Source organism: Rhinopithecus roxellana, chromosome 15 (assembly GCF_007565055.1).
Source record: "Rhinopithecus roxellana isolate Shanxi Qingling chromosome 15, ASM756505v1, whole genome shotgun sequence".
Classification (NCBI taxonomy): domain Eukaryota; kingdom Metazoa; phylum Chordata; class Mammalia; order Primates; family Cercopithecidae; genus Rhinopithecus; species Rhinopithecus roxellana.
In genome coordinates this window covers 34,901,713-35,045,891 of record NC_044563.1, presented here as the reverse complement: position 1 = coordinate 35,045,891, position 144,179 = coordinate 34,901,713, and positions in this window count along the sequence as shown.

The following is a 144,179-nucleotide window of genomic DNA, read 5'->3' as shown; positions in this document are numbered from 1 at the left end:
TCATACCTCAAATTTTAATGGTTCCTTCTTAAATATTAATAACACAAGGTACCATTGTAATAGCTGCTATAGAAACTCAAAGGGAGGTGTTAGCTATTATTAATTTAAATTATAACACTAAAGAAACTCAGGGGTTCAAATTAAAACCCTCCACTATACATCTGAAAGGATAATGTAAAACACTAAGAAAAGAACTGCAATGAATGGAACTGGGGTGAGAAGAAGGAAAGTAACATTTTTCTAAGTATTTTCTATTTTAACTTTTCTATTTAAAGAGAGACACAAAAACCCACACTTATTCCAAGCTTCAGAAATGTTCAATTATTCATATGGAACAAAAAAAATAGACCCCAGATGCAATTAGACACCTGGTGGATCAGTCCCTCAGAAGGAAACTAAGAATATGTAATGTCTTCTCTTTGATACTCATACAGAAAGAAGCTCTGTGAAGAATATAGTCATGTCTTATCTGGGACCTGGAAAGAAGAGATACAAGATACACTGTAGGCATTTTCAAAGAAAGCTTGGACTTCTTGATTAACATTCCAATTTAAAAAAACAGTTATCTATGGCTTTTACAATTTTTATTTTTGCAAGCCCATTACCCTTGAAAACTGATTATCCTGCATTATCCCAAAGAAGATAGAGAGGAGAACTAGATGGGAATATCTGGTGGTATAGCCATTCAAAAGTTACAAAGGCCACAAGAAAAGTTGAGAAGTTGATTGCTACCTCTGCCTAAATAAAAATAACCTAAAAGCCACCAAAATATTAAGAAAAATTGCTGTGACATAATTTCTACACTGTTTTCTAATCTGATAAAGGCCCTCTCTTACTCTCCATTCTACCTTTGCTTAAGCTGCTGCTTCTACATGGAAACCTTTTAGGACCCCTTTTGGCTCCCCAAACCACAGGTATCATCCAGAACCAAATTCATGTTATCTTGTTCTGGAAATTACTTATCAAGTTATTCTATCGCAAAAGGGGCTGTCTTCAACCCTTTTTGCACTGATATTTTTGGGAAGCTTGGCTTGTTTCTCTCTCTTTTATTGTTGAAATTGTCCCCCAGCTGGAACACAAATACTTTGAGAACAAATGCATAAGTGTCATATCATACCTCTGATAATGGTAATAAAGGGATCTGTAGATAGCTAAACCAGCTAACACACTGATCTGCGAGTCTTGCCTTCTCACTTACCAGCTACATACTTTTGGGCAAAGATACAAGTGTTATTTGCTTCACTGTCTTTCTTATAAGGACTAAGTAGGATCTTATAAGTAAAGTAGCACATGCGTAGCACACAGTAAGAACTTAATAAATATTAGAGGGTATAGAATTCATTCAGCAAAGAAAAGCATAGATGAAGTAATTTGTAAAACTTTAGGGGGCATTATTCATATTGAAGTCAATGTGAATAGCACCATGGAGCTCTACCTTTATATTGTGAATTGCATAGATATATCACATTTATGATCTTTTTTTCTTTTGTTTGACTCTTGTGCTAATCTTTAAGAATACAATAATGAAAAAGGCCCAATTTATTTGCTCTTCTATAAATTACCATCTATTATAAAAAGTAGTCTCACCATATAACTGTAAAAATGATAGTCATTAGGTTCCACAATATTTAGTGTGGGAGTTGAGTTCTTTATCCTGATGGCATTTTATGACATTACTTTGCTGCCAACTACCAAGTTCAAAGTTTTGATAGTACGTGTCAGACAGACATGATCTGCCAGCATGCATTATTCCTCCCTACTGATTAATCTCTAAAGATAAAATGAACACTTAAAGCCACAGGATTCTCCAAGTCCAAAAGTGAACAAGGCTCCAAAAAGTTAAAACAGTCTTCAATGTGTTTCAAAATCCTGTCTCAGCTGTGCCGTACAAGTTGTGAGACATGCCTCTTGTTAGCTAAAATTGGAGAATTCATCTCTGTTTTAGTGACTTTCTTTTTACTTTCTATTTCTTTGCCCTATGTATCTCCTTCTTATTGGTGTTTCATCTCCAAATAATAACTTTCTTCTGACTAAGATGGGCTACTCATGTATGGTAACCAGTAACAGATTACTGATAGAGGTTTCTCTTGTGTGAGCATAAATGGCCACATCAGACACAAATATATCCTTGCATGTCACTATTTGGTGAAAACTGATAACTTTGATCCCATTCTTTTAAAACTATGCCCTAGATTTCAGATATATGAAAACATCAACAATTTTGTCCCACTAAATATTTAGTAGAGATACCATGTATCTACTATACTTAATATTTAGAATTTATTAAGGCAAACAAGTGGACAGGAAATTATCAATAACATACTTGAGTAGTGGACTAGTTATAAATGCATCTGAATATATCAGAACAATATATATCAGAACTATATCAGAACAATAACCAAGAGGGACCGCTGGAACTATGTGAAATCAGAGTAACACAGTACCCAATGCCCATACCACCACATCTTGCTTTAGCAGAAGTCAAATATGAACTGTGTAATTCTGTGTTGTCCTGGAGAGATCCTCTTTTCTGCTCCCCTTCAATACCCTGACCTGGCATTCATACCATTGCTTTGAGATGATTAACATCAATTATATCATGCCTTTGTCCTTATTTTCATGAGTCACTTTAAAACCAAAAAACGACAACAAAAACCTTTTATCTCCCAAAGCAGACCTTATCACCACATTCTAATCCTATCATATTGTTATTATAGTACCTTTTTAAAAAGCCTATCTCCCACCACTCTCTACTTCCAAAAATCCCCTCACCGTATCCAATGAAACCCATTATCATTCATCAGAAAAAAATCCTGTATATCTTTAACCTCTACTCCGAATATTTCCTGTGTTTTCTTGCTTTTATGGAAACCAGTTTTTCTTAGAGCACTTTTTTTCCTTGTCAGTCTTTTCAAGTGGGGAAAGCCTATACTCCTCTGCTCTACATGGGAGACAGATGTGCCCCGTGATCTTCATTGTCAATTTCAAACCATCCGTAAAATTTCACAAACTTTGAATCTTATTCCATAAGACCATAACACTCTTTACTCCTTTTTACCATACTTATCTATGAGAAATAAAAGTGAAAATTCTAAACCCTCCAACTGGCTGAATGGGTTATCTCTTGGCCATGGGGACCCCAGAATAAGCTTGGTCGGCCCTGAAAGGGGTGAAGAGGTCAGACATGCCCTCTTACAGCCCTTCTCTTGCTAACCACTACTAGTCTTTCTTCTAAACAGAAAGCAGTCCTTTCAAAAGACTCCACAACCAATATCAACCAACTTTCTGACACTACACCTCCTTTTTTCCCTGATAAGAGACCACCAATCATGGAGTGGTTCTGACCAGATTTTGGACAATGTGCAATAAAGGTTTTCATGTCCTCCACTTCGCTGTTTGATGTTAGAAGGCTGAAAACTGCACCCTTGGATCATGCTAATGCTGCCATTATTATTATTATTTTTGTACCTGAGGCCCATGAAAGAGCATAAAGCCCAATTGTGCATGTGCACATTTCACCTTTAATAAATATTCATGATTCCTCCTATAGCTTACTTAATATGTATGTTCAGCCACTCAGCTCAGCATAAATTCCTCCAAGTGTTTGTCTCTGGCTTCTACACACAGGCCACACTTTCCAGCCTGTCAGAATGGCCACCCTGCAGGCTATAAGCCTTTATGAGAAATAAAGCTCATCTTTCCAAGTCTATGACCCTCATCTTTCTTCAGTTGACACCTATAAACCCCTGGTGCTCACCTCCTTGTGCCTATAAGCTTCTAGATCCTGACTGGCACTTTCTCTTATACCAGCCTTCTAGAATCTGCTATCCATTGATCCCAATACTTTTTTTTCTATCCCTAAACCTCATTCTACATTCATTTCTCATTTTTATTCCCTTAAATTTCATTGTTCATCATTAAAATTACTTCCTTATATATACCATGAACTCCTTCATTTTTCCTTTACTCCTTAATTGCTTGAGAAAAATCCATACTGCAAATACATCTATTGATCCACACTACACAACTGCACCTCCTCAGCTGAACATAGTTGGTAGAAAACACAACCACCACTAATACCTCTTTACATTCATGATTATGATCTTATTCTGAAGAGCATTACAGTCACGTGCCACATAACATTTTAGTCAAGATAAATGATATACAACAGTGATCATATATGATTGCAATGGAGTCACAAAATTCCTATTGCCGAGTGACATCTGTTGTAGCCATAATAACATCACAGCACAATGCATTACTCACTTGTTTGTGGTGGTACTGCAGCCCACCAAGCCCGAGCACCGCCCCCCCCACCCCCCGCTTCGCCGCCCCCCCACCGCGCCTTCTCCCCCGCCCCTCCCCCCCCCCACCCACAGCATGGGCTCCTGCGTGGCCAGAGCCTCCCTGACTAGCGCCATGCCCTGAGCAGCAGGCACAGGTCCCATCAACCACCCAAGGGTTGAGGAGTGAGGCCGCACTGTGTGGGACTGGCAGGCAGCTCCACCTGCAGCCCCCCTGCTGGATCCACTAGGTGAAGCCAGCTGGGCTCCTGAGTCTAGTGGGGACTTGGAGAACCTTTATGTCTAGCTAAGGAATTGTAAATACACCAATCAGCACCCTGTGTCTAGCTCAAGGTTTGTAAATACACCAATCAGTACTCTGTATCTAGCTAACCTAGTGGGGACTGGGAGAACTTTTCTGTCTAGCACTCTGTGTCTAGCTAACAGATTGTCAACGCACCAATCAGCACTCTGTGTCTAGATCAGGGATTGTAATTGTAAATACACCAATCAGTACTCTGTGTCTAGCTCAAGGTATGTAAATTCACCAATCAGCACCCTGTAAAAATGGAACAATCAGCTCCCTGTAAAACGGACCAATCAGCTCTCTGTAAAATGGATCAATGAGCTCTTTGTAAAATGGACCAGTCAGTGGGATGTGGGTGGGGCCAGATAAGGGAATAAAAGCAGGCTGCCCCCAGGGGTACCCTTCCACATTGTGACAGCTTTGTTTTTTCACTGTTTACAATAAATCTTGCTGCTGCTTACTTTTTGGGTTCACCGGCTTTTATGAGCTGTAACACTCACCATGAAGGTCTGCAGCTTCTCTTCTGAAGTCAGCGAGACCACAAACCCCCCTGGAAGGGAGAAACTGCAGATACATCTGAACATCTGAAGGAACAAACTCTGGACACACCATTTTTAAGAACTGTAACACTCACTGCAAGGGTCCGCGGCTTCATTCTTGAAGTCGGTGAGACCAAGAACCCACCAATTCCAGACACAGTACTCCTATAAACAAACCTACTGCCCTGACAGTCATATAAAAGTACATACAATTATGTACAGTATTTAATACTTGATGATAATAATTATGTTAACAGCTCATGTATTTACTATATTATAATTTTTAATTGTTATTTTAAAGGGCACATCTTCTACTCAAGGGTAAAAAAAAAAAAACTAACTAAAATAACCTCAGGCAGGTCCTTCAGAATGTGTTCCAGAAGAACGCATTGTTACCATAGGAGATGACAGCTCCATGCATATTATTGTCCTTCAATACCTTTGCATGGAACAAGTTGTGGTGGCAGAAGACAATGATACCGATGATTTCAACTTTGTGTAGACCTACAATAATGTGTGGGCTTGGGTCTTAGTTTTTACCAAAGTTTACAAAGTAAAATAATAAATTTTAAACATGGATAAATTATATAGAATAAAAATATAAAGAAATTGTTTTTATAGCTATACAATGTTTTTTGTGTTTTGTGTTAATTTTTGTGGACACAGGTGTATATATTTATGGGGGACAAGATACATTTTGATACAGGCATATAATACATAATAATCACTTCAGAGTAAATAAAGTATCCATCACCTCAATAATTTATCCTTTCTTTGTGCTACAAACAATCCAACTATACTCTTTTAGTTATTTTAAACTGTACAATCAATTATTGTTGACTGTAGTGACACTGTTGTGTTATCAAATGCTAGATCTTATTCAGTCTATCTAATTATATTTTTGTACCTGTTAATTATCCCCACTTCTCGGTACCCCACTACCCCTCATTCTCTGGGAACTATCATTCTACTCCTTATCTCCATTAGTTCAATTGTTTCAATATTTTTATCTGCCTCAAATGAGTGAGAATATGTGAAATTTGTCTTTCTGTGCTTGGATTACTTCATTTAACAGAATGACCTTCAGTTCCATCCATGTTGCAAATGACAGAATCTCATTCTTATTATGACTCCATTATGTGTATGTATACCATTTTCTTTATGCATTTGTTTGTTGGTAGATATTTAGATTGCTTACAAATATTGACTATTGCAAACAATGCTACAATAAATGTGGAAATGCAGGCATCTCTTCCATAAATTGATTTCCTTTTGGGGCAAAATCTAGCCGCATATACCTAGCAGCTGAATTGCTGGATCATATGGTAGTTCCATTTTCAGTATTTTGAGGAATCTCCAAATTGTTCTATACAGTGGTTGTACAAATTTATGTTCCTACCAACAGTGTAAAATTGTTCTATTTTCTTCACATCCTCACCATAATTTGCTATTGTCTGTCTTTGGACAAAAGCCATTTTAGTTGGGGTGACTCACACCAATGTGTCCTGTATGTGGGACACATTGTCAAAGGAGATTATTTTAGAGCTTTAAGATTTAATGACTGACCTGCTGTGTTTCTAACTTGCATGGGGCTGGTCACTCCTTTCTTTTGGCCAATTTCTCCCTTTTGGAACAGGAGTATTTACCCAATGCTTATATCTCCATTGTATCTTGGAAATAACTAGGTTGTTTTTTTATTTTACAGGCTCACAGGCAGAAGGGACTAGCCTTGTTTCAGATCAGACTTTGGACTTTGGATGTTTGAAATAATACTAGAATGAGTTAAGACTTTGGGGGGACTGTTGGGAAAGCATGATTGCATTTTGACATGTGAGAAGGACATGAGATTCAGGGCCAAGGCAGAGTAATGTGGTTTGGATCTGTGAAGGGAGCCAGTGGCAGAATAATGTGGTTTGGATCTGTGGGCATGAGAAGGGGCCAGGGGCAGAATAATGTGATTTGGATCTGTGTCTCTGCCCAAATCTCATGTAAAATTGTGATCCCCAATGCTGGAGGTTGGGCCTGGTGCAAGGTGATTGAATCATAGAGGGGATTTCTGAGGAATGGTTTAGTGCCATCCTGTTGGTGCTTTCCTCACTATAGTGAGTGAGTTCTCATAAAATCTGGTTATTTAAAAGTGTGTAGAACCTCTCCCTACTTTGCTCCTTCTCTGGCCATGTGATGTGTCTGCTCCCCTTTTGCCTTACACCATGATTGGAAGTTTCTTGACACCTCTCCAGAAGCCAAGCAGATGCCGGCATCATGCTTCCTGCATAACCTGAAGAATCATGAGCCAACTACACCTCCTTTAAAAAAAACAAATTACCGAGTCTCAGGTATTTCTTTATAGCAATGAAAGAATAGACTTACACAAAGAGTCAGGTATTTATGTTAGTCTTCACACTCTGGGCTTGTTTGTACCTATCCTTTTTTGGGATGACTTTCTAGATATTTGAAGAAACTTGGGTATTGTGATGTAAGTCTTTGAACACTCCAGCTTCATTTGCTTTAGGGGGCATCCCAAGCCCAGTAATTTGCCAGCTCTAGCACACTCATAGATGTACCACCTTGGTGGTCTTAGCAAGCTCTGAAAGAACTCCCTGGATTACCAGGTAGACCTTTGTTCTCCTTTCCTTACATTCCCCCAAAGAGTCTCTCTCTCTCTCTCTGTGCTTATCTGCCTGGTGTTGGGGATGGGTGATGGAGGCATGCCCTTGGCCACAGCCACTGGGACTGTACTGGGTCCTACCTCAAGCAAGTACAGCACTGAGTCTCACCTAAAGCCCACAGTGACCACTGCCTGTCTACTGCCTATGTTCACCCAAGGCCTAAGGGCTCTTCAGTCAGCTTGTGGTGGATGCTACCAGTCCTGAGTCTCTCCCTTCAGGGCTGTGGGCACCGCCCTGGCCCAGGGAAGGTCCAGCAACGCTGTCTAGGAGACAAGGCCTAGAATCAGTGACCCTAGGAGCCTGCTTGGTGCTCTGCCCCACTGTGGTCAAGTTAGTGCCCAAGCCACAAAACTAAGTTCTCTTTACTCTTTCCTCTCCTTTCATCAAGCAGAAGGTGTTTCTCCCCATAGCCACTACAGCTGAGAATGTGCTGGGTCACACTTGAAGCCTGAAGTCCTCTGAATTTCAACCAATGCTCACGACAAGTACTGCCTGGCTACCAATGCTGATTATTCAGAGCCCAAGTGCTCTTTATTCAGTAGGTGATAAATCCTGTCAGGACTGCGTTCTTCCCTTGAAGAAAGTGGGTTCCATTCTGGCCCAGCGTGTGCTTAGAAATCTCATGGAGGAGCTAAGGCATGGAAAGGGGGCCTCTGGACTCTGCCTGGTGCCCTATTCTATTGTGACTGAGCTGGTATCCGAGTTGCAAGACGAAATCCTCTTTACTCTTCTTTCCTCAAGCAGAGAGAAGGAGTCTCCCAGGGCTATGAGCTGCTCTGTCTGTGGTTGGGGGAGGGGTAATGCAAGCACTCCCTAGAATGCCTCAGCTGGTGTCTCACTAGGTTGTATGCACCACAAGTCCACTGGTTCTGAGACTAACACAGCACCAGGACGGCCCCAGGAATTGTAGTCCTTGTGACCTAGACTACCTGTTAAGTTTATTTTGAACCCCAGAACACTTTAGCCTGCCATGGAAGGGCTTGTCAAAACTCAGGTTTCTGCTGAGGGATGGGTGAGGAGTGTAGGTGATTCAAGACTTTCTTTCCTGTTCTCTTCAGTGTTTCTTGCCTTGATATGATGTTAAAAGCAGGTACTGTGATAATTCACTTGATTTCTGGTTCTTATGAAGGTGATTTTTTTGTGTAGAAAGTTGCTCAATTGGGTGTTTCTGCCAGGAGGAAAGTAGCTAGAGGCATCTATTTGGTCATTTTGTTCCACCTCCCCACAATGTATTTGTGTTTTAAACTAAGTGTTATTACAAAAGAGTAAAAAAGTTTTAAAAAATTAAAAAGTTTATAAAATGAAAAAACTACAGTAAGTTAAATTTAATACTGATAACAGAATTTGTTTTATAAATTTAGTTCAGCTTAAGTTTACTGCATTTATGAAGCCTACAGTAGTGTACAGTAGTGTCCTCAGCCTTCACATTCACTCACCGTTCCTTCACTCACTGACTCACCCAGAGCAACTTCTAGTCATGCAAGCTCCATTCATGGTAAGTGCCCTATAAAGGTATATCACTTTTTATCCTTTATACCATATCGGTTTTTGCTGTACCTTTGTTAACCTTTTGTCCCATATTGTTTTTACGGTACCTTTTCTGTACTTACAAATACAAATATCACTGCCTTACAATTGGCTACAGTATTCATCGCAGTAGCATGCTGTACAGGTTTGTAGCCCAGGAACAATAGGATAAGCCACATAGCCTAGGTGTGTGAGAGGCTGTATCATCTAAGTTTGTGTAAGTCCACTCTATGATGATTGTACAATGATGAAATTGCCTATTGACACATTTCTCAGAACTTATCCTCACTGTTAAGTGACACATGCCTGCATTATATTGCTGTCAAGCAATTGTGCTGCATTTCTCCAATCTACTCTCCCAGCTCCTAGACAGTTACTGTATTTCATACTCTTTCTTCATATATCTCCAGAACCTTCTCCTCATAGTCACTCTAATGATTTTATTTTCAATTTCACTTCTACAGTCTTAACATCACATCTACCCAACCTTCTTTACATTCATGCCTACATAACCTGCCTTCCCACCAGCTTGCTCCATGCTTTTGTAAACGATCCAGACCCCAAGTAAGACCACTGCTTTCACTTTTCAGTTCTATCCCATTTCTTCTCCCCTATTTAAGTACACTGCCCATACACTTTTTCCCCATTCTCCTACATCATCAGTTCTATCTTCACTCAGCACATTGTAATTTCTGCTTCTCTCTCCTCATTAAAAAAAAATCCTCTGTTTTGATTCCATTTCTCCTCTAGCTAACTCTATATTTTTGTGACTTCATACGACAAAATCCTTTGAAAGATTTATCTATACTTACTTTCTTCCAATTTAGCACCTCTTGTTTTTACTCCAGCCCACTCATTTTCCTTCTACTACTCCACTGTAACTCTTGTTCAAGGTAGAAAATAATTTATGATTTGCTTATTCCAATGGTTAAATCTATTTTCATTTCATTTGACTTATTAGTGGCATTGTACACCACTGATTGCTCCTTTTCATAGGAGAGAAAATAAGACAAAACTTTCTCTTCTCAGTTTCCTAATTCTAGACTCTCCTGATTGTTTTTCCTACCTTACTGGCTCCTTCCAATCAGACTGCTGCCTGTTCTTTCTCACTTTCCTCAAAAAGCATCCTTTTAATATAAGATGCTTCAGGTCTCAGCACTTGTACAATTTCTCTTCTCTTTCTATACTTACTTTCTTGTGAATCTTACCCAATATTACAGTTTTGAATAGCATCTAATAATAATATTCAGGTCAGAGTTCTTTCTGATCTCCACACTTATATATAAAAATGTACAAGTAAAAATAACGTTGATGTCTCCTTTTGTGGGTCCAGTAGGCTTCTCAAACTCACACGTTCAAAATTGTAGTCTTGATCTCCCTATCAAAACTTTCTTCTACTATACTTTTCCCTTTCTAGGTAAATGGCAACACCATCATTTCAATAGTTATTTTTTAGAAGTACAATTGTTCTCATATATGCCATATCTAATTCATCCACATCCCTGTTCCAAACACATGCAGGGTCTGACCACAGGTCTCCACTTCTACCATTGTCTCTCATCTGGATTAATCAACAACTTCCTGACTTATCTCCCTGCTCCTGTTCTTGTCCCCTACAATCTGTCTTCAACGCAGAAGTATACCTTCCTGTGTCATGCAAAATAAAAGCAAATTCCTTACAGCAGCCCACAGGGTCCTAGGAAGTGTGTCCCTTCCCCTTGGTTTTCTGATCTCATTTCTTACTCCCCTCCCTACTGTTCACTGCTCCAGCCACACCATCCTTACTGCTCCTCAAATACATCAAGCCCACTTTTGCCTCAGGGCTTTGCATATGTTTCTCCCTATATCTAAAATGAGATTTTCCTAGATGTTCACATGGCTCATTCTCTTACCTACTCTTGGTCTTTGCTCAAATGTCCCCTTTTCAGTGAAACTACCTCAAACACCGTAATTTAAATTTCAGGCCTCTCTCCATTATTACCTTTCCTTTACCTCTACTGTTTTTCTCCATAGTGCTTTGATTCATCTAACATGTTTTATATTTTAATTTTTTTTAAAGTATCTTCTTGAATCCTCTTTCTTTCCCCTCCCCAAAGACTCCATCAGAATGTAAACCCTTTGAGTACAGAAATTTGAATCTGTTGTTCGCTGCTGAATCTCGAGTGCTGGTAATCAGTAGATGCTAAATTAATGTGTTTAATAAACGAATGCAAATCAAAAGCAGTAAAAAACAAATCAAGTATGTCTCCCTCCTTCAGACATTCCAAGCTTTTTTATCTTCCCTTACTGCATCCTATAAGAAATTACTTATTTTATAAAACATTTTCTACTTATCACTAATATCTCATGATAAATTTTAGTTATTCAATTTCTATTTTCATAACACTTTCCTTTTAAATGCCTAATGTCACGTATACATTTTGAGATTGTGTACCATCATAAACAGACATCAAGTGATAGAAGAATGTTAGTGCTTCTTTTATGTACCCTTAAATTTACAGTCTTACACTGTCCCTCTTTGAATCATCTCTTCTGCCAGTCCTGATGCACTTGCTAACATCGGTACCTTGTATAATACAACTGAGAGAAAAATGGGGTGAGTGCATCATATTTAAACCCAGTTATGCAGTCACAGTTTCTTCATAGCTGAGTAAAACTGGCCAGGCTTACAGCTAGCTATTACTCACTTGGCTGATTTAGTCTTCTCTTTCAGCCACATAAAAATGCCACCTGCTATTCACTTGATTGACGATGGAATGATGTGAGCATCCAATAAAGAAGACAGAAAAATAACACAGCATTTGTGATTCATGTGTTCATATTAATTCTCATTTTTTCTCCCCTTCCCTCTTTCCATCTCTCTAAGTCATATCTTTTCCACAAGAGATTATGTTTACCCCAATATTGAGCCCATTACATTATTCTATTTTTGCTTTCATTCTGGATTATTTTTTTCTCAAAATATATCTCTCTATTCAATTGATTCTTCTATGAAAGAATTATTACTATCAAAGTCACATCAGAGATTTTCAGTGAGGTGTAGCATATTCCCCCAACAGTCTAAAGAAAAGATTTATAATGTCATTGCAGAGTATCATTCAAATACGTTGGCCCGTTAAGTTGCAACTGATGCTTAACTAATGTGCTTTCTTTTGAAGTGCCTATCTTTTCACAGCACGGGATAGCAATATGCCAAGGAGATAGAGATATGATGGGTGAGAGTTCAACTTGAGAACACTATATAAGAGAGAGGCTAACTAGAGTTCAAAGGGAATTTTATGCTCATACACAATCATATCTGAGGCAGTAGACATTCCTTAATCAGACTTGTAAATTCTCATCTACCAAGTCTCATATTTTCACTTATATTTTTAACTTAATTAACAAAGCAGAAGATAAAGTAGTCTTTGGACTTATAAAAATGCAAATCAGGCCTGGGCATGGTGGCTCACGCCTGCAATCCTAGCACTTTGGGAGACCGAGGCAGGTGGATGGCCTGAGCTTAGGAGTTCGAGACCAGCCTGGGCAACATGGTGAAACCCCATCTCTACTAAAATACAAAAAAAAAAAAAAAAAAAAAAATTAGCCAGGCGTGGCAGTATGCTCCTGTAGTCCCAGCTACTCGGGACGCTGAGGCAGGAGAACCGTTTGAACCTGGAAGGTGGAGATTGCAGTGAGCCAGTGAGCCAAGATCGTGCAACTGCACTCCAGTTTGGTGATAGAGGGAGACTCCGTCTCAAAAAAAAAAAAAAAAAAAAAAGCAAACAAATCAGTTACCTAGCAATAGAAAAAGGTAAACACATCATACTCTTCACATTTTATATTTTATACCCAAATTTAATCCATTCTTTAAGTCATACCTCATTTTTTCTTTGGGAAATACTTTCTAATATAGATGAATAGATGTATATTTTCTACTCTTTCCTGTAATTTACCATTATTGAAGCATTTATTCCATTCTGCCTCACATATATTAATATATATGTATTTCTCATGTTCAGTTATAAGCTGCTTGAGAGCAGAAATTGTGCTATTTTCCTGTTTTTACCTTTAGCGCCTTTCACAGTGCCCATCATAGAGACACTCAAAAAGTATTATTAAATAAAACAACTTAATTTAATTCCAGAGATATTTATTAATACCTTGCTTTCTCAAGCACTCCACCAAAGAATAGAAGTAAACCTAGGAACAAGACAGAGTTATTACTCTTAAAAAGCTCATGGTACATTAAATTCAGTTGTGTGTGGCTATGAAAAGCAATTCAGATATGTGTAATTCTTAGTTTCAGAGATTATTCCATGTGGAAATACTTAACAATTGAAAAAGTCCAAGGCAACCTATAAGAAAATAAAAAGGAGTCTCTATCTGACTTAGCATAAGAAAACTGAGTCATATTAGGAATAGGTTTTCATGTTTTTCAGCATCAGGACTCTGAGAGTCCTCCCACAGTCTTCAATTACCTATACCCAAGTTCTAGGGAGAATCAGAGATCATACAGGAAATCTCAATCAGAAAACACTTTCCAGAGCTGTATAAATTGAGAGTTCCAGAACACAGCAACCTACCTATTTACCTTGTTCTCATGGTGCCTGGTCTACAACATCACATTTTCATTTAATCATTTGAAAAATACTAGAAATTACAAAAATAAGTATTTACTTATTACATCATTTCTCTCTTTTTTTCTTCTTTCCAAAAATTTAACATAGGGATAGATAAAAAGCCTGAATTTTTTACTATTATAAGGGGTCATCTTTCTATCTACGGTATTTCTTCCAGTCAATTGTAATGTTTCATTGAACCATTATTCTGGGGCAAGCATATTGATTCTTTCATTTCAAAGTAAATTTCTCCTTATGGTTCCCACCACCATTACATAGAAGTAAGTTTATGAGTACTCACTTTTTCCTATGCTTATAGTTCTTGAGTAATCATTTAATATACATATCTTCTTCCATTATTCTGAGAGTTTTTCGTTTATTTATCTACAACACCTAGCACAGTGCCTTCTAGGTGAGCGGTACTTATGTTAATTGCTATCATCTCTTCAGTGTTTACTAAGTAAATCTCTGAAACTATGCTAAGTACTTTAAACATGTAAGTTTAACTTTATAAAGCATTGAAAGAGTGATACCATTGTAAGCCTATACATATTACCATATACTTGAATGACTATATAATTCCCATATAATCATATATCTAAAATTCTTATATATCTTCATGTATATAGTTATGAAAGGTAACTAAAGAGTTAAGAATAATTAGAATTAAGAAACTCATTTTATTAATTGTGAGTCAAACCTCTATATTAAATTATTTTCCCAATTATCTCTTTAAATACATAAGTTAATAAATTTCATATAAAGATGGTTTTAGAACATACAATTCTGTTTAGTCATTCTGCTTATATTTCCACTTCAAATCAATTAGCCTTATAAAGAGTAATTTTGAATTTAGAATGAAAATTTTAAGAGGCTAATTTTTAATAATTCTTGCTAATGGAAATAAGCTATGAAAAAAAATACACCATCCAAAAGTCATTTGTTTGCGGCTTTGAAGTTAATCATATGACTTTTGTATGACAAGTTTACCTTCCTAATAACACATTACTCAGGCTATATATTATGCTAATACTGAAATATTATACCCTGGAATAACTTTATGCTCTTCATGATAGAAAAATAGAAAGGCAAATTCAGTCCTTAATGTTTATTCTAAAATTAAACATCTTCAGCATACAATCTTTTACATGGTATACTACTTGTAGATAACTGAGAGATTTAGATCCTAGCCTCCAAGAGTGATTAGAAAATGCTTTGAGGCGGCTGGGCGCAGTGGCTCACGCCTGTAATCCCAGCACTTTGGGAGACTGAGGTGGGCGGATCACAAGGTCAGGAGATGGAGACCATCCTGGCTAATACGGTGAAACCCCGTCTCTACTGAAAATTCAAAAAACAAATTAGCCAGGCGTGGTGGGGGACGCCTGTAGTCCCACCTACTCGGGACGCTGAGGCAGGAGAATGGTGTGAACCCAGGAGGCAGAGCTTGCAGTGAGCTGAGATCGTGCCACCGCACTCCAGCCTGGGCGACGGAGTGAGATTCTGTCTCAAAAAAAAAAAAAAAAAAGAAAAAAGGAAAGAAAGAAAATGCTTTGAGGCTGTGTATGTATTAATCAAATACCTCTCCCCTCTAAAACCAAGCAGCACGTATTACCTTTACCACATATTGGAACTTATTTCTGATCTCAAATCTGCTGATTACTAGCAAATGTCCTTGGGAAACGAATAACTCAACTTCTCTGTTACATAGAAGGATGAATGCATTTCGTTGAGCTTGACCTTTCCCTTTTGAGCACTGTTTAATCCTTGAACTACTTCTGTGGAGCTCCAGATCTCGAGAATATAGGAGGAAAACCACTGGACTGGAGGACCTCTGAGGTCCATTTCCAAAGCCAACAATTGAAAACTTCATGACACATGGTCTTAAATGAATGTTTTATTTTGGTGTGTGCATGCCTTCGTTTTTCAATGACCCTGAGGGTTTCCTTGAAGTCAAAGACCACATTTTACATATTTTACTGAATCCACATTCAATATTCAGTAAACACTTACTAAAGCAATGAATGGACACCACTCCACAGCTACCACATCCAACATATTCCTGAAAAATAGGAATAAAGGCTTGTGTACCTCAGGGACATCTGGTTTACGACTGTGGGGGGTCAACAAAACATACCTCCTAGCAGATATCCTCTTAACTGTAATAGTTCCTCCCGAGAAGGTTTCTGTTCCATTACACACACTCTTTGTGCACAAATTGTTTTCTGTGGCCACCTAAAGGATCTTTTCATTTTCCTGCCTCTGGTGGTATTCATTATACCTTTTCTCTGGTTATTGTACCTCCTACGCTACATTCATTCATTTGAGATGACATCTTTGATCTACTCACACTCAGCCACCCACTTTGAAGGCCCATGGGGCCTCCTCCTGCCTGTTCCTGCACGGCGGTTTGATATCTATTTGGCTATGAATGAAGATGGAAGCAGAGAGATTGTTATCAAAAAATGAACACAAGGCCTTGGGCAGAAAAGCTCCTTTTATAGAATATTTGCTAGGACATAAGATAGTGAGGCTGAGAGAGAGAGAGGCGGTGTCAAGAGATAATGAATTTGCCTGAGGCAAGTTAATAAAATAAAATAAACATATAAATCTATGCTTTGAAGGAACACAGTGTTAAATATTTTGTCAAATTAAGCATATGTTTTTAATTCTTAATTAAGTATATAATACATATATATTCTGTTTTGTAGTATATGTGTGTATGTGTGTTTTAATTTTATGTTCTTTACTTGGAAGAGACTATACCTTTGCTGGAGCACTATCTATGGCCGGGTATATTATGAGTTTTTTAAAAAAACTGCTTGTATAGTAAGACTGAGTGATTTTTCTGTATTATTTCTTCCATTCTTTTTTTTTTTTTTTTTTTTTTTTTGAGACGGAGTCTTGCTCTGTCGCCCAGGCTGGAGTGCAGTGGCCGGATCTCAGCTCACTGCAAGCTCCACCTCCCGGATTTACGCCATTCTCCTGCCTCAGCCTCCCGAGTAGCTGGGTAGCTGGGACTACAGGCGCCAGCCACCTCGCCCAGCTAGCTTTTTTTTTTTTTTTGTATTTTTCAGTAGAGACGGGGTTTCACCGTGTTAGCCAGGATGGTCTCAAACTCTTGACCTCGTGATCCGCCCGTCTCGGCCTCCCAAAGTGCTGGGATTACAGGCTTGAGCCACGGCGCCCGGCCTATTTGTTCCATTCTTTCCATTTCCCTTTCCACACAGAAGCATTTATCCCTCCACCATGATGGTTATACCTCTACAAGATGATCTAGAAGTAAATTGATGTGCTTGAAGATGTATTTGCAGCAATTTATGCTAAGGCTTTGAGTTTCAAAAGCTAGTAACAAAGTACAGTTGACCCCTGAACAACATGGGTTTGACGTACATTTTAAACTCTCATGTTTTCCTGAAAAGTCGAAGTATATTTAAGGTATCAACACAATATATGGATACCCAGGAAGTAATAAGAGAGAAAAAAATTCCGAAGATGTAATATTTGTGGGAGTGAGATTCTACCTGATTTATTTCAGATCTTGGTAATGTCAACCAATGTTTATATTCTTGCTGAAAACCATAGGTCATACATTTGTTCATTTATTCAGCCATTCTCTTTAAAACTAAATTGATTCTCTACCATAATCTAATTAATTTTTAAATTGCCTTACAATCTAAGCAAGAGATACTGGCAATGAATAGAATTACTTCCATGAACAATAATAGCAAACAAACAAAATACACGCATACATAATAACAGAGAAGAAAACATTTCTATGCATTACTAGTCAACAGCAATTTGGCCTCTTGAGCAGTCAGAAGGGTCTGGACTTTGTGTTCTCCACATGTAATATTTTTAACTGTATTATTGCCTCAAAGCCTCAGTTTCTTCATCATTAAATTAGAAATTATAACATTTTCTTTATTATGTTATTGTGAGGGTTAATCAAACACATATTTGCAAATAATTTAACATATGGCTTAGAACAGAGTAGGTTCTCAATTGGTAACTCTTTATTGTGTGGTTATTATTACTATTTTATCATTAACATTATTATTATTTGCCTTATCTTGAATAATTTAGTTTTTCTTCTATTTATTTGATAGATATGAACCAGATTTTTTATTCTCAGTCATTAGCCTTCCCAATTCAATGGTCAGCATTTTCAGTTAGGTAATTCTTCATGCTCTAAATGGAGTCATTTATCAAAACTCACCAGACTTCTTGCTCATGTACAAGAGGCCATCCTGGAATATCCTCTATCCATTGAAATGTGCACTCAGGCGGTGACACGGAAATCAGTACAGCAAAAGCTAATGATCTGGTTCTATTAACAATTGTTCATTTTGGTGGTAAGTGACCTGAAATGAAGAAAATGCAATTTTGCCTGCCAATAAAGTAAAAAATGGTTGCCCTTCCAGTTCTATAGAGATTATAATCAATGATACTTTTTATTGGAATCAATTGAACTACATTGTAGCCAATTAAATCCTTGTTTTGATGACATAGGGTAAAATGAAAGCCTTGTATCATTCATGGCTTGTACAAAATTATCTGGTATACAACAGCTTTAGCCTTAGTACGTTTTAATGGCAGGAAGTCACCTTGTTCATCTGACAGATGGACCTCCTCCTTAACCAAACAGTTTTTATCTCTGCATTTAAATAGAAAGTTTATAAAAGTTTTCACATCCTTGAAGAAGAAAACGGTTATCCTCTGCCTATTCCCAAGTAAAGATTTTTGTTGTTCTTTTTAAAAAAATACATAGTGGAATTTTGTTTAAATGGAAATTGGCTACATTGAGATGTCATTTCTAAATGATTGTACTATAGACTAATTACTGAGCACTTTAAAACTCTCACACCATGTTATTATCCAGGAAGTTATGTTATTAAACATCCATACATTTTTTTTTTAACATGGTCATTTGGGCATATGTAGCTAAATTATTCTGCTAGATCTATTTCTTGTTCCAAACTTACTGAGAAGTTGAAATAAGAGAGATTGCTCTTTCTTCTATGCCTTTTGCCAACTGTTTAAATTTATTTTTGTTTCAAGCATTACTGAGTACTTGCGACAAACACTATGCTAAAAGGTAGATACAGAAAGAAGAATATACGATGCAATAGTTTCCTTTTGATTTTTCATACACTTGTCTTTCCATATACAAATAAGGTAGTTTGTCCTTCTACTAGATATTCCTAAAGGTGGGTTGGATGTGCTGTTTGGCAGGAACTAGATTGAGCAATTTGGATAGCTGTAAAAATTCTAACATTAATATCTACTTTGTGGATATTTTGTTCAGCACAATTTATGTCTGCTTTGAAAGAACTCAGCCAAATCTTTCCATCAGAAGAAATTTTAGGATACTGATGGTCAGGATCCTATTAATTGCAGATATAGCAAACAATTCTGGTCTAGGAAGAAACTGAGAACTGGCTGAGGTAAGAATAAAAATATTTTTTAGAAATCAAAACTTTTATCTTATAAAGAGATTTATAGTTTTAAATATCTGTAATTACTTCTTTTAAGTTGTAAGCACCAGGAAAAACACATGATAATTTTTTTCATTATAGATTGGTTGATTCATTTGATTATTTTATTTAGATAAATATAAACTTGGTATCTAATTTAAAATAGAACCTGGATAAAAGACCGTAGTGAAACAGACGCTAACAGGATACTATGCACCCCCAAACAAAAGTAGAAAGATATTTTATTTTCCCCTTATAACACCCTGGATAGGAAAGTCAAGGTCTTTGCAAAGCTTACTACTGACTAAACCTATACATCTCTATAAAAATTTAACTTGCCAAAATTGAGTTAAGACATATTATAAATAAAACATACTTTATTTTATTTTATTTTTTAAATTGAAGCTGAAGCTAAAATTCTTCGCAAAAGACTATGCCAGGGCCTCCGAATTTTATTCAATATAAATGAGATTTTCTGCCTACAAAAACACATGTACAAGAAGGTTCACAGAAGTTTTATTAATAGCAATCAAATTCTTAAAAAAAAGAGTACTCCACGTTTACCTATATGACAAAGCTGCATGTCCTGCACATGTATTATGAAACTTACAATTAAATTAAATTAAAATAAAATAAAATAATCAAGCTTCATGCCTGCAAGATCTCACATCAAAACCAAAAATATTTTAAGTGGAATCATCTAATATGCAAAAAAGATGAAACTTTTCATGTTTATGTATTTAAAAAGCTGTTAATTATAAGGAACTGCATGCCTTACTGATGTTACTCCATGCATTAACAAATGAAATGGTATTATGAAACAATTTGCTAATTCTGAAAATAAAAAAGTGCTCATGAACGTTAAAAAATGGGTAAATACATTGCGAAGAGGGTAAGTGCTCTAGGGAAAGAAAATATAAGAAACGTGGGAGAATATGGTGTCTTCAAGGCTCCAAAATAACTTTTTGCTAGAATATTAAATATTAGAGAAGGAATAGACAGTGAAGAAGCAATGAGCTAGAGTTTGGGAAAGACGCAAATAGAGGAGAGTCATTAATAAATATAAATAAATTTGAACTTTTACCCAAGATAGTCATGTACAAGTTTTAAGCAAAGAAGTACTATGATCACATTGGATTGTAGTTTAGAAGAAGGTTATGGCTACAGAGCATAAAATGACTTTTGCAGAGGGTGCTCTATAGGATACAAGGGTATTTACATGATTGGCTCTTTCATCATATTCAAGAATCTACTTAAATTTAACTTCTTAAAGAGGCTTGCCTTAATTTCTCTTTCTAAAATATGTACCACACTTAACAGCCAATTTGGCTCTATATCTTTCTTATACTCCTGAGTTTTAAAATGTCTTCATTATATGTTGAGTGTTTATTTTCTATTTTTTCCAAAGATATAAGATCTGTGAGAGGTGAACTTTTCTTTTTTTATCTTTTCATCACTGAATTACCAAGAACAGCGTTAGTACATAGTAGGTATTCAGTACATGTTATATGAATAAATGATTCCTGAAAGTACTGTATTTTAGGTGTTGTTGAGCTTATATTGATGGTACATTCATGCTATTCCCCATCTACTGCTTACACAGTATATTCATGCTGACTTTTAATATATAAATATATATGCAAATGACTGATAAAGGGTAAAAGGGGGACTCAACTATTTAAAAACAAGCTCCACATTCATTTATACAATAAGCCCTCAATTTCTTTGCTGACAGTATCATTTCCAGGAAGCAGGGAAATTTATCAGGGATCTTCAGTGCTATCCTATCCTTATTCTGACCATCAGTTCTTGAAATTGACAAGAACATTGAACAAAAATAACTATTTAATTTTAGAAATTGTGATAGATGGCAAATGGTACAAAGGCATATCTCTCCCTTAGTATTTTTTGGATAGCAGGGTTTTCTAAATTTATACAAAAGAGAGATATGATTTTTTAGTTGGAAGTTCTGAAGGGAAGATATATTGCATTAGAAAGCTCTCATAACAGCAATCTGACTATGAGATTAATAATACACTGCAAGTGGTATCAAGGAGGATCTGGGGTGCATGAATAAAGCCCCATGTTTCCTTTATTCATTCAATAAAAATGTAAATGATTGCTTATGACAGATACTATGATTGGTGCTGTTGACAGAGTGCCTCTCCTTGTAGAGTTTATGATCTAATATGGAATGTAGAGAAGAACAGAGGTGATAAAAACCTAGTGTCACAAGTGATGTATAGGGCAAATTTGATGATCACATGGTACATGTATGTGGAGCATCTAATCTGGACTTGAAAGAAGATGCCTTTAGGAGGCAAAGTCCATTTGGGGGATTAAGGAATGAATAGGAGCAAGTTAGGCAAAGTCTGGGGTAAGATAGTTCTAAGAACATGAAACAATGTCAGTTCATACCAAGAGGACAAGTTTTCAAGTGATTTTTCCAAAGATTTCAGTTTTGTCCTAAAAAAATATATATAGGTGATGAAATAAATAACATTAAAAGGTGTAGGATAAATGCAAGTTTTGTAGTAGTATAGCATTAGGAGATATACCTAATGTAAATGACGAGTTAATGGGTGCAGCATACAAACATGGCACATGTATATATATGTAACAAACCTGCACGTTGTGCGCATGTACCCTAGAACTTAAAGTATAATAAAAATATATGTAGTCACATAAAAAATAAAATGAACTTACTGATTAAAAAATTTCTAAGAATGGCCAAAAGGAATTTTTTATTTGTTGATATAGTAAGAGGCAGAGGAAGATCAAAGAATGGAGAAATCTGCTAACAGAGGCAGAGCATCAGATACTGACAAGCAACACAGAGAAAACTAAATTTCTTTTCTCAAAGAAAAAACCTATTCAGAGTGAAAAGGGTAGAATAATCTGCTTTGGCTAAGGTCAGAGAAAATGAAACATGGGTAAAAATACTTCTGGGGAGCCTTACAGATTGAATAAATGTTATTCAAATCTCCTGGTATATTCTGTATTATTGTCAGTGACGTTAAGATTCTACAGAGCAAGAGCACAGCATGTGTAGCTGCTCATTAAAAAATAACCTTCAGCTAGAAAGACACTTCACGTAGCAAAATTAATCATATTGCTCTTGAGAATGGTCCCATATTCCTGTCTTTTGGTACATTAAATAAAATTCCTGGAGGGATAGAGGGGTCAGGGAGAATTTGATAGGTAGGGATAGAGGGATTTACGCAATTTGGCCATGGTACTAGTAGACTTTTCCTTGAGAAGACGCAGACATTGTTTATTTTGTTTTTTATCTTGAGTCAAAGTTGGCAATTTTACAATTTAACAGAATAAATACATCTGTGACATTATTGCCAATTTGGTAGTCAATTTCATGCACTTTTAAGACTTTCTAGGTAGGAGTCCAACATAATGGTTAAGTGTGCAGAATCTCTGGAATCAGACTGCTTGATTTTGAAAACTCCACTTTATGATGAAACTGAATCACAGAGAAGATAAATTACTTCCCTTTGGTCGTGCCAATGTTTGACATTAACGTTGGTGTTCGTTAGGTTTATCTACTACAAAGTTTTATTGCTTCCCTTCGTTTCCACACTATATGCTTGGGAAGAAAGTCAAAGGCACAGCTCACACTTAAAAAGGGCAGAGTTATACTCCATGTCCTTAAAGACAGTTTATCTACATAAATCATTTGAATTATCTATTTTCTCTCATTTATTTATTTATTCGATAATTTGTATCAGTATGGTCTCATAGCTATGTATTTTATACTTTGTTTTGTAATCCAATACTGAATTGTTCTAACTGTGGTCACTGGGAATTCTTTTAGTTGGCTTCTGTATCACTTTGACATGCCCTCATCATTATGGTGGTTTTTAAAAGCACTTTCTCACTTTATAGAAGTACAAGATGCCCCAGACTCATCTTGTACATTTCCACCCAGTAATATTATCAGCCATTTCTATAAGGAGCCCTTGTTCCCTTTAATTGGAAAATGGTATAAGAAACCAAGATTTGTGTGTTAGATGTGCTCATTGTTACTGGGGTGGCATTGCTCCTGGACCCTCTCAGCTAACAGAGCAAGAAGATTTATGTGTATATACTAACCCTTGTACATACATATATTTCTAACTATTTCTATATGTAACTATCTATATCTATGTTAAGCTAAACATGAGTTCATATTGATGTCTTCAATGTCAATCAACTATCACACAGGTCATTTTACCCTTCCCTTGGCTGTAACCTCCCATTTCAATGGTAAAAAAAAAAAAAAAAAAAAAACTGTTTTCCACAATCTGACATCAATTCACTTAATAGTTTAACTCCAGTATAGATAAATAGTTTCTACTATACTCCAGTATAGATAAATAGTGATTTAAGAATCATTAGCCTGGCCGGGTGTGGTGGCTCATGCCTGTAATCCCAGCATTTTGAAAGGCTGAGGCAGGCGGATCACCTGAAGTCAGAGTTCAAGACCAGCCTGACCAACATGGTGAAAGCCTGTCTCTACTAAAAATACAAAATTAGCCAGGTGTGGTGGCATATGCCTGTAATCCCAGCTACTCAGGAGGCTGAGACAGGACAATCACTTGAACCTGGGAGGTGGAGGTGGCAGTGAGTTGAGATCCTTCTTAAAAAAAAGAAAAAACATTAGCCTATACCACTTGGGAAGCAAATTTATGAATTAGAAGACAGTGCTTATACACAGTTCCCTTTGCCTGTAATCTTACAGACTCCACACATTTCCAAAGTTTGTAGCACCTTATTTCTCTACACACTTTAGTGAGATTTTCTTTTTTTAATCATATGTTTGTAATATATTTAGTTTTTTTGTCACAGTCAGCATTCTCTTCTGGGACCCACCTACCTCGCAATTGATTTCTTAGATTTTCATACATTAAGACTACTCTTTGTGTTGTAAACCTTTATGATTTTTGACAAATGCTTAATGTTTGTATTCAAAAAATACATAGAACAGTTTTAATTTCTTAAGTAAATTCCATGTGCTTTACCTATTCAACCATCCTGTGACTGCAAACAACTGGCAATCAGTGATCTGCTTATCATTACTACAGTTGTGCCAAAATATAATATAATTGGACTTATACAGTATGTAGTTTTTCAAACTGGATTTTTGTTTTCACTTAGCAATATGCATTTAGGATTAATCCATGCCTTTTTGTACAATAGCTCATTTCTGTTTATAGCTAGATAATATTTTATTGTACATTTTATTGTATGTACATACTACAATTTGTTTATTTATTCACAGTCTCAGAGCAAAAACATTCAGCCTTTCACCATTAAACATGATGTAAGCTGCAAGATTTTTAGAGAAACTTTTTTATTTGAAAGACATTTTCTTGTTGCATTATTCACAGTTAGCTGAAAGTTCCCATCAGAAATGGACATTAGATTTGGTCAGATGCTTTTTCTGCATCTATTAAGATGATCAAATGGTTGTTCTTTTTCAATCTGTTAATATGGTAAATTATATCTATTGATTTTAATATATTATACTAATCTTGCATCTTTGAGATAAACCCACCTTGGTCATGATACTGTTTATATATATTATGGGATTAAATTTGCTAAGTATTATTTTCTAATTTTAGTATCTATGGCCAAAAAGGATATTGCTTTGTAGTTATCTTTTCTTATAACATTTTTTTCCAAATTCAGTTATCAGAATAACACTGGTCTCATAGATTGAGTTATAAAGTATTTCTTTCCCCTTAATTTCCTGATTGAGTTTATAAAAAATTGATAGCATTTTCTACATATAGTTTTTAAAGAAATTCCCATTGAAGTCATATGAATCTACTTTTAATGAAAAAGAAAGGAAAGATTTTAAACTAAAAATAGAAATTCTATAACAGGTATAAGACTCTTTAAGTTATCTGTTATACCAACAGTGGGCTTTGATATTTTGTGACTTGCAAAGAATTCATTTCACCTAAGTTGTGAAACTTGTTGTCATAAAGTTTTTTCTCATATTTTTCTCTTGTCTCTTTAATAGATATGTAAACTAAATATCACCAGTCCCATTATCATGAGTAATTTGTGTAATTCTCCCTTTTTCTCTGCTCAGTCTGAGTAATATTTATCAATTTAATTGGTCTTCTAAAAGAGTCAGCTTTTAGTTTATACTTAACATTGGGTTTAGTCCGTGCTTCCATTTTGTTGTTTTCTTAAGGTAGAAGTGTGAACATTATTCTGAGGCCTTTCTTTTCTAATATCCATAATTTTCCTCCAAGTGCAATTTTAGAAGCATTCTATAATTTGTGTATTCAGAGTTTCTATTTTTGTTCCATTCCAAATACTGCCTACTTTTATATCTCTTTCAGCTCATGTGTTATTTAGATATATGTTAACTAATTTCCAAGTATTTAGGAATTGTCAAGATATCTTTCTCATATTTATTTATAATTATGTAGTCAGAGAACATATTTCCTCTAAATTGAATTTTTTAAGTTTATTGAGACTTGTATGTCTCAGCATATTGTCTATCTTGGTAAATATACATGCGCACTTGAAAATAACTTGCATACCGCTCTTGTTGTTCAATACTGTTCATGTCTTCCATATTCTTAGTGATTTTCTGTCAACTTCTCTAAATTATTAAGAAATAGGACAGAAATCTCTGACTACAATTGTGTCTGTATCTATTTCTCCTTACATTGCTATCAGTTTTTGCTTCATATGTTTTAAAACTGTTAAGTGTATGTTTGGAATTATACACCCTTTGGATGAATTCATTTATTTATCCATTTATTAAGAAATAACATTTTTATTATAAGATATATTTATCTGATATTAATATAGACAATACAACTTCCCTTTATTACAATTAGTACACTATTTTTTCTATTACTTTAATTATTTAAAGAAAATTAACAAGTTTATTTTAGTATAATTTTAGGTTTAAAATGCAGTAGAAATTACAGAGAACTTTCATCCACTTCCTCCTCTCTTTCACAGTTTCTGTTATCATAATTATCTTGCATTATTTATTACAATTGGTGAATCAATATCAATAACTGATTATTAACTAAAGTCCACAATTTGCATTAGAGTTTACTGTTTTTGTTGTGCAGTTCTATAGATTTTCACAGATGATAATGTCTTATATCCACCCTTACACTACTGTGCAAAATAGTTTCACTGCCCTAAAAATCTCCTGTGCTGTATCTATTCGTTCTTTCTTCTATATCTTTTTACTTTTAACCAACTTAAGTTTAGATTTAATGTGTGTTTCTTGTAGGAAACATATAATGGAGTCTTCTTTTATTTTCTTTGTGTCTCGTTGGCAGCCTACACCATATAATCGGTACATTTAAATCATTTACACCTAATGTGGTGATAAATATGTTTGGTTTAAGTACCAGCTTGCTTTTTCTTTTCTTTTCTTTCTTTTTTTTTTTTAGTATTATTATTATTATACTTTAAGTTCTAGGGTACATGTGCATAACGTGCAGGTTTGTTACATATGTATACTTGTGCCATGTTGGTGTGCTGCACCCATCAACTCATCATTTACATCAGGTACAACTCCCAGTGCAATCCCTCCCCCTACTCCCTACCCATGATAGGACCCGGTGTGTGATGTTCCCCTTCCTGAGTCCAAGTGATCTCATTGTTCAGTTCCCACCTATGAGTGAGAACATGCGGTGTTTGGTTTTCTGTTCTTGCTATAGTTTGCTGAAAATGATGGTTTCCAGCTGCATCCATGTCCCTACAAAGGACACAAACTCATCCTTTTGTATGGCTGCGTAGTATTCCATGGCGTATATGTGCCACATTTTCTTAATCCAGTCTGTCACTGATGGACATTTGGGTTGATTCCAAGTCTCTGCTATTGTGAAGAGTGCTGCAATAAACACATGTGTGCATGTGTCTTTAGAGCAGCATGATTTATAATTCTTTGGGTATATACCCAGTAATGGGATGGCTGGGTCATATGGTACTTCTAGTTCTAGATCCTTGAGGAATCGCCATACTGTTTTCCATAATGGTTGAACTAGTTTACAATCCCACCAACAGTGTACAAGTGTTCCTATTTCTCCACATCCTCTCCAGCACCTGTTGTTTCCTGACTTTTTAATGATTGCCATTCTAACTGGTGTGAGATGGTATCTCATTGTGCTTTTGATTTGCATTTCTCGGATGGCCAGTGATGATGAGCATTTTTTCGTGTGTCTGTTGGCTGTATGAATGTCTTCTTTTGAGAAATGTCTGTTCATATCCTTTGCCCACTTTTTGATGGGGTTGTTTGTTTTTTTCTTGTAAATTTGTTTGAGTTCTTTGTAGGTTCTGGATATTAGCCCTTTGTCAGAAGAGTAAATTGCAAAAATTTTCTCCCATTCTGTAGGTTGCCTGTTCACTCTGATGGTAGTTTCTTTTGCTGTGCAAAAGCTCTTTAGTTTAATGAGATCCCATTTGTCAATTTTGGCTTTTGCTGCCATTGCTTTTGGTGTTTTAGACATGAAGTCCTTGCCCATGCCTATGTCCTGAATGGTATTCCCTGGGTTTTCTTCTAGGGTTTTTATGGTATTAGGTCTAACATTTGAGTCTCTAATCCATCTTGAATTAATTTTCATATAAGGACTAAGGAAAGGATCCAGTTTCAGCTTTCTACTTATGGCTAGCCAATTTTCCCAGCACCATTTTTTAAATAGGGAATCCCTTCCCCATTGCTTGTTTTTCTCAGGTTTGTCAAAGATCAGATGGCTGTAGATGTGTGGTATTATTTCTGAGGACTCTGTTCTGTTCCATTGGTCTATATCTCTGTTTTGGTACCAGTACCATGCTCTTTTGGTTACTGTAGCCTTGTAGTATAGTTTGAAGTCAGGTAGCGTGATGCCTCCAGCTTTGTTCTTTTGACTTAGGATTGTCATGGCAATGTGGGCTCCTTTTTGGTTCCATATGAACTTTAAAGCAGTTTTTTCCAATTCTGTGAAGAAACTCATTGGTAGCTTGATGGGGATGATATTGAATCTATAAATTACCTTGGGCAGTATGGCCATTTTCACGATATTGATTCTTCCTATCCATGAGCATGGTATGTTCTTCCATTTGTTTGTGTCCTCTTTGATTTCACTGAGCAGTGTTTTGTAGTTCTCCTTGAAGAGGTCCTTTACATCCCTTGTAAGTTGGATTCCTAGGTATTTTATTCCCTTTATTTTCTTTTCATGACATCTGTTACTTCTCTCCTTTCCCTCATCCCTTTCTTTTCTGTTTCTTTTTTTTTTTTTTTTTTTTTTTTGGATTCAGTACATTCTTTGAGTCAATGCTGTCTCTTTTGTTGTATTATCAACTATAATTCTTTGCTGTTTTTTTTTTAGTGATTGCTCCAGGATTTGTACTTTTCATCTTTAACTCATCTGTGTCTACCTTAAAATAATACAATAGCACTTCAGATGTAGTATAAGAACCTTAAAATAGTACATTTTCATTTCTCTCTCCTGGTCTTTATCCTATTTTTATCATACAAGGTACTTCTGTGTACATTGTATTCATAGTGTACTTCACTATATGCATGAATTTTTATTTAAATAGTCATTTATCATTTAAAGAGACTTAAATAATAAAGAATATTTTATCTGTACAAATGTAATTACAATTTCTAGGATTCTTTATTCCCTTGTATTGAAACAGATTTTCACCTGGTATCATTTTTCCTCTGCTTGGAGGACTTCTGTTAATATTTCTTGTCAGAAATGTCTGCAGTTAATACATTATCTCAGCTTTTGTACCTCTGAAAAGGACCTTACTTCTACTTTATTCCTGAAGGATACTTTTCTAGGGATGAGAATTATGGATTGGCCTTTTAGTCTTTCTAATACTTTCAAGATGTTGTGCTGTTGCCTCTTGGCTTTTATGGTTTCAGAGAAGAAGTATTCTGCCATTATAATCTTTGTATGTTAGTATGTAGTGTGTTTTTTATATCTTTTTGATTTACATATTTTCTTTTTACCTTGACTCCAATAAATTTATTTATAATGTATATTCATGTGGTCACATGTGTGTGTGTGTGTATGTGTGTGTGTGTGTGTGTGCTTAAGGTTCATTTATTTTCTTGTATCAGTAAGTTTATACTTTGTATCAATATTGGAAATATTTAGGCTATTACTTTACAAAGAATAGAACTATCATATGATCCAGCAATTCCATTGCTGTGTGTATATCCAAAAGAAGAAAAATCAGTATATCAAAGAGTTATCTGCACCCCCATGTTTATTCTGGCACTATTCTCAATAGCTAAGATATGAAATCAACTTAAGTGTCCATCAATGGATTAAGAAATGTGGTACTTATGCATAATACAATATTATTCCACCATAAAAAGGATGAAATCCTGTGATTTGCAGCAACATGGATAGAACTGAAGGTCGTTATATTAAATCAAATAAGCCAGGCAAAGAAACCCAAATACTGCATGTTTTCAGCTCGTATATGAGAGCTAAAAACATAGATCTCATGGAGGTAGGGAATAGATCAGTAGTTAGCAGAGTCTGGGAAGTATAGCCAAGAGAAGCTGGCTAATGAATATGAAATACAAATAGAAGAAATAAGATCTAGTGCTCAACAATATAGCAGGGTGACTACAGTTAACAATAATATGTTGTATAGTTCAAAATAGTTGGAAGAGAAGAACTGGAATGTTTCCAATAAAACAAAAAATTAATATTTGAGATGATAGATACCTAAATTACTTTTATTTGATCATTACAATGTTGTATGCATAATCAAAATATCACAAGTATCCTCCAAATATATATTATCTTTATGTAATATAACATATTATAATTTATATAATATATTGATATTATCTATCAATAACCATCTTAATTTTGTTATCTACTAATTTTATCATCTATATTATTACTAGATCAGTTACAATGGATTCATCTTTCTCTCAGGACAGCTTTTATCTTTTTCTACTTTTTTGCATGCTTAGTCATTTTTTTTTTTATTAGATGTGAGTGAAACTGTGAATTTTACATTGTGTTGAATAATTTGGAATTACTTAAATATTCTTGAGCTTTATTCTACACATTGGGTACCTGGAACAGGTTGAGTTTTTTAGGTCTTGCTTTTAATCTTTCTTAGGTGAGACTAAAGCAGTGTTTAGGCTAGGGCAGAGGTCCCCAGGCTGAGGACATGTACCAATCAGTGGTCTGTTAGGAACCTGGCTGCCCAGCAGGTGGTGAGCAGTAGGTGAGTGAGCATTACCACCTGAGCTCCACCTCCTGTCAGATCACTGGTGGCATTAGATGCTCATAGGAGCAGGAACCCTATTGTGAACTGTGCATGTGAGGCATCTAGGTTGTGTGCTCCTTATGGGAATCTAATTAATGCCTGATGCTCTGAGGTGCAACAGTTTTGGCCCAAAACCATTCCCTCCACAACCCCTGCTCCATGGAAAAATTGTCTTTCGTGAAACCAGTCCCTGGTGCCACAAAGACTAGGGACTGCTGGATTAGGGGATATTATTTTCCACTACTGAGGCAAAGTATTTCTGAAATACTCACCTGAGTCCTTGTAAATTACATGGTTCTCCACACTTCATCTAGTAGAAACAACTATTCCTAGCCCAGCTGTGAATGGTTCCCTCACATGCACGTACTGATGAGTACTCAATTTAAGACATTAGGGTGAACCTCTGCAAATCTCTGGAGCTCTCTCTTTTTGCAGCTTTCTCCACTTTGGTTGCTCTGTTTTGAGAACTCTAGCCAGTTTGACCTTTCTGGTTTCTTAGCTCCTCTCAACTGGATGAGACCACTGGGTTCTGCCCGAGTTACCTCTCCCTGTGCCATGACATGGAAACTTACTCTCCAGGAACTAAGCTGGATAATTTAAAAACCATATTCGTTTCCTTCCTCTTCTCTTAGGGACTAGTGCTTTTCATTGCTTGATGCCTAATATTTTACATTTCTTGTTTTATATATTTTATTTGGATTTTTAGTTGTTTTGAGTAGAAAAGTATATCTGGACTCTATTGCTTCATCTTGGCTGAAAAAACAAGTAACAAATGTGGTTTATTTTCTTATTGCATATTGAAATGATTCATCACTTGAAAATCTGTATCATTCTGCAAACCAATGTTTTCCTAATGACCAAAGCATGATTTTACAAAATCACGTGTACTTTAAACGTCCCTTCAAATTGCAAGCTAGATCTCGATTTTTATGTAACCAAGCATTAAATATTTATTGATATGGTTTCAGATTGTATATTTAAATAAAAATATCTAAAATTAATAGAAAGGATATTAAAATGCCCTTCTCTTTTTCAACCACATAAAAATGTGAAACAAGGTTTTCTTTAAAAGGTTTCAATTACAAGAGTGTATAGTCAGAGGTTGAATATAGAAATAGATATGGCAATACACCTGTGTTTTATTAAGCAAGATATTAAATCAGTCATCAAAAGTATAAAACGATGTCATTCTTCTTGTTACTTTTTTTATTTTGGAAAATAGCATTAATTTTTCCTAAAACCATGTTATTTAGTTTAACATGTAAAAAAGTAGTATTATTTTAAATAAATCAACAAATGTGCATTTTAGAATTTCTCAGTTTCAGTCTTTTAGTATGGTGAATATCAATAGATATACCCTACATAAACCAAAGCTCTTAGAAATTCTCTGTAGTTCTTAAGTGTAAAGTATTCTGAGATCTTAAAATTTGAGAATAGCTATACTAGAAACATGAGAGTCTCTTATGGATCTCTTTCCCTAAGGTTGTTAATAGAAAGGCTATAACTTCTCTTTTGGTGTCCTATATCCTCCTAAGAATCTGTTAGAATAACATATGTGTACGGGTTAGAATGGAGCAGGGAATCCCATCATAAATACGTTCATTCAACTACCTGTAAGACTATACAACTAAGAAAGACAAAATTCAGTAATTTTATACATAAAAATAGGTTTAGCCAAGGTACATTATTGGTTATCTTTGTTTTATGGTATCTTTTGAGTGAGGACATAATTACTACCTGAACTGTGACTGTAACAGCATTATTTTGTCTTCCTGTTTCCTCAGAATGAGAAAAAATAACAAAATTCAGAAGATGAAAAATCCTGTAAATATATTCAGACTCACTTCTACTTTAGCTTTCTTCCCTATAACAATGTTAGAGTGTCACAGACAGCAATGCCTTCAGAAACATATTTCATTAATTCAGAAAGTATCTCTTTAGCATCATTTATTGTGGTAAGAATGCCAAGGCAGAGTTCCTGCATTCAAGGAACTTACAATCCCATAGATGTTTAAAAAAGTGATATAAAGGTAATATACAGTAGTATAATAAATGGAATTGTGGCATAGAAAAGCAGAAAGTTTTAAAATTTAGATTAATCATTAAAAGTTGCTAAGCATGTATCTTGATTCTATCACAGTCTTTAGGAAGGAGTATTATAACAAGAAATCCTGGCTCTTCATGACTTTAAAGAATTATACACAATAAGAGTGAAGAAAACTGGCCTACTGGGTGTTGACCTCTTTTCATTTTTTAAAAAGGTAAATTCTAGTAACATTCTCCTCTTTCCAATTTAAATATTGTTCTATGCTTCTAATAATATTCTCTAAAGTTATTTACAAGTCAACAATGATATTTAAACCAAATCTGAAATATTTAAGAAAAAGAATAAAAATATTTAGAAAACAAAATGTTATTTTCACTTTACATCACAGCCCAGTTCAGAGTATTTATTCTTATGTGGGTTAGCTAATAAGGAAGAAAAGCAAGTGTACCTGTCAGCAAAGACAGGAGAATGAGCTCTGAAATTTATTGTTTTGTCATTTTCTCTGGATTTAAAATAGAAAGGATGCCACTGTACTCTTAGGGCTATCTTTAGCTCATTCAAATGATTTCTTTCCTTCCCCTTTAGGAAACAGCATACATCAGGTAATTCCCATGGGATTAAAGAAATGAGAATGTGTTTATTTAATTTTATTTTTCATCTCTTCGTCTTGAACATTAAGAATCTGTTCCAAAGGGATAAAGATAGACAGACAGATAGATAGATTAGGCTTTGAAGGTCTGTGGGAGAGGTCAGTGTGCCATGATTACTGTCTTGATCTATAACCCATAGTAGCCATAGTTTCCCTAGCCCACAGTAATAAAAACTGTGTTATTTAAGCATTACCATGTGCCAGGCACCATGCTAAACACTTTATGTGCCTCCTCTCATTATTTCACACGAAGTTGATCACATTGGACTCCAAAAGAAACAAAATAAAATTGGCTCATTCCTTTTTTAAAGAAGCATGCAAATTAAGATTTTTATTTTCTCAAAAAAAAAAAAAAAAAAAAAAAAGCTGTTCCATCTCAACCTCTAGGCTAATCGGTTTGTGAGTGACATTCGCTTTTTGTTTAAGTTATTTGTATATTTTAATGGCATGAGCAATAGGTTTTTTTAATTACCCAAACTTTTTTGATATCGTAAGATGCTATTGATTTCATTTGCTTTGGGAGTATTTGTGATTTTAATGATAATGTAGCTTGGATAGTGAAGATTTCAGTCTCCAATCATCTAACATCATTTGGGAAACTAATATCATTCTTTAATACTAATATTAGTTTTAACATTCTCACTGTTCTACACTTTATACACATAACCAGTTGTCTGTTCTTTAGTAGCCTTATTCTAAAATGATAGCATATACACCCCATACACTTACTGGATCTTATTCTACTATAATAGTCTACATTTATTCATTTCTAATTTGTAAATATTATAGAGGTATAGGTCCTGCATGTTAACTATACTATTACTGAAATTTATTTTATATAAGAAGGGTGTTTTTGCTTCACATAAAAACTGATTCAGTAATATGAAATCAAGAAAATATTCTAGGCCTATAACAGAGATGAAGAAGTTCAATAATCAGAATTTAAAGGTCCTGGTGGATTGAAAATTTGTATCATAGAATCATAACATTTTAAAACCGGAAAGAACTTTAGAGCATATGCATTCTAATAGTTGTGCGCCAAAAATGAGGTAACTAAGATTCAGAAAAATTAAGTGACTTGTTCAGTAACGTGTAGTCTTTGGTAGGGTTAATACTAGACTAACATATAGTTAGTCTTTGGTAAGATTAATAGCTGGTTTCTATGTAATATTTTGCCACCTAGAAAACTAATTGGCCAATTCATGTAAATAAATGATTTTACTTTATTTACTTTAAAAAAATGTCGGCAGCATGTGGAGGAGTTTTCTTAAACCAAACTGTTAATAAGGCAATTGGGGGTGTATTAAAGTAGATGTATGATGTATATTCATTTGGGTATTTACCCAATAATGGGATTGCTGGGTCAAATGGTATTTCTGGTTCTAGATCTTTGAGGAATTGCCACACTGTTTTCCATAATGGTTGAACTAATTTACATTCCCACCAACAGTGTAAAAGTGTTCCTATATTTCCCAGCCTCACCAGTATCTGCTATTTCTTGACTTTTTAATAATCGCCATTCTGACTGATGTGAGATGGTATATCATTGTGGTTTTGATACATGCATGTGTATCTTCACTGCAGTACTGTTCACAATAGCAAAAACATGGAATCAACCCATCAATGACAGACTGAATTAAAAAAAAAATGTGCTACATATACACCATGGCATACTAAGCAGCCATAAAAATGAACGAGATCATGTCCTTTAAAGGAACATGAATGGAGCTAAAAGCCATTATCTCCAGCAAACTAACACAGGAACAGAAAACCAAACACCCCATGCTCTCACTTACAGGTGGGAGCTAAACAATAAGAACACATGGACACAGGGAGGGGAACAACATACACTGGGGCCTGTTGGAGGGTGAGCTGGGGGGCAGAGAGCATCAAGAAAAATAATAGCTAATGCATGCTGTGCTTAATACTTAGGTGATGGGTTGATAGATGCAGTAAACCACCATGTCACATGTTTACCTATGTAACAAACCTGCACATCCTGCACATGGTACCCGGGAATTTTAAAGAAAAAATACATTTTTTTAAAAAAAGTAGATATATGATTGAAGTAGACTAGGGCTGATAGAAGTTGTTCACATTGAAGAGATTGCCATTGCTAAAGCCAAATCAAAAAGTCACTTTGTGAATTTAGTATATTAAAATCATGTGTTTTTTTCTTAACCTCACTGACAACTAAATTTAATGAAACATTTTAAAATGACAGTTACTTCTAGGATGTACTAATGCAGGAGCTCTCAACTTTGTAGGGACTGCATATCCTAAAATGACCTGATGCTATTTAATTTATGGCAAGGTATCTAGTACCATCTGACAAATGCAGGAAGTGTTCATCAAATTGTATTAACTAATGTATCAACCAAATACTATCCGCAAAAGAAAGGCATAGAAAGTGTGATTGCAGATTCTATCTAATTGGCATGACACATTGAACTATCAGCACCTAGAGAAAAGCATGTGACACTCAATCAATCACTTGATTTTTTTTTTAAGAGAGGGAATAAAAAATAGGGAAATAAATAAGAATCAAGTGCACTACCAATGAGAGAAGGTGCTTACAATCACTGAATGAAAGCCACTCTTTACATGGCTTTTAAGGGTTCTCAATAAGTCATGAGTTCTCAACTGAGGATTAGTGTTTGCAGAGAACTTTCTTTCCCCTCCTTATGATTTGGGAGTAGAGTAGTCACTCCAACAGATGAAGTGAAGGGATTTCTTAAAAACAAACAAAGATACTGACAATCAATTATAGTAGTTGGTAATGCTTTCAAGAAGAAGGGCACATCTCTCATCTGATCTTCTTATGTAAAATAACATTTACATACTGAAAATTCTCAAATGGTTTTCTTTGACCCAGAACTCTTCCATGAACAGTAAACCTAACTGTAGATTTTGTCTCTGAAATTAGATTTCTAACACTGCAAGCTTAATATGTCCAAAACTGAACTTATTTCCACACACTCCTACTCACCTCTCACACTCTTCTCCTATCACAGGAAATATCAACTCCTTTCTTTTAGTTTCTCTAATAAATGTTATCAGAGTCATCCTTGACTTTTTTCTTTTTCTTATATTATATATCCAATCTATTAAAAAATTTTAGCATTTTTTCCTGCAAAATTCAATCAGAATTCACTTACTTCTTCCCATCTGTAAACACAACTTTCAAGGTCTAAGCTTCCATCAACTCTTCCCAAGATCATTGTAAGAGGCTCCTACTTCTATATCCTGTCTTTGCAATTGACCCCTCCAATCTATATTTTTTTCAGCAACTAAAAGAAATCATTTAAAAAGAAAACATGAGTGTGCCAGATCTCTCTTGAAAACTCTGCAAAGCCTTCCTACCTCACTAAGAGTGAAATCCAAAGTCCTTCCTATGGCTAAATGCCTTGATTAATCTTGCAGGCTCTTCCTGACCCAGAACTTCCCCCACTACATACCTCTTTGAATCTCTTTTCTCCCACTCTTTTCTTTGCCTTGCTCTTCCCTATTTGTCACCACATGTGCATACCACACCTGCTTCCATCAAGTTCCTTTGTACTTGCTTGTTCTTATGTCTGGACCAACTATTTATTTCCTTTATTTTCTTCCAGTCTCCGCTTACTAGTCTCTCTGGTACCAGGGCATGGTTAATCCATATAAAAACTACAACATTAATCTGCTGAAACTCTCTATCCCTCTCATTCTATTTTATTTTTTCTACAGACATTATCACTACATGACATAATGCTTTCAAAGTTTTTTATTCTTTTTTTTTTTTTTTCATTAGAATGTAACTCCATGAAGACAGGCTTGTTTATGTTATCCATTTCTATATTTAAGATTATCAGATAAAATATAGGACACTCACATAAGCTTTAATTTTTGATGAAAACGAGTAATTTTAATACAAAAATGTCCCAAATATTGCACACTCTACCAATAACTTGTTTATGCTTATCTGAAATTCACATTTGGTTGGGCATCTATATTTGTGTTTGCTAAATCTGACATCCCCGCTTACATTTCCAGTGCTGAAAACAAGAATTGGCATGGGTTAAGCATTCAGTACACATTTTCTGAATGAATTAAAAAATGAATTATATGACCAACAATGGTAGAATACCATTACCATGTTCTTAAATGAACATGTATTCCCCAGGGGCTTAGGGGAGTACATAAATTAAGAGACTGAAATCAAGAGGCTTCAGTCTAGGATAGACTGCTTCTATCCTAGAAAAGTCTAAAGACCAAAGATTGGTTGAGGTAACCAGAATCTACATGATAAAGAAAGAAGGATTAGTGGTCAGATCAGGTACACTTTCTGAATGGCAGGGTAAGCAATAAATTCTCAGGGAAAGCTGGATGAGTTCAAATCATCCTCAAGCTACTTCGGTCAAGTGGGTTGTCTGCTGTGGTAAGAGGACCATAGCAATAAAAATCCATGGATCTTCTATCCCACTAAGAAAGGGATAGGATAAAGAAGACATAGCAAAGCATTTATCAGAGAATGTATCACTCAAGGCAGGAACCTTAAAAGTCTCAGGTTTTCGGCCGGGCGCGGTGGCTCAAGCCTGTAATCCCAGCACTTTGGGGGGCCGAGACGGGCGGATCACGAGGTCAGGAGATCGAGACCATCCTGGCTAACATTGTGAAACCCCGTCTCTACTAAAAAATACAAAAAACTAGCCGGGCGAGGTGGCGGGCGCCTGTAGTCCCAGCTACTCGGGAGGCTGAGGCAGGAGAATGGCGTAAACCCGGGAGGCGGAGCTTGCAGTGAGCTGAGATCCGGCCACTGCACTCCAGCCCGGGCGACAGAGCGAGACTCCGTCTCAAAAATAAATAAATAAATAAATAAATAAATAAATAAATAAATAAATACAATAAAAAAAAAAAAAGTGTCAGGTTTTCCATGAGAGAACCAATATTTGAAGGTCAGCTCTGATAGTAGATGGTTATAACAGATGACAACAATAAAACTCATTTAAACACTGGGGTTTTTTTTCTAACTTTTTTTTTAAACTCTACATAAAACCTAGAGGACAGGAAGAAAAACAGAGAGGAAGTTAGGGAAGACTTAAAGAAGAACTCACACCTTCCTTTCTATAAGTTCCTGAGCTGCAAGTCAAAGTAAAGCTAAAAACAAAAGAGCAAACACTTCAAATTGCATGTAAAACTGAAATTTTAAGTGGAATTGAACTACTGTACATGTAAAATTGACTCACAAGTTTCAAAAAAAGAGATCATGATTAAATAATATTATTATTAAATGATACTATTATAAATAACTGAGTGGCTAGAAACGTGAAAATTTGTAAAACTTTTATTATAGGAAAAAATAAGTGATAACATGTTTGTAGTAAAGTATAAAGCCATTTTCTGTATTCTGTTGAGTTTAATATATTTGATATTAGTTAATACCTTTGGGAGTAATATGAAGGGGCAAGAGGAAGGTGAAAGTGAAGGCAATAAAGAGTGAAAGAAAAATAAATTGAAAGGAACTTGAGATGAACATATCCATAAAAAAAATTAAACTGTAATTCAAACATAATATATTACATCTTACCAGAGTATAACTTATAAAGCCTCACATTAGCATTTAGGAGTTCTCAATAGTTATAATTCAGATTAACTGTCTTCAGAGAACAGTTATAAGGGCCAAAAAAAAAAGTATACCTTAGGAAAACAATAGATAACGTAAAGATATACAGGGTTAATTATTAGATGATTCATACAGACACAGGGAGTTTTGAAGAGGAAAATATAAATTTGGCATTAGTAGGTAAGGAATATTAAAAGAATGTGAGATTTAAAATGTATAATTAGTAATAAAAATGATTTTTAATAGGTGGCATAGAGAAGAATACCATCTCAAGTACACAAAACAGTGAGTAAAATGATAAGGGAGATGCTACCAAAGGACTATAAGACCTTTTCTGTATCCAGCATACCAACGAATTAGCCTGAAAAGGTATCCCATTAAAAAAAGCAACCAAACCAAACAAAACCAAATGCTGAAAAAATTACAAAAAAAAATTAACACATCTTATCATTCAACTGTCAAGAAAACATAATCACTAAGAGCCAAAATGTTTCTCAAAATGAACTTAGAATGTTAAACCAATTGGATATTAAAAGGAGCTCTGGAAGGAAAAATAATTGTACTACCAGGAAATAAGAGTTTGAGGGATTAACAGTAGTCTGAAATACTGGTTTTGGGACATGAACCTGCACATAATTGTGCAGCTGAATCTGATCACCACATGAAGATCCCTAAGGGACTACAGCCTCAGTGGAAAGGAAAAAAAAGATTAGCCAACAAAGTAAAACTGTAGGGCAAACTATCTGTACTTCAATTCCAGTGAAGGAAAATAACAAACAATAATAATATAATTTCCTCTTGAAAACCATATATATATATATAAAACCATAGATCTGTACTTATGTGGACCTCAAAAATTAATACATGCAACTATGCAGAAGGAAAAATTTCAAGATGAAATAACTATAAAACTGTCACTAAATAAGCTCATCTACCATGCTCCATAACTGCACATAACCCTAGGAAATTATGTAGTTTAATCCTCATGGCAACCCTACAGAGGATATAAGGGTCTGAGTGTCTTGCCCAAGGAAAGACAAATTTGAACCTCAGAAAGTTCTGTTCTAAACCTGTGCTCTTCCACCTGTGTCTAAGAAGAATCACCTGCACATCTTTCTCATCTCACTGTAACAACACAATAGATTACCTTGATTCTAACATCCTTTGTAAAAAACATTTTTTTAAAAAAAAAATCTGTAATTGGAAAAAAAAAAATAGAAATTAAGAGGCTAAGAGACAGAAGGAAAAATAGCATATGGAAGAAAGAGGGACCAGAAAACGAACAAAGCATAACAGAACTTTAATATCTGAAAAGGTGACAATGAGATTTGTGGAGAAATGCTGGTTTATTAAATAACATAAATAATACTGATTTTTTTTTTGTTTGTTTGTTTTTAGACGAAGTCTTGCTCTGTCACCCAGGCTGGAGTGCAGTAGCATGGTCTAAGCTCACTGCAAGCTCTGCCTCCCGGGTTCACGCCATTCTCCTACCTCAGCCACCCAAGTAGCTGGGATTACAGGTGCCCACCACCACACCCAGCTAATTTTTTGTGCTTTTAGTAGAGGCGGGGTTTCACTTTGTTAGCCAGGATGGTCTCAATCTCCTGACCTTGTGATCCACCCGCCTTGGCCTTCCGAAGTGCTGGGATTACAGGCATGAGTCACCGCGCTCAGCCAACACTGGAAATTTTTTATATGGACAATTAAATATTTGTTTACATGACACACTTCACAAAAATTAATTCCAGGTTTACTTTTGCTGAAATTAATCTATATATAAAAAAAGCAAAAATTTAGAATAGAAAAGAGAGAAATATCCATTTGTCCTTAGTGAGTCAAGAATGCCTTTAAAAATCAAAATATCACAAAACAAAGCACAGATCAAAAGAGGGAAAATATTTATATGTTCAACTACATTAGGTAATATTAAGCCTATTCAAAAGACATTTTAAAAAGTGAAAGTCAACCCTTAAACCAGAGACAGTATTTGTAATGATAACTGGCGTTATGTATTTCAAATTTATAAAATCTCAAATATTACTTAGGGAAAAGACAGAATAGATTGGTTCCAAGATGGCCGAACAGGAACAGCTCCAGTCTACAGCTCCCAGCCTGAGTGACACAGAAGACAGGTGATTTCTGCATTTCTAAATCAGGTACCTGGTTCATCTCACTGGGGTGTGTCGGACAGTGAATGCAGGACAGTAGGTGCAGTCCACTGAGTGAGAGCCGAAGCAGGGTGAAGCATCATCTCACCCTGGAGGTGCAAGGGCTCAGGGAATTCCCTTTCCTAGCCAAGGGAAGACTTGACAGACAGCACCTGGAAAATTGGGTAACTCCCACCCTAATATTACACTTTTCCAAGGGTTTTAGCAAACAGCACATCAGGAGATTTTGTCCTGCACCTGGATCAGAGGGCCCATGCCCACGGAGCCTCACTCACTGCTAGCACAGCAGTCTGAGATCAAACTGCAAGGTGGCAGCAAAGCCAGGGAGGGGCACCCGCCATTGCTGAGGCTTCAGTAGGTAAACAAAGCATCCAGGAAGTTCGAACTGGGTGGCCCCACCACAGCTCAAGGAGGCCTGACTGCCTCTGTAGACTCCACATCTGGGGGCAGGGCATAGCAGAACAAAAGGCAGCAGAAACCTCTGCAGATTTAAATGTCCCTATCTGATAGGTTTGAAGAGAGTAGTGGTTCTCCCAGCACAGAGTTTGAGATCTGAGAATGGACAGACTGCCTCCTCAAGTGGGTCCCTGACCCCCAAGGAGCCTAACTGGGGGACACCCCCTAGTAGGGGCAGACTGACACCTAACAAGGCCAGGTACCACTCTGAGACGAAGCTTCCAGAGGAACGATCAGGCAGCAACATTTGCTGTTCAGCAGTATTCGCTGTTCTACAGCCTCCGCTGCTGATACCCAGGTAAACAGGGTCTGGAATGGACCTCCAACAAACTCCAACAGACCTGCAGCTGAGGGTCCTGACTGGTAGAAGGAAAACTAACAAACAGAAAGGACATCCACACCAAAACCCCATCTGTACGTCACCATCATCAAAGACCAAAGGTAGATAAAACCACAAAGATGGGAAAAAACCAGAACAGAAAAGCTGAAAATTCTAAAAATCAGAGCTCCTCTCCCCCTCCAAAGGAATGCAGCTCCTCATCAGCAACAGAATAAACCTGGATGGAGAATGACTTTGATGAGTTGAGAGAAGAAGGCTTCATATGATCAACCTTCTCTGAGCTAAAGGAGGAAGTTCAAACCCATCACAAAGAAGCTAAAAACCTTGAAAAAAGATCAGACAAATGGCTAACTACAATAACCATTGTAGAAAGTCCTTAAATGACCTGATGAAGCTTAAAACCATGGCACAAGAACTATGTGATGAATGCACAAGTTTCAGTAACTGATTCAATCAACTGGAAGAAAGGGTATCAGTGATTGAAGATCAAATGAATGAAATGAAGTGAGAAGAGAAGTTTGGACAAAAAAGAGTAAAAAGAAATGAACAAATCCTCCAAGAAATATGGGACTATGTGAAAAGACCAAATCTATGTCTGATTAGTGTACCTGAAAGTGATGGGGAGAATGGAACCGAGTTGGAAAGCACTCTGCAGGATATTACCCAGGAGAACTTCCCCAACCTAGCAAGGCAGGCCAACATTCAAATTCAGGAAATACAGAGAATGCCACAAAGATACTCCTCGAGAAGAGCAACCCCAAGACACATAATTGTCAGATTCACGAAAGTTGAAATGAAGGAAAAAATGTTAAAGGAAGTCAGAGAGAAAGGTCGGGTTACCCACAAAGGGAAGCCCATCAGACTAACAGCAGATCTCGGCCGGGCGCAGTGGCTCAAGCCTGTAATCCCAGCACTTTGGGAGGCCGAGGCGGGTGGATCACAAGGTCAGGAGATCGAGACCCTCCTGGCTAACACGGTGAAACCCCGTCTCTACTAAAAAATACAAAAAACTAGCCGGGCGAGGTGGCGGGCGCCTGTAGTCCCAGCTACTCGGAGGCTGAGGTGGGAGAATGGCGGGAACCCGGGAGGCGAAGCTTGCAGTGAGCCGAGATCACGCCACTGCACTCCAGTCTGGGCGACAGAGCGAGACTCCTCCTCAAAAAAAAAAAAAAAACAAAAACAAAAAAAACAGCAGATCTCTTGGCAGAAACTCTCCAAGCCCGAAGAGAGTGGGGGCCAATATCCAACATTCTTAAACAAAATAATTTTCAACCCAGAATTTCATATCCAGCCAAACTAACCTTCACCAGTGAAGGCAAAACAAAATCCTTTACACACAAGCAAATGCTGAGAGATTTTGTCACCACCAGGCCTGCCCTACAAGAGATCCTGAAGGAAGCACTAAACATGGAAAGGAACAATCGGTACCAGCCACTGCAAAAACATGCCAAAATGTAAAGACCATTGAGGCTAGGAAGAAACTTCATCAACTAATGAGCAAAATAACCAGCTAACATCATAATGACAGGATCAAATTCACACAAAACAATATTAACATTAAATGTAAATGTGCTGACTGCCTCAATTAAAAGACACAGACTGGCAAATTGGATTAAGAGTGAAGACCCGTCAGTATGCTGTATTCAGGAGACCTATCTCATATGCAGAGACACACATAGGCTCAAAATAAAGGGATGGAGGAAGATCTACCAAGCAAATGGAAAACAAAAAAAGGCAGGGGTTGCAATCCTAGTCTCTGATAAAACAGACTTTAAACCAACAAAGATCAAAAGAGACAAAGAAGGCCATTATATTATGGTAAAGGGATCAATTCTACAAGAAGAGCTAACTATCCTAAATATATATGCACCCAATACAGGAGCACCCAGATTCATAGAGCAAGTTATTAGAGACGTACAAAGAGACTTAGACTCCCATACAATACTAATGGGACACTTTACCACCCCACTGTCAACATTAGACAGATCAATGAGACAGAAAGTTAACAAGGATATCCAGGAATTGAACTCAGCTCTGCACCAAGCAGACCTAATACACATCTACAGAACTCTCCAGCCCAAATCAACAGAATATACATTCTTCTCAGCACAACATCACAATTTTTCCAAAATTGACCACATATTTGGAAGTAAAGTACTCCTCAGCAAATGTAAAAGAACAGAAATTATAACAAACTGTCTCTCAGACCACAGTGCAATCAAACAAGAACTCAGAATTAAGAAACTCACTCAAAACTGCTCAACTACATGGAAACTGAACAACCTGCTCCTGAATGACTACTGGGTACATAACGAAATGAAGGCAGAAATAAAGATGTTCTTTGAAACCAATGAGAACAAAGACACAACATATCAGAATCACTGAGACACATTTAAAACAGTGTGTAGAGGGAAATTTATAGCACTAAATGCCCACAAGAGAAAGCAGGAAAAATCTAAAATTGACACCCTAACATCACAATTAAAAGAACTAGAGAAGCAAGAGCAAACACATTCAAAAGCTAGCAGAAGACAAGAAATAACTAAGATCAGAGCAGAACTGAAGGAGATCGAGACACAAAAAACCCTTAAAAAAATCAGTGAATCCAGGAGCTGGTTTTTTGAAAAGATCAACAAAATTGACAGACTGCTAGCAAGACTAATAAAGAAGAAAAGAGAGAAGAATCAAATAGATGCAACAAAAAATGATAATGGGGATATCACCATGAATCCCACAGAAATACAAACTACCATCAGAAAATACTATAAACACCTCTATGCAAATAAACTAGAAAAATCTAAAAGAAATGGATAAATTCCTGGACACATGCACCCTCCCAAGACTAAACCAGGAAGAAGTTGAATCCCTGATTAGGCAAATAACAGGCTCTGCAATTGAGGCAGTAATTAGCCTACAAACCAAAAAAAGTCCGGGACCAGATGGATTCACAGCCCAATTCTACCAGAGGCACAAGGAGGAACTGGTACCATTCCTTCTGAAACTATTCCAATGAATAGAAAAAGAGGGAATCTTTCCTAACTCATTTTATGAGGTCAACATCATCCTGATACCAAAGCCTGGAACAAAAAAAGAGACATAACAAAAAAAGAGAATTTTGACCAATATCCCTGATGAGCATCGATGCAAAAGTCCTCAGTAAAATACTGACAAACTGAATCCAGCAGCACATGAAAAAGCTTATCCAACACAAGCTTCATCCCTGGGATGCAAGGCTGGTTCAACATATGTAAATCACTAAATGTAATCCAGCATATAAACAGAACCAAAGACAAAAACCACATGATTATCTCAACAGATGCTGAAAAGGCCTTTGACAAAATTCAACAGCCCTTCATGATAAAAACTCTCAATAAATTCAGTATTGATGGGATGCATCTCAAAATAATAAGAGCTATTTAGACAAACCCACAGTCAATATCATACTGAACGGGCAAAAACTGGAAGCATTCCCTTTGAAAACTGGCACAAGACAGGGATGCCCTCTCTCACCACTGCTATTTGATGTAGTGTTGGAAGTTCTGGCCAGGGCAATCAGGCAGGAGAAAGAAATAAAGGGTATTCAATTAGGAATACAGGAAGTCACATTGTCCCTGTTTGCAGATGACATGATTGTATATTTAGAAAACCTCATCGTCTCAGCCCTAAATCTCTTAAACTGATAAACAACTTCAACGAAGTCTCAGGATACAAAGTCAATGTACAAAAATCATAAGCATTCTTACACACCAATAACAGACAAACAGAGAGCCAAATCATGAGTGAACTCCCATTCACCATTGCTTCAAAGAGAATAAAATACCTAGGAATCCAACTTACAAGGGATGTGAATGACCTCTTCAAGGAGAACTGAAATCACTGCTCAATGAAATAAAAGAGGACACAAACAAATGGAATAATGTTCCATGCTCATGGAGAGGAATAATCAATATGGTGAAAATGGCCATACTACCCAAGGTAATTTATAGATTCAATGCCACCCCCATCAAGCTACCAATGACTTTCTTCACAGAATTGGAAAAAACTACTTTAAAGTTCATGTGGAATCAAAAAGAGCCCCATTTGCCAAGACAATCCTAAGCAAAAAGAACACAGCTGGAGGCATCATGCTACCTGACTTCAAACTATACTACAAGACTACAGTAACCAAAACAGCATGGTACTGGTACCAAAACAGACATATAGACCAGTGGAACAGAACAGAGCCCTCAGAAATAATACCACACATCTATAACCATCTGATCTTTGACAAACCTTACAAAAACAAGAAATGGGGAAAGGATTCCCTATTTAATAAATGGTGCTGGGAAAACTGGCTAGCCTTATGTAGAAAGCTGAAACTGCATCCCTTCCTTACTCCTTATACAAAAATTAATTCGAGATGGATTAAAGACTTAAATGTTAGACCTAAAACCATAAAAACCCTAGAAGAAAACCTAGGCAATACCATTCAGGACATAGGCATGGGTAAGGACTTCATGTCTAAAACACCAAAACCAATGGCAACAGAAGCCAAAATTGACAAATGGAATCTAATTAAACTAAAGAGCTTCTGCACAGCTAAAGAAACTACCATCAGAGTGAACAGGCAACCTACAGAATGGGAGAAAATTTTTGCAATCTACTCATCTGACAAAGGGCTAATATCCAGAATCTGCACAGAACTTAAACAAATTTACAAGAAAAACAAACAACCCCATCAAAATTGGGTGAAGGATAAGAACAGACACTTCTCAAAAGGAGACATTTAAGCAGCAAACAGACACTTGAAAAAATGCTCATCATCACTGGCCATCAGAGAAACGCAAATCAAAACCACAATGAGATACCATCTCAAACCAGTTAGAATGATGATCATTAAAATGTCAGGAAACAACAAGTGCAGGAGAGGATGTGGAGAAATAGGAACACTTTTACACTGTTGGTGGGACTGTAAACTAGTTCAACCATTGTGGAAGACACTTGGCTATTCCTCAAGGATCTAGAACTAGAAATGCCATTTGACCCAGCCATCCCATTACGGGGTATATACTCAAATGATTATAAATCATGCTGCTATAAAGACACATGCACACGTATTTTTTTTTGCAGCACTATTCACAATAGCAAAGACTTGGAACCAACTCAAATGTCCGTCAATGATAGACTAGATTAAGAAAATGTGGTATACATACACCATGGAATACTGTGCAGCCATAAAAAAGGATGAGTTCATGTCCTTTGTAGGGACAGGGATGAAGCCGGAAACCATCATTCTCAGCAAACTATCACAAGGACAGAAAACCAAATACCGCATGTTCTCACTCATAGGTGGGAATTGAACAACGAGAACACTTGGAAACAGGAAGGGGAACATGACACACCAGGGCCTGTTGTGGGGTGGGGCGAGTGGGCAGGGATAGCATTAGGAGATATACCTAATGTAAATGACAAGTCAATGGGTGCAGCACAGCAACATGGCACATGTATATATATGTAACAAACCTGCACGTTGTGCATATGTACCCTAGAACTTAAAGTACAATAAAAAATAATAGTAATTTTAAAAAAGGAAAAGACAGGATAACAAAGAATGAGTATTTCATAAAAGAGGAAATATAATGGCCAAATAATATTTTAAAATGTGATCAATTTTATCATTTATCAAAAAAATTAAAAGTAAAACTACCATGAGGTATTTCACAGCCTCTAAATTGGCAAAACTGTAAAAGCCTGAAAATACAAATATTTCAAGCATATGGAGAAAAGGGATCACACTCTTTAGAGGCAGAAGTGTCACTGGCAGAAAGCAGTTTGGAAAACTATTTAGCACTTGCAAATGAATGTGCTATAGCTACAGGCAGCTTTATAGATAAATTTCAAAAATATAATTTTGGACGAAAAAAGCAAGTAACAGAAGAATGCATACAAAATAACATAGAGTTCAAACATTAAAACGTAGTATATATCTTTGGTGGTATATATGTATATCATAAAACCATAATTAAATCAAGGGAATGATGAACACAAATCTTAGAAAAGTGTTTACTCTAAACAGAAGGTTGTGACCCGAGCATGATGGATTATCCCTATAGTATGAAGACTTTGGGAGGCCGAGGCGGGAGGATCACCTGAGGTCAGGAGTTTGAGACCAGCCTGGCCAATATGGTGAAGCCCTGTTTCTACTAAAAATACAAAAATTAGCTAGGCATGGTGGTGGGCACCAGTAGTCCCAGCTACTCGGGAGGCTGAGGCAAGAGAATCTCTTGAACCCAGGAGGCGGAGGTTGCAGTGAGCCGAGATCGCACCACTGCACTTCAGCCTGGACGACAGAGAGAGACTCCATCTCAAAAAAATCAAATAAATAAATAAACAGAAAGTTGAGATGCAACTATTAGCTGGTAGATAATACACACAGGATCTTCAATAGTACCCAATACATTTTTAACTGGGTGGTGAGTGGGTTATTTAGATGGTCAATGAAGAATCTAATCAGGCAATAAAGAGGGCAGCAAAATTCTGATTGGTAAAGGAAGTAAGTAAGGAAGACCATCACTGGGAGTGGTGCAGAATTACACATACCAGAATTAAGTTATGAAAATAGGAACAGGTAACAATAAAAAAAAGTGTATAAAGAATTGCCCAAGGGACATTGATTACAAAGAGAAATACTTGTTGAAGAGGATAGTTTTGGTGTCTCCATTCACAGAGGATGTAAGAAAATTTCATCGAATCTACTTGTGATTCAAGTTGATTCTATAGGGACTATATAGCCTAGGACTTGTGATCAGTTTTTGCTCTAAAAACAACGCTGTTAATGTTCACAATTATTCTTCCAATCTCAGCCTTACTGAGATAATAAATCTGCCTCATCAGAGTTAAATAAACAACCAAATATATGATGATGTTAATCCAATCTACAGCATTTATGGTTTTATAATAACTAGAAAAACTGGTTATTGTATCATTAACCTAAAAGAATATGACATCTTAAGTAATCTTAAAATTAGCCTTGAAATTTACATTTGATATTTATAATTGATTTAAGACTTGTGACTTCAAGATTCAAACACAAGGGGATTTGAACTTTAGAGTACGTAAGAGAACCTGATTCACTAGAAGTTTAACATGATAGCTTAACTGGAATTATTTAAGTAAGTAAGATTTTGCCAGATTGCACTGTAAGACTGACCTATCACACATCTGAAGGCTGTTTATGAAAAATTAAATATATAATCAGTTTAAAATATTTATGTAAATTTAGGTAACTTCTAAATTTGAATATATTTCATAGATTTTAATCTATTAAACTTTATTTTAATGTGATTGTTCATATTTCTGATGAAAATTACTTGATTTATGGCAATGTTAACATGAACTTGAGTTTAAAGTCTATATTTCTAATTTGTAATTTTGATACATTTAATGGTAAGTTAAAATTGAGGTAATTATAAGTAGTCTTGGTCACAAAATCATACCTTGAGTCTCAAAATAAAGACAAAAATTGTTAGAAAACCTTAAGAAATTACAATGCGAGGCAAGTCAACGAGGAAAGAAATCACTTGAAATGGATCATGGTATGATTTGAAAGATAATTCCAAAATAGCATTTATTCAACATATGCTTTTCAGCAAACACCCTTAGAGTCATTCAGTTCAGTTCAGCCCTTTGTAACTTTGTGAGTATGGACACAACGCTTAGTTAATGTCACTATTCTTCTGCTGCCTCAGATACTAATACTGTATCTCTCTCTTTCTCAGGGTTACTGCAAGTACTTAATGACCCTATGCATGTAAAGCACATACAACACAAACAATGCCTGATACCTAGTATATATTTAACACAAGTTATTATTTTGATGTTACTATTATTACAACCATGCAAGAAGTTAATGAAGCTCAAACATTTGGTTAATACAGGGGGAAATAAGGCCATGGAGTAATCAATTCTAATATATATATATTCATACTACATTAGCTTTTTAAGTTGATACTGATTTAGCCACTTCAAACTTATAGATGCAGATATGAATTCACAAGAAGAGGGTTTTGTTGGGGTTTTGTGTATATAAGGAGAGCATAATCTATCTGTTATATTCATCCACCTTCTACATGGATGCTATGTTCTAGTTAAAATTAGCAGAGTGGGGTGGATGGAGATGATACTAAAGCAATGTGTTTATCATCTTTATACTGAACTCTCTAGGAATCCATTAAAGTGCTATTATGATTATTTGCACATCAAATATGAAGAAAATAGGGCATAGAAAAATTCAGTAATTTACCTAAGGTTTTATAACTAGTGAGGGACAAATGTAAAATAAACTTCCTGTTCCTTGAACACTATGTACAATCTCATTATAGTTACTAAATTTCAAAAGAAACTTCAAAATGCAGATCAACCACCAGATATGATTCTTTTATTCTTCCTTGGAACTCCGTCTTAGTAAAACATTTATTTTTAGTTTCTATTTGGTTGTAAAGTTACTATGACCAGAAATATCTTCATCCTCTTCATAATTATATTATTTAATATATTATTTAGCTATAAACATTTAATATAAATATTTCTGCTAATCAGATGCTGCCAGGCAAGACATAGAATTGCATTGAGAGAGGTTTCTTTTTTTTCAAGTTGTTTTTGTATTTTTATGCTTCTTCTTTGCTGAAAACAGTCAAAATCAAAGAGGTGCCACTGCCCAGTCTCCAATTTTGTAAGCATCAAAAGGTTGTTGCAGTAGCAGTGGTAGATTGACTCATTGTTCTAGTATCTGGTCACCAGTTTTGTGGATGTGAGAAAGGACTAAGTAGAAGTGATCACCAGATTCTATGTGCTAGTGTTCAGGAAGTTTTAGTAATGCTTAGTTGTTCCTAGCATACTGTACCTAGATCATAATTGCAGTTTTTCAGTTTAGTATTAAACTATCAGCCCCTTGATTCTCCACCTTTCTGATTGACATACAGATAGCATCCCTGCCAGGTCAGTTCTGTGGTGTTCTGAGGCTAATTCCTGAAGGCACAGTCTAGAGCTTGCTTCCAACTTTTCTGATGATTTTGTAGGTAATCATCAGAAAAGCTGGAAGCAATCCATTTTAATCCCCTGAATTAAATAGATTTCTTCTTAAAATTGTACTCCACTGATATATTCTGTCACACAGACAAACTGCTTCCTACAATTATGATGCGTCTGGGTGAATTCATTCCATGTATTTTTCAGATTGAAATCATGTCCAGATAAGCTATAACCACCAACTCATATACTTGGTCTGGTTTTTACAAACAAGTGATTTCGGTTTTGAAACTTAGGGTGTGTCTCTCACATTGAGAAAATATATACACTGGTCTCTTCTGAAATGTACACACAGTGATACGTTCACTCCGCTTTTTCTTGCACTTCTGCTCTATCTTCTTGATTTTGATGCTTTCTACTTATTTGGAGGATGAGATTTCAGATGTTTCTTATTTTCATTGAAGAGGAAGTTTGCATTTCTGTTTTTTACAGAATGCACTGAATGCTTTGTGAGATTCTCACACAGCACAGAATGCTTTTAGGAGATTTCTAAAAGGATAATGAGAAAATGTTAACTTTACTTAACCATTTTCAAAGAGGAATTCTTTTGTTCTTTCCTTGATATAAGTCAGGCCTCAAAATATATAATAAACTTTCAGCTCCTTCTGGGCTGGATGCTTAAATTTTAAATGTCTTGTTTTAAAATGTCTTATGAATAACAATGGAGCCAAACTATCATTAGGCAGTATGTCACGATGCTTGAAGTAATTTCCACTGGTAATCGTAGTAGATAAAAATTCATAATTCAATTACACTTCTACATATCAAATTTGGGTCCTAATTCTTGTCACCTTTGATTGGATATCATTGGCTTTAGTTTGTAATTAGATACATAAAAAGTCCATAATAGTTTACATATTATACCTCATACATCTAGATATAATAGATATAGAAAATATAGTAACTTAGCTACTCCTCATTCTTCACTTGTGGTTACACTAAAGAGTATTTTCAATGAGTGGTTTCCTTCAAGGAATAATTTTAAGCCTCCTTCATTAATTTTCTTTTGCACTTTTTTCAAAAATCAGTTGAGTATATTTCTGGGTTATCTATTCTGTGTATTGATGTATGTGTCTATCCCTCTGTCAGTATGACACCGTCTTGATTACTATAGCTATCTAGTAAGCCTTCATATCAGGTAGCAGTCTCATAATTCCTCCTATATTATTCTTCTTTGTAATAATCAAAGAATGCAAAGATGTACTGAGTGAAAAAATGTGAATTAATACCTAAAAAATTACTGTGAGGGATCTGATACCTTATTTTTTCTTTTGTTTTTTATTTTTATTTTTAATTTTCATATATTAATAATACATATTTATAAGATATAAAGTAATATTTCAATACATATATACATCATGTAATAATCTAATCAGGGCAATTATCATATTGTTTCTTTAAAAAGTATCATTTCTTTGTCATCATAATATTTAAAACCTCTCTTCTCACTGTTCTGAAATAAAATACACATTGCTGTCCACTTCAGTTATCCTACTATGTAATAGAACACTAGAACTTGTTTTTTCTATCTAACTGTAGCTTTGTACCCATTTACTATCTGTCACTATACTCCTTTCCTCCCTACTCTCTCCAACCTCTGGTAACCACTGTTCTATTCTCCTTTTCTATGAGAACAACTTTTAGATTCCCATATGAGTCAAATCATGTGGTATTTGTCTTTATGTGTCTAGCTTATTTGACTTAATATAATGTCCTCCAAGTCCATCCATATTGCTGCAAATAACAGGATTTCATTCTTTTTTTATGGCTAAATAGTACATTTTTTATCCACTCATCCACTGATGGACACATAGTTTGATTCTATACCTTGGCTATTGTGACTAGTACTATGCTAAACATGGGAATGCGGATATCTCTTCAACACACTGATTTCATTTACATTGGCTAAATACCCAGTAGTGCAATAGTCAGATCATATGATAGTTCTTCTCTTACTTTTTTTTGAGAAACCTCTATGTGGTTTTCCACAATGGCTGTCCTAACTTAAATTCCTTCCAGTAGTGTATAAGAGGTTAATTTTCTCCACATCACTGAAGTGAGGTGATATCTCATTGTAGTTTTAATTTTCATTTCACTAATGATTAATGATGTTGAACAGTTTTTACTATACCTGTTGGCCATTTGTATGTCTTCTTTCGAGAACTGTCTATTCAGGTATTTGGTCATTTTTAATAGGGTTATTTGGGTTTTTTTCTTACTAAGTGGTTGAAGTTTATTATATATAATGGATGTTAGTTCTTTATCAGATGTATACTTTGTAAATATAACCTCCCGTTCTGTAGGCCATATATAACAAACACACAGCTAACATCATACAGAACAAAAAAAAAAAAAAAAAAAAAAAAAGCTGAAAGCTTTCTCTCTAAGGGCTGGAAGAAGACAAAAATGTCCATTTTCACCACTTTTATTCAACTTAGTTCTGGAAGTCCTAGCCAGACCAATCAAGCAATAGAAAGAAGTAAAAGGCATTTGAATTGGAAAGGAGAAAATCAAATTATCCATGTTTGCAGATAAGAAGATCTAATATGTAGAAAACCCCAAAGACTGCATGAAAAAAATTAGAATAAACAAATTTAGTAAATTTTCATAATACAAAATTAAAATATACAAATTATCAGCATTTCTATACACCAATAAAATTAACTGAAAAAGAAATCAAGAAAGCAATTCCCTTTACAATAGCTACAAAAATAATAAATTACCTTGGAGTAAATTTAACCAAAGAAGTGAAAGATCTCTACAATAAAAATTATAAAACATTTATTGTATATGTATTTGCATATAGAAAAAAATTGAAGGCAATTGAATCCAATGTTCATGGATTGGAATAATTAATACAGTTAAAATGTCCATATTACCCAAAGCAATCTATAAATTCAAGTCAAATGCTATCAAAATATCAATTACATTCTTCCCAGAAATAGATAAAGCCATCCTAACTGTGTTTGGAAACACTAAAGACCCTGAATAGCCAAAGTAATCTTCAGCATAAATAACAAAGCTGATAGCACCATGCCACCTCACTACAGAACATACTGTAAAGCTATAATAAACAAAACATCATGCTACTGGCATAAAAGCAGACACACCAAAAACAATGTAACAGAAGAGAAAGCCCAGAAATAAAGGTCCAGTGATTTTTTGACAAAGGTACCAAGTACACACAATGGGGAAACGAGAGCCTCTTCAACAAATTGTGCCAGAAAACTTAATATCCGCATGCAGAAGAATAAAGGAAAGCAGACCCTTGTCTCTCACCATATACAAAAATTAACTCAAAATAGATTAAAGACTTAAATGGAAGACCCAAAACCATGACACTACTAGAAAAAAACAGAAAAAATATCCATGACATTGAAATAGAAAAGGATTTTTTAGATATAACCTTAAAAGCACAGGTAACAAAAATGAAAACAGACAAACAAGATTACATTTAACTAAAAAGACTCTGAACAGGAAAGGAAATAATCAGTAGAGCAAAAACAGAAAACCTTTATTTCTCTGCATCACACTAGTAAAAGCTAGGAATTACTTTATATCTCATTGCACAGAATTCACCAATGAAGCTTTTCTGTATTTCCAGAAATAAGACTTCAGAAGTATATTGATATTTGAATGGCCAAATTCTTTATATTATCCCTATGAGAATGCTTAAGGCCAGAAAATGAAGGCTATCTATTTTCTTTCTTCTTCCTTCTTTTATGTGGGGGTGAGGGGTGGGTAGAGATATGGAACTCAAACTATATAAGAGGAAAAATTATGAAGACTATATGTCTGAAAGCAACTATAATCCTATGAAGAAAAATAAGTGTCCCTGGTTTCAAGATACTTTGAGTAATACTAGTAATTTTTACTTATCATATGTAACTCAGGCAGTAAGAAACTTATTTTTGTTTTGATTTTGGTTATGTTTTGTTTTGCTTTTAACTACAGGTTACAATACAAGTACCAGATTGTAGAATCTGTCAGATATTTTAGTCCTCACTCAATGACAGTACCTTCTGCCCCTTTGTTATGCCCATCTCCCACCACTACCTGGCCCGTCAACATCACTAGTCTAGTAAATACTCTCAGAAGCCACTATTGGTTATCATCTATTGCTGACCCAAAGAAACGGAGTTAATTTAAAATTAGCGTAATACTGTGGGTTGACAGAGAAAGTAATACAATTTTAACTTTCATATTCAAAACAATTTTCCACAAGAAATAAAGGTCCAAACCTATGAGTCATTTAAATGGAGATGGAGCAAAAAAACAGAAAAAAGATGGATAGGCATTGTGATCTAAATATCTTTCTCTACTGCTTCTCTTCATACCATGAGGCATGATTGGGTAAAAAGAAAATTAATAAAACTAATAAATTAAGGATCAAATTTTTTGAATAAGAAAAATGAATTCTATTGAAGAAAAAAATTATAAATATGTAAAACTAATCCAGACATATAGAGAATTTTTATTCTTGTAAATGTTCATTAACAGTATTTTTTTTTTTAACTGAAACAAATGCCCTACCACTTGCTGCAGCTTTCTTAGGCTGTTGTAGCTATTTAGATGAACATTGTATAAGTAGAAGTATAGATTATTGAATCTCAGAATCTAAGGTCACCCTGTCAGCCACAAAACATATATTGATAATGTCATATCTTTTTTTTTTTTTTTTTTTTTGAGACGGAGTCTCCCCCAGGCTGGAGTGCAGTGGCGCGATCTCGGCTCACTGCAAGCTCTGCCTCCCAAATTCAAGCCAATTCTCCTGTCTCAGCCTCCCAAGTAGCTGGGATTACAAGTTCACGCCACCACACCCTGCTAGTTTTTGTATTTTTAGTAGAGACAGGGTTTCATCGTGTTGGCCTGGCTGGTCTCGAACTCTTGACCTCAGGTAATCTGCCTGCCTCAGCTTCCCAAAGTGCTGAAATTGCAGGCGTGAGCCACCACACCTGGCCAATAATGCCATATTTTAAGATATTGAGTGAAGCAAATTCAAGCAATGGAATATTCACAAATACTTTTTAAGTATCATTCCTTCCCCTCATCATGATTACCAACAATAAGGGCTAAAACATTGTACACAAAAATGTTGTCAACGATCATCATTGGATAGTGGTTGATTGAGTCTGACACACCATTTTATTGTACTGTATAAATTTTCATTATCTTACTATCTTAAATTAAAAAAAATTATTATAGAAAAACAACCTTTAGTTCCCCTGAAAACTAACAAGAAAAAACAAAATAGGAGTTATTATGGGAAGGCATTGCCCTCATCTTTTAATTGTGGCTTATATTTGCTACTTTTCAAAGCACTATGAGAACACTTTGATTTACTGGAATTTACAATAAAGGTTTTCAAAATATAAGATACAAACTTGCCCAGAATTTTTATAAAATTCTGTGTGGTAGTCTTGAGGGATACTCATCAACATACTGGTATCTCTTCCTGCATATACTGCTATTTTACTTCAACATTCCGTTTAATTAGGGATAGACATATGAATCGATTTGGACATTTGAAAGGAAACACAAATCATATATATTCCTTATGAGCAGAATCATTAAAGAACTTGTGCTTTTAAAAATGTTCTCTACTACCATGTAGAGAACATTTTATCTACTGCCATGTGCACAGTGATGTTCCAGATAGTGAAGGCTTTCAGCTTGTATTCTAGATTAAAGATGATGTAGGCTGTGTTCATTTTTTAGGGCAGCCATAATAAACAACCACAAATATTTGGTTTAGAAAAACAGACATTTATTATCTCACTGTTCTGGAATCCACAATCTAGGTTTCAACAAACTATTCTCCCTCTGAAGGCTCTAGGGGAGAATCCTTCCTTGCCTCTTCTAGCTTCTGGTAGCTCCTGTCATTCTTCGGTATAAAGATGCATTACTCCAATCTAGCGTTTGTTTTCACATTGTCTCCTATGTATCTTTCTCCATACTTCTCTATTTCTTATAAGGATACTCTCATTGGATTTAAGGCCCATCCTAATCCTGTATGATTTCATATCAATCCTTACCTTAATTATGTCTGAAAATAACATATTTTCGAATAAGTAACATTCTAAAGTTCCAAATGAACACAAATTTGGGGGAAATACTATTCAACCCACTACATACCACATATAGTGTAAGCAAGGAATAAAATCTGTTGTTTTAAACCACTGAGGATTTGGGATTGTTAGTGCAGAAAAACCTAAACCATTATAAGTTCTATCCCCCTTTTCAGAAAGAAAGTTTCTAAATTGAATTAATGAATGTTATTTTAAATGTAAAGATTTGTGGAGGGTGTAAGTTAACAATGCAATCTATAATATTAATTGCATCTGCTATCATTGAACAACTTTTACAATAAACAATATTAAATGCCTTTGGTATTAGTAAAATTAATCAATGTTCACACAAGGAGAAATTATAAAGCTTGTTCCCACACAGAACCCGTTTGAACATTTTAACTTATTTAACCAGCAAATTAATTAAATGGAAGTTAACTCAAATATTTTGTGTGTGTGTGTGTGTGTTGGAGAATGAAGTCTATTATACAGCAAAGGGGAAACAAACGGTCATCTTTTTAGTATTCATTAAGTACCTGGCATTATTACAGAGCCTTCTCACATATTTTATCTCATTTTGCCCTCCTAACACAGCTGTTAAATATTATAATTCCCGTTTTATACATGATGAAACTGCAGCTCAGAGAGTTTAGGTAATTTGGTCAAGGCTATAAAACCAGAAAGAAGCAAAGTCTGAATTCTAATCTAAGATTACTGATTAACAAATACCATTTTATTTCTATTATACTGAAACACTAATAGAATGAACTAAGTTGATTAAATGACTTTGAGACTAGTCAAATCTTTTGCAACAGATAGAGATATTTATAGACAGACCTAGAACAAGGAGCCCAAATTAGAAGCTATCCCATCTTCTTTGCAGATGAACTTTGTTTTATAAATGTGTGAGACTGCTTTGTAAAAGATAGAAGGTTGGCTAAAGCAAAATATATTTGTGTCATTTGATTCTAAGCATAGTGACCCATCAGCAAAAGGTAAGAATAAAATAGTTATATGAATATGAACCTACTTTGATTATTGGTTAAAGTCTAATTATACTATACTTTTTTTAACAAGGTAAGAAACAACTCAGCTCAATCTCTCATTAGCAGGAATTTCCACTGAATAACCTATATGAGAACATTGAAAAATAGTTACAAAATATCTTGTTTATCAGAGATCAAAGTGTTCATTAAGTCTGTAAAGAGGAAGAAATTACAAATGGATAATCCTAAGTAAATCATGGACTCATGGACTGCAAATGCGTAAGACTTGAATACAAAGAAACCATAAATAATTTTCTGCTATACAAGACAGATATTACCTATTTATTTTTAGTGTTGGCATAAAAATTCTAAATGAGTTTCCAGGTTTAGATACAAGCCTACTATTAAGAAAACATTTTGTGAAATCTTACGAGAATCATAGAGTCGTGTCTGTTCTCATTTATACTATATGCTAGCCATATTTATTTTATTTGATCCTTATGCAACACATTGTAATTTTGAGCTCCTGTGCTTTAAAATTAAGCTAATAAAATAGCAATTTTGTTATTACTTACAATATTTTCCAATATTTGAAGCTTCTTTGGATGTAAGTTCTATTTCAAAGTCAATTTATTCAAAAATTTGTACTTGAGTTGTCATAAGTTGTAATCTTAAAATGGAAATTCTTCTTAAAGTTTAGGAAACAACAATCCAGACAAGAGGCAAACTTATTCTCCCCAACAATTTTAGAAATGCCAAACCTTCTTTACTCTTAAGGAGTAAAGTATGAATAGAAAGTTATACACAAAAGTTTTAGATCTGAAGAAAGTGTCCAATGACACATCAAAAGGAATGCAATGGGTGAGACAGATGTTTCCAGGCATTAAGAAACCACAGATAGTTTTGTGTGATGATGTTTTAAGTTACGTTTAATGGTAACAGTCATAACTGGAACTACAGAGATAAAATCCATTAAGATTTTTCTACTTAAATCTGAACATTGAAGAGTTTTAGGAAAAGAAAATACAATGCTTACCTATAAGAGTTGAACAATCCATAATTACAAATTTTCCTGACCACATAATGTGGTTTAGCCAAACAAAAATCATTATGCTTGTTGTCTTTAGAAAGTTCCAAGCTGAACAAATACTTCAGATATATTTATGTTTATTGATTCAACAACATTCAACAAATGTGTCTGGGCTCCTACTATGTGATAAGCCCCATTATAGAGCCTAGAAATGAGGTAATGAGTAAAAAAGATAAAAAAATAGTATCCCTCATAGAGCTAACCATATAGTGACAAAATATTTTACATAAATGAATATGTAAAATATACCTTATGGTAAATGGGATGCAGTGTAGTGGAGAAAAAATAAGGATGAGAATAAGGAGTGCTGGAGTAGGAACAAAATTTTAAGTAGGGAAGTCAAGAAAGTCTTCAAAGAAATGGTGACATTGGTAATAAGACTTGATGAATGTGTAGGAATGAAACCAAGATGATTTTGAGGTGAAAGAGTTACCAGTGGAAATAATAAGTGCAAAGACCCAGAGGTGGGAATATGCCTGCTACATTTCAGGACAGAAAGGAAGCCAGTGTGGCTGGAACACAGTGTAATGGGCCTTACAGGCAATGAAAGTTTAGACTTTGTACAGAGTGAGCACAGCTGATATCTGAAAAGAATATTCTGGTAGCCAGAGTAGAATAAGTATTATAGTAATTGGCCATCTGCTAAAATGCCACCTCAACGAAGTTTTGTTTGTTTACCTTTTTGGACTTATTTGTAAGTATTTTTCCTATTTTTAAATGGAAAAAATGTGAGTGAATAAATAAAATGGCAAAGAAGAATACTAAACTTGAAATTTTCCACACTTTTTAAAATCACAACCAAGAAATAAAACAGGCATATGAAAAATTTTCTAAACAGACAGATTTATATTGCAAATTACACAATAAAAAGAATCCAGTAATTTAAAGCAAAATATGACCACCAGAGGGAAGGCATGATTTCTAGTCTACTTCACATTTCTTATATACATGACACCAAAAGAATGACGATATATGTGAGTTCAACTCTCCACATATTTGATCTATAGTATTTTGCCATATCTTTTATTCAAAGTATACCTTATCCAAGACATTATTGCCAGTTTTAAGCAGTGTACATTTTGCCTTATACCTTTCAGTTTGTAAAATTTTTGTTCTTCATGCTGAGAAATTCTGAGAGAGAAATATATTATAATTATGTTCAACACAGATCATATCCATTTACCATTAGATACAATTCATACAATGGAAGAGAAATGATGACTGTTTCTGTAGCTGTCCTTTCTTTCTCCAAATCAATGGTCATTTTATTAGTTCATTTTCATGCTGCTGATAAAAGACATACCTGAGACTGGGTAATTTACAAAAGAAAGAAGCTTAATGGACTTACAGTTATACATAGCTGGAGAAACCTCACAATCATGGTGGAAGGCAAGGAGGGCAAGTCACATCGTACGTGGATGGTGGCAGGCAAAGAGAGAGAGGCTGTGCAGGGAAACTCCCATTTTTAAAACCATCAGATCTCATGAGACTTATTCACTATCATGAGAACAGCACAGGAAAGAACCACCCTTATGATTCAGTTATCCCCCACTTGGTCCCCCCACAACATGTGGGAATTTTGGGAGCTACAATATGAGATTTGGGTGGGGTCACAGCACCAAACCATATCATCCCACTCCTGCTCCCTCCCAAATCTCATGCCCTCACATTTCAAAACCAATCATGCATTCTTAATAGTCCTCCAAAGTCTTAACTCATTTCAGCATTAACTTGAGAGTCTACAGTCCAGCATCTCATTTGAGACAAGGCAAGTCCCTTCCCCGTATGATGTAAAATCAAAAGCAAGTTACCTACTTCCTAGATACAATGGAGGTACAGGCATTGGATAAATACTGCCATTCCAAATTGGAGAAATTGTCCAAAACAAAGGGGCTACAGACCCCATGCAAGTCTGAAATCCAGCAGAGCAGTCAAATCTTAAAGCTCTAAAATAATCTCCTTTGACTCCATGTATCACATCCAGTTCATGCTGATGCCATCGGTGGGCTCCCATGGCCTTGGGCAGCTCCACCCCTGTGGCTTTGCAGGGTACAGCCTCCCTCCTGGTTGCCTTCATGTGCTGGCATTGACTATCTCTGGCTTTTGCAGGCACAGAGTGCAAGCTGTCAGTAGATCTACCATTTTGGGGTCTGGAGGATGGTGGCTGTCTTCTCACAGCTCCATTAGGTGGTCCCCCAGTAAGGACTCTGTATGGGGGCTCTGACCCCACATTTTCCTTCTGAACTGCCCTAGCATAGGTTCTCCATGAGAGCCCCATCCCTGTAGCAGACTTCTACCTGGGCATCCAGGTGCTTCCATTCATCTTCTGAAATCTAGGCAAAGGTTACCAAACCCCAATGCTTGACTTCTGTGCACTCGTAGGCTCAACACCATGTGGAAGCTGCCAAAGCTTGGGGTGTGTACCATCTGAAGCCACAGCCTGAGCTCTGCACTGGCCCCTTTCAGCCATGGCTGGGGCAGCTGGGACACAGGGCACCAAGTTTTCTAGGCTGCACACAGCCAGGGATGTTGGGCCCAGCCCATGAAACTAGTTTTTCCTGCTAGGCCTCCAGAACTGTGATGGGAGGGGTTGCCACAAAGACCTTTGACATGCCCAGGAGACATTTTCCCCATTGTCTTGGAGATTTACATCCAGTTACTTGTTATGTATGAAAATTTCTGCAGCCCACTTGAATTTCTCCTCAGAAAATGGGATTTTCTTTTCTATGACATTGTCAGGCTGCAAGTTTTCCAAACTTTTATGTTCTGCTTCCCTTATAAAACTGAATGTCTTTAACAGCACCTAGTGAATGCTTTGCTGCTTAGAAATTTCTTCCACCAGATGCCCTAAACCATCTCTCTCAATTTCAAAATTTTACACATCTCTACGGCAGAGGGAAAACACCACCAGTCTCTTTGCTAAAACATAACAAGAGTCACCTTTACTACAGTTCCCAACAAGTTCCTCATCTCCATCCTCGGCCTGGATTTCATTGTCCATATCATTATCAGCATTTTGGTCAAAGCCTTTCAACAAGTCTCCAGGCAGCTCCAAACTTTCCCACATTTTCCTGTCTTCTTCTGAGCCCTCCAAACTGTTCCAATTTCTGCCTCTTATCCAGTTCCAAAGTCACTTCCACATTTTCAGGTATCTTTTCAGCAGTGCCCCACTCTATTGGTACCAATTTACTGTATTAGTCCATTTTCACACAGCTGATAAAGACATACCTGAGACTGGGCAATTTACAAAAGAAAGAGGTTTAATGGACTTACAGTTCTACATGGCTGTGGAGGTCTCACAATCATGGCAGAAGGCAAGGAGGAGCAAGTCACATCTTACGTGGATGGCAGCAGGCAAACACAGAGAGCTTGTGCAGGGAAACTCCCATTTTTAAATGCATCAGATCTTGTCAGACTTACTCACTATCACGAGAATATCATGGGAAAGACCTACCCACATGACTCAATTATCTCCCACCAGGTCCCTCCCACAACATTTGGGAATTATGGGAGCTACAAGGTAAGATTTGGGTGGGGACACAGAGACAAACCATATCAGTCATTAATCTTTTGGGAAATTACAAATTAATTTGTAAATTTATTAAACTGGTTTCTAATATAAGATTCACTATTTGTATTTACTTTCTTGCCCAATTTTCTATATAATTTACAAGATGCTTACAAATTGTATAAAATTTATATATTATCCTTCCTAAGATTTTCATAAAATAGTCCAATTCTGTTTCCCCAGATGAGTCTAATTCTCTCTTTTCTATAGAGTGTAAAACAAACTATATATTGACTAAATAGATAACGACTGGCTTTTAAGCATTTGACTTAAGGGCACAAACATTTAAAAAAAAATTAGCTTAATGCACTTTAAATCATTAAAATGTTTTCTACATTTAAATGGCTTTAAAAAAATTCACAGACCAAGGTAATTTTTTGATTACACTTACCCAAGAAGAAGTAGCAAATATAATAATGAAATCTGTTAAATTGACAATTTACCTTTGCCATGCTATAATAAATCACAAAGGGAGGGAAGGAAGAGGGGAAAGGGAAAAAAGAGGGGGAGGGGGAGAGAGAGAGGGAGAAGGGAAGGAGGCATGGTCTCATGGAGACTCATACATTGCTCCACCACAAGTGAGTATTTGAGATGGAATGAAAAGGAGGAAGACAGTTTTCAAATTATAACGTTCTCATTTTTTTATTTCTGAGATAATTAAATAAAGAAAAAGAAAGAAAAGAGTTGACTTTCAATAGGGCTATCAGCACTAACCTCCACACCCTCATCATTGTAAACACATGGGCTTTCTGACTTTTCAAAATATCTTGAAATCTCTGCAAATGCATTGCCAACAAACAAAAAGGAGGTACTTAGCTTGGGCTCACATAGAATGTACTCAGTGTCTTAACCCAAGGTTTCAGAATGAGATTTGTTTATATTCAGAGATAAATTTGACAAAGTACCAGAAAAAGAAAGCTTTATAGAGGAATCACTTGCTCAAAAGTGCCCATATCCAAGTGCTCCTGAAAACCTTGTGTGGAATAACTTACACTGAAGACCCTATAGGAAAACTAGGAAAAATAGAATTGGAGGAATAGGATCACAAGTATTAGTATGAGAGCCTCATAAATGCATTTTATTTTCATAAAACTAAAAGAGAGACAGTACTCATTATAAAGAAAACATTTATATTATACTATCTTATCTAGTACTTATTACAATTAGTATGTACAATTAGTTTGTATTTGTCATCTCTTATCTTCACTTTTAAAAACAGCAAGATGATTTTGTAAATTCGTTTTATTCTGTTATAGTTAATAAGGTTGTGAGAGTCTAAAAATCTGAAAATAGATGTTCCCTAAATAATGGTTAAATGAGTGAAATTAATAAATGAGCCTCCATTCAAACGCACAATGTTTTTCTGTGTTTTTAACTCCAAGATCCTAACTGCTCCCCATAAACACATATTGTAACAAAGCACAGACCTGCCAATCCCTGGAAACAACTTAGCTCCCTCCCACCTAACAGACACAGGAGTGTAGTTCTAAAGGGCATCTTGATTTTCCCTCATCTTCTTTTGTCTCTCTAGAAATGCCATTTCCAAAACCTTTACTCATACTTTGCCTTTTGTCTCCCTTCTCGAATCACAGTTTACCAGTTGCATTTTCTAATATTCTAACACTGTGACTCAGAATTATCCTATGCTGAAATCAAATTATCAACATTATAGAAAAAGCATAAAGACATAAAATCATTTATAGTGTATTAAAATCCTTCCTGCAAATTAATCACAGAGAGGATGTAATATTAACTACTACACAGAAATTAAAATCTTTGTAGATTTTTTTTTAAAGAAACTTTGAAAATTCAGTTTGTCTTCCCAGATCCTGACTGACTCATTTGTGCCTTCTCTTAACAGGTGTGTTCTCAGGGAACAAAAACCAATTGCAATTTGGCCAGACATAATTAAAATAGCAATTACTCCCCGCCCTCCCATACAATATATAATGTATTTTTAATTGATTTTGGATTATGTATGCCACTGATTTTCCTTTGAGTAGATAATGTGGAGGTAATTTTATATAGTAGCTTAAGAAGAGAAGTGAGTGTTTAATATTTAGACACAGACTTAATGATTTGTGAAAGTTTTCTCTCCTATTTGCTCACTATGGCACAGATTTGTTCTTTGCCCCTACCGGTAAGCAGATCCTACTTCTTAAATTTGAAAAGCAGCTTGATTAGCGCTCAGATTCAAAAATAAGACTTAGACATTGTGACATCTGCTTTGCATGTTTCTTAAATCAATTGCTCTGGACGAACCCAGCTGCAATGTCTGCAAGACACTCAAGCAGCTCCAAGGAGAGGCCCATATGGCAAAGAACTGTGACTTCTTAAAAACAAACAACATTATCTTGCCAGGTGTGTGAGTGAGCCACCATGGAAGTGGCTAGTGCAGCTCCGGCACAGTCTGTAGCCTCACCTGACATCTTGACTGCAATTTCATAAGAAACCCTGAACTCAAGGCTTTGATCTATTTCATTCCCAAATTCCTGACCCACAGAAACTGAGATTTAAATGTTTTTGTTTAAGCTGTGAGGTTTAGGGCAGCACAGCCACAGTTAACTAATATAGATTTTGTTTGATTTAAAACTATCAACTATTCTGTTACCTGTCTTAGTATCCTGTCTTTTGTCCTCCTAGACTTTAGTCTGTTTCTCTACACCATCCTGATGTGGGAGTGCATATAAAAATATGTATCTCGGATACTAGAGGGGTGCCATTTTCTTTGTCCCCTTCCTCACTGTTTTTGAACATTCCAAAAGAAGAGCTTCACACAAATCTAAATCTCTACATTTTTATGCTGCTACATTCCTCCTGATAATATACATTCAAATCCCTTATTGTCAAAAAAGCTCATAAAAATACTCCCAAGGAATTCCACTGATTATGAATTATATCAGAACTATATTCCCCAAAATAGTTGTCTGCATTTTAAGAAGGTTTTGCACAGCTTTATCCCATACATAAGAATAACGAACAGCCACAAGAAACAAGAAAAGTTCGTTGGATGAAAGGAAAATCCTTTCTGCTCGATCTAATAAATTCCCAAGTTCTTTTAGACAGGGACCTTGGGTTATTACATTTTCTTCTTCAGAGAGTTCCTTTGTGTAGCCTTGAAGAGGGGAAATAAATCAGTTAACTGAATGGGTATTTAATCTCTTTCTAGGTTCAAGAAAAAGAGAAGAGATTAGGATTCATGGTTACTTCACTGAAAAGCTCTTGGCCATATAAATTTGTAATTTCCTGGGGATGGTGCCATTTAGGTATTATTAGATGAAAACAGGTAAGTTGACTAATAAAAGGTGGCTTTAAAAACTTTTAATATCAGAGGCAAAATATTATCTTCATTAAATTTCTTATTTCAGTTCTTCATTAAGCAACAATTATACTACATAAAATAAGTGTATTTTTTCTCAGTTTATTAGTTTTCTTCTACCACTAATTTACTACCAGTTCAACCACACCAGAGGAAAGGTGATGTCTCATCTTTTCCTGCATCATTAGAGTTTACATTCAGTTTTGAGTCCATGAAAACAGATGATAAAATAATGAAAAAATTTTTGGCTGTTTTAGGAGGAATGTCTATATTTATGTATCATGTACCCAGGTGATGAGGGTAGCAAGCAGGTGCTAAGTTCACAAAGATGCTCAGAGTAAGTAAGAGCAAAAAGAGTGAGGAATACCTGTAAGAGACTGCATTACCTAGGCCCTTTTTTCAGATGTTAGCTGATGGATGTGAAACATGTGGTCATTTTCACAGGAGGCCGCACTTGCCACTTATTCCCCTATTACTGACTCCATGAATCAACTTAATGAGAGAATATAGAGTTTGCAATATCATTAAATGCCACTGCACAGCACTTCTGAACATGCCCTATTACCCACTTAAACTGTGCTTAGGCTCACTTCCTCTCCTTCCTTTTCCTTCCCCAAAGAGAATAAGAATACCACCTCCTTTTTCTCCCCTTTTAACCCTGCTGCTATTTACTCTTCTACTAATCAGTCAAGATCTATAATCATTTTTATGCTTCTCTCATCCCCTAACAAATATATTACTCAGAAATCAAGAGACTCACAAAAGCAAAGACTTTTAGTACTTTGTATATGTCGAAGTTTCATTCAATAACATTGTCATTTTTTGAAAAAAATATATATATTTTTTTCCTTATTAGCAAACCAGCAACGTTTTAACCTACTTTCCATCACTAATACTGCTTTGCTTTTGAGAAATGCTAATATCCAATGAAATTAAACCAAGTCAGCCTGTCTTTTAAGATTTTTTTTCCTTTCACTCATGAAATGCATAATTCTAAAGCTGATTGCCTGACTGACTCCATTATTAGATGACCCCAAAATGTCAAATGATACTGTTTAAATTAGGTGAGCAAAGCAGAATTACTAGTCACACACAGGAAAATTGTGAACCATTATAAAATCGGTGAAAAGAAGAAAAGATGCTTATAGGAATTTAGCAGTTTGAAATTAATAATCAGGTTTTAGCTCCTATATTCACCTTTTCCTCCCACTATATTTCTGTTTGGAAACTGCAAGCCAATACATTCAAAAGGAGCAATTAAATTCTCTTGACACCATGAACTTTCCTGCAGTAGGGTTATGACACTGTGGGCAATTAGGTAGCTCAATATAGGTCATTCAAAGTATAATCAGCTTCCTTCTCTTTTCTTTCAAGAGATAGTGAGTGCTCAAAGCTAATCATTAACATTGCTTGATTGGGATTTTGTTCATTTATTTGTGATTCAGAAATCCTCTGAAGGCACATTTTCATTCTTATTGACTTTATTTGGAAAAAGAAAGCTCATTCTGTTGTTTCTATTCACTGTGAGTGAGGAAAAACTCATGTAAACATCTTAAAAGCAGAATTTTATCATTAGTGCTATACTACTACTAAGATTGTGGGATTATTTTCAGAGAAAATAAAATGTTCTAATCAAAACTACTGCTCATTCGAAAGAGTAATATCACATCGGACATATTCTATTTCAGGTGCTTCTAAAAACGCCTGCACTATAACCGGTCCAGCTAATAATAGAAAGTAAATTAAAGAAGTAAGCCTCAAGAGTTTACTGACTATGTAGCCATGACTAAGTGCAATTTTGCACCCGAAATAGTTCTTCTAAACAATAGAAATTGTTAACATGGGAAAAAAGAAGTTGGCAAGATAAAATGCCTTAAAAATGTGGCTTCAGAGAAGCCATAAATTTTCCAAGGGAGTTACTCTATAGTCATTTGTTTTCTGGCAGTGCTCCCACACAGCGAACATCCTTTTGCAGTCACCAAATTAAGGAACTTTGTAATGTGAATTTTGGCATTTTACATTTTTTAGATATGAAGTAGTCGATTCTCTGAAGAAATTTAATGTTTGTGGTGGGGTAGGGGAGTGGAATTTGATTCAAACGTCACCCTATCTGGAGAGTTTTCCAAATTCCTCTACTCAGGGTTACTTTCCCACTTCTCTAGACTTCCTTAGCATATTTCTCAAATTTCTTTAAACATGTTCCTAATGCTGTATAATTAGTAATTTGTGAGTTTGCTTTCTCCATTCAATAGATGCTCAGCTCTTTAGGTGCAAGAAGCAGGTATTAATCAATTTTGTGTTTCCAGAGCCTGATTCCATATGTAGCAATTATTAAATTCAACAACATGAGTAACATATCACACATCATGACACATAATGTAGCAGAAATTCCCAAAGAATGCTTTCTTTTAATTCTAGGTCAAAAATATTGTCTTAAATATTATTCTAAGACATGGATTTTTAAAAAATTGTTCTCTAAGATAGTTATGTTTATCAAAGAATGAACTTCAAATGGCAGTATAGTAATTCAGCTGGACCAACATAAAATTCAAGGGAACGGCTCATGATAAGGCTAAATTTTTACCTCATAATTAAAGTTTTTACTCTGCTGAAACTACAAATATTCAATATGTGAATTATTTTTCTCTTATGTCAATGTTAGAAATATATCAAATATTTGTTTCCATTTGGTATATAAGGATAATTCCCAAAATTCCCAATAGAGATTTCTGAGTTTTGATTTATAACCATAAGGATTATGACTTGGGCTGTAAGAGCCTAAACTAATTTATGCATTTTTTTTCTGCCTAACATGTGCATTGCAAATGATTCAAGGTACATGGAAATTATTTGAAAACTGCAAACTACCCCACACCTGGGCCCTCAAAATAAGACAAAAGAGCTAAGTTTTAAGTCCCTGAACCTGGACATGAATAAAAAAGTTTCAGATACCACATCCCAAGAAATAATCAGCTATAAGAGTTGATCTATCACTTCAATTCATCTCACATACATTGCTATAGATCTTCCACTGAAAATACAGCATATTGGTCTGAGTTACTGCAGTTGTGAGCCCTTGCTTTTCATGAAAAAAAATGGCTTACAGTCTAGAAACCATTGTAATATCTCTAGGGAAATCAACAAGATCCCAGCTGTGGGAAAAAGTAATCTATACATGATATGAAGAAGAATAAATATTGTTAATGGTGTGTCAGGTAAGGTTTGGTACTAAATTAGGGATCATCAGTATACAATGAATAAAAGATCTATGGTATTGTTTAATTACAAGTAAAAAACAGATCTCATAATATTTTATCAATGACTTTCTAATCAATAGAAATATACCACTTGCTCTATTAAATTGGAAGCTAGTGAAAATGTTTTAGAAGACCAAAGAAAAGTGAAGATATTTAAGGATCTAAGCCAGAATAGGAATGATCTAATGTCATTTATTAAGTGCATGCATCCAAAATTTCTAACTTTCACAAATTAAAAAATCATGTATCAAATAAAAAATGAAAAGAAATAGAAACATTTTACAGAGCAGTTTTCTCAGTGGTTTATTTTTAAGCCTGAAAAATGTCTCACTATGAAGCGGTAAATGAGTTTTAAGTTTTCTTTATTGGTTTTTGAGAATTTAAACTTCTAGAAGAAAAGTGTAGCTCTTCCTTTGGTTCAAATAACTTGATTGTGATCACACAGCAATAATCCAAAAGTAAAATTCAATGCAGGACAGGAGCTCATTAATAATTTCTCCTCTCCTGTACTTCAGAGTGGGAAAAAGATGAGAAATTACACACTCATGCTTTTCTGATTCAAGAGGTGTATGACATCAAAACTGAAAAGATCAGTCCCTTAATCATAAATGTTACTAAAATATTTTGAGATTGTTGGATAGGTATAGATTTCTGGGGTTAGCATGAGGTCTTTTTCAACAAAAAGTTTATGTTCTTATTTATTGCAAAGTAAAGCTGGAATGCTGACATTTCTTTGAATGTTTAACTTTTTATATTATTAAAATTATGCATTTTCAAATATATGTGTCATAGATACTTCTAATTCTCATATGTATTGCTTATATATGATTTTATATCATCTATCTTTAATTGTTGACATATATTTTATATGTATATATTTATCTTGTGTGTATGTGTTGAGTACATTGTATACTTGGATACATGTATTACAGGTATTTAATTGTATATTTTGTTACAGATATTTAAATAATTATTTAATTATATATTTTTAGAATGTGTCTGTCTCACTCACCATCATTACTCTTAGCATTTATACTTTATAGATTTACTTTGTCTCCTACCGTTCTCTCCTTATACTCAATCCAGGTTTTACTCTATTGCTCCACTGAAGATGCTGTCTGCAAATTCATCCTACACTGTTGTGTTTGACTACTGGTTAATCCTTGTTACTTAAAATGCTTATTTCATCTGCTATCAAGAGACCCCCATACTTGTTGTTATTGTTTCCCTCCTCACTGCCCACTCCTTCTCAGTGTCCTGTGTAGGAAACTCCACCTCTTCCTGATCTCTAAATTTGGGATGGCCCAGAGCTTGGTTCTCAAACCCAGTCAGTTTTCTATCTCTATTTTATCTCCAGATGATCCCATTCGATCATGGCTTTTAATACCACCTATAGTTAGTTACACAGCAAATGTAAATCTCCTACCTTGACTTATCGTCTGAATTTTAGACTAAGATAAAAGAAATATTTGCTTAGCATTTACATTTCGTTTCTAAAGGCATCTCAAACTCAATATATCCAAAACTTAATTTCCTTGTCCCATGTTCCAAATTTTAGTAAATTATGCTATTAATTATCAGTTCTTCTCCTGTGTCATATAATTCACATTCAATCTATTAGCATGGCCTATTGACTCTAATAAACTCATATTTGACTGCATATCAATAAACTACATTCTCAATAGGCCCACACTGACTACTTGTCCTGCAAGAGTTTCAGGGATCTTGAGATCCAATTTCAGTGTAAAGTACATTAATTTGGGGGAACACTTGTATTGAATTGCCAACTGGGACTGATTCAGATCACAGGGCCTGGACCTCTATAATGGGCTTACCTCCTTTTGAAAGGGTGCACTACTGACAGTCGCCACCTTCTTTCTCTCTTCATTTCCCTATCTTGCCATCTTATCCCATATGTGAAAAAAATAACAAATGAGTGGCACAAACCTAACATGTGGGTATAACAGGTTTTAGGGCACAAAATTAACATATAATAATCTACTGTTTTCTTATATGCCAGCAGTAAACAACTATAATTTAAAAATTATTTTAAACCATCATTTACAATAGCACCCAAAAATATGTAGTACTTAGGTATAAATATAATCATAGTACCAATGTACTGAAAATTACAAAACACTAATATAAAAAAAACATAGAAAACCTAAGGAAAGGGAGAGATATTCTATAATCCTAGGTTGAAAGACTCTCTCAAATGGGACTGAAACAATTCTCATCCATATGCAAACAATATAACAAAATAAACCTAGACAAATAATTTACACCTTTAACAAAAATGATCTCAAAATGAATCCTACCACTAAATGTAAAATGGAAAACTATTAAAATTCTAGAAGCAAACATAGGAATAAACCTATGTAACTAGGATTCTTGATGACCTTTACATGTAATAATAAAAGCACAATATATAAAAGAAATAACTGATACGTCGTGTTCCACTAAAATGAAAAATTTCTGCTCTGTAAAGTGCAATATAATGAGAAGGAAAAGAAAAGCCAGTGACTGGGAGAAAATATTTGTGAAACACATCTAACAAATGTAACACAAAGAACTCTTAAAACTCCACAATAAACATATAGAGTAATTAAAGAGCAGGTGAAAGATCTGAACAGACATCTCACAAAAGATATAAAATGGTAAATAAGCATATGGAAAGATGCCCAACATAATTTGACATTAGAGTTGCAAATTAAAACAACAATGAAATACCCCTACCCACCTATTGAAATGGTTAAAATCTAAAAAACTAAGAAAACCAATTGTTGGTAAGGATGTGGAGCAACAAGAATTCTCATTCATTGCTAGTGAAAATTCAAAATGATAGAGCCATTTTGAAAGACAGTTTGGTAATTTCATATAAGCCAAACATAGTTTTACCATAATATCTAGCAATCATACGCCTAGGTATTGACCTGATTGATTTAAAAACTTATGTCAACAAAAAAACCTGCATGTTTATAGCATTTTTAATCCTAATAGTAAAATCTCCAGAAACCAAAATTTCTTTAGTAGATGGATAAACATATTATGGTACATACATGCAATGAAAAATTATTTGGTGATAAAAAGAAATGAGCCATCATAAAAAACTACAAAAAATGGATGAATTTTAAATACGTATTGCTAAGTGAAATAAGCTAGTCTGAAAAAGCTACATATCATTAAGATTCCAATTATACATTCTGAAAAAGACAAAACAATAGAGATTAAGGAGGGAAAATGTTTAATAGGTGAGGCAAAGAGGAGTTTTCAGGGCAGAGAAAATATTTCATATGATACTGTGTTTATGAATACATGAAACTGTACATTTTTCAGAAGCCATAGAATTTTACAGAGCAAAGCATGAGGCTTAATGTATGCAAATTTAAAAATTATAATGAAAATACAGAATCCCCAGATGGAAAGTAGCCTGACAAAACAATCTAATTGTATTAAAAATATGTGAAGCCATCTCATTGAAAAGGGTGAAGGTATAAGTTGTTGACCTAAGTAATTTTGGAAAACAGTAGAATCTTTAAGACTAACGGCACAAAATGCAGTGCACAGGCACTATACTTTAGTTGATGGCTGTTTCTCTTGGGGATATGGGTAGAAATTCTGATACATTTATAGTGAAATTGAACAGTTAAGAAAATGGAGGGAATCAAGTTTTCTCACTGTTTTGAAAAGGAGGTTACAGATAAGCAAGGACTAAAGCCTTCAATGACCCACTAGGTAATGGATTAGAATTGGAGAGATCAGAATGAACTTATGTTTAGCTAAATATAGGTGCATATAATTACACAGAATATTTATAAATATGTATATATACATTGGTTAGTATACACCCATGTATCCCCTTGCTCTGCCAGCTAAGAGGGCCTAGAAACAATAGCACCTTAGAAAGGAACATAATTGTGCCCATATATTGGCTTCTAATAGCATTCTCCAATAAAGAAAACAAAGCTCCTTAGATAAATGGCTAGTTCTAGGACCAGGGCAGAAAATAGACAGGATGAGCCTGGATTTTATTGTAGTGTCAGCAAGTAAGGAAGTGCTTTGGAAGGAAACAAAATAAAACAAAACATGCAATGATGGGGATGTCTGCCAAGGAGACACAGGAAAAACTGAAAGAACTCCCAAGTGCCAAAACTGCACAATTTGAGCAAGACAGTAAATGAAATTGTATTGGATTATAAAACAAAGTATAAAAGAAATATCTAAGGGTCCGTAGTGACATAAGTAAATGTGGTAAGAACTAATAAATGGGAGAGAAGATCTTCCATTCAGAAGAATCCCAAATAATTTGTGTAGATTCTCCACCTTAAATGAGCTGAAGTATAATTTTCTACTCCTCTGTGGGAGCTACAAATAGTGACTTTCGTTCTTCCAAAGAATACAGTGTGGATGGGGAACAAGGGTTATTTTAGTGGAGAAATCTGACTATATATAAACACTATATCTACCATGTGATCAAGTTTAACATCAACAGTGGTAATAATGTTCATAGTATGTACCCTCAAAATAATGGGATGAAAATAGCACTTTACCTCTGTGATCTTCTTCCCCAAAACACATAATTCCAGTGTAAGACAGAGTCAAGACCCAACTGAGGTATATTCCACAAAATACTTCCAACTGTACTTCTCACACCCCTCAATCCATTGAAAATAAGGAACCTGAAAAACTTGAAACAGCCAAGGGCAACTAAAGGGAAATGAAAACTAAATGCAATATGGTAACCTGGATGGAATCCAGCAACAGGAGAAAGATATTAGGTATAAACTAAGGAAATCTTAAAGTATTGACTTTACTTACAAATGATGCATCGGCATTGGTTCATTAATTGCAATAAATGTATAATACTGATGTAAAGATTTTAATGATAGTGGAAACTGGATGGTAGTATGGAAATATTTTGTACTGAAGCAGCATCCTCATCTCAGGTAAATACCCGAGGTACATCATCTCATGCCAAAAGAATCAAGGATACGGACACACAAGAAGTGAGCTTAAGGGCGGAGGTTTAATAAGCCAAAAAAAGAAAGAAAAAAAGAAACAGAATAGCTCTCTCTCCTGCAGACAGAGAGTGGGGGATCCCAAGTGTGTCTTTCAGTATGAGATGAAGTGCAAGGGGTTATACAGACTAGCTTGAGGAGGCAGTGTCTGATTTACAATGGGCCCAAAGATTGGTTGGACCAGGTGTGCTATTTACATAGTGCACAAAGAAGCTGGCCACCCCACCCTAATCTTTAATTATGCAGATGGGTTCTCTACCTGGCTGGAGTCACGTTGTCTGTTCCTTACTGCACAAATGGTTGACAATATACAGCCGCCATGTCGGCTTTGCCCCCAGGTAACATTTTCCTATTGGCACAGCTGTTGGCATTCACCCATAAAAGCTTCCAGCTTGCTTATCTATGTCTGCAGCTCAATTTTACAGGCTACTTTTAGTTAGAAAAGTAATGATTTGGAGGCTATTTTTATTAAAAGGAAAACATTACTAAGGACTCTTTTAGCCTCTCTAGCTGCCTAAATAATTTCTTTTTAACTCCTATATCAGTACTATCTTCACAATTTTTCTTTGTTCTAAAACTGTACTTTTTGTAATCTAAAATTGTTCTAAAATGAAAAGGTTATTTTAGCAAAAAAGATTAAATAATATTATGGGATAAAAACAATGTACTTAACTAAAAACTTACACAGAACGACTTATAAGTCACATGTGTGGAGCTCAAATAAAACTTTCAGCCTGACCAACATGGAGGAACCCCATCTGTACTAAAAATACAAAATTAGCCGGGCATGGTGGCACATGCCTGTAATCCTAGCTACTCGGGAGGCTGAGGCAGGAGATTTGCTTGAACCCAGGAGGCAGAGGTTGCAGTGAGCCGAGATCGTGTCATTGCACTCCAGCCTGGGCAACACGAGCTAAACTTCATCTCAAGAAAAAAACAAAAAAACAAAAAACTTTCATTTCTTCCTCTGTAAAATGTTGATTAAGACAGTCTACTTTTGGTTCAGGCTAGCGTCACCCAGGATCTGCCAGACTTTAGTGTTTCCCGAACTCCACTTGCCCCACAGTCGTCTACGTAGGATCATATTGTTTCCTTGTACCACTGTCTATGGCCTTCATCCAAACATACGGAAAATAAAGCTGTGATTCTTAGCATTCTACCCTGACAACCACATCCAACTCTACACTTTGAACTTGAACCATAATGCCTGGTTACAAGGGCAAACGAAGGTGAAAATTCAGCCAAGCTTTGTACCCAAGCTTGGTGCTATATCTCCCTCATAAAATGGGGTACAATTTCCTAACTGATATAAAACCACCATGTTGGCAGCCACGTTGGCTAGTGGTGGTTCCATACTACGTAAGAGAACATAGTTTGAAAAATTATAGGATTTTTTTGCTTTATTTATTAGACACAAATGATGACTGCTTAATGTTGCATATCTGCTCTCAAACTGACCACTCTGTGCTTCCTCTCCCATTTAATCTTTTTAAACAAGTTTAAGAAATCTCATATGTAAAAAAAAAAAAAAAAGTAAAACATGTTTCTCAACAATAAACAATAATAACAAATTTAACAAGTCGCTAACCAGTATAAGAAACCAAAATTTACTAGTAGCCTTGAAAACCACTGTGTGCCATTTGCCAGTAAAATTTTCTTTTCTCTTCACGGAAGACACTGCTATCCTGAATGTTCTGTTTCTCATTCACATGATTGTTTTAAGAGCTACACTGCTATAAATGTGTGTATGATTAACGTATTGCTTTCTCTATCTGCATATTATAAATTTTTTCCTACTCTCTATATTATTTTGCAAGTGGCTTCATTTTGATATATTGTTTCTGAGGTACATCATTTTTAGTAAGTATAGCAGTCAATTTATTTGTACTACTTGGTCATATTCCATTATATAATTTTACCCCAACTTTTTAAATCCAATCTCCTATCAATGGGTATTTTTCTCTATCATACTTTTTTTCCTTACCAAAGTTATTGTGAAATTTATTTTGCATTTCTTGGAGCATATGTACAAAAATTTCTATTAACACATGCTCGTGAATGGAATTATGACATCCTATGCTGGGAATACTTTTAATTTTAGTACCTGATAGCAAATTGTGTTCCAAAAGGCTTTGGAAAGTTATAGGAAATTCACTAAGTCTTGCCAACATTATTAGAGTCAGCCTTCTTAATTTTGCCAGTAAGGTATGTGTAAAATGGCGTTTCACTGTGATTTCCAAACTTACTAAGAGGCTAAGAATATTTATATTTGTTTATTAGACATCTAATAATGGAATATCTGTTCCAAAGTTTGATCTATTTTTATTGGATGTTTGGGTCCTTATTTATCATTAATATAAAAAACACATATGTATATATGCATGTATTATTTTAACTGTGGATAAATATACTATATATATACATATATATTAGATACTACTATCTGTTAATTACATGCATTAAAAATTTCTTCTTAAAATTTTGGCTTATCACCCTCTCAATACTGTCTTTTGATTAAAAGAAAATACTCTTTTTCATGTTAATTTATCAAATTTTTCATTTATAGTTTGTGCTGCTTGTGTTTTATTAAAAATACTTTCCTATCATGATATCATAAAGAAATTTTCCTTTGCTATTTTCTACAATTTACATTGTCTTGATATTCATATTTAAGTCTTTTATCTGTGTGGAATTGATATATTTTGGTGTTATTTAATATAATCAATTGCCCTGATACCATTTATTAAGGAAGTATCTTTCTCCACGTTTGTCATACTTAGGTTAGATTTATTGTTCTAGGATCACTATTCTGATCTTTTATCTCATATATCTATGCTTATAATACTTCGTCTTAGTTTATCTTTAAAATAAATCTACGTAGCTAAGCTCCTAATGTTAATTTTTTCACATGTATCTTGACAATTCTTTTGCTCTTCTGTAAAATTTCAAGATTTAACATGACTATAATACTCCAGAAATGATTAAAATACAGTAAGTACTAAGCATTCTCAAGGTCGAAGTTGGCCTTGGTAGACATTTTTTGCTTGAATTGGTCTATGTTCCTCTTCCTTATCTTCCCCCTCAAAAGTGCTTTTAAATTCCAACAGACTTCAGTTTCTTATCTATGATTTGTGCTATCTGATGACATTCCCTTTATCTTAAACTATTTTTAGTCTCTTTTTGTGATTAGAGAATATCTGGAGTTGATTGTTTAAGCCTTCCTTTTATAGCTGAGACTTTTTAACCTTCTTGAATGCCATGTTGGATTTATTTAAATGTTGTATCTGTGTTATCTATGATGTGTGGATGTAAACCAAAGCAGATGATATGTATGAATCTAAGCATGTCTTTTGTGTCCAGTGTTAAGGTATATAGAACCAAAGGAGTGTTTTCAATTACTAATAGTTGAGTCAAGTGTATTAAAACATGTCAAAAGCATTCAAAAATAAGATATTACCTGGGATTGCTAAAGAAAAATACCTTCAATTTAGGGTGGAAACACACTCATTGCTGATTATGGTTTATAGATCGGTTTTGTGACAGGAGAGGGCTGAACTGAAAAAAGACCATGAAAATATTGCTACTTGATAAAGGGCTGCACTTTTTGGCTGTATTTGATGTATTAGATCTCAAGCTCCCTTAAGACTAGAGAATATCAAAGTTTTTTAAGTTTCCTAAGATTCTTTGAGCTAAGCTTTTCTCTGCTTCTACTATGTTCAACTCTCAGACCTAAGGGAAGCTACAACCGTGCATTAGAAGAGGCAGGGTGGGGGAAACAGAAGAAACAATAGCAGTATTCTAGGAATGTGTGATACATTAAATATGTGCCTAATTTATTTAATGACAGGAAAAAAAGGTGTTAATTATTTTTCATGACTCAATTTGAGCATTTTTTTCATGTTTATGATGCAAAGAAAGTTCAGCTTTGAAAATTAATGTTACCTATTTCAGAAACAGAGAGAGAGAGATCAAAGCACTGTTCTACTATTCATGAAATTTTAACGTGGAGTGTCTCTCAACAGATGTTTGCCAATTTTATTGATCTTTTTATCAGTATTTGTATTATTTTTATTACACTTCTTTCATTTTTATTCATTTTACTCTTTACTATTTATTTTCTTCTACTTTACATTCAATTTGCTGTTACTGTTCTAGTTACTTGAGATGAATATCTAGCTTATTAATTTTTAAACTTTTCTTTTTCTAAAATATACAAATAGTAATATAAATTCTACTCTATACACACTTTAGCTACACTCCAGAAGTTTTGATATGTTGAATATTTTATATATTCAATTCAAAATAGTTTGATATTACTAAATTTATCACTTCCTCCCCAAGGTATGTGTTATTTATAAGTTTATTTGTTTCTAAACATATGGGTGTTTAAAAAATCCTTTTGATATTAATTTTTAGCTTAAATGCTCTATGGTTAACAAATATAATTTAAATCATTTGCATTATATTGAGTCTGCTTTCTGATCCAAGATATAATTAATTTCACAAAACTTCTATGTGTACTTAATGAGTGGTCGACAATTGAGGGGCAAAGTTCCATATAAGTCAATTATGTTGAGATTGTTTCAATGTAATGGTCAAGTTTTCAATATTTTGATAGGTTTTATGTCTACATATTCAGTAAGTTCCTGAGAAAAGTGGTTAAATTCACCCACAACTATTATGTTTTTCTATCATCTTTTTAATGCTATCAATTTTTATTTCATAAATTTCTAGGCTATGCAATTAGATAAAGAAAGCTTTAGAAAATCATACTTTCATGGTGAGCTTAATTAGTGATCATTATTAAATCTTCCTCTTTATCTCTAACAGTGTTTTTGCCATAAAGTCTATTTTTTTTAATATTAATACAGCAACACTAGTTTCTTTTGGTTAGTGTTTCATGGTGTCACTTTTTCATCCTTTTATTTACAAGCTGTTTATATAGTAGATGTGTCTCTTATAAACACAACAGAAGTGCTTTTTTTTTTTTTTTTTTTTTTTGAGACAGAGGTTCACTCTTGTTGCCCAGGATGGAGTGCAATGGGGGATCTCAGCTCACCAGAACCTCTGCGTCCCAGGTTCAAGAGATTCTCCTGCCTCAGCTTCCTAAGTAGCTGGGATTACAGGTATACGCCACCACGCCCAGCTTATTTTGTATTTTTAGTAGAGGCATGTGGGTCAGGCTGGTCTCAAACTCCTGACCTCAGGTGATCCGCCTGCCTTGGCCTCCCAAAGTGTTGGGATTACAGGTGTGAGCCACAGCGCGCAGGCAAATGCATTTTTTAAATTATATTTTCAGGGAATTGATAGAAACTCCCTGGAGTAAAATGAACTTTTCAAATTCATTCATCTTGTTTATTAATAAACATTGGGGACTATTTATGTAGCACACACTACATTCCTAAAATGTAATTAACTGTTTATCACATTTGTTTTCATAACTTTGAATTTTATTTAGGCTTCAATCAGTTTTTACTTTTAGGAAAACAAATTTGCCTCATTAGCTCATTTTACAACTTTGATAGTTCTTAATTATTTCACCTTTACTGATCTATGCAGAACATTAAATTCATCACTGGATCTATATGCTATAGATGATGCTATAGATGATGCAAAGAAAGTTCAGCTTTGAAAATTAATGTTACTTATAAAGTAACATTACTTTATAAGTGGCAGTTACTTATAAAGCCAATATAACACAGATTTAGGAGTCAAATTCTGTTTTTCCACTTATTAGTTGTGTGCCCCTGGGCAGATTATTTGACCTCCTAAAACTATGTTTTAGTTTTCTCATCTATAAAATGGGATAGATAATAATAATATCAACTTCACAGGGTTGTTTCAAAGATTAAACAAACTAATATATAAAAAGTGCTTAGGACACTACTGGAGACATAATAAGCACTCTATAAATATTACATAAAGCAAAGAAATTGTAATAATATTATAACACTCTCTTAGCTATTAAATCTACTTTCATTAGGTCTTTAAGGATAATTGTTAGATTTCAACATCAACCTTGTTTTTGGGTCAATTTTCTGCCATGCCTACGCTATGGAACTTCTGTCAACATACTTGGATATCTCTGTGCCTTTGTATATCCTGTTCCCCTGACATGAATATCATATTTTGTCTCTTACATCTAGGAATTCATCTTCAACCTCCAAGACCCAACTCATTATTAAATTCCCTCTTTAAATTCCTGGATCTGTGTTATCTGAATAACTGCTATGCACGTGTTATTACTGAGCGCTTGAAGTGTGGCTAATCCAAAGTAAGGCAGATTGGAACTACACAATGCATCCCAGATTTCAAAGTCTTAACTCAAAATAAAGAAATAAATAAAAGAATATAAACTAGCTCATTAATAATATTTATAGTAATTACATGTTGAAAGGATATTTTGGATATATTGGATTAAATAAAAGTATTATGAAATATATTCACCGACTTCTTTTTGATATCACTACTAGAAAATTTTAAATTACATATATAACTCACATTGTAATTCTATTGAATAATGCTGGCCTAGACAAATCAGCTTCTTCCCATCTATGTGCTCCCACAGAACTTAATGGACCTATTTCTATACATCAGATATTATATTTTAATATAATTTTCTTTTACTTTGATATTCTTCTACCAGATTACTATCCTTTCAGGGACAGGCTCTGTATTTTATTCATTATTAGATTTCTGATATATCACTGATGTCCTGACCCATAGTGAGTGCTCAATAAATATTTGTTGAATTATACTGATAACATATTGTATATGTTTCAGTAAAAATTAGTAAACAAGTTAAGCTCATAATGTGACTGGAAAAGCAGAACAACCGTATGTTATAAATGATTCTATATGCAAAATAATAGCTCCTCAATTATATGTACAGATTGAAGTTAGGATAGAATTCCTTGAAGCCTATGGAACCAATAAAGTATGATTGTCCCAAATTAACTGGCTCACATAAACAGAAAACATAGAAAAGAGGTACATTCTTGGGCATTCAGCAGTAAACCGGAAAGAAATCTCTGGAAACAGTTGGTAACCACCCCATTCTACTACCACCTCTCATTTCTCTCTCAAGAGATATAAAAAACATCATTGATTTGTAGACTTTTAGAATAGCATTAGATCCTTTGTTTAAGATAAACAATCTGTGTTCTTTTAATCTTTTCTAAAGCATCCTATTTCCCAAACCTTGTGATCACTATCAAGGTAATTCAATTTAACAAGCTTTCTCGTATCTATGAGACACTGTGCTAAATGCTATGGAAGACATACAATAAAGTCAGGTGTCTAGCTTCAACAAATTAATAATACATAATGTGAAATGGACATAAAAACTAACCCTAACCCAAAGCAGATAAAATAGTGATATCTTTACAGTATAAATTAACAACTATAAGCATGCTAGAGAGAAAAGAAGGTAGAGGAAAGAATGGAACAAAGACCTGATACCCTATAATTTGAAGCCCCTAAGACAAAAATAAACTCTGAAGATAATCTCTTTAGTAAAGGCTTACCTCATTTTATTATGCCTCACTTTATTGTGCTTTGCATATATTGTGTTTTTTACAAATTGATACTTTGTGTCAACTCTGCACTAAGCAAATCTATTGGTGCCATTTTTTCCAACACCATGTGTCATTTCCTGTCTCTGTGTCACACTTTGGCAATTCTTGCACTGTTTCAGACTTTTTCATTATGATCATATCTGTCATGGTGATCTGTAATTAGTGATCTTTCATGTTCCTATTACAATTGTTTGAAGGGCACCACAAACTGTGCCTATGTAAGATGGCAAACTTAATTTATATGAAGACACTTTTAGTGGTCTGGAGAAAAGATCAAACCAGCCAAAATACTCCCTTAAGCCTAAACCTAATCATGGGCAAAGTCCCTAGTTTCTTCAATAATATAAGGACTGAGAAACGTACAGAAGCTGCAGAAGAAAAGTTTGAAGCTAGCGTAGGTTGGTTTCTTAGGCTTCAGGAAAGAAGTCATCTCCACAAAATAAAAATGCAAGGTGAAGTAGTAAGTGCTGATATAGAATCTGCTACAGATTATCTGGAGATTTTTTTTTTTCATGTATTTTTCATGCCTGCTAACCCAATACCCATTTTGCAGCCCATAAATCAGTAGTAATTTTGACTTCAAGTTTTATGATTTAATAAGTATATTGTGTAATGCTACATCTGCCATAGTTATTCCTCTGATGGATCCAGACAAGGTGAGTTGAAAACCTCTGGAAAGAATTTACCATTCTAGATGACATTAAGAATATTTGTAATTTATGAAAGGAGATCCAAATGTCAACATTAACATGAGTTTGAAAAAGTCTATTTCAACCCTCATGGATGACTTTGAGAGGTTCAAGACTTCCTTCAATGGAGAAAGTAACTGCAGATGTGGTGGAAGTAGCAAAAGAACTAGAATTAGAAGTGCATCCTTAAGATATGACTGAATTGCTGCAATCTCATGATCAAACTAGAATTGATGAGAGTTGCTTCTTATGGATGAGCAAAGAAAGGGGTTTACTGAGATAGAATCTACTCATGGTGAAGATGCTGTCATCATTATCCAAATGAGAATAAAAGATTTAGAATATTACATAGATTTAGTTGATAAAGCAGCAGCAGGTTTTGAGGGGATTGGCTTCAATTTTGAAAGAATATCTACTGCGAATAAAATGCTATCAAACAGCATCATATACTACAGAGAAATATTTTGTAAAAGAATCAAAGCATGTAGCAAATTCACTGTTATCCTATATTAAGAAATTGCCACAGTTATTCCAAACTTCAGCAACCACCACCCTCAACAGCTGGCAGTAACTAACATGGAAGCAAGATCCTCCACCAGCAGAGATGATGACTCACTGAAGGCTGAGATTATCATTATAACTTTTTAGCAATAAACTATTGTAATTAAGTTCTGTAAATTGTTTAGACATAATCCAGTTGTACATGTTATAGACTACAATATAGGGTAAACATAACTTTTATATATACTGGGAACCAAAAAATATGTGTGACTGCCTTTACTGCAATACTTTATTGCAGTGGTCTGAAACCAAATCAGCAATATCTCCGAGCTATGCCTGTATTAAAAAATTATTTAAAAATAGAGAAATTTATATCTGAAATACTTCTTTCCTCAAATCACTTTTTGGGATCCTCAGAGTATACATTGGTATTTGCTTTGGTGACCTCTCTGCCTTTGTCCATTGCCAGGTATTCTGACTTCCTATGAGAAGCCAGTTCTTTTATTAGAAGTCTTAGAACACAGAACCATTTACAAGAACCAGTTACATGTCTAATTTTCAGTAGATATTTCTTAACTATAGGACACTACATTTTAAAATGGATTCACACTGATACTCTTCTGCAAACGAGTTTTGCCTTTGATAAAATAACAAAATATTCTTTTATTTTCTCTGATTGGATTGCCAGTTGTCAAAATGACAACTCTTTTAACCTCCCTGATCTCAAATTGAAGGTTTCCACCAACTGCAGTTGCAAAGAAACATATTCAAAACACAGATTGCATACTAAAGAGGAGTAAGTGATAGAAAACCTATTGTGTAGGAGTATTCTCTACGTTATATTGTGCTATTTCAAATGAAAATGTCTTTGTGACCGCTTCCTTTATTTTAGCAATATATAAGGGCACTATATTTCTAATTCTGCAAAGAAGAGGGGTGATTTCTATAAGAACGCAAGTTTGTGATGGTTTGCTGATTTTTAAAGGATTATTATGAACTAAATGTTGTGTCTTCTCCAAATTCATATGCTGAAGTCCTGACCCTTAATGTGATAGTATTTGAAGGTAGGCCCTTTTGGAAGTAATTAGGTTTAGAGAAGGTCATTAGGATGGGGCTCCCACGATGGGATTTTTTTTTTTCTCTCTCTTTTTTTTTTTTTTTTTTTTTTTTTTTTTTGAGACAGAGTCTTGCTCTGTCGCCCAGGCTGGAGTGCAGTGGAGCAATCTTGGCTCACTGCAAGCTCCGCCTCTTGGGTTCACGCCATTCTCCTGCCTCAGCCTCCCATGTAGCTGGGACTACAGGTGCCCACCGCCACGCCCGGCTAATTTTTTTTGTATTTGTTTTTAGTAGAGACGGGGTTTCACTGTGTTAGCCAGGATGGTCTTGATCTCCTGACCTCGTGATCTGCCTGCCTCGGTCTCCCTGAGTGCTGGGATTATAGGCGTGAGCCACCGTGCCTGGCCGATTTATGTTTTTAAAAGAAGAAAAAGACATCATTCTCTCTGTCACGTGATGACATGAAGAGAAGACATGCTGCTATTTCAAAGATGATCTGAAAGCCAGGTAGCAGGATCCAGAACCAAACTTGTCAACACCTTACTTATGGACTTCCCAGCCCCCAGAACTGTGAGAAATCAATGTCTGTTTCTTTGAGACACCCAGTCTGTGATATTTTGTTATAGCAACCCAAGCAGACTAATGCAGGGATGTACAAAATCCCGCAAAACAGATTACCCAGCAGAAGAACTCTAACCTTTACTCAACTACATACCTTTCTCTTTCTTGCAGCAGTAGATTTCTGAAGCCAGTTGCCTTAGTGGCCATGTATACTAGACTCCCTTCAATGCGGATTGCAATATTATATACTTAAGAATTTAGTTTATGATTTGTCTTGGAAAAGCCCATGTAAAAATTATACAATGGTTAATATAGCTTCTGTTAAGGATTACTGTTATAAAGCAGATATAGGGAGGGAGATTGGAGGGTGTCATGGCTCTATTTGACATTGCAAGAACTTATGCCAACTGCTTTGCCCAATGCCAAGCAGTAAGGAGCAGATCAGGGTCCTTTATCTCTCACCTCCAGTCCAGTTTGACTGCACAACCGCTGCCATAACAATGTTGAGACTACCCTTTCACCTTGCTTATATGCACTCATGGTGTGTCCATGCACAGTAACTTACAACATACACACTGGTATTAAACCAGTCACTGCTGTTTCAAAGATGATGGAATAACTAGAGTACTGCCCCAGAACAGCTTAGAAAGTCTCAGGTTAATAAGGAACAAAAGGAGCTGTAAGGAGAAACATTATGATCTAATATAAATGCTATAAAATTATTTAAAGAAATGCCATAGGTACCAGGAAAGGGCATGAGGCATGTCACATACACTATGTATTCTAGTGCATTGTATTCTAGTGTTTGTGAGTATATGTTCCTCTACTGTACTATGACAGTCTCAAATATAAGCATTATGCTTTATTCATGTATTAATTCGGTGAAATTGTATGTAACATTGATCTGGTTGAGTACTTGGTATGAGTTAAACTATGTCCCTATAATTTAGGAGCACACAGCCCAGTAGAGGTGAGAGACATAAAAGTTTCTCGTTTTGGTACGCTGATTGAACAAAGAACATTCTCAACATAGAAGACAGAATAATGTAGCATTAACACTTAGTGAGCGTATGAGACAGACACTATTCTATGCTTGGTCTTAGCCAAAAGGCCAAGAAGCAATTGAGATAGACACTATTCTAATAGCTTTACCCTGATTCATGTAATGTTCACAACCCTTGAGTAGCTATAATTATTAGCCCCAATTTACCAATGAGAATACTGAGGCAGAGAGAGTTTGCGTAGTTTATCTAATGTCAGAGATCTAATAAAGAGAAGATCTGGGACTTCACTTTTTTTAATTGGGCTCAAAAACCACACTTTCAACTATCAAAATGTACTGCCTTTTGTAGCATATTAGTTAATGCTGGCCCTTAATTTCTTGTGGCACAGTTTTCTCCATCTAGAAAATAATGATCAAAAATAATACCTTTCTAATAGAGATGTTGTAAGGATTAGTTAAAATTACATATATAATGTCTTTGGAATAGTATCTGGCATGTAGAGTATGTGGTCAATAAGGGTTCATTATTAATAATAAATATTTGTTTAATATATAAAGAGTTTATCTCTGGAAATCTTTTAAAGAAATAAATATTATCATCTCACCAGGACTATTTGCCTAAGGCTGTGCAGCTGGACCAGATACACTCATAAGTTTTCATCTAGCGCAAAGAAGCTTGTTGAATTGGGAAACTTTGGGTGTCATGCAATAACCCAAGCATGAACACTCAATATGAATGCCCTGGGCTTTACCCTGTGCAGATTACATCAAGATTAAGTGCCATGTCATTGCATCTGGAAAATATTATAGGTGCCCTAGCCATTATTTATAGCTTCAGAAAGTTTCCAATGTGATTGTCTATGACAAATACGTCAATTCCAATGCTGTGATTATGCAGGCACCTAGCAGAGAGGGTTATGCAGTGTGTAATATTAGCACCTCTAAAATCCCTTGAGGACACATTTAGAATAGTGAATTCTGTCATCTTGCAATACTTTTCCACATCAGCTATGCTTCCTGTGCATGAATTCCAGGTAGCAGCAGACACTTTATTCAGAAACAACGCATGTGGACAATAATCCCATTAGTCTTCATGATAGAGAATGAAAACCAAAAATACATTGGAGTCAAAAATTTATGCTTTGAAAAGGCTAAGTGCTCAGGACAGTTGGAACTCAGTTTATTTAATCTTAGAAAAATCAATTACTATGTTCAAATTATCTGTTTCTAACACAAAGAAAAAATCTTTCTCTTTCCCATAAACTATAGCTTCTTTTATTTTTCTTCACTCACCCTTTTTTGTTCAATGGATACATTGAAGTTGTCAGAGATAAAACAGGAGGAAGATTTCCTATCAATGGAACCAACATTAGCATTGGAAATAGCTCCAGCAGCTGCAGAAAGAGATTGAGAGCCCTGTGATTCCTATCTGGGTGTCAAGATTAAGGCCATGAGATGAAGGGTCTCATACGAACATTTGTTATCTGTAACATTTCATAGGATCTTTGCTGAAACCAAGTGTGCAGCTATAGTCAGTATGTTCCAACATTCTATTTACAATAATCTTTACTACTGATCTCAATGTGAAGAATATTTACTTGAAGATCTAAACTGGGAGAAAAATTAAATCCACTTGATCCAGCTCTTTTTGAATTTCTTATCGTAGTAAAGAAAATGTATCTATCAACCATCTGATTCTGAATCTTACTGTAGAGCCAGTGATAAAGCTCAGATGTCTCGACTGCTAGTCACTGCTATTTCCAAAATTACATTGCCTCCTTAATTTATTAAACTTTAAACTTTCATCTTGGTAATAAAAAGAGAATAATTCAAATTACAATAAAAGATAATTATGACACGTATCAATATTGCCTTGCAACTTGTTAGTTAAGTTAATGGAATTGGTATAAACAAATAATGCCATGGAAGTACTTCAAGAAATTCATAGTCACATATTTAAAACAACAATGTGAATTTTAAAAGACTGACAAGAATGTTACTTAAAAACATGAAATCGTAGACTTAAAACCCTTCTGTCAAGAATCAGTGGGATATCCAAAACATCACTCATGCTTGCTGTTGAGAGTGACTTTCTCCTTCAATCAGTTTTGTAGGTAATTAGAAGTACTTGACTCTCTGCTTACCTTTGGAAGTGAGAGTCAGGAGGAGGTAATAAGAAACACTTTGACAGCATGACAGGATAGATAGGTGAAAAATAGGGAACCAGAAGCCCCTATCTTTGATAGCTATTCTCAACCAAAAAACTTTAAAACCAAGTGAAAACCACACCCCCAAATCAACCAATGCCTCCACTAATAATATAGATTTTTCCCCCCAAAAAATGGAAAAGGAGTGAGAGAATCTGACCAAAACAACTCAAAAGACTGAGGCTTTGGAAAAACTCATTTCATTAATAATCCCAAATATTAAAAAAGAAACCATAAAAACATGTATTCCTTTTGACATGAATTAAGAAATTACCCAGAAAGGAGAAAAAAAAAAAACTTTGTGGATGAAAGTACATATTGCACAATTATATCAATTTAATTTGTAAATGGGGTATAACAGGTACACTGCAAAAGATATTTAAGCATATAGTTCAGTGACTTCTTAAGTATATACATATGTGATCACCACTCAGATTAAGACATAGATTCCCAGCACCAGAACAGGGCTCTCTTATCTTTAATGTCAATAGCACCACCACCCCTGCCCCACCATCTCACCCCCAAGTAACCACTCTTCTCACTTCTATCACCATAGATTAGTTTTGTCTGTTTTCGAATTTTGTATAATTTGAGTAAAATATAATTGTTGTATGATTCTTTTTACTCTACATTATATATGATTTGTAAGGTCCATTATGTGTAGTAGAAGTTTTTGTTTTTTGGGTGGCATTCTGTTGTATTAATATACTGTAATTTATTCATCTACTCTCTGATGTACATTTGGGTCTCCTCCAGTTTTTCAATATTACATATTAAACTGCTGTGAAACTATCTTGTACTTGTCTTTTGATTTACAAATGCAACCATTTCTCTTTAGTGTATATCTAGGAGTAAAATTACTGGTTATATATTCAATTTTTATTATTTTTAATTTACATAAAATAATTGTACATGTTTATGAGGTACAGTGTGATATTTTGATACTGTATAAAATGTGTAATGATCCAATAAGGTACTTAGCATGCCTATCATCTCAAATATTTATCATTTCTTTGTATTAGAAACATTCAAAATCCTCTTTTCTAGCTATTTGAAAATACAGAATAAATTATTGTTAACTACAGGCATGCTACATGCTATAGAACACCACAATGTATTCCTCCTATCTAGCTGTAATTTTGTATCTATTAGCCAACATCTCTCTATCCTTATTACCCCTTTCCCTTTCTAGCCTCTAGTTACCACAATTTTACTCTCTACTTCTATGAAATCAATGCATTTAGCTTCCACATATGAGTGAGAACATGCAGTATTTGTCTTTCTGTGCCTGGTTTATTTCACTTAACATAATATTCTCCAAGCACATTCATGTTGTCACAAATGACAGAATTTCATTCATTTTAAGGGGTAAATCACATCATTGTATACATATACCACATGTTTTAATGCATTCATCAGTTGATGGACAAACTTTAATTTCATACTTTGGTTATTGTGAAAAATGCTGCAATAAAAATAATAGTGCAGATATCTCTTCAACATCCTTATTTCCTTTCCTTTGCATATATACCCAGTAGTGGGACTGCTGAATTATGTGCTCCAGTTTCTTCAATAAATGATGCTGGGAAAACTAGATATCCATACGCAAAAAAAAAAAAAAAAAAAAAAAAAAAAAAAATGAAACTGGACCCCTACCTTTCACCATATACTCCCCCCAAAATTAACCAAGATAGACTAAAAATTTTAATGTAAGACTTCAAATTGCAAAAATCCTAGAAGACAACCTAGGAAATACCCTTTGAACATCAGCTTCAGCAAAGATTTTATGCCTAAATCCCCAAAAGCAATTGCAACAAAAACAAAAATTGGCAAGTGGGACCTCTGCACAGCAAATGAAATTATCAACAGAGTAAACAGACAACCTACAGAAAAGGAGAAAATATTCACAAACTATGCATCTGACAAAGGTCTAATATCCAGAATCTACAAAGAACTCAAACAAATCAGCAAGCAAAAAGCAACCCCATTTTAAAATGGGCAAAGGACATGAACAGACACTTCTCAAAAGAAGACATACAACTTTCTGATAAACATAGGAAGAAATGCTCTGTATCACTAGCCATTAGGGAAATGCAAATCAAAACCACAATAAGATACTGTCTCACACCAGACAGAATGGCTGTTATTAAAAAGTCAAAAAATAACAGATGCTGGCAAGGCTGCAGGTGAAAGGGAACACTTACACAGTTGGTGGGAATGCAAATTAGTTCAGCCACTATGGAAAGTAGTTCAGAGATTTCTCAGAGAACTTAAAACAGAACTACCATTTGACCCAGCAATCTCATCACTGGATATATACCCAAAGGAAAATAAATTGTTCTACCAAAAAGACAAATGCACTGATATGTTTATCTTAGCATTATTCACAATAGCAAAGACATGGAATTAACCCAGGTGTTCACAAATTATGGACTGGAAAATGAAAATGTGGTACATATACACCACGGAATACCACAAGGCCATATAAAGAAATAAATCATGTCCCTTGCAGCAACATGGATGTAGCTGGAGGCCATTATCCCAAGCAAATTAATGCAGGAACAGAAAATCAAACACCACACATTCTCACTTATAAGTAGGAGCTAAATCTGAGGTTCTCACGAACATCATGATGGAAACAATAGGCACCGGGGACTACTAGAAGGGTAGGAAGGAAGGAAAGGAAATTGGCTGAAAAACTACCCCTTGGGTTATGATGCTTACTATCTGGGTGTTGGGATCATCCACATTCCACACCTCAGAATCATGCAATATACTCATGTTACAAACCTGCATATGTATACCCCAAATCCAAGATAAAAGTTGGAATTAAAATAAAGGTCATAAGTCTATTATAATGTTTACAAAATGAAACTTAAAAATCAGTAAAAAAATAAAAGTAAAAACTAAATTAAGCCTCTCCACCAACACACATTAACATTTTCAAATAACTGAGAATGATGGAGCAAAAAGAGTAACTGAGCTGATAAAAGCATATAAGATTCCTGAAGAGATACGTACATCATTAATATGCTTTACAGAGGTGCTTTCTATCCCTACTGTATGCTTCAAATTCTGGTGGCCACTGGACTGTTAGTGTACTTACATTTTTCATTAAGTATTAGAAAAAAAATTTTGTAGGATAAAAAAATGTTAAAACCTGAAAAATGTGTGATGAATATTTATTATCTGAGGTCAGAAGATGGATATAGGAGAAAAGGGTTACTGGAACTGCCTCAGATCTGTTAGTGTACCAAAAATGAAAACACAGTCCCAGAGGGAAGAGGGAAAGGGGTCCAGTTGAATTTCTTTATCAACTTGCTAATAAAGGACCTTTTGGTAACAGACTAATAATGCTTGCTAGCAGAAGAATGCTTATCTGTGTAATGCTCCTAAAAGGATACCCCTGGTTTAGGATTTCTTATGGGAAATAAAACTAGAATTTATGAAATTATGAGGCACATACCCCTGGAAAAAGTCATGAAAACTGTTTAATATTCTGGACATAAACTACAGACCTTTCATCATCTAAATGCCTTTACACTATAAGATGACATGCATATCTAGGTTAGAAACCTTTTCTGTTACTGTAGGCCATAAATGTGTCTCATGAGGAAAGAAGGACCTAGGAAGCCAAATGGGATATCCAAGACCTCTCTGCTGTGCCTACACCATTTACTTGCTTGTATCCTTAATATCAGGTAAGAGCTGAGATTCATGTGAGCATTATTTGAAAATTGGACCTTTTGTCATAGCTCATAGTTAATGAACCACAAATTCAACCATTAACCTTCATAAAATACCAGATTCAAGAAAACCTCATTCTAGAATGTTAAGACAAAGTAATTCTTGGCACAAAATTATAAACAAATTACTAACACCATACTTTCTTTAATGATAATATCTACCTATCTACTATCTATCTGTCTATATCTATCTACATATATATCTGTAATAAACTTATAATTGAATATTATAATATTTGAATATAATTGATATTATATTATATTATATATTATAATATATATTATATTATAATTGATTATAATTGATATTGATAATATATAATATAATATAATTGAAAATTATAATAAACTTATAATTGAAGAGAAAAAAGCTAAATAATGGCTAATCTAGTAGTTCAAATATGCTCTTGAATTCCTAGTACCTAGTACCTAGTACAGTTTTGGCCTAAGTTCATAAATAGAAACCTAAAATATTAATTATGAAGTCAGAGAATACATGCAAATATTGATTGTAAGTGATAGGAGATTTTTATTCTAGTTATGTTTTCAGCTCAAGATAATTAACTAGGAGGGATTGATTGATGAAAATTGAAACACTAAAGCTAGGGGATGGCATAAGAGTAAAGCAGCCAGTACCACTGTATTTTCCCTCTTAGGGAAGAGTTTTTGCTGAGTTGCAAAACATTCATTGAATCAATAAACCTGTGTACAGCAGCATTTTCTATGCACCAGCCACTATGCTTAGTTCTTGGTCAAAAATATAAATAACGCAAGTTACTCCTATGAGGGGGATACTGTTAATATTATAACAGTAACAGAAGGTAGGTAAATCATGATAGCATGGTGCAACAAATGCTATGAGTAAAAATACCTAGAGGTAATAGGTGTACATATAAGCAGGATTAAATTTAGACTTGGGGTGGATAAATGCAAAGGTGTGATTAGTGGAAAAGGGCTTTACTTTTTGCGTGGCACAAAATCAGATTTAGTAGTTGCTTTATCATTTCTGACTCAAAAAATCAATTATTTTTCTTGAAAAGATAATTTATGTCAAAAGGCTGTATACAGCAGTAACAAAATGTGATAAAGGTACTTGCTGGAGCCTACTGCCTAGGAGTTCTTCAGCATTGCTTCCCCCCAAAGAAAACAAATAGAATTTAACAAATATCAGCTTGTTATCAAATACAAAAATTATGTTAGTACTTAGTTTAAATATTTCACAGAATGAAAATGCAGAAATCATAATGGAATGCAGCACTTTGCTATTTTTATTTGCTCTAATGAATGTACCATATGGAGCTTTTTCCATTAGAATTCTTGGGAAGAGAAGAAACTTTAACCTTGGCACAAAGGGAGCCTAATGTTTTTAGAAACTACACAGATATTTTTAAGAATAAGAAAAATAAAATGCAACCTGGTAAAATATGCATAACCATAGCTGATGAACACTGAAAATCCAGACAGTTTCTTCTCCAAACTCTTTATTATATAATGTAACTCTTCTCTTTAAAGAATTCCTAATTTGGTTGGCATCTATGAATAAAAGAAAGCCAGGTGCTTCTGATCTTCAAACCTGTATCCTTCATATGTTTAAAAAAATAATGTTCTGGATTCTCTCTGATCTCTACTGCAATCTGTTTCCTGGATCTCTATATTCAGTTATAAATGGCTTCAAATGGAAGTCATACGTGTTTCCATTACAAAAAATACCAGTTGCTTTATTCAGTGATGAAAAATTAGTGGATTCAGTGAAAAACAAAAATCTTGATCTCTAACGAAAGTTGATTATTTGAAGAACTCTCTGGTTGGCTAGCTCATTTAATAAGTGCAGAGGTACTAGGAATTCAAGAGCATATTTGAACTACTAGATTAGCCATTATTTAGCTTTTTTCTCTTCAATGATAGTTGTTAACTCCTCAAAACAGAAAGGATTCATTAAAGAGAAAAAGAAATCTATTGAATTTATATTTGTGGCAGACATTGTACTATATACATTACATATGTACTACATATAATACATACATTATCTCATTTAGTCCTTAAAAAAAGTATAAACGATTATTTCACAGATAGAGAAGCCTAAAATTTTGAGAAGTTAGCTGCATTCTATAGCTATTGAGAGTGTTAGAACTGAGATTTAAACTTAGGCCCAAATCAACCCTCAGATGAGCAATTGCTGTCTCCTCAAATCTTGCTATTAGTCACACAGGGAACGAATTGAGGAATATGAAAAATTCACACAAGCACATTTATTATTCTGGGAAAAGAGAGAGAGAGGGAATGTTAAGGTTATTGGTAGAGTAGCACTCTTTCTACATAATCATATATATACACATATGTGTATGTGTGTGTGTAAATGATGGCAATAGTGGACCATCTGGAGTGGCTGCTGCCATGATGCTGGCTACAGTGGGGGAGGTGCAGCCAGGGCTGTGCACTCCATGGAGCCAGTGGGAGCCAGGAATAGGCAGAAGCCCTGCACCCTTCTGAGTTGGCAGGGTGGGAGCCTCGTACTCCCCAGGTGCAGCTGCAGCTTCCCAGCCACTGCTCTGGACCTGGGCATCCCTGTGCTCATGGGGACTGGGATTAAGCAGAACCTCCACCTGCGCCCCCACACCTACAGCTGCAGCTACCCAAACTAGCTGCAGACCCTGCCATCTCTGCACTCTCAGGAGCCAGGGAAGGCCCTCCTTCCCCCACAGGCATGGATATGCCTGCTCCCATTGCCTCACCTCTCCCTGCTCCTGGTGCTTGCTCCAATCTCAGAGCAAAATTGAGGCCAAGCTTGGGTGCTGTCGCAACCCAGCCAGGTGTGCGCATGCTCAACACAGTGCGGACTCTGGACTTTTTGAGTGCTGATGAGGATCGGAGGGAGGCCTGGGGTATGCTGCGGGAAGCTCACAGATGGCCTGCAGGTGCCCCGTGGCAAGAACAGCCTCGGTGCCATGGATGAGGGCAGGAGGCAGACAGGCTCCAGGATAGAAAGGGGTGGGTCCCTGGTGAAGCCCCACCTTCAAGCCAGGGGTGGCCTGTAGCCTGGGAGTTGGGCTGTCAGTTCCACAGACCAGAATGAGAACTTATGATGCCTTTTCCAGGCCTGCCCATGGCCACCCAGGAACCAATCAGCATGTACTTCCTCCCCTCTGAAGCCCATAAAACCCCCTGAATCAGCCAGACTCAGAGAGATGACAGGATGACCTGCCTGTGGAGAGGAGCTACTCACCCCAAGGTTTCCTCTCTGCTGAGAGCTGAGCAGATATCAGGACTACCAGCTGTGGAGAAGAGCTACCCACAGAGAGGAGCTACCCACTGTGGGTCTCCTCTTTGCTAACAGCTGAACACATTGTGACAACCTGCCTGCAGAGAGTAGTGACTCACTGCGGGTCTCCTCTGAGCTGTTCTGTCACTCACTAAAGCTCCTCTTCACCTTGCTCACCCTCCACTTGTCCGCATACCTCATTTTCCCTGGACACTGGTAAAGAACTCAGGACCTGCTGAATGCTGGGGCTGAAAGACCTGTAACACAAACAGGGATGAAACATGACCCTTGCTCACCATGTTGTAGGTGACAAGAAAAGAGAGAAGAAAAGAAGAGCTGTGGTCTTTTGGGGAACTCAGACCTAGGAGCTCCCCAAACCAGAGCTGTGACAAACTCTTTGGGGCTCTGTGGTTCCTGGTGTCTCCAAGTTTCCAGGTGCCACTGCATTTCCCAGTGCCAGCCATGGAAGCTGCTCGTGGTAACACCTGGTCCAGCTATAGCTTCACAGGGAGCCGGCACCTGTGCCAGTGCCTGGAGCTGCCTGTCCCACTGCAGCTAGTGTGCCTGGCTGTGCACAGTGGCCAGACCCCATGCTTGCTTGCTCACACATCCCTCACCACTCTCTTGCCCTTGGCAATAATGGAACCAGGCCAATAGCATCAACTGAGTGCAGCCTGCCTGGGCAAGTGGGCAGAAAGATCCCAGTGGGTCCCAGAAACAGTCAGGCAAAGGCACCGTTGACCACAGAGGTTTCTGGCTGGAAAAGCAACACCCTCAAAGCTCGCATGACATGGCATTTATATATATAAATGTTATATATATATATAAATGACATAAGCATTTATATATATAAATATATACACACACACATACATAATTGCTTACTGAATATATCCGTTGAATACATTCTAAATTCCACCCAACATAAAAATATTTTTGGAAAAGGGCTACAATACTTTTGGATAATTATGATAATGTTAAGACATTTTCAAAGGAAAATAAAAGTACTTTCTGTCAAGTAATTGTAAATAATCTCAGATATTTAAATTACGCTACTATTTAAAGTTTTTAAATTAAGCTACTATTTAAAGTTAAGGTATGGGTTTTCTGCATAACTTTTTCCATAACATATGATGTCCATGAATCTTGAAAGAGTATAGTATTCAATACTTAAATATCACAGTTCTCACAAATTAGTAAACCAGATAGCATGAGTGAAATAAAAATTGTCTCAAAAACATTACTCAGAGTGTGATATTTTGAAACTAAGTATAGAAAGACATGAATAGTCAATCTCTTTTTCTAGTTACTGAAATCACCTCAAGATAAATGATGCTGAATAATTAAATAGAGGAAAGTTTACTTTGCTCAGATCCATGGGGAGCAGCAAATCTTTAACACTTACTGATTTGTGTTAATTAGTTATCCACAAAAGGCACTGGTGTTATTAAAAATGGTTGTAGGATTTTTTTAAAAAATTAATATTATTCAGGTGAATGTAAAGTGCTTTTTAGTCAAGTATCAAAGAAAATTAAAAAATAGTGCTTGCTTCTTCATTCTTATCAAAATAAAACAGGCAATAAAGATATGATCAGCATCCAGTAGAACTGACAAGAGGATGCAGCCAAATGAGCATATGCTAGTGTTATGAGGCATGAAGAGGTTTAAAATATAGCAAGAAGCCCAATTTAACTACCAAGACACCTGGAACGAAATCAGGGGCAATTGTATATTTGTTAGCATTTGGGTCATGCAGAGACTTGCTCTAAGTCATTTCTCCTTTCTGAACCTCCCTTTCCTCTTTGGTTAAAAAAAAAAAAAAAATCAGAACACAATATTACAAAGTTATTGCAATGATCACATGAAAAAATGAACATGAAACACTTTGCAAACTATATATAATGATATAAAAATATAGAATATTTTATTTCTTTGTAGAGTAAAATTTATTCAGAGCGAATAAAAAGTATATAGCAGTGTGAACAGAAGAGAGGCTAGAGGGTTGGATAATCCTTTAAGACAACCTACATTTTTAAGGGAATTTCAGCCTATCTCACTGATCAGATTGACTCATGCTCAGTCTTGGCAGCATGACACAGACGATTTGTGAGTCCCTGTCCTATTTTCTCTCACTCATCATTAAATGGGCTGGGCCACTCTGGAAAATGAAAAGAGAGGCAGATGGAAAAGCTGTCTCCATGCTGTCATGTCTGGTTTTAAGACTATACAGGCTCTGCTTCGTTCTAAGAAATGGAAGCCAGGGTTTCTTAATTTTCCACACCCCAAAATAAACATAGTCTGCTGTGGACAGAATTACACTCAGTGGCCTCTGTTTAGCATTACTTCATGTCTCCTTGTTCCAAGGCACTAACTTAACAGGCAAGTCTCTCTCCTAGCTAAACAATTATAAGAACAATGACATTGATTATGAAGTGCAAGAGTGGCATTTTGCCCTTGGTTGTGGATGGCACACTTCAAGGAGCTTAGGATGTCTTACCTACCTCCAATCAATCTCTAACTTAAGTCTCAAACTGATTAGCATCATTGCGTTTGCTTCTCTCTCCACACCCAAATAAATGATTACAAGTGACCTCAACATAACAAAGGACAAGCAACAAGTTACTTACTAAAGAAATATAGTAAAGTAGGAGTGGAATTTAGAAAGGGCTATGCTAATCTAGTACGTTTTTTATATCCCTACCATATGCTAAGCACTATAATTGTTGTTCGACTAAGGTCTTTCTTTTAATTATTATAAACAGTCCTTTATAAATAATTATTTTAAAGCTTTCGGATAAAGAGAATTAAAATCAGAAAGCCTGATTTGCTTAAGCAATGATTGCTGGAGTCAGGGATTGAATCCAAATCCATGGCCTATATTCCTATCACTAGAACAATAGTTCTCAGATTTTGTAAGTGTTTTGTGTTCATTTTTGTTTTTGTTTGCTTGTGATTATATTACCAACAGGGGAACACTTTTATCAAACAAAATCTCACAGAGAAACTCAAATGTAAAATAGACATGAGTGTAGTTAATCTGGTTGAGAAGGAGGGCAGAAAGAAGGGACCTTCACTGATAGCCCCTCAATATCCCTTTGTGGCCTCTCTGATATTTTTTTCTAAAGCTTTCTCTCTCTCCATAACTCAGAAAAAGTATTTACCCCAACAAGGTAATGTGTGCCATTTTTCTGAAAATTGCTCTTGGTAGGTGCAAAGGAAATTGTAGCAGATAGCATAGAATGAGACTTCTGAAAGGCAGAGGACAGCCACAGAGAGGAGACCAAAATGGGGCCACAAATGTAATTTGCCTATTGCACAATTCAACCTATAACCAGGCCTGGCTGTAATACATTCAATATCATTCAGCCTAAGGATTGTGAATGCAAATTTATTTTTATCAGCATTCTCTCAGATTCTGAATCATGTATTTTCCTAGTCACACCTTACATTAAAGGAATGCCTGACTTATAATTGCTTTATTTGTCCTTAAAGAATAAAGATGAAAAATGCATTATAAAGGCACCATTAATGAGTTAAACAGCATTTTAATTAATGTGCCTTTAATTAAACAAAATAAATGTTCTTCTTAAGATCCTGACTTTTTTTCCACCCCCTCTAGGAGAAAGAGTAGCATCAATTGTTTCAGCTCATTAGGTTTTAAAGTTTTAACTGACTGAAAAGTTGGGTTCCTGAATTTATATTACAACTCATTCACAATGGGAAATTAATAGCTCATTAATAAAACTTCTCTTAAGAGCAAATAATATTAAACATTTTCCTAAGATAAGCATTTTTTTTTAAATCGAACTTATTTTTATTTCTGTCTTCTGCCCCACGTGAGCACAGCCTAACAATGAAACACAGCAGCTGCAATGGACCAGAGTAACTTGGGAACCAAAGTGCACATAATTGTAGCTTCACCTTCTCATTCACCATTTTGTTTTCTTGCTAGCCAAGGGCAGAAGGCCTTTTAAATTATTGGTGGTTTTAACTCATATGCAAAAATACAGGCTGAGCAAATATGACATAGGAGTTGACAAAATTGAGTGAGAAAAAGTTTCTTTAAAAAAAAAGACTGAAAAAAATTTTGAGAGCAATCTTTTGCTGACAGTTAAAGAACTGTTAAGAATGAAACATTGTTCAATAAAAAGATCTGTGAAATCATTTACCCTTGTTATAAAATAGTTACATGCAAATACACTTGTCATTTTATTCGGCAAAGTCATTCAGTTTGATAATCAACAAACATTTATTAGGTACCTTTGCTTTAACCAACATTACTTTCATTTAATACTCAGAAATGTAAAGAAGTGATATTTTTTAATACTAACTCAATGGTGTGTTTAATTTTTCAACTATTCTTTGTGTCATGAGCTGAACTAGCATGAAGACTCTTTAGTAGGCTTTACTAAAGACAAAGGACAAGCAACAAGTTACTTACTAAAGAAATATAGTAAAGTAGGAGTGGAATTTAGAAAGGGCTATGCTAATCTAGTACGTTTTTTATATCCCTACCATATGCTAAGCACTATAATTGTTGTTCGACTAAGGTCTTTCTTTTAATTATTATAAACAGTCCTTTATAAATAATTATTTTAAAGCTTTCGGATAAAGAGAATTAAAATCAGAAAGCCTGATTTGCTTAAGCAATGATTGCTGGAGTCAGGGATTGAATCCAAATCCATGGCCTATATTCCTATCACTAGAACAATAGTTCTCAGATTTTGTAAGTGTTTTGTGTTCATTTTTGTTTTTGTTTGCTTGTGATTATATTACCAACAGGGGAACACTTTTATCAAACAAAATCTCACAGAGAAACTCAAATGTAAAATAGACATGAGTGTAGTTAATCTGGTTGAGAAGGAGGGCAGAAAGAAGGGACCTTCACTGATAGCCCCTCAATATCCCTTTGTGGCCTCTCTGATATTTTTTTCTAAAGCTTTCTCTCTCTCCATAACTCAGAAAAAGTATTTACCCCAACAAGGTAATGTGTGCCATTTTTCTGAAAATTGCTCTTGGTAGGTGCAAAGGAAATTGTAGCAGATAGCATAGAATGAGACTTCTGAAAGGCAGAGGACAGCCACAGAGAGGAGACCAAAATGGGGCCACAAATGTAATTTGCCTATTGCACAATTCAACCTATAACCAGGCCTGGCTGTAATACATTCAATATCATTCAGTTTGTTCTTTCTTTTCCTAAGTACAAACCATTTTATGAAAAAATTGCTCATCACACTAAATCTTCAAAGGGAAATGGCTTATTCTGTAGACAAAAAAAAAAAAAAAAAAAAAAAAAAAGACAAATAATTAGTGGATAATAGCTACAAAAAGAAATCTTCTACGAAATGTGGACCAAGTCAAGTTTCTCTTTCTGTAGCTGGGTTCAGAGCATACTTAATGTTGGGGTCCCAGGAACAATTTGGAAGATGACATTGGTCTTCCTTGGCCGTAGGATTGAGACTCTGCAAAGTAGTGTCTATTCTTCAAACATCAATAAAACAACAGTGGAAATGCTCACCTCTAGTCTGCCAAACCAATGCATTATAACGAGAATTCTCTGCTCTTCATCTTAAAGTATGTAAGTACCACCAAAGGGGGCTAATTTAAAGTGCAGGATCCCAAGCCCAACATCTAAAGTTTCTAACTCAATGGACCTGGTATAGAGTTTCAACAAGTCTGTTGCCCTTAACTAATTCAGAAACAAGTAGTCTGATGACCATGAAGAAATATACCTTAAGTGTTTTCTGTGTTTTTTGTTTTGTTTTGTTTTGTTTTTTTCTGAATATACTTTGTAAAGGATTGGAAAATATCAGATGAAAAAATACTGAGAAGAAAACATAACCACCCATAGTCCTACCACTCCAATATAGCTACTGCTTAATCAGCACAGTAACTTCTAGGTATATATACCTAGAAGTTATATATACCTTCTTTATATAATCCACAGGTTTTTTTCATTCTATATGTCACCTATATATCATAGGTTTTATTCATTTTATATATACACACACTATATATATATATATTTGGTTATATATATATTCTGTAATATTACAGGCATAATTTATTATAATATAGCAAAAACTGTAGTCATTAAAAACTGCCTAGATATAAAATTACATGTTCATACAATTTTTTCTCAAGATTTTGAGTACATGGTTCCGTAGTCATCTAATGCACGGTATGGCTAATAAAAAGTCTAATGATTGATTTCTGGTTGCTTTATACATGACTTTTTAAACAATCTGTGAAAACTTAACAGATGTTGTTTATATGCTTGATACTCTGAAATTGCATCTGCCTGTGTAGTATAAATAAAAATAAACCTACAAAATCAGAGAAGTTAAACAAATGGAATTCTGTTAAACATATTTTCTATATTTTCTTTATTCGTTTAATAATGAACCTTAGATATTTTTCAAATTAGTGTTTTAAGATTTCATTTTTAAATGGCTAAGGAGCTTTCAGTTTTATGAATATACCATAATTTAAGTCATCCCCAAATGATGAACATTTAAATATTCCAAATTTTATACAATTAAAATCAGTGCTAAAATAAACATGTTTGGCCATAAGCATTGAACTAGTAATTAATACGTTTAACATGAAAAGCAGAGAATTCTTGTCATAATGCATTGGTTTGGCAGATTAGAGATGAGCATTTCCATTGTGTTTTATTCATGTTTGAAGACTAGGCACTACCTTGGAGAGTCTCAACCCTATGATTAAGGATGACCAATGTCTTGGACCAACCAAGTATTGGAAACATGTTCAAGTATTTCTATAACATGGATAAAATTTGCTGTTAAAGAATTTTTTAAATATTGTTAGGCTGCTATTGAAAATACTGAGATAAGATACTGAGGTAAGATTTGCATGTAAGAAACTTGTTGGGGGACACTCTAGTTATTAATATCTATGAGTGAGTGAAAGGAAAAGATGAATTTGCAGTAAAGGCTCCAGCCAAACCCAGTGGGATCAGAAACTGATATATCCTTTAAAGATCTTCTCCAGTAGGGCAAGTGGGCTTAGCTTTTTGTAGTTTTAGATCAACTGGTCATTGGCTGCCCCAAGAAAAGAGCATAGTCTTTGTCATTTTAACTCCCCCCAATCCCCAGAGGCATTCAGCTGAAAGATGTCAGCTGAAAACTCTGAGCAGCTGAGATAATGAGGGCTTCCTACTTGAGGTAGTAGGGGTTTGGCCGGTGTAACAAAACATTTACTACCATCTACCACTTTGTGTTAATTATATCTACCTGTCTTATGTAAATTCTGATAGCAACTCCTAATCTGGTGCTCCTCTTTTATTCAGGAAAATTTATGAGATAGATAAAAATTAGTGGAAAGAACTATCGTCCCTCAAGTCCACAAATGATCTGCAGTATCTCACTCTTCTACTTTATTCTACATATTCCTCACCTCTGATGATAACTTTTGCTGGCCAAAGTGACTTGCCTGCTAGAATGACCCAGACCTTCCTCCAGTGAGGCCCTAGTCCTCTAAATAAAAATAATAATAATAATAATATAATATAATAAAAGCATTTCTCTTCTACACTTCTAATAAAACATCTAAACTTCTAGATCCAAGAACTGTGGGGATGGCAAGCACATATTTCATGAGTGTGTCACAGGAAATAATGGTGAGTGGAATATTCTTTTATCTACCCCTTTCTGGACTCATTTTTAAATTCTACCTCTTGGATGCATATTACTGTATACTGGTCATTGATTTGGAGTATACACTGCATCCTGAAAAATGGCACCCATGTTCTTAGGGTATTATATCCAAACTAATATTTGGCTATACTTTCAACAGAACTCAATTAAGACTAGTGGTTTCTGAGGGGTATAGCATGTGATTAAACCAGTGGACTCCATTTTTATGTATTTATTCCCTCATCTCATTTTCTCTGAAGATCATAGGTTATAAACATTTATCATTCCACAAGATGTCAAATAGTAATTCTGGTTATAGTCCTACAAGCAGGCAAGGTAAACTCACACTCAAAGTCTAAGTCAATTTTAGAAAAGATGAATATCTGCCTCTTCAAGGATGGAAAGCATTCAATAACAACATGAAAACAAGTGGCTGTTTGGTATTTTAGATGAGTGTTGCCATATTGGGTCTACAGGGTTGGTCTTTGTTAAAATTTAAACCAAGGATTGAACAACCATGGTGAGTGGGAGCCTATATCTTTGGGCATATACAAAGGCTTCATCCCTGACCTGGTGTCTATCAAATTCATTTACCCATTATGCCAACACTCGAATGGTCAACGGCATGTTGGCTGACATCAGTTGACTGAATTATGTATTTTTAGAACTCCTTTCATGGTGAACTTTATCTGAAGAATATTAACATACAATCAAATACCTTCACACTTTATGCCCTCTTCAGTAGGTCAGTCTTCATGCTTCTTCACCAGAACTCCTTGACCCAAGTCCTCTAATCTTTTTATAATACTTCTATGCCACTGACCAGCCAAATAAGTTATTTATTATTTTCTATATGCTATTTCATGTTTTTTCTTACCTGAGACTGTTTCTCTTTCCACATCAATCGATTGACCAGGTGCAACTGAGGAGTCCAGCCCCAGGTCTAAATTTCATGTGTGATCTTTCAGGCTGTACCAAAGACTTTACCTGGCAGGCCTCATGGGGGGAAGCTGCCCTTCCCACAAAAGATTTGGTGCACAACCGGTGCACTGGAGTCTCGGGAAGGAGTTGCAGGCGGGATTCAGGCCTATTCCAGCCAGCCATACTCATATATGCATGTCTTCATTCTTAGCTTAGGCACCTCTATTCAGAGGCCTCACCTGAAATATTTTCAGGTACCTCTTCTTTATGAGGGGTACTTGAAGACACTTTTCTCCACTTCAACTCAATTCTTTGAGACTTGTGCCTTCAAAGAAAAAGAGTATAGAGCACTTAGGGATCACTTCACCCAGCAAACAAAAAAGGTCTGAGAGAATATGTTAGTTTGCCTCGATAATGAAACAAGTATCTTGTTAGACTTAGTGAAGGAGATTGGTTCCTTACAGGAACATCACTACAAAACCCCTTCTTCAGACTACCCTGATAAACTGTGACTTTGCCTACAGAGGAGGTGCAAGGTGTTGAGTGAATGAGACACTGCAAATACCTGAGACCCTCTTCTTCCTCATTTAGGTACCAGGTATGCTGTGGCACACCTGAGTCACTGGTGATAAATTCCTTGCCACTCACAAACATATTTGGACCACCCTCACAGAGCCAGCCCTAAAAACACCCTTGGATCTACAGTGAAGTAGTGGGAACAGTACATGATGAGATCATTAATAGACTCAGATTTCTAGGTTAATTCTTGCCTCTCCTGATGGTTATTGAGGCCACTGCTTGAAGTCAGGCCCATTGTTTCACAACACAATGTGACTCTTTACTGACAAACTTCCTGGCATGCAAAAAGTGGCTACTGGCAAGATAGCTAAGACTGACTAGGCAAAAGAGCAGCTGGAGAGTGGTAAACAGGCATCCTTTGCTGTACCATCCTGGCAAAGACCTTCCAGAAAAGATCACTGAATCTTGTCTCTCAATAATGGGGTCTCAAGGAGGAGATTGATGGGCTCCCTGCCAAGGAACTTATGGCCAGGTCCAGGCCATGAGAGGCCCAAAAGACAACCCCATGGGGATTCAAGTGGTGGCAGTCACTATGAGTGAAATTGGTGCTGTTTCCTCTGACTCTCCTGGTGGGCATGAAGATGAGCTGAATGGTCCATCCAGTCTCTGCCAGGTCTTTCAGTATTCAAAAATAAACAAGACTAAGAGTTAGACTGAGGTCCCTCACTGAGGGAATAAGAAGCCCTACTTCACACTCATAGCTCAATGGAGAGATGGGGGGATCTAATACTTCTTGGGCCTTTGGAGATCAGCACACAAATGACTTATGATTCCCACAACTACTGGCACCAAGATAAGGGGAAACAGATAATGTTGTCTGGAATTGGGTTCTAGGCTACCACCACTAGCACTCTTAACCAGACATGAGTACGGATGGGTCACTTCAGGTTTCTACAAGTCTCCATTGTATGGCCCCCACCACTGAATGTATAGTTGGTATAGATATATTATGCATGTGCACCCTACTCACCTTCTCCCACATCCCTGGCAAGAATTGATGCAGTTAGGGCCATCTTAGTGGGGCATATGGAAGACAGTTAATTTGCTCCACTACTGACAATTGATGCTGTTATTCCCCCCAAAGCTAACCACCCTTTGGCCAAACTTAAGGAAAATGAAGTTCTCTAGGAGACTATTTCTCTATTCTATAGCCCTATCTGGAATGTGCACAAGGCTTTGGGTGCCTAGAAACTCACCTTTGAGTATTGGAGGCTCAATGTTGTCATGCCACTCTCGGTATTGGTGGAACCAGATGTGATGGTTATAGAAGCTATTGCTCAAGCTAAGATAACTTGGTGTGCAGCAATTAATTTACAAATGCTTTTCCCAGCATCTCCTTCAAATCAAATTATCAGGATCACTTTGCCTTTATGTGAAATGGATTCCAACATACTGTAATGTTTCCTTAATGCTACCTAAATCATCTGGCTGTCATCAACAGATACGTCATAACCCTGAAAAATGGCACTCCCAGAGAAAATACTAGCCTTCCACTATATTGATGACATCTCCTGGTGGGCATAGACAAGACCATCACCCAACAAAAACTGGATGCCCCTTGACCCACAAGTGACAACATGGCCAGTTCATTACTAAAAAGTATAAGGATCTAGCAACTAAGTAAAATTCCTGGGCATAATCCAGGAAGGTGCACAATTGTGGAGCAGATAATTATCAAGCATTTGACTCTCTCTACATGTACAAGTAGAAAGAAAAAGGAGCCCTAACCCACAAGATTCCCTTAGAGGGATCTTCCAATGGGCCATTCAAGTTACTCCCCTAACCCATCCAGGCCCCACCAATTGATATTTGCTGTTTGAGTTACAGGTTTTATCAGCCTTCCAGTTTGACAATTGAAACCTTTGGCAGAAGAATACTACCACAGGTTAGAGGTGTCTATTGGGCCTTTGGACCCATAGGCTCCCCAAGTCAGCTTAAAGGAATGCATGCTTTAAGCGATAATTATTGGCTTGCCATTCTGCCTTGGTGGTTACTGAGTGTATGGCCCATGGTCATGAAGTAGTGTTGTAACTAGAAATCCCAGTCACATCTTGGGTCTGAACATAGCCCTCAAATTGTCAGGTGGAAGAAGCTAAGAAATTATCTCTAGTGAAATAGAACTGGCACATAGAGAAGTACATAAAATCTAGCCAAGATGGGCTTCAACACCATAAAAAAAGCTTGCAACACCATAAAATAAGTTTCAGGAGTGCTCCTCTACCCCTAGGCATATGCTCAAAGAGCCACTGTCTCCACTGGGCCAGAGGAGACATAGACATAGAAACCTCCTGGACAATCGACAAGCCTGGTTCACTGAGAGCTCTTCCCAGTTAACTTATACCAGGATGGAAAAGGGTACAGCTGCCATCTCATCTGAGAGAGGCCAGTCCCTCACTGAGCACAGTAAAGGATGCTCAGCACAATGAACAGCACTTCATGTAATATGGATGGCTATCCAAGTCACCCCAGCTGATGAGATGTGCTACATTTTCACTGACTCACAGGCTGTGACCAATGTCCTGGCCATTCGGTTAGGCCACTGGCAGGTCTGACTGCCATATAAACAAGCTTCCATGTAGGGATGAGACATTTAGAAAAAACAAACAAACAAAAAATGCTCCATTCCTAATAAGGTTTTCTTGTCAAGGTTGATGATCACGAGAAAGGCTCTCAGACTGACAAAGGGGAATATAACCAATGAGAAGACCATGTTTGTCAGCTAAACTGAGAGACTGAATTGTGCTCTAATCCAGAACAAGCAGAGGCTTAACCTATCGCCTTCTGGATCCATGAGAAATTTTGATACCATCCTAGACTTGTCTACATGCACAGACTGCCTCTGTGGCCTGAACATGCCAACATAGCATGGAAAATGTTTTCCTCTCGCCAGACCATGGCCAAAGCTAAAAATGCTGCCTGGGAAAAAATCTCTCCAGCCAATGACCAAGGAGTTTCTGATGAATAGATCACATTGGGCCCCTCATCCAATCAAGAAGATTCCACTAGATCCTGATTGTAGCTGATATTTTCTCTGAATTTGCCCAGGCATCCTTGTGCATTCCACTGACTCAGGCCACACTATTCATATCACTCGACTGTACTTGTCTTGTTCAGGTTTTCTGAGTCGATTTTATTTGATAATGGCTTTAAATTGTGGCCCAAGTTACATATCAATGGGCCCAGCCACAGGACATACAATGAATTCTTTATATTCAATATCACTTCCAAGCTGCAATGATGATTGAGTATTTTCATGGATAATTAAAATACAGACTTAAGTGGCTGATAGCACAAGTAAAGATAACCCCAGCTTGGACGTCAGAGGAAAGCAGTCTGGGGTCTCAGTGCAGCAGTTCTCTGAAAGGGTACTTCTAATTCATGCTCTGTGCGTTACTAAGCTGTCTGACCTCTTCCTTCAATTGTACACCCCTTTTTAATAATTATTGACAGCTGGATCTTTGGAGGGGACCCTGCAAGGGCCTTCCTTCCCCTTCACTCTCTTTCTTAAAACTCAAATACCTGAAAGATTAGAAAGGCTATTAAACAATGAGGAGTAGGATACAGCAACCTCCTCTATTTACCACCCGGGTGCACAAGTTGGATTTTTTGCCTACAAGGACTTCAAAAATAATGACCATCAATTTGAGTTCTCTAGTTCAATATTTTCCTTAAGGTGGCCCAGATGCTTTTTCCCATGTAGCCACATGGGATCAATATCAGAATACAAAATGTTACTAAACCACAAAAAGATAGACCAGAAGACTTTCATACCAGATCTAGGAGATCCATCCTTTCAATCCATCCACTTTCAATCCATCCTAGGAGATGGATTAAGGGTTCTATCCTTGCTCACAGTATAGGAAAGACTCCCCACATTGCATTCAATGGGGAAAGAGCTCCTTAACTGACACCAGATGAGCACCTTTAAACCTAATAGCCTCTGCAGGACAGGAAGGGTAGAGGGATCTAACCTTTCTTCTCTCTCTCCTGCAGAAGAACCTGTGACTCCTGCCTTGCCAAATTTGTTGTTTTCTCTTCCGCCATCTCCCAGAGGGGTAGATTCCCAGAAAGAGCAGGATGTCAACATTTCTGGTTTTACCACAGCTCCCTGTTGTGGAGGTTAAGTTCTGGATGAGTGTGAACAAAAGGAGCAAATTGCGGTAAAAGGCAATTGGGAGGAAATTGTTAGGTTCATCTGAGGTATAGGTTAAACTGCAAGTCAGCTGGTTTACTGGAGAGAATTGGGAAAAGACACAGCTGAGAATATTCCCCTTGGGGTCAGAACAAATCTCAAAAACTGACAGCAAAGGTAATTATCCCTTCAAAAGAGAGCAAATTTGATTGGATTTATCTGTAATGTAATTTATGGTACTAAACATTTTTAAAAACAATAGAGCATCAGTCAACAATAAGTGGAGTTTAACAGCTGGGCACTGTCTGGAAAACAGTCAAAAAGACCCCTGCCAAAAGTCACACCTTAGAGTGACTGTGGACATACCCAAGGCTGTACACCCAGAGAAGCCACATCAGAGGCTTCATATTGCAGGACGGAAATAGACTTTTACAAAAATAATCAAGCCAGTTACTAAACAGGTAAACAAGAAAACAGCGAGTATAAGATGAGGGTTAAGAAGAAGTATAGTACCAGTACCCAGAGCTGCTTAAAAACAATCCAGTTTCCATGAGAATGGTCAATGGGTACAAAAATATAGTTACATAGAATGAATAAGATGTAGTATTTAATAGCACAACATGGTGATTACAGTGAACAATAATTTACTATACCTTTTAAATAACTAAAAACTTAAAATTTGTATGCTTATAACACAAGGAAATGATGAGTGCTTGAGGCAATGGATACTCCATTTATCCAGATGTGATTATTACTCATTGTATGCTTGTATCTAAATATGTCATGTACCCTATAAATATATAAATCTACTGTGTACCCATAAAAAATAAAATAACCAGTTTTCAGCAAAAACTACAAGACCTGCAGCAAAACAGGACAGTATGACCCATACGCTAAGGGGGACAAAAAGCATGAAACATACATTGCCTATTAGAGTGAAGAGATGTTAGCTTTAAGAGACAAAAAAATTCAAAGAAGCCATTATAAATATGTTAAAAGAACAAACCATAATTAAATAAATTAAGAAAATTATAATAACAAGATTGCACCAAATAGTGAATATCCATAAAGGGATGTAAATTATAAAAAAAAGAACCAAATGGAAATTCTGGAATTAAAAAGTAGAATAATTTAAATGAAAATTTTACTAGAGATTAGAACTGGCAGAAAGAAAGAATTAATAAACGAGGATAAATCAATAGAGATTATGCAATCTGAAGAACAGAGGGCAAAAAATGAAGAAAAATGAATGTAACCACGGAAAAATACAGGACACCAGGAAGCATACCAACATATATGTAAAAGGAATACCAAAAAGAGAAGAGACAGAAAAAGGAAAATAGAAAAAAAAATTTTTTTTAAACAATGAAAACATTCCCAATCTATTGAAAAACATTACATATTTAGGAAGCCCAACAAATTAGTATATAAAACATTAATCTATACCTCTAAGAAGCTCAACAAACTCATTTTTACATCATAGGAAAAATACTGGAAGTGAGGGCAAGATGACTAACTAGATGCAGCCAGGTGGAACAGCTCCCATCAAGGGACCAAGACAACTGGCATGCTCCTAACAGATTTTCAGAAAGAAGGCATTGAAAGTGGATGGAGAGATGACACAGAAACTGGGCTAAAGGCGGAGAACTCTGGGAACCCTACACAACCTACAGTGCACCTGGACTCATTCCTGGCCCCAAATGCCTCTGGGAGAACAAATGAGTTGAATTGGCAATAAGCAATCTGCTCTTGCCACAGGCCTCTGGAACCATGGCAGAAGGAGACCCCTCAACCACCACAGACACTCAAATTGCCAGGGAGAGCTGCTGCATAGAGAAGTGGTAGCAGCAGCAAGACAGCTTATGTGGAGTCCAGAGGTTTTGGTGCAGAAGCATCTGTAGGAGAGCACAGGCAGGAACGGCCATCCTGCTAGACCTGACTTGCTCCCATAAGAGACTAGCCGAAGGGGAACTGTCAGTCCTGAACACTACAGGCACCCTGGCACCTGCTACCACTTGCCACAGCTGCCATTACTGCTGCCGGCACATGTGAACAAAGACAGATTCCACTGTCACTGCATTACAAAACGTGTTTGCTGACACCACCTATCAGATAGTAGGAACCCACAATCTGGGAGCACATCAGCCCCCACAGTGCAATGGATTCCTAACCTCAAAGAGCCAGAGAACAATGTCAAGGCCCAATACAAGTCCCCTAGAGTTAGGGCATACAGTCCAGGAGGAGTTGGCAGCTGAGTGTGGGCACCCTAAAATCTTGAAATGAAGTCAGTTGTCTGAATCTGCCTTATGCTACAATCAAACCATTAAGGTCATCAAATAGGATGAAAGAAGAAACATGCAAAGGTCAGCAACCTCAAAAACTGAAGAAAGATAAGCCCATGAAGATGAGAAAGAATGAGCACAAGAACTCTAACAACTCAAAAAGCCAGAATACCTTTTTTTCTCCAAACGACTACATCACCTCTCCAGCAAGACTTCTGAACTGGGCTGAGATGGCTAAAATGACACAAATATAATTCAGAATATGAATAGGAATGAAGATCATTGAGCTACAGAGACCTATATTGAAACCCAATCCAAGCAAGTTAAAAATCATGGTAAAACAATGGAGGATGTGACAAACAAAATGGCCAGTATAGAAAGAATGTAACCAAACTGATAGGGCTGAAAGACACACTACAAGAATTTCATAATGCAATTACAAGTATTAGTAGCAGAACAGACCAAGTAAAGGAAAGAATCTCAGAGCATCAAGACTGGCTTTCTGAAATAAGAAATTCAAACATGAATAGAGAAAAAAGAATAAAAAGGAATGAAGAAAGACCTCAAGAAATGTGGGATTATATAGAAATAAAATGTATGACTCATTGATGTTCCTGAAAGAGATGGGAGAATGGAACCAACATGGAAAACATTTCAGGATATCATCCATGAGAACTTCCCCAACCTAGCAAGACAGGCTAACATTCAAATTCAGGAACAGAGGAGAACCCCAGTAAGATATTGCTCAAGAAGAACATTCCCAAGACACATAATTACCAGATTCTCCAAGGTCAAAATGAAATTTAAAAATGTTAAGCTCAGCTAGGGAAAGGACAGGCCACCTACAAAGGGAAGACCATCAAACTAACAGCAGACCTCTCAGCATAAACCCTACAAGCCAGAAGAGATTGGAGTCTTATAGTCAATGTTCTTAAAGAAAAGATATTCTACCCCATAATTTGATATCTGGCCAAACTAAGCTTCATGAGCAAAGGGGAAATAATATCCTTTCAAACAAGCAAATGCTAAGGGAATTCATTACCAGCAGACTTGCCTTACAAAAAATCCTGAGTGAAGCACTAAATATAACAAGGGAAGACCATTCCCAGCCACTACAAAAACACAGTGAAGTATACAGATCGGTGACACAATAAAGCAACCACATAAATAAGTCTGCAAAATAACCAGCTAACATCATGATGGCAGGATCAAATTTACACATATTGTATTAGTCAGTTTTCATGCTATTGACAAAGACATATCCAAGACTGGGCAATTTACAAAAGAAAGAGGTTTAATTGGACTTAGAGTTTCATGTGGCTGGGGAAGACTAACAATTATGGTGGAAGGCAAGGAGGAGCAAGTCACGTCTTACATGGATGGCAGTAGGCAAAGAGAGAGCTTGTGCAAGGGAACTTTCCCTTCTAGAACCATTAAATCTTGTGAGACTTATTCACTATTACAAGAACAGGATGGGAAAGATTCAATGCCCCCATGATTCAATTACCTCCGACCAGATCTGTCCCACAACACGTGGGAATTCAAGAATGAGATTTGAGTGGAGACACAGCCAAACCATATCACATATCAATACTAACTTTGAATATAAATGGGCTAAATGTCTCAATTCAAAGACACAGAGTGGCAAGATGGATAAAGAACTAAGACCCAATGGAATGCTGTCAAGAGACCCATCTAACATTCAGTGACACACAGAGGCTTAAATAAAAGGATGGCGAAAAGCCCACCAAGCAAATGGAAAACAGAAAAAAAAGTAAGGGTTGTAATTCTAGTTTCAGACAAAACAGACTTTAAAACAACAAAGATCAAAAAAGACAAAGAAGGGCAATACAGAAGGGTAAAAAGCTCAATTCAGCAAGATAGTTAATATTAACTATCCTAAATATATATGCACCCAACACAGGAATACCTAGATTCATAAAGCAGGTTCTTAGAAACCTTCAAAAAGACTTTAACTCCCATACAATAATAGTGGAAGACTTTAACACCCCACTGATAGTATTAGACAGATCATTGAAACAGAAAATTAACAAAGACATTCAGTACCTGAACTCAGCACAGGATCAAATGGACCTGATAGACATCTACAGAACTCTCCATCCAAAAACAACAGAGTGTATATTTTTTCTCATCTTGACATGTCACACACTCTAAAATTTATCACATGATTGGAAGTAAAACACTTCTTAGCAAATGCAAAAGAACTGAAATCATAACAATCTCTCAGACCATAGTGCAATCAAATTAGAAATTAAGAATTTAAATTAGAAATTAAAAATTTACTTAAAACCATACAATTAATTGAAAATTCTATAACCTGCTCCTGAATGACTTTTTTGTAAATGAGGAAATTAGGGCAAAAACCAAGAAGTTCCTTGAAACTAATGAGAACAAAGATACAACATACCAGAATCTCTGGGACACAACTAAGGCAGTGTTAAGAGGCAGATTTGTAGTACTACAATGCCCACATCAAAAAGCTAGAAATGTTTCAAGTTAACAAGCTAACATTACAACTAAAGAACTAGAGAACCAAGAGCAAACCAACCCCAAAGCTAGCAGAAGACAAAAAATACCCAAAATCAAAGTTGAACTGAAACAGATGGAGATATGAAAAACATTCAAAAAAATCAGTAAATCCAGGAGTTGTTTTTTAAGAAACAATTGATAAAATACCTAGCTAGACTAATAAAGAAGAAAAGAGAGAAGATTAAAATAAAAGCAATCAGAAAAGACAAGAGGGATATTACCACTGACCTCACAGAAATACAAATAACAATCAGGGAATATTAGAATCACTTCTATGCACACAAACTAGAAAATTTGGAAAAAAAAATTGATAAATTCCTGGACACATACACCCTCCCAAGACTAACCCAGGAAGAAACTAAATCCCTGAACAGACCAATAATGAGTTTTGAAATTTAGGTGGTAATAAATAGTCTACCAATCAAAAACAGGCTACAACCAGACAGATTAATAGCTGAATTCTACCAGATATACAAAGAAGAGCTGGTACCCTTGCTGCTGAAACAATGCCAAAAAAATAAAAAATAAAATAAATAAAGAGGGAGTCATCCCTAACTCATTCTATGAGGCCAGCATCATCCTGATATCAAAACCTGGCAGACACACAACAGCAAAAAAAAGAATACTTCAGGCCAGTATTATTGATGAACACCAATGCAAAAATCTTCAACAAGATACTGGCAAATTGAATCTGACAGCACATCAAAAAGCTTATCTACAATGAACAAATGGGCTTATCATCCCTGGGATGCAGGGTTAGTTCAACATACTCAAATCAATAAATTGAGTCATTACTTAAACAGAACTAAAAACAAAAACCACCTGATTATTTCAGTAGATGCAGAAAAGTCTTTTGATGAAAACACTGCTTCATGTTAAGAATTCTCAATAAACTGGGTATTGAAAGAACACACCTCAAAATGATAAGAGCCTCTATGATAAACCCTCAGCCAATATCATACTGAATGAGATAAAGCTGAAAGAATTGTCCTTGAAAACTGACACAAGACAAAGATGCCCTCTCTCACTACTCCTATTCAATATAATATGGAAAGTCCTGGCCAGAGCAAGCAGGCAAGAGAAAGAAAGTGTATACAATTAGGAAGAAAGAAAGCAAACCATCTCTGTTTGCACATGACATAATCCTATATCTAGAAAACTCCACAGTCTCAGCCCAAATGCTCCTTAAACTGATAAACAACTTTGGCAATGTTTTAAGATACAAAATCAACATTTTGAAAAATCGCTAGCATTCTTATATGCCAATGATCATCAAGCCGAGAGCCAAAGCAGAAATGCAATTCCATTTACAATTACTACATAAAGATGAAAACAACTAAGAATACAGTTAACCAGGGATGTGAAAGATTTCTAAAAAGAGAACTACAAAACACTGCTCAAAGAAATCGGAGATGACACAAACAAATGGAAAATCATTTCATGCTCATGGATAGGAAGAACTAATATTGTTAAAATGTGCCATACTGCCCAAAGTTATTTATAGATTCAGTGCTATTCCTATTCAACTATCATTGACATTCTTCACAGAACTAGAAAAAAAATTTAAATTCATACAGAACTAAAACAGAGCCTGAATAGTCAAGACAATCCTATACAAAAAGAACAAAACTGGAGGCATCACACTACCTGACTTCAAACTATACAGTTGGGATAACTGGATATCCACATGCAGAAGATTGAAACTGGACCCCTTCCTTACAACATATACAAAAATCAACTCAAGATGGATCAAAAACTTAAATATGAAACCCAAAAGTATAAAAACCCTGGAAGACAACCTAGGCAATACCATTCAGGACATAGGAATGAGCAAAGATTTCATGATGAAGATACCAAAAGCAATTGTAACAAATGCAAAAATTGACAAATGGGATCCAATAAATCTAAACAGCTTCTGAAGAGTAAAGGAAACTGTCAAGAGACTCAACAGACAACTTACAGCATGTGAGAAAATTTTTGCAATCTATGCATCTGACAAAAGTTTAATATCCAGTATTGATCAGGGACTTAAAGAAATTTACAAGATAAAAACAACTCCATTAAAATGTGGGCAAAGGACATGAACAAACACTTTTCAAAAGAAGACATTCATGTGGCCAAAAATCATATTTAAAAAAATCTCGACATCACTGATCATTAGAAAAATGTGAATCAAAACCCCAATGGGATACCATCTCACTCCAATCAGAATGGCTCTTATTAAAAAGTCAAAAAATAACAGACGCCATTGTGGTTGTCAAGAAAAAGGAACACTTATACACTGGTATTGAGAATATGGAAGTCAACCTAAATGCCCATCAATGATAGACTGGATTTTAAAAAATGTGGTACATATACACCATGAAATACTATGCAGCCATAACAAAGAATGAGATCATGCCCTTTGCAGGAACGTGGACGGAGCTGAAGGCCATCATCCTTAGCAAACTACTGCAGGAACAGAAAGCCAAATATCACATGTTCTTACTTATAAGTGGTAGCTAAATGGTAAAATCACACGGACAAATAGAGGGGAACAACACACACTGCAGTCTATCAGAGTGTGGAGGATGGGAGGAAAATAATAACTAACAGGTACTAGGCTTAATACCTGGGTGTTGAAATAATCTGTACAACAAACCCTCATGATGCAAGTTTACCTATGTAACAAACCTGTACCCCTGAACATAAAATAAAATTTAAAAAGAAAGCAAACTAAAAGCCAAAGGCAAGAAGAAATCTTGAATTAAGCAAGCAAACTATTATGTATCTCTTACAAATGAATCTCAAAAAGATTAACAGTAGAATTCTTATGACAAAAATGGCATCAAAGGGTAGTAGGATAAGATGTTTAAAGTGCTTAAGGAAAAAACTGTCAATCTCCTATATCCAGCATACATGTATTTTTAAAATGAAAGACAAATAATTACATTCTTAAGGAGACAAAAGCAATGCAAATCTTTTACTAGCATACCCACCTTACAGTAAATGCTAAAGCATGTTCTTCAGGCTGAAAGCTAGTGACCTCAGACTGATTTCTACTCACAAACACACTCAAAATAACACCAAAAAAAGGTAATTGCGCAGTTATAAAAGACAGTATAAACCTTTCTTCTCCTTTCTTAACTGATTTAAAAGGCTGATGTATAAAGCAATATGCAAATAATATTTTCTTGTGCCTATAACAAACAAAAATTAAATATATTTATCAGTAACAGGAGGTCAGAGTGGGAACAAAGTTGTATTGGTCTGAGAAAACAACTCCAAATGGTAACATGGATCTATGGGAAAAATTGACAAGAACCAGAGATGATAAATAAGAAGTTTAATATAACAAGAGCTTGTTATACTTATTCTTTCTTTAACCAAACCTCCATCACCTGCCCAATCTAAGATAGTATCTTCTGTCTACACCACTGTTTCTTAAAGTCACTAATTTTTTCTGTTTATAGTCTATGCACTCATCATATTCTCTTTAATGATTAAGGCTTTAGTCAAATAAAGAAAAATCCAAAAAATGGAAATACCTTTCTGGCAACTAATGCTTTTAGTTTTTTGGTACAAACTTTTTCTGAGGAAAGGGTCAACAAAAGAACTTGGGCAATTGCAAGGAACAGGGGAAACAACAATGAAAAATAAACATATATTTTAGTAAATTCTCTATCTGCTCAAGCGTATAAACTGTCATCTTCACAATATTTATTTCCTATCTTTTATTGTCTAACCAACTTATGAATTCCTGAAAAATGTTTGTTAAAATAAAACATTATGATTGCTGTTTTGACAGTACTTTTTTGTGTTTTATTGACATTATATTATAAGTCCTATGATGATATTTCCATTGCATAAATATTTATGATCCTTACTTCTTGGGAGATTGAAACTTTTATTACTATATAATATCACTTTTCCCCATTTAATATTTTAGTCTTAAAATTATTTTCCTGACTTACTTTTACTTCTTTTATCTTATTATTTGTTAGCTTTTATCTATTAAATATTTTCCAGTACAATTTTTGCTCTCTCAGGCATTGCTCTATTAAATAGCATATGTCTTCAAGATATTACAATTTTCAAGAGTTTACCCTGACTCCTGCCTATATCTTTCTTTTGTACTCCGATTGTTTAATCAATCAAATATCTCTGGATAATACCTCCTAAAATTGCTTAAAATGTTATTGTCTTTTAATGGTACCCTGCCTTGTTTCCGGTCCCCTTATAGGTTTATTCTAGAAGAATAGAAAGACAAGCAGATACGAATATATGTCCACATTAGATGGATACGCAGAGACACAGATACAGTTTCCATCCTTTCAAAATTATTTGGATGATAAAGAAAGAATATGCATATGTTTAGCATGCCCTCTTTAAATATGATGAACTTAGATTCACAGAGAGTAAGTGATTGCCCAAACTCAAAGAATGAATTAATAAGCAGAAAGAAAAATAAAGCACTGAGCTCTTAATTTCTATTCAAGAGCCCTTTTCACTAAAGTGTATCTTCAATACACACATTTTTAAAATTTATAGCACATAAAAAATTAACTAAAAACATAATGGTTTTGAGAAAGCACTTCTAAAAGACTTTTATAAGTATTGCTTAGAATTGAAATGTAGCAATTGTTACAGAAGCTCTCCACTTATTAAACTGGAAATAGCTCCCTCTTTAATAAAACCAATGCATTAGAAAGTCAATGTACACCCTATTTATGTACTCATTAGAAGTGGAGACTGAGTTACAAAGATCAATCACCAGCTATCCAATGCAGGATTTCAAGGGGACATCATCGGCCCTGCCCCCACATACCAATCTATAGGTGTTCTATCTCTAAATCATCCACAGTACTCAGTTCTTTATTTCTTCCCGATTTAGCTAACCTTTCTCCAGCATTTCATATCATTTTTAATCAAAAATTTCTCTCCTGTTTATCTCTAACCTGTTTATTGACCCTGTGTTTATAGGCAGGACTCAGATATGACAGAAATTGAAAGCTGCAGGAGGCTGCAAAGTTGGATCATTTTTATTGAAGCTCTCAGAAGATTAACCACATGACCCTGTGATTTATAACAGCAGTTATAAGCCAAGGAGTTTCATACAATTGAATAGATTTCACAAATGTTCTCCACAACAAAACTCACAAAGGCTGCCTTTTTCTACTAATCATTTTTACTGGCATTGTTATTGTTAATGGACAAATAAAAGAAAAATTACTCTGAGATTAACATGCCAGATTTTAACTCTAAATTTGTTATGTCCCAAAGAATAAATTCACATTATAAAAATAGGTCCAACTTCGAATTAGAAACAGGGTACACAGTGAATAAATAAATAAGCAGAGTAATTCTCCAAAGGAGGATCTAAAATGGGAGTAAAATTAAAATGACCTTGAAAGATTGGAAAATGTCCTGCAAAAGAGTACATTTTAGAAGGAAAAAAGTGCCAAGAGATCCTTTTAGAAGATAAATAATTTAGAATTCCAAATATAGGGTATAATATTATGAGTCAGTCCCCTTCCCATATACCACTGATTTCATATATATATACACATATATAAAAATGTATATATACACACACATATATACATATATAAATATATATACACATATATACATAGAGAGAGAGAAGAGAAAAGAACACACTTTTCCATAAAGTACTATTATAAGGGATCCTATGTCCCCATGTCAGTTCACAAAGACATAGAACTCATAATAAAGCCAAGTTACTTGACATGTATATTTAAAGTAAAAAACGTATACTGAAAAGTTATTTTTCTTTTAAACATTAAAATACTATTTAAGTTTATAGTCTATACAAGAAAAAATAAACAAATACAAAGTTTGTCAGAGCATTAACTGATGCTTGTTATTGTTTTTACTTGTTATCAATTAATACTCAGCCTACTTGCAAACACATTGAGCCCATTTATGAGTTACACAACAAAAAAGTGTAAAACACTGATGGAATCATTTTTCACTTCATATTCTCTCCCCTTCACCATTCCCAGAGATATACACCCTGTAGTGCAGAAATGTTGTTGTTTATGTACCACGTGGTACAGAGACAGCAAACTGTTTAGAACAAAGTGATTACATTCCAACAAAATGACAGTGTTTTGTTATTGGAGATATTCAGTAGGTCTCTGTGTTCTCTAGAGGCTAAACAGATTTCTTTTGCTAATACTGTGAGACAAAAAACAGAAGAGACTAATAGAAGGTTTAGAGAAGAAAGCACAAAGCGTGCCAGAAATATCAGTCCTGGTCCTCCCTTGCCTTCTGTCTCTTTGAAGGAAGACAGAATGGTATCAGAAAGATATTTCCCAATGGATGGATGGACTTTAATATAAAAACTGGGACTTGCTTCCCCTCTGGTAATTTCTGAAGGCTAGCAATCTTATTATTCCATGGGAATTAGCATAGAACCATGCTACTACCTGAGTGGCTACTCAGTCAAGCAGAGGAAGACAACCCAGAGAAGAGACTGAGGGTATACATTGCTTTTGCAGAGCGCAAATAGAGATACAGCTGACCTTCTGTTTTTCTGTCATGGAAAATGCCAAGTAGAAGTTGCCAAAAAGAAATATGTGAAAAATGGTTTTAGCATGTGGCATGCTAAAACCACACCCATCGGACCAAACCAGACTGAATAGGAGGATCTTTTCCCATACATAACCATCCATCGCATTAACAGACACTCTTTCCTCCCTGGCCCTCTACCTATAAGGAGGGAGGGAAGTGAGACCCATGAGTATACACACTCAAGAGAGAAGAGTGCAGAGGAAGGATACTGAACTCTAAAAAGTGACTGAAATAATGATTATATCAAACTTCTTCCTGACTATTCACCCATAGAAACAAATTTTGATAACTAGATTAATTATGAACGATACTGGAATGGATGAAGATTTAATCAAGAATGGGGAGAAAGTTAAGATTCCTCCTCTCAGCAAATTTATGGATCCAGAGCCAAGAATTATATGTGTAGTTTTCAAACTAAAGCAAGCTTTATATTTGAAGACATCTATATTTGAAGACATTTCAGAGTTATGAGATAAACCAGGTACACATAGTAGGTAAGTACAGAGTTGAATGATGTAGAGGTATGCAGCTCACCTAAGCTGGGACCATCAAAGTCCCTATCCAGAAAATGAAGACTTGGAATGCCAAGAGTATTCTATTTCAATCTGCTTTGTCTTTTGCTTTTGAAACTTCTATTGTGACTGCTTTTGCTGTTGTTTTGTATTTTGGCATTTAATTGGGTCCATTGATTGAATTTAGCTATCTGCTCTATCAGGCTTTGTCCTGAGGGGTAGAGAAATAATCAGCTCAGCCTGAGTCACATGCCCACCCCCTGGAAAAAAGTAAACAGGATACTGTAGTTGAATGGTTAAGGCAGAACCAATTGTGACAGGAAAGAGGACATTCCCACAAAGAAAAGGTATTAAAGGAAAAAAAAAATGTAAGCTTACCACTTGAGTAAAAGAACAAGAAAAACAGGCCGGACGCAGTGGCTCAAGCCTGTAATTCCAGCACTTTCGGAGGCCGAGACGGGTGGATCACGAGGTTAGGAGATCGAGACCATCCTGGCTAACATGGTGAAACCCCATCTCTACTAAAATACAAAAAACTAGCCGGGCAAGGTGGCGGGCGCCTGTAGTCCCAGCTACTCGGGAGGCTGAGGCAGGAGAATGGTGTGAACCCAGGAGGAGGAGCTTGCAGTGAGCTGAGATCTGGCCACTGCACTCCAGCCTGGGTGACAGAGCAAGACTCTGTCTCAAAAAAAAAAAAAAAAAAAAAGAACAAGAAAAACAAAGGAAGACATTAAAGAGAATAGTTATGTGAAAAATTCTAGACTAAGAATTCCTACTGAACTTCACAGCTAGATCAAAAAGAGAAACAATAATGAAATTGTTCCTGAAACTAATAAGATAATGCAGAGCAGTTAATTGGAAGAAATAAAACTTAGCTGCATAGTACATAGTGCTTTCCTTAGAAGGTTTATATAACAATCCTCAATTAAAAAAGAAAAAAAGTAAGTATTAGCCAGGACAGGAAGAAAGAGTGGGCATCATATATTAAATTATGATTATATGATGCCTTATTTTGAGAATTAAAGGAAAACTCCCAACCATTTAACTTTCTGATAATCTGATGTATTAGTCCATTTTCACACTGCTATAAGGTACTACCTGAGACTGGATAATTTATAAACAAAAGAGGTTTAATTGACTCACAGTTCCACAGGGCTAGGGAGGCCTCAGGAAAGTGACAATCATGGCAGAAGGCAAAGGAGAAGCAAGCACCTTCTTCATAAGGCAGCAGGAGAGAGAGAGAGAGAGAAGGAGAAAACACCAGACACTGATCAAACAACCAGATCTCATGAGAACTCACTCACTATCAAGAGACCAGCATGGGAGAAACCACTTCTATGATCCAGTCACCCCCCAGCAGGTACCACCCTCAACACATGGATTACAATTTGGATTACAATTTGAAATGAGATTAGGGTGGGAACACAGGCAACCATATCATTCTACCCTGGCCCCTCCGAAATCTCATGTCCTTTTCACATTTCAAAACGAATCATGCCATCATGTCTTTCCAACAGTCCTCCAAAGTCTTAACTTATTCCAGCATTAACTCAAAAGTCCAATCCAAAGTCCCATCTGAAACAACCACATGGAATCTGCTAAAGCTTGGGACTTGTACCCTCTGAAGCAATGGCCCAAGCTGTATCTTGGCCCCTTTTAGCCACGGCTGTAGCTGGAGCAGCTGGGATGCAGGGCACCAAGTCCCAAGGCTGCACAGAGCAGCAAAGCCCTTGGCCTGACCCACAAAACCATTTTTCCCTTCTAGGCCTCTGGGCCTGTGTTGGGAGGGGCTGCTCTGTAGAGCTCTGGAATGCATTGGTGACATTTTCCCTACTGTCTTGGTGATTAACATTCAGCTCATTACTTATGCAAATTTATGCAACAGGCTTCAATTTATCCCCAGAAAATTGTTTTTGTTTTTTACCACATGGTCAGGCTGCACATTTTCCAAGCCTTTAGGCCCTGCTTCCATTTTAAACATAAGTTCCAATTTCAAACCATCTCTTTGTGAGCATATATAATGATATGCTTTCAGGAAATGCCAGGTCACATCTTGAATGCTTTGCTGTTTAGAAATTTCTTCTGCCATATACCCTAAATGGTCTCTCTCAAGTTGGAAGTTCCACAGATCTCTAGGGCAGGGTCAAGATGCCACCAGTCTTTTTGGTGAAGAATAGTAGCAGTGACCTTTGCTCCAGTTTGCAATAAGTTCCTCATGTCCATCTGAGACCATTTCAGGATGGATTTCACTGTCCATATCACTATCAGCATTTTGGCCAAAACCATTCAACAAGTCTCTAGATGTTCCAAACTTTCCCACATATTTCTATCTTCTTCTGAGCCCTCAAATTTGTATGACTTATGCCGGTTACCCAGTTACAAAGTCACTTCCACATTTTCAAGTTATCTTTATTTTAACAGCAGTGCTCCAAACACATGGTACCAATTCTCTGTATTAGTCTGTTTTCACATTGCCATAAAGATACTACCTGAGACTGGATAATGTATAAACAAAAGAGGTTTATTTGACTCACATTTCCACATTGCTGAGGAGGTTTCAGGAAACTTACAATCATGACAGAAGGAAAGGGAGAAGCAAGAACCTTCTTCATCGGCAGCAGGACATAGAGAGAAGGGGAAAGCACCAGACACTTATCAAACGACCAGATTTCATAAGAACTCACTGCCTATCAGGAGAACAGCATGAAGGAAACTACCCCATGACCTAGTCACCTCCCACTGGGTCCCTCCCTCGACACCTGGGGATTACAATTCAGATTACAATTTGAGATGAGATTTGGGTTGGGACACAGCCAAACCATATCACCTAATCAGTACTCAGACAAATTGATGGGTAAAATGTGGTCTTTGTTTTAGTGATTCTCCAAACTCAGGTGCATCCTAGAATCACCAGGAGTGCTTATACAAAACAAGGACTTCATTGGTTTAAATTGAAGCCTGGAAGCTGTGTTTAATAATGCCTCTAGCAATTCTGATTTAGGTAACCATGCTTGGGCACTATTTGACTTTATATATACTATTTTCTCAAATATTGACTGTCTGAACCATTTGTGTAATAGGACATTGGATGTTTTTCCCATAGATCCATCTGCCTTTGCCCTGCTCTCCTCTGTCTGTCATTGGTGTGTGTAGGAGCCTGGGGAAACAGTTGACTCTGTAGGCTCCTTTTCCTAGGCTGTTGTTATCTGGCTTCTAGATGGGTTTAGCGAATGGGAAGTACTAGTAGGACTTTTGATAGGAGGGAAAAAAGAAAGGCCAGGGTATTCCTACCATCGCCACCACCACCATCCCTACACTTCTACCATGCTCCTGTACTCCCACCATCACCCCTGCCTGGGGTTGCTTTTGAAATGTTGGTCTTGTCTCTTTCATGGCTCCACCTCTATGATGGGCAGTCCTTAGTAGAGTGCCTTGACTTCTATGGTTTGGTAACCATATCTCATTTCTTTTCCTGGACTTTGGAGAGCCCTGGAAATAGAAGTCATTTCCAGCTGTTGTTGAGCTCTTGGTTGCCACACAGTCCCCTGTTTGCGTTCACAGTCTTCCATAATCCTTGTGACTGATTCTCTATATTAAATTATTTCAATTTAAAAACCTACAGTGAAAGTCAACCATATCATGCCTGATGCTGTGTGATTAATTGAAAGGAGACCAACATATTTCAGATAACAGCCACATATGTAATAAAATTGACATTTCAGATGACGGTTGAATAGGTAGCAAAGGTGCCTATAAATATACATAAAGATGACTTGTAATTTTCACTATTTAGAAGGCTACCATAGTGCTGTATTAGAGTGGAGATGAGTTTCATTATTGCCTAGAGATATAGTAGACTATACTCAGAAAACAGCTTTCTATTGACTCAAATATTTTAACATGTTTGGTAAAAACCCATTTTCTTCATGATAATATACAGAAAAGTTAGTTTGTCCTAAAACTTCTGATAGCAGAAGTTATCAATTATTTTATCATAAAAGAAGTTTCATTTGGTTCCTCTGGGATAGAAAAGTTAGGGTCTTCAAAACATGCTCATAGATCACTGAAAGAGTTTCCAGGATTATTTGATTTGGGCATAGTCAATATAGTTGATATTACTGAGGAGTAATTATCCAATAAATTTGGTTAGGTCCTAAGTTACTCCCAGAATATGAAAAGCAACATACTATTATTAAAACTGTGCTGATAAAATATTTTTATTTATATTGAATGCAGATATTTTTGAAAAACCTTTCATGAGAGAAGAAACAGAATATAGATAAGGATTTATTTATGTGGCAATTCTAGGAGGTTATCTTCTCTGCAAATATTCTCATGGTTGCCATCACTGATTATTATAGAAGATTGGGTGATATTGTTAGCTAATTACACTAAAAGGTTGACTACATATATACTTATTAACAGCTAGAAACTTAACATAGAACTTTTCACCCAATTAGCAACAATAACTAGGTAAAATGAGACTCTACTAGAGCATCTTCTCAAAAGAATGTTTATTACATGGCACTCCACTTGTAAGTAACTGCTACCTTCCCTGTTAGAATGAAAACTCCATGAAGGCATAAACTATTGCTATTTTATCTCTAGTCACAGTATTTAGGACAGTCCCTGGCACAGAGCAATTGATGAGAAAATATTGGTAGTGTGGAAATTAATTAAACTGAACTGAATTGAATTGAGAGGATTGAGTTTTTAATTTATATTTTGTACTAAAATCTTTCTACACCATCATGAAACCTCCTAATATAAACGATCTTCTCTCCTTCCTTGTCCTGGAGAAAAAGAGAGAGCAAGAGACTCTCGAGACTCTCCATCTTTTCCGTTGAGGTCAGGGGACCAGGAATGAAATGGCAATCAGGCCTGCACGTGTGACTTACTCAGTAGTTACTGAATTGATTCTCTGCTATCCTTACCTTTGACCACTGTGACCAAAAAGAAATACCATCTCTTAAAAATACCCCTGTTTAAAATATCAAATTATTTTTCATAAGTAAATGATGAGTGGGAAAGAGAGAATACATTATTAGAAGTAGCCATACACCTGACAGTTATGCACACACAGATATCCTTTAAATTAAAAAGTAAGACTTGGATGCAGCTGGAAACCATCATTCTTAGCAGACTATCGCAAGAACAGAAAACCAAACACAGCATATTCTCCCTCATAGGTGGGAATTGAACAATGAGATCACTTGGACACAGGAAGGGGAACATCACACACCCCTATTGTGGGGGTGGGGGGAGTGGGGAAGGATAGCATTAGGAGATATACCTAATGTAAATGACGAGTTAATGGGTGCAGCACACCAACATGGCACATGTATACATATGTAACAAACCTGCATGTTGTGCACATGTACCCTAGAACATAAAGTATAATAAAAAATTAATTAATTAAAAAGTACAACAAATTATTTAAATAATTTGTAGCTATAGATATGGTTCATAAAATAAAATCATATGTAGGAGTAGGTGTGCTAGATCATTCCATTGTCAATTTCATAGAGCTGGGAACTATGTGATTCAGAATTCCCTTCCCTATATGGTTCCAGGTTAGAGCTGGACAAAATAGGAAGCTGTATCAGGTTTGAGATGCAAAAAATGGAGTAATGATGTCTAAGTCTGCTATAACAAAATATCATGGACTGGATGGCTGATAAACAATATAAATTTATTTCTCACATTTCTGGAAGCTTGGAAGTCCATAATAAAGGCACCAGCAGATTTGATATCTGGTGAAGACTTGCCCCTTCATATATGGTCATCTTCTCCTTTTGTATTCACATGACAGAAGGGGTGAGGGATCTCTCTGGGGCTTCTTTCATGGCACTGATCCCATTCATGAGGGCTATACCCTCATGGCCTAATCACATTCCAAAGATCCCACCTCCTAGTACCATTACCTTGGGTTTTGGAATTTCATCATATGAATTTGAGGGGGATGCGTGCATTGTCTACTGCAAACAGCCATTACGCTCTGAAAGATTCCAAGGTCTTAATTCTATAATGGACAGACACAGAGGCACACACCTGGGTCCAGTGTGCCGTCTCTTTCCTCCACTTTGTATCCAGTTTTTTTCCCAACTGATGGCCGGGCTGAAGAACAACAGCCTCAGCCCTCCCCCAGATGCTTACCTGTTCACCCCAGAGTTATTAACTGCACAGACACTAGAGCTATCCATAGCCCAGTGTCCCCTTGGCTGCACCCATAACGCAACTTGTTTGTCAAATATCCTGAAAGGTCCTACTTGTCCACCTGTGCCAGGGATCTTCCAGCTCCCACATCTAGAACTTTGCTTTTTTAGTTCCCCCCACAACTGTATAATGACTCTTTCATCACACATCACCTGTAGTGCTTCTGCTTCCCTAACTAGACTCAACTGATACAATGGATTTTTGATGTCAAACATTATTGTTAGGAGATCTCTCTTCTCCAATTTCATCAAATTAGATATCAATACCTATTGATAACAGTAATCTTATCTTAATTTTAAAAGATTTGTGGAATAAAATGTGCTATTCTTTTACAAAGAGAACTGCATTATATGCAGATACTATGTAACTTCTAGAGAACCTTCACAATATTTTATATTAGTAATATCATAAGTAAATTGACACCGATGTAATTCTAATTATTTATATAATAATATCAGGATGTTATTTGAAACTTTTTATTTTCAATTTTTAAATATTTGTTGTTTAATATATATTAATATAACCGATATCAGGAGAAAAGTTCATGTTTTATCTCTTCCTCCTATTAATGTCTCACTACAGAAAATTATGTCCAAAAACATAAAGAAGTGTTTAAGGAATCAGAGATTATTTGACCTAAAAAAGGCTCAAAAGCTAATTCCCCATACCTTTGTTCCTATTCTTGTGATTTCACTTACCCGTTTTATACAGATATATATTATTGACTAGAGTATGAGTTTGAGAGCAAATTTTCTTGAGAACAAGAACTGCATCCTATCTATATTGGAATACCCAGTGACTAGCATAGTATCTGACACAAGTTGGCATGACATTTTTTAATAAATGAATGAATGAAGTATTTGTCCACCCTTGCCTTCTGTCAGGTACCCTTTTCTATTTACTATAGCTACATAACAAATTATTCTAAAACTTATTGTCTCAGCCCAAAATCTTCTTAAGCTGATAAGTAACTTCAGCAAAGTCTCAGGATACAAAATCAATGTGCAAAAATCACAAGCATTCTTATACACCAGTAACAGACAAACAGAGAGCCAAATCATGAATGAACTTCCACTCACAATTGCTTCAAAGAGAATAAAATACCTAGGAATCCAACTTACAAGGGATGTAAAGGACCTCTTCAAGGAGAACTACAAACCACTGCTCAGTGAAATCAAAGAGGACACAAACAAATGGAAGAACATACCATGCTCATGGATAGGAAGAATCAATATCATGAAAATGGTCATACTGCCCAAGGTTATTTATAGATTCAATGCCATCCCCATCAAGCTACCAATGAGTTTCTTCACAGAATTGGAAAAAACTACTTTAAAGTTCATATGGAACCAAAAAAGAGCCCACATTGCCAAGACAATCCTAAGTCAAAAGAACAAAGCTGGAGGCGTCACGCTACCTGACTTCAAACTATACTACAAGGCTACAGTAACCAAAACAGCATGGTACTGGTACCAAAACAGAGATATAGACCAATGGAACAGAACAGAGTACTCAGAAATAATACCACACATCTACAGCCATCTGATCTTTGACAAACCTGAGAAAAACAAGCAATGGGGAAGGGATTCCCTATTTAAAAAATGGTGCTGGGAAAATTGGCTAGCCATAAGTAGAAAGCTGAAACTGGATCTTTTCCTTACCCCTTACACGAAAATTAATTCAAGATGGATTAGAGACTCAAATGTTAGACCTAATACCATAAAAACCCTAGAAGAAAATCTAGGGAATACCATTCAGGACATAGGCATGGGCAAGGACTTCATGTCTAAAACACCAAAAGCAACGGCAACAAAAGCCAAAATTGACAAATGGGATCTCAATAAACTAAAGAGCTTCTGCACAGCAAAAGAAACTACCATCAGAGTGAACAGGCAACCTACAGAATGGGAGAAAATTTTTGCAATCTACTCTTCTGACAAAGGGCTAATATCCAGAACCTACAAAGAACTCAAACAAATTTACAAGAAAAAAACAAACAACCCCATCAAAGAGTGGGCAAAGGATGTGAACAGACATTTCTCAAAAGAAGACATTCATACAGCCAACAGACACATGAAAAAATGCTCATCATCACTCGCCATCAGAGAAATGCAAATCAAAACCACAATGAGATACCATCTCACACCAGTTAGAATGGCAATCATTAAAAAGTCAGGAAACAACAGGTGCTGGAGAGGATGTGGAGAAATAGGAACACTTTTACACTGTTGGAGGGATTGTAAACTAGTTCAACCATTATGGAAAACAGTATGGCAATTCCTCAAGGATCCAGAACTAGAAGTACCATATGACCCAGCCATCCCATTACTGGGTATATACCCAAAGGATTATAAATCATGCTGCTATAAAGACACATGCACACGTATGTTTATTGCGGCACTATTCACAATAGCAAAGACTTGGAATCAACCCAAATGTCCATCAGTGACAGACTGGATTAAGAAAATGTGGCACATATACACCATGGAATATTATGCAGCCATACAAAAGGATGAGTTTGTGTCCTTTTTAGGGACATGGATGCAGCTGGAAACCATCATTCTTAGCAAACTATAGCAAGAACAGAAAACCAAACACCGCATGTTCTCACTCATAGGTGGGAACTGAACAATGAGATCACTTGGACTCGGGAAGCGAAACATCACACACCGGGGCCTATTATGGGAAGGGGGAGGGAGGAGGGATTGCATTGGGAGTTATACCTAATGTAAACGACGAGTTGATGGGTGCTGACGAGTTGATGGGTGCAGCACACCAGCATGGCACAAGTATACATATGTAACAAACCTGCACGTTATGCACATGTACCCTAGAACTTAAAGTATAATAATAATAAAAAATAAATAAATTTTTTTAAAAAGCAAAAAACAAACAAACAAAAAAACCAAAAAGTCATTTAGTATATCTCATTGTTTCTGTGGTTCAGAAATTAATGAGAAGCTGAGCTAGCTGGGTAGCTCTGGCTTAGTGTTTCTCACAGTGTTATAAACAGATGGTGGCAGAGATTAGGGTCATCTCAAATGTTTCTTCATTCCTTTGTCTGGTGCAATGTTAGGAATACTCAAACAGCTGAGACCGGAGCACTCAGGGCTCCTTTCACATCTCTCTGTGTCTTCATAGTCTCTCCATATGATCTCCATAACATGGTAGCTTCAGTTGTAGCCAGACTTCTTGAGGATGGCTCAAGACTCCCAATATCTCTAAAAGAGAGACAGGTGGATGCTGTATTGCCTTTAATGATCCAGCTTAGAAGTCATGTGGCATGGTGCCATTTTCACCCCTTTCTATTCACTAGAAGTGAGTAAATAAGGCCAATCTACATTCAAGGCAAGGAGAATTTAGCTCTCCCTTGTATGGGAGGAGTATCAAATAACTTGCAGACAGCCTTTAAAGCTCCCATATACCTTATAAAAATTCACACAAATGTTTGATGCTTTCTTAAGTCACACCACTCATCAGTTTTGATCCTCTACCAAAAATTAAAAAAGTAAAAAAAATAAAATTAGCCGGGAGTGTTGGCATGCACCTGTAGTCCCAGCTACTCGGGAGGCTGAGGCAGAAGAATTGCTTGAACCCGGGAGGTGGAGGTTGCCGTGAGCCAAGATTGCACCACTGCACTTCAGCCTGGTTGACAGGGGGAGGCTACATCAAAAAAAAAAGAAAGAAAGAAAGAAAGAGAGAGAGAGAGAGAGAGAGAGAGAGAGAGAGAGAGAGAGAGAGAGAGAGAGAGAGAGAGAGAGAGAGAGAGAGAGAGAAAGAAAGAAAGAAAGAAAGAAAGAAAGAAAGAAAGAAAGAAAGAAAGAAAGAAAGAAAGAAAGAAAGAAAGAAAGAAAGAAAGAAAGGTAAAAAGAAAGGGTCTACGTTTTCTTATTAAAAGCTTTCTAAACTATTGATAAGCTCAGAGAATGGTTATCATGAATATAACAGTGGATTTCACTTGCATCAGGTTCTAACTTTCCCTTTAGACAACCAACATCCCTCTAAATGTCAAAGCTCTAACTTCTGTTTTGAGGGTGTTATAATACCCAGAGCCATCACAAAGTGGAGTTTCCATAAGGGACAGTTTGTATGGGGCTCAGCAAAATTGTAAAGCACAGACACTTCTGCTGGATGGTTCATGAGCATAATGCAGATTTCTATTTAAAAAAAAAAAAAAAAAAAAAAAGCCTCCACCAGAGAGTAAAGAGCATATTCCAGCAAGCCTGGGAGCTTATTCCAGTGGTTAAGAGTAACTATCAGTCATTGGCTCCCCTCTGTGTGATCCCTCAAATTTGGCAACATACTACGTTGGGTTGTCTCTCAAAACTTACTTCCTGTTTTTTATGTGGTCCTTCCCTGTGTCGTCTCTGCTTAGGCCCAATGGACTTTCCATCTCATGCACATGAGCTCCTGAATAAGCCTACAAATTAAATTCTCACAGAGTGAAATAATATGACTCCAACATTGGAATAATCCAACATTCTCTTTTCTGTTTGTGTAGCATAAACTCTATGTCCTTCTTTTTTCAGTAGACTTTACTTTTGATAGCCAAGGGGCTTTTCATTCAATAAGCAAATATATATTAATCACCTTTTATATGCCACACACTATTTTACATATTTAGGATATTTCAAATGAGCAAAACAAATAAATATCTCTGTTCTTGTAACTCTACAATGAACATAACAAATAAATTATATAATGAGAAGTGTTGTGGATAACATATAAAATATAGCCGAGAAAGGCTGATCAGAGCAGGAAAGGGGAAGGCAGGTTGAATACCAAAAGCTTTGCTTTCACAGTCACTTTTTTTTTTTTTTTTTTTGATATATGCTTTAAGACAAGGATATTTCAGAAGTACAAAACTAAACTTCTTTCTTTTTCATTCCTACAACTCCCCTAATGTTCCTCAAGGCAATGTATTATCTCTGCCTGCTAAAGGCAAAGCTGTTTTGCAGAAGTGTGCAAAAGAAAGGCACACAAATTAATATTTTAGGATGCTCTCTCACTATATCAATATTAGAGCCTACACATTCCAGAGACAAGAATCTTCTTACAAGTATTAAATTCCTCACTTATTCTTACTAAGATATAACTATTATTTTTAAATAACTCTCTTCAGGGAAGATAGAAAAATCATAAAATATGCATGACCAAAAATATGCACGACCACCAATCCTCTGGAAATGAAAAAAATTCCTTTTAATAAGCTGACTACCTGTTCCTATCAACCCAATCACTTAACATTGCAACAATTCATCATGTAATGCCATCAACCTAAATAATAGATATGAAATCGGCCTTGAGCTTCTGTAATAAAATCTTTCTGAAAAATAAGCAAAACAAAAATAAAAGCACAGAAAACCTTGAGCAATATATAAAATCAAAGATTAATTTTTAAATTTAGCACTTTCTTTAGAGATTGTTGTAAACTACAGTGCTGTGACTAAAAAAATTATTGAAATAATTCAACGTTTTTCCCTTACTTTCATACCTCACTCTATTTACACCTTGTAAGTCTTCTCTTAGACACATGGAATGATAGAAAGCATAAATAATCTGAAGTCAAAGGTACTTGCTGTGTTTTTTTAAAAAATCTGTAGTCTTTTGACAAGATAAAATTGAGAGAGAGAGAGTGTATATGTGTGTATGTGTATGTGTATGTGTATGTGTTGTGTCTTTGTATGTGCATCTGTGTGTCTGTGGTTGGGTAAAGAAAGGCTTTTGGAGACAAAGAAAAATGATAGATTACTCCTGATAGGAAAGAGAAGAGAGATCTGTGGGTGGTGTTGTGAGAGTAAAAGTTTTGATGATACAAGATAACAGCCCAGAAATCAGAAAGAATGGCTGTATGATGCACACTGGAACCAGATTTAAAGGAAAGGGTCTCAATATCATCAAAACTGTTATGCCATCAATGTGGAGTGTGCCAAAACATATGACAAAGCAGGTTTAAAGAATGACTAAGAAACTCATACACATATAGGCAAAGAAAAACAGATAGGAAATTTTAGAATAAAATTGCTAAATTACAAAACCATTACCCACAATGAAGGTCAAGTAGTCTTTATGCTTTGCCTTACTTACAAATTTTTATTACTTTTTTCCACAGGTAGTTGTAGACCCATTCATACTAAGGGACCAGCTACAGGATGATATACAATGGGGAGGTCCACAGAAAGTATCTAATTAATAATATCTAGATGGATACCTGGAATCCTTGACACAATCCTGGGAGCAGGAGGAAATGAAAATCCAAATGACTACAGTTAATTTTTTCATCAGCCAAGCAGGATGGGGATTTGGACACAGACTTAGCAAAGAATAATAATACATAAATGTCATGTTTTTGCACAACCTAACATGATATCTAAAATTTGTTATCAGTAACAAATAGCACAATTAAATTATGAGATGCCAAAAGTTCATAAGAAGAACACAAGAACCTAAAAAGAAAATCAACATAAATGATCCATCTTTTGTCTCTCTTAAAAACAGCTATACTTACTTTAGGCTGTGGTGGTTACAGTAACAGCATGGATGGGAATGAATTGAAGAAAGCATCATAATATGATAAAAAGCTGTCAGCTTATTGAGATTGTGAAATGTTTGGATTTTTAATTTTGGCTTAAGAAATCATAGAGCCGGGGCGGAGCAAGATGGCCGAATAGGAGCAGCTCCAGTCTCCAACTCCCAGCGCGAGCGACACAGAAGACCGGTGATTTCTGCATTTTCAACTGAGGTACTGGGGTCATCTCACTAGGGAGTGCCGGACAATCGGTGCTGGTCAGCTGCTGCAGCCTGACCAGCGAGAGCTGAAGCAGGGCGAGGCATCGCCTCACCTGGAAGCGCAAGGGGGAAGGGGATCCGTTTTCCTAGCCAGGGGAACTGAGACACACAACACCTGGAAAATCGGGTAACTCCCACCCCAATACTGCGCTGTAAGCATACAGGCACACCAGGAGAATATATCCCAATCCTGGCCGGGAGGGTCCCACGCCCACGAAGCCTCCCTCACTGCTAACACAGCAGTCTGCCGCGATCTATCCGCAAGGCAGCAGCGAGGCTGGGGGAGGGGCGCCCGCCATTGCTGAGGCTTAAGTAGGTAAACAAAGCCGCTGGGAAGCTCGAACTGGGTGGAGCTCACAGCAGCTCAAGGAAGCCTGCCTGTCTCTGTAGTCTCCACCTCTGGGGACAGCGCATAGCTGAAGACCAACAGGGGAAGTAGCGGGAGCCAGTGCAGACGCGAACGACTCTGTCTGACAGCTTTGGGGAGAGCCGTGGATCTCCCAACGCGGAGGTTGAGATCTGAGAACGGACAGACTGCCTGCTCAGGTGTGTCCCTGACCCCTGAGTAGCCTAGCTGGGAGAAATCCCCCACTAGGGGCAGTCTGACACCCCACACCTCACAGGGTGGAGTACACCCCTGAGAGGAAACTTCCAAAGGAAGAATCAGACAGGTACACTCGCTGTTCAGCAATATTCTATCTTCGGCAACCTCTGCTGCTGATACCCAGGCAAACAGGGTCTGAAGTGGACCTCAAGCAATCTCCAACAGACAAACAGACAGTCCTTCTGACTGTCAGAAGGAAAACTATCAAACAGGAAGGACACCTATACCAAAACCCCATCAGTACGTCACCACCATCAAAGACCAGAGACAGATAAAACCACAAAGATGGGGAAGAAGCAGGGCAGAAAAGCTGGAAATTCAAAAAATAAGAGCGCATCTCCCCCTGCAAAGGAGCGCAGCCCATCGCCAGCAACGGATCAAAGCTGGTCAGAGAATGACTTGGACGAGAGGAGAGAAGAAGGCTTCAGTCCATCAAACTTATCAGAGCTAAAGGAGGAATTACATACCCAGCGCAAAGAAACTAAAAATCTTGAAAAAAGAGTGGAAGAATTGACAGCTAGACTAATTAATGCAGAGAAGATCATAAACGAAATGACAGAGATGAAAACCATGACACGAGAAATACGTGACAAATGCACAAGCTTCAGTAACCGACTCGATCAACTGGAAGAAAGAGTATCAGCGATTGAAGATCAAATGAATGAAATGAAGCGAGAAGAGAAACCAAAAGAAAAAAGAAGAAAAAGAAATGAGCAAAGCCTGCAAGAAGTATGGGATTACGTAAAAAGACCAAATCTACGTCTGATTGGGGTGCCTGAAAGTGAGGGCGAAAATGGAACCAAGTTGGAAAACACTCTTCAGGATATCATCCAGGAGAACTTCCCCAACCTAGTAGGGCAGGACAACATTCAAATTCAGGAAATACAGAGAACGCCACAAAGATACTCCTCCAGAAGAGCAACTCCAAGACACATCATTGCCAGATTCACCAAAGTTGAAATGAAGGAAAAAATCTTAAGGGCAGCCAGAGAGAAAGGTCGGGTAACCCACAAAGGGAAGCCCATCAGACTAACAGCAGATCTCTCGGCAGAAACTCTACAAGCCAGAAGAGAGTGGGGGCCAATATTCAACGTTCTTAAAGAAAAGAATTTTAAACCCAGAATTTCATATCCAGCCAAACTAAGTTTCATAAGTGAAGGAGAAATAAAATCCTTTACAGATAAGCAAATGCTTAGAGATTTTGTCACCACCAGGCCTGCCTTACAAGAGACCCTGAAGGAAGCCCTGAACATGGAAAGGAACAACCGGTACCAGCCATCACAAAAACATGCCAAAATGTAAAGACCATCGAGGCTAGGAAGAAACTGCATCGACTAACGAGCAAAATAACCAGTTAATATCATAATGGCAGGATCAAGTTCACACATAACAATATTAACCTTAAATGTTAATGGACTAAATGCTCCAATTAAAAGACACAGACTGGCAAACTGGATAAAGAGTCAAGACCCATCAGTCTGCTGTATTCAGGAGACCCATCTCACATGCAGAGACATACATAGGCTCAAAATAAAGGGATGGAGGAAGATCTACCAAGCAAATGGAGAACAAAAAAAAGCAGGGGTTGCAATCCTTGTCTCTGATAAAACAGACTTCAAACCATCAAAGATCAAAAGAGACAAAGAAGGCCATTACATAATGGTAAAGGGATCAATTCAACAGGAAGAGCTAACTCTCCTAAATATATATGCACCCAATACAGGAGCACCCAGATTCATAAAGCAAGTCCTTAGAGACTTACAAAGAGACTTAGACTCCCATACAATAATAATGGGAGACTTCAACACTCCGCTGTCAACATTAGACAGATCAACGAGACAGAAAGTTAACAAGGATATCCAGGAATTGAACTCATCTCTGCACCAAGCGGACCTAATAGACATCTATAGAACTCTCCACCCCAAATCAACAGAATATACATTCTTCTCAGCACCACATCGCACTTATTCCAAAATTGACCACATAATTGGAAGTAAAGCACTCCTCAGCAAATGTAAAAGAACAGAAATTATAACAAACTGTCTCTCAGACCACAGTGCAATCAAACTAGAACTCAGGACTAAGAAACTCAATCAAAACCGCTCAACTACATGGAAACTGAATAACCTGCTCCTGAATGACTACTGGGTACATAACGAAATGAAAGCGGAAATAAAGATGTTCTTTGAAACCAATGAGAACAAAGATACAACATACCAGAATCTCTGGGACACATTTAAAGCAGTGTGTAGAGGGAAATTTATAGCACTAAATGCCCACAAGAGAAAGCAGGAAAGTTCTAAAATTGACACTCTAACATCACAATTAAAAGAACTAGAGAGGCAAGAGCAAACACATTCAAAAGCTAGCAGAAGGCAAGAAATAACTAAGATCAGAGCCGAACTGAAGGAGATAGAGACACAAAAAACCCTCCAAAAAATCAATGAATCCAGGAGTTGGTTTTTTGAAAAGATCAACAAAATTGACAGACCGCTAGCAAGGCTAATAAAGAAGAAAAGAGAGAGGAATCAAATAGATGCAATAAAAAATGATAAAGGGGATATCACCACTGACCCCACAGAAATACAAACTACCATCAGAGAATACTATAAACGCCTCTATGCAAATCAACTAGAAAATCTAGAAGAAATGGATAAATTCCTGGACACTTACACTCTCCCAAGGCTAAACCAGGAAGAAGTTGAATCCCTGAATAGACCAATAGCAGGCTCTGAAATTGAGGCAACAATTAATAGCCTACCCACCAAAAAAAGTCCAGGACCAGATGGATTCACAGCTGAATTCTACCAGAGGTACAAGGAGGAGCTGGTACCATTCCTTCTGAAACTATTCCAATCAATAGAAAAAGAGGGAATCCTCCCTAACTCATTTTATGAGGCCAACATCATCCTGATACCAAAGCCTGGCAGAGACACATCAAAAAAAGAGAATTTTAGACCAATATCCCTGATGAACATTGATGCAAAAATTCTCAATAAAATACTGGCAAACTGGATTCAGCAGCACATCAAAAAGCTTATCCACCATGATCAAGTGGGCTTCATCCCTGGGATGCAAGGCTGGTTCAACATTCGCAAATCAATAAACGTAATCCAGCATATAAACAGAACCAAAGACAAGAACCACATGATTGTCTCAATAGATGCAGAAAAGGCTTTTGACAAAATTCAACAGCCCTTCATGCTAAAAACGCTCAATAAATTCGGTATTGATGGAACGTACCTCAAAATAATAAGAGCTATTTATGACAAACCCACAGCTAATATCATACTGAATGGGCAAAAACTGGAAAAATTCCCTTTGAAAACTGGCACAAGACAGGGATGCCCTCTCTCACCACTCCTATTCAACATAGTGTTGGAAGTTCTGGCTAGGGCAATCAGGCAAGAGAAAGAAATCAAGGGTATTCAGTTAGGAAAGGAAGAAGTCAAATTGTCCCTGTTTGCAGATGACATGATTGTATATTTAGAAAACCCCATCGTCTCAGCCCAAAATCTCCTTAAGCTGATAAGCAACTTCAGCAAAGTCTCAGGATACAAAATTAATGTGCAAAAATCACAAGCATTCTTATACACCAGTAACAGACAAGCAGAGAGCCAAATCAGGAATGAACTTCCATTCACAATTGCTTCAAAGAGAATAAAATACCTAGGAATCCAGCTTACAAGGGATGTAAAGGACCTCTTCAAGGAGAACTACAAACCACTGCTCAGTGAATTAAAAGAGGACACAAACAAATGGAAGAACATACCATGCTCATGGATAGGAAGAATCAATATCATGAAAATGGCCATACTCCCCAAGGTTATTTATAGATTCAATGCCATCCCCATCAAGCTACCAATGAGTTTCTTCACAGAATTGGAAAAAACTGCTTTAAAGTTCATATGGAACCAAAAAAGGGCCCGCATTGCCAAGACAATCCTAAGTCAAAAGGACAAAGCTGGAGGCGTCACGCTACCTGACTTCAAACTATACTACAAGGCTACAGTCACCAAAACAGCATGGTACTGGTACCAAAACAGAGATATAGATCAATGGAACAGAACAGAGTCCTCAGAAATAATACCACACATCTACAGCCATCTGATCTTTGACAAACCTGAGAGAAACAAGAAATGGGGAAAGGATTCCCTATTTAATAAATGGTGCTGGGAAAATTGGCTAGCCATAAGTAGAAAGCTGAAACTGGATCCTTTCCTTACCCCTTATACGAAGATTAATTCAAGATGGATTAGAGACTTAAATGTTAGACCTAATACCATAAAAACCCTAGAAGAAAATCTAGGTAGTACCATTCAGGACATAGGCATGGGCAAGGACTTCATGTCTAAAACACCAAAAGCAACGGCAGCAAAAGCAAACATTGACAAATGGGATCTCATTAAACTAAAGAGCTTTTGCACAGCAAAAGAAACTACCATCAGAGTGAACAGGCAACCTACAGAATGGGAGAAAATTTTTGCAACCTACTCATCTGACAAAGGGCTAATATCCAGAATCTACAAAGAATTCAAACAAATATACGAGAAAAAAACAAACAACCCCATCAAAAAGTGGGGAAAGGATATGAACAGACATTTCTCAAAAGAAGATATTCATACAGCCAACAGACACATGAAAAAATGCTCATCATCACTCACCATCAGAGAAATGCAAATCAAAACCACAATGAGATACCATCTCACACCAGTTAGAATGGCAATCATTAAGAAGTCAGGAAACAACAGGTGTTGGAGAGGATGTGGAGAAATAGGAACACTTTTACACTGTTGGTGGGATTGTAAACTAGTTCAACCATTATGGAAAACAGTATGGCAATTCCTCAGGGATCTAGAACTAGATGTACCATATGACCCAGCCATCCCACTACTGGGTATATACCCAAAGGATTATAAATTATTCTACTACAAAGACACATGTACACGTATGTTTATTGCGGCACTATTCACAATAGCAAAGACTTGGAATCAACCCAAATGTCCATCTGTGACAGACTGGATTAAGAAAATGTGGCACATATACACCATGGAATACTATGCAGCCATAAAAAAGGATGAGTTTGCGTCCTTTGTAGGGACATGGATGCAGCTGGAAACCATCATTCTTAGCAAACTATCACAAGAACAGAAAACCAAACACCGCATGTTCTCACTCATAGGTGGGAACTGAACAATGAGATCACTTGGACTCGGGAAGGGGAACATCACGCACTGGGGTCTATCATGGGGAGGGGGGAGGGGGGAGGAGGGAGGGCTTGCATTGGGGAGTTATACAAGATATAAATGATGAATTGATGGGTGCTGACGAGTTGATGGGTGCAGCACACCAACATGGCATAAGTATACATATGTAACAAACCTGCACGTTATGCACATGTACCCTAGAACTTAAAGTATAAAAAAAAAAAAAAAAAAAAAAAGAAATCATAGAGCCTGGACCTCTGATAGTGGAGAGCAATAGGCTGTTATGCATTGTTCGTGTTTCCACTGACAAGATCAGCTTGATGCCCCTCTATCTGAATCTGAAGTCAGCGAGGGATAAGGGAGCATGGCCACAAATAATGTTCTGGTGTGATAACAGCAAACTGTTACTCTGGTCTCTTGCTACATTTCATCCTGTTGTGTTAATGGGCATGTTCAGAACTCCTTTCACTCCTTTCCTACTTGCTCACCTATGAAACCTTAGCAAATCACTTATCTCTCCAGGCAGAGTGTATCCACCTATGAGGTGACGGGTCAGACTCCAGCCTCTTTCCAGCTCTCACAGTCTGTGCTTCAACATACCTACCTACCAAGCCCTTTATTAAAATATGACTAGCCAGCATTCAAAACCTGGACTGCTGATGAACACAACCAAAACCTATGGCAATACTAATAAATGTCCATTTTTTTAAAAGAATTACTTAACTACCAACAAAATTTAATCATTTTAAATTATTCAAAATGAAATTATATCCAAGTGCCCCAAATCATACCTTTCTAGAAACCAAAGTTTAGTTGTAAAAAGAAAATTGTGCCGATAGTCTCAGAAAAAAATTTACTAGATTCAAAGGGAAGAGTGTTTCAAGCAAAGACACCACACATACAAACCTGAAAACTCATTTAAAGCCAAATACATCAACTAAATAACTGATTTAAATAAAAAAAAAGAAAAGGAAAAAAAGAAACATTTAGATACAACTCAGGCAATTCCAAATCAACACAGACAAATAGGTAAACAGGAAGAATGACATTGTCTCCATCCAGCCTGACTTGAATTCCTCTTTTACAAGTCCCCTGTGTTATACACACATCCTTGTATTCTGGATACCTTGTTTACAACAGGCACAGACTTCTGTAGGGAGCACTTATATTTTTTCCCAATATTTCATTTGCAGTAAATAAAAGTTCTCTTCCACTGGGGTTGAAAGGCAACAGATGAAACAGCCTGCTCACCTTTCAATATTCCTGACTGCAAAGAATCTTCTGTAAGCATCAAAAGAAAAGCCTTCCCAGAATTCAGCAGAAAATAAACAATGAAGTTCATGTTTATTTTGCAACCCCTGGAGAGTTTCCAAGAACTTGGTGATCTCAGTCATTAAAGAAACTGCTGGCCTATGGGGCCAAGCCTCAGGAGTGCAGATCTTCCTTGAAGAAACGTGAGATTAAATGAGAGCTCTCCACAGACAGAGGAGCTTAAAACACAAAACAAAAACACTACCAGTACTCATATTGACTCTCGGGGTATATTTTCAATGTCGTGTGCAAACAGTTTAGCTACCTGACTGCCACTGATGTCAATGGTGGCTGCAGAGTTAAATCCTAATCTGCCACTTTCGATAGGGACCCTACCACTTTCCTCTCTTGCTACCACAGAGTTCATTTTGTTGCTGATAAGAGGAAAAAGAATAAAAGAAATCATTTGGCTTGCAGCATCAGGCATCAGTACATTCAACTAGTGTTCATTTGAAAACTTTTGAGAAGTCAGTTGTATGTAAATTTTGCCAAGACCAAACTGCACATAAAGTGATAGTCATAATAAGTATCATGATTTAATCATGATGTAATTCATATATGCATCCAAACATCAAACTGTTCCCAGCAAATGTGTTTATATTAATCTATATTACTTATTTCAGTGCTTTTTCATTAATCCTTTTAGGGTTCTTTTCATCTTATATGTCTAAGAGCAGTAAACTCTTTTCCCAGAAAAGTACATATATTTAATTTTGTTAACAAAATTACACAGGGTTTGCAGAGTCCCTGACACCCATTCATGGATATGACCCCCAATTCAAGAATCTCTAAACTAGCAGATGCACCTAAATACCATAAACCACTCTCTGTGTTTGCTGTATAGGAGCATTAAAAGGAAATTTCAGGCATTTGAAGGAATGGTTCCAAATAAAGCTACTGTGCTTTTCATTGCTATTGGTTTATTCATTTAATGAAGAGAACCTCTCAGTGTTACCATGTTGCCTATGTGGCATGCCTCCATGGCCATTCTAATGAGAAGTTTGGCAGTCAATTCAGTAACAACTACCAGCAACCAGTTAGCAACTATTTGTTTTATTCAGTTAACTCACAAAGGCTATCTGTTCTGCATACCTTGTATTTGGTGAAGCTAATTCATATTTTTGAGGAGCTAACTGCCAAAATCATTCTCAAGATTTTAATCTCTTAGGAAATAGTAAGGAAGCTGTACTTCCCTTCAACCTTTCTAGTAACAAACCAGTCCCTGAAATGACAATAGCAGTAAGTTGCACACTTCTGAGCTTGTATACTATGGTATGTCAAAGGCAAGCTTTTAATAACTCGTTAACATTTGCCTTTGACTGAATTCCTACCATGTTCAGGGTACTCCATGGAGCTAGAAATGGAAGTAGAAAACTTGATTTCTTCCTCAAGGGTCTTTACAATCTTGTTAGCAGATAAAAGAGAGAGGGACAGGGCCAGTAGAAATATAAATACACATCTACAAATGTATAAATACAGTCATTTCACAATCTACTACCAAAAAATTCAAGTCTTTTGACATTATAAAATTATATATAGAGAGTGTGTGTGTGTGGAGAGAGTATTGCTACACAAAGGTTAAGAAACGGAACTGGGAATCAAGACAGGAAAACAATACCATACTGAACAAGTATCAAGAGTTTTGAAGAGAGTAAGAGACATGATTTGGAGAGGAGCAATTTTGAAAGCATTTCATTTAAACTTTTATCTCAAATTCCTCAAAGTTAAAGAAGTTTTTAAGTGGGTGGGGAATGTGTATTTCAACAAAAATGAAAACATCATTGAGGATGCCACTAGAAATTAGGACATTTAGAATCTATCAACATAAAGGGTCGTATATCTGAACAGGAATTGTCCTATCCAGGTACCATTTTTTGGATGCTGTTCGGTCCACACTGAGCGCTCACATATTGAGAGAAAAGATTGACTAGGTCTATTAGGTCAAACACCTCTACTGAAGTCAGAAAGCATTTGTACTTGAGACTTTCTATAATCAACTAAATAATTAGTAAATCAGAACTTAGTCCACATTGTTGATTACATTAATCAGTTTATTGTGATATATGTAAGTGCTAGGAAGGGAAGGCCGTGATCCCTGGCTAAGGCTCCACCCCTGGGCCTGTGCCCACGGACCTAGGTGAGGGCAGGCATTTCTGTTTTCCTGCCCAAATGTTACATTTCCAAAGACCACCCTGGCCCGCCACGCCCAGGTCCTGTGCCTATAAAAACCCCCCTTCAAGCCCCTAGCGGGCAGGCACACAAGCAGCTGGACATCAAGGGGAACACATCAGCAGAAGAAGACACAAGTAGCTGGACATCAAGAGGAACGCACTAGCCTAAGAACTCAATAAAAGACCAGCAAGCTCGCAGGCCATCGACTGGTGGAATGACGCAGAGTTTGGCCGTGGCAGTGGGAGGAGAGGCCAGGCCGCTCAACCGACTGACTCCACGGAAGAACCACCTTCCCACTCCATCTCCCTTCTGGCTCCCCATTCTGCTGAAGAACTACTTTCACTGAATAAAACCTTGCACTCATTCTCCAAGCCCACGTGTGATCCGATTCTTCTGGTACAAGGCAAGAAACCCCAGGATACAGAAAACCCTCTCTTTTAGCCATAAGGCAGGGAGTCTAATTGAGCTAACACAAGCTGCCTACCAATGGCTAAACTGAAACAGCATACTTTCGTCCCCATGCTACCTCCTGCTCTGAATGTGGGTCACTTTCTTTGCCCCTAAAATCCACCAAAAGACCAAGGGAAGCCTGTCCAACATCATGATCTGTGGTCCCAGGGAAGACATTCTGTGTGATCGAAGTGAGCTTCCTGCCAAGTAGCTGGGATACTTTCTTCATTCTTACTACAGCCAGGGCTGTCTGACAACTCACTATCATAAGTGAGTAATAACCACTATGTAAATAAGGTACCTGTAAGCAAACAGTTTAAAATCTAGATAGCTAGATGTTCTCAATAGAAGTACTTACAGTAAGGAAGTCATTTTTCATTACTAAACCTATGTGTAATAGGTTCTTTGCTATGCAGGAAACTTAATTCTTGGCTCTAAAAAGAATCTTAATAACAGCTCAAATGACATCAACACCAAAGTTATGTATTAATAATGTTATTACATGAAGCAGATGAGTAAATTATAGTTAGGCAATCTCCCAAAATTATTATGAAACACCTAAAATGATTTTCCAAAGGTAATTTATTTATTTTTTTTTACTAATAGTCATAAAATGTTTCATGGTACTTTAGATTTATATTATAAAAAATGAAGTAATATCTCTATTACTGATTAAGAAGCAATGTACAGTTCATTCTCTTTTTAGGAATTTGCCCTGTCTGGTCTTTATTCAACAGAAGTAAAACATACAGAAATTTGACATATCAAATTCATTTATCAGAATATAAATTGCCTCATAAATGGTCTCACTGATCTTTTGATTGGCAGATAGTACCATGCAAGGAGGGCAGAATTGGTGATCATCATATGTCAGGAAATTGAATGATATTTGAAAAAGACTCGATTCTTTAATTTTATTAAATTCCCAGAAGGTAGAGACCATTTCTTATTCATCTCCTAAAAAAACCCATTCCTGTGCCTTGTCCCTTAAATATTTGTTTGAGTTTTCTTCTCAAGGGAGACTAATGAGACTAATCAGTTTTAAGACCACATTTCCAATAAAAGTAGTGTCACTGCAGCCCAAGGAAGAAATGAAGCCTGCTATCCATTGTAAAACAAATATAATCAGAGTTATTAAAGTGATCATTTATAATAATAATGATGAAACATCTGCCACATGAGTCAAGATTTGTTTGGATGTAGATAAATTAGAGTCATAGAACAGTCCGAAACAAGAAAGAAAAGGTACCATGGGTAATCTACTGATCATTAGCAGATACAAAATGCTAAGTTTTCACCTTGACCCAAATCTACTATCTATCACTTGT